This window comes from Carcharodon carcharias, chromosome 18 (assembly GCF_017639515.1).
Source record: "Carcharodon carcharias isolate sCarCar2 chromosome 18, sCarCar2.pri, whole genome shotgun sequence".
Classification (NCBI taxonomy): domain Eukaryota; kingdom Metazoa; phylum Chordata; class Chondrichthyes; order Lamniformes; family Lamnidae; genus Carcharodon; species Carcharodon carcharias.
The window spans coordinates 98,516,610-98,626,265 of NC_054484.1; the positions used below are offsets into that span (position 1 = coordinate 98,516,610).

Here is a 109,656-nt window from a genome sequence, read left to right on the forward strand (position 1 = left end):
ATTCCCAGTAAGGAATCCCTGCTTTTAATCTTCCTGGAGAAATAACGAGAAGGAAACAAAGGGGAATGAGGCCAACCCCACCGTTACACCCGACAATACGCCCATAGGCCTTAGAGTGCTTCTGAGGGACTGAATGAGAAGCTGGGATATGTTACTTTCAAATCCAGAAGGAAGCTTTGCAGAAACTACGCCACACTCTGCACTGCATCCTGCAGCCCAGGTCAGGAAACTGACCAATTTTCTCAATGGCTGTCAAAGATAGCATAGCTCTAAACGTTTAAGGCACTGGCTACTTTCTAACTGTGGAAGGGAATTTCTGCAACATCACCCAAGTGACCAGTTGGCACCAGCAGACAGCAGATCGCCAACACCCTAAGGAGCAATAGGGAATTAATACATCTTGGGAATCAGGGGCCCATGGAGTCTGTGTCCACGGGCCACAGCCAAGTACAGCATGGGAACCCATCTGTAGCCCAGTGTAAATATTGGGCTCAGCACAAAGCAGCAAATACTGCTTACAGTAATTGCACTAGAACATTCCTGCAGTTAAAAAATGTTGTCAGATGGAAGTGAGGCAGAGTTTGTGTTTTAATGGATAAACAGTTATGCAGAGAGTCTGGAATTCTTAAATCCAGCTCTATTTGGGCTAATTCCTAGACCATTCAATTCAGTCATTTGCTTGTTTCACCAAAGCTTAAGGGCAATCAATAGCCCTCATGCTGCGCTGCATTCTCCCTCTGTGAACCAATTGCAGCCACGACAAAGGAAGCTTTTAAATCGTTCCCAAGCACACCATTGGACTTCCTGATAGTTTCGATTCACTGATTTGCTTTCAAAACTTCCTAATGCTAACAGAGTGTCAAGCTTCTGGCTAAAATGTATTTAGTGTGTTGGAATGTTAGTGAACTTTTGTTATTATTTGGTTACAGGCTGTGGGATATATGACCAAGGCTGGCATTTATCACTTGCCCCTGGCTTCCCTCAGATAGCAGCGATCAGCCCCTCCTTGAACCACCGCAGTTCTTGTGGCAATTGTGTTCCCACAATGGAAATCTGCCTCCATATCACCTGGGTGTGTTGGCTCCATATTTCTCTAAGCAGATTTTTTTCTTCAGCTTTGTGAGACTGTGAGAGCTCTAACAGATCACATCAGCATCTAATACTATAATTTAATTGTGGGTACGTGATGCAGTTACTAGACTAATAACCCAAATACGGTGAGTTCAAACCATGGCAGTTTAAGAATTTGAATTCAATGAAAAAATAGAAAAGAAAGGGTTGACCATGAAGTCATCAGAAAGTTACATGAACCAAACTTATGTCCTTCCAGGATAAGATCTGCCTTCCATCCTTGTCTAAGCTATGTGGGATTCCAGTCCCACATCAATGAAGTGGCTCAGTGAGCCACTCAGTTGTATTAAAATCACTACAAAGAATAACAAGCGGAGACTCCAGTAGTTCAGGAAGAAGCCCCCCCCCATCATCCCAACCCAAATGCTGGCCATGCCAGTCAATACCCCATACCCCAAGAATGAAATTATTGGAAATTAAATATCTTAATTAAAAGCAATAGTCTTACTGGCCATAGAGGAGGTAATTTTAACTTAGGGAGATGTTGAGAAACAGGTAACATTGAAATACCTCCCCTGTTATATACATCAGGCTCAATATTTCAGTCCATTAAAGGTAGGGTGTGTATGATGGGGGACCAAATCGTCCTTAGTTAAAATTACTCCCGGAGAACAAAAGATGCTTGTCTAGATTTGGCAAGCTTCTTTCCCTGGCTGCAAGCAGCAACAAATCGATATATTTAATGATCACATTCTGTAAATTTGTGAGAATGTCGTTTTTCATGATATTCAGAAAGCTGTGAGAGGCCCCTACTGATCTCTTTTGGTAATGCTCCAAACTAGCCAACACCGGAAAACAAGAACTGGAAGAAAGACCAGTTTCCTATCCCCACCCCTCCCTCAGCTCATCTGCTGCTGAAAGCTGCCTCCACGTTTTTGTTACCTCTAGACTTGACTATTCCTATGTTCCCCTGACCACCTTTCCACATTCCACCCTCTGTAAACTTCAGCTCATCCAAAACTCTGCCAATCCTAACGTGGACCAAGACCTGTTGTCCAAAACCCCTGTTCTCACAGACTTACAGCAACATTTCAATCCTCATCCTTGTGCTCGAAATCCTCCTTGACCTAACCATCCCCAACTCTGTAACCCTCTCCAGCCCTACACCTCTCTGAGAACTCTGCATCCCAGATTTCCTTTGTTCCACCATCTGCCTGGGTCCTAAGCTCTGGGAGTCCCTCTCTCTAAACCTCTCCATCTTTCTCTCATCTTCTAGGATGCTCCTTAAAATCTTCTCTCTAACCAAGGTTTTGATCACATTTACTGATATCTCAGTATGTGGCTCAGTTAAAGTTTGTTTGCTAGTGCTCCTCTGAGGTGCTGTGAGATGTTTTACTGCTTTGAAGCAGCTAAATATAGCAAGTTGTTCTCTGTATGAGTAAATGTGGTCAATGCCACATTTCCGGTGAAGTAACAGTAGAAGAGAGGGACCACCTCTGAGGAATTTCCTGGCCCAAATCTTGCAATATCCTGATATGGAGGTTTGGTCAAATCGTACACAGACAGAATACTAACATTTTTTCTTCTCCGCCGATGCTGCCAGACCTGCTGAGTTTTTCCAGGTAATTCTGTTTTTGTTTTCGATTTCCAGCATCCGCAGTTTTTTGTTTTTATTACTAACATTTGTGAATTGGGTAATGCTATTTGACTACAGAGGGCATCAGAGCTGATCTTAACCCTGTCCTTATCAACAAACCTGCACTTTTTAAGCCAGTGACATTGCATAATGACAGAGATAGAAAGCCTGGTAAATAAAATTCTAGACTTGCTACTCCCAACCTAATTGTAAACCCCACTCTCTTAGGATCAGCAGCATACTGAGCAGTGGAAGTGGTCCTGTACGACATTAACAGGTGTCAGCCTTGGCTCGGTGGTAGTACTCTTGCCTCTAAGTTATGAGGTTGTGGGTTTATGTCCCACCCAAGGCGCTGAGCATATAATCCAGGCTGACACTCCAGTGCAATACTGAGGAAGTCCTGCACTGTCACTGGCCCCAGCCTTTAGATGAAGCATTAAACCAAGACCCCAACTGTTCTCACAGGGATATCTAAAGGATGCCTTGGCATTAATTATTTTAAAGAAAATCAGTGGAGTTCTTGCCAGTGTCCAGACTAATATTTATCCCTTAACCAACACTTAAAACAGATTATCAGGCCATTATTTCATTGCTGTTTTGGGGACCTTGCTGCGTTCACATTGGCTGCTCTTTTTCCTACAATAGTTATTGAACTTCAAAGGTGCTTCATTGCCTGAAAAAAGTTCTTTGGCATGTCCTGAGGCTGTGAAAAGTGCAATATAAAGGCAAGTTCCTTGTTTTCATGGATTGGAAGAGTGGGTTTTTTATGTTGGGTATGGAGAGACTTGAATGTTCTTAATTATGCAAGCACAGATATTCTAACCTCTAGGTATGTGGTATCTATAACAGGGCTGAATTCCCCACTCTCCTGTTGTAAATTCAGCAGAAACCTTGGAAGAATGGCATTATGGCCTTGCACCATAATTGCATGTGAGGAACACTCTTCTTATACATTGTTTAATAGCAGGTGTTTCACTGTGAATCTGTCTACTTCTGCCTTAAAAATATTCAATGACCCTGCCTCCACCACCTTCTGGAACAGAGTTCCAAGCCACATAACCCTCTGAGAGGAAAAAATTTCGCCTCATCTCTGTCCAATAGGAGCGACCCCTAATTTTAAAACAATGCCCCCTAGTTCTGGACTCACCCACAAGAGGAAACATCCTTTCGACATCCACCTTGTCAATACCGTTTAGAATCTTATATACTTCAATCAAATCACCCCTTACTCTTCTAAACTCCAGTGGAAACAAGCCCAGTCCAACCTTTCCTCATAAGACAACCAGCTCATTCCAGGTAATAAAATAGTAATCCTCCTTTGAACCACCTCCAATGCATTTACATCCTTGCTTAAATAAGGAGACCAAAACTGCACACAGTATTCGAGGTGCGGTCTCACCAATGCCCTGCATAACTGAAGCATATACAACTTCGAAAAGGTCTGTCAAACACACTTTACTATAGAGCTATTCCTGTAAAAAATATATGATTATTTGGTATTGCTTGGCATTTCATCAACAAAATTCCATAAACTTCTGGTCATTTAATAAATTTGGCATGATTAATGAAGAGCCTGCTCATAGGATTTTGTTGGTGAATGTTTTTTAAAGGCAGGCTTTATTCCTGTGTTTGTTTCCTACATTACAACAGTGAATATCCTTCAAAAGTACTTCATTAACTGTAAGGCACGTTGAGACAGCCAGTGGCCATGAAAAGTGCTACATAAACGCAAATCTTATTTTGTTTACATTCTTCTAGCCATAGGTGCTGCTATACCTGAAGTCCAGATAGTTCAAAGTCCTTAAAAAAACTTTGAATTTTCTAATAACTACAGTTGAGCAGCATAAGCAACACTGCAGCTTGGTCATTAATAGTTACAAAAGATTTACAGCATTCAGTTCTCAGATAATTTGATTTGAGCCAAGCAGACTGTAAGGGGGGTTGCCCCACCTAGTGGAATAATTGCGGAATACTTCCAATGATCCTCAAAATGAAGAACTTGCATTTAGATATAGTGGAGAAAATTGTCCCAGATTTGCACTAAATGCGATAGTGGGCAAAGGAAAAGGACGTTTTAGCCGCCGGCTGCAACGGCAGCTTTCTGTGCCGTATCATCCCAATCACTCCTTATTAATCATGCATTCCCGAGAAACATGCTAGGGAGCGCAGCCTCCGATTGGACCGCCACGCCATCACCTCACTGCTTCCTCACACTGGACACCGTATTTAAGGTGCAACACACCTCTCAGTGCTTCCAGCCCAGGACTACTGCACAGAAGACATAGCCCTGAAAGGCAAGAAAACTGCAGCCCCCGATTCAGTGACATGTCCCTGGTACGCCTTTTGGATGCCATGGAGACCTCAGTGTAATGTCCTCGACCATCGCTCTGGGAAAGGCCACCAAGCAAGGTCACCAATCCTGCATGGGAGGCAGTGGTAGCAGTGGTCAGCGCTAATGCCCAACAAAAGAGGACAGCCACCCAGTGCCACTACAGGATAAATGGTCTCATCCATTCGCCAGGGTAACTGACTCTTCTCATCGCTCTCAACTCACACACTCACAAACCCATCGCACATCCACAGGGATTTCACACCTCAAGGGACAACACCACTAACTCTCACACACACCCTCACATCCCCATCAGGCTCATATCCTCTGGAGCCCGTGTCCTCATCCTGCCCATGTCTCCACTCACCACACAAACATTCCACATGGTGCCATGCATCCTGCTCACACTCTCTCCATCTGTTTTCATGCAGGAGAAGCTGGCTCAAAGCAGCAGGGAGAGGTCCCAGACTGAGGGTGGAGTGGCCCACATTAGGCCCCTCACTCACTTTGAGGAGTGTGCCATCACGCTGACTGGTGAGGACATGGACCATGCATACAGCAACGATGAGGTCAGCGGCGAACACCTTCGTGAAGATCCTGCATCACATCATCCCTCTCTCAATGTAACTGTGAGCTCTCTCTCTCCTGCTTTTGACTCTGCTGTCATGCACTAATTATCTCTACTTTGGTTCACAGGGAGCTCTGCCAAGTGACTGACACCCTCAGCCAGTCAGTCCCTCAGCTCCATCCAGGTCCTCACCTCCAGCCAGGAGTACACCTCCTCCATTGAAGAGCTGGAAATAAGCAGCCTGGAAGACCCGACAGCATTTACCCACACCCTCCACCAACGCAGAGACACACACCTCAGTGGGAACAAGATCTAGAGCAGGCTTGGGTTCACAATCTAGTGGACACGTGTCTGCAGCAGGAGGAGGCAGGTTCAGCCGAGTTCCCAGCACTCGGAGGACTGCTGGGGAAGAGGCATCTGTGAGGTCCGAGTCAGATGAGGAGCCTCTGGATTCGGACTTCCAACTCATCCTGGAGAGACAGCAGAAGGTGGGGGAACATCATGCAGAGCTGTTGGAAGCCCTCAACAGAGTGACACACGAGTCGGAGGCGTGCATCCACCTGCTCTCTGGTGAAGTGGTGCCCACATGTGCATGTAAAGATGTCTCTATGGGAAGGGATGGTGGACGCCATGGAGACTCTGTTACAGCAGAACACGGAGATGTATGCAGACCTGCACTCCATTGCGATAGCCATGGGTGAGTTCCTGCAGTGGCAATGTGAGAGGGAAATGGGCACCCCGACATCCCTCCAGGTACTCCTTCCCCTCAAGGAGTCAGGCCAGGGCCCTCGGGCACCCAAAAGGGAGGAGGAGCGGCATCTGTGCATCCTTGTGTCATCCACTCAGGAATCTCAGAGGCTGTTCTCTCCCTCCAAGTCCCCTTTGCCTCTGACACTCTCAACCTCATCCTCTGTCACCGCAGAGGGAGCAGCTGGCCCAGAGGAGGACAGCCAAAGCAGGCCGGGGCCCTCAAGGCCTCAGCTTTCCAGAGGACCCATGCCAAGAGGCAATCGGGTCAAACATTGCACAGGCTGTCTCCACCCCTGCTGCGGATGTCAGGGCAGCACCTAGAGGTGTAAAGCCTAGAAAAGTTAATAAATTCTGATCACAGTTGGTTGTACAGGTAATCACATTTTGTCACTTTATAGTCTGAAAATATTTTCACTTTCCCTGAATAAATGATGTTGTCTTTCAGCTTCATTTACAGGCTTTGTGAGTCCTCCCCATGTCCATTCCCATCACTGTTGACCCCCCAGGCATCAATTTCCACCTCCCCCCATCACCTACCAGCCACAGCCCTATTCTTTCGGGGGTGTCCAGGTGAACATGCACGTTCCCTATCTTCCTGAGAATTCCACCCTCATCCACATTGACCCCCCCGAACTTCCTCCTTCCCACCCCCAGGTCTGTGCCTGCCTCCGAGCCTCCACCAACCACCCTCGCTGTCCCTTCTATCGCTACCTTTGCACCCTCACCCTCCCACACTACATCTTCACTCTGCCCTCGGTCATTCTCACAATTCCCTCAGTTCACTCCCCAGGAAGTAGTCATTGACTCCACAGACCCCTCCCTTACACATCCACCTAGACATCCCCCCATTTTACTCTTTCCTCCCACGGGACTCCTTCCTCCCCTCCAGACTGCTCCCCCGCTCCAGACTCTTTTCCCCCTCTGGAGTCCTTCCCCCCTCCCTACTCCTTCCTCCCACCTTGTTCCTTCCTCCACTCTTACGCCTACCTCCCTCAGACTTCCACCCCCTCCAGATGTCTTCCTCTCCCTGAACTCCTGCCCCCCTCATACCTCCTTCCTTCCCCCGAATTCCTGTCCTCTCCAAAATCCTTCCTCCACCCAAAGTTTTTCCTCCCTCCAAGCTCCTCCCTCCCTCTGAACTCCGTCCCTTACACCTTCCTGCCCCTTACACCCACCTCCCCAGCTGCTGTATTCTCCCTGTTACACCCTCCTTCCCCGTACTCCCTCCCCCTCAAGCTCAATCCCTCTAACACCTTCGTTCCCCCCTACTAACCTGACCCCCCCCGACACCTTCATTCCTCCACTTCCAACTTCAACCCTCCCCGACACACCTTCCCCTCCCAGCCAAACCTACGCCTTCCTCTCCACCCCCTCGACAATTATCTGTAGCAGACTGTGGTCAAGACACTGACGTCCTGAAGCAGACCCAAAATGATGCTTGTCCACCTCCCATGAGCTGTTTCGTGGTGGAGCCATGTCCATGAGAATCCACCCAGCATGTGATGGACATTCCTCAAGGATCCTGTTGCTGCCAGGCTCCACCATCTTCTGCTCCTCGGATGTCCACGATGTGAGCAAGACCCTGACTATAAATCCTGACCTCTGTGCCATACCTGCGGTGGAGGGTGTGGTGTTGTGGGTCCAACCCGCTTTTGGGCAGAGGACTCAAGAAGAGGCAGGGAAAAGCAGGATATGAGAAAGAAGAAAAGGGAAAGTCTGTTTTCAGGTAGAAGGCAGGAGAGATTGAATAGCAAAAACAGTGATTATGGAACAAGTAGAGAAAGGAAAGATGGGTCCCAAAGAGGCAACAGCAGAACCATCACCAGCAACTACTGACTGAAAATATAGGGGCAGGATTTATGAACTGCAATTATTGAACTTAATGTTGAGTCTTGAAGGTGTAACTTGCCAAATAAAAGATGTAGTGCTTTACCCTGAGCTTGCTTTGGAACAGTGTAGGAGATGGAGGGCGAAGGGGTCAGAGTGGGAGTCAGGTGCAGAATTTAAATGGGAGGTGACAAGAAGTCATGCTTGCAGACGGAACGGAGGTGTTCAGCAAAAATCTTCTCTCAATCTATGTTTAGTCACCCCAGTACAGAGGAGACCACATTATGTGCTTCACAAAAGGGTACAAACTGCATTTGCTTTCCCCAAGGAAGATGATGCTGACCAAGTCATAGTGAAAGAGGAGGTACTTGAGACACTGCATGGGCTAAAAATGGAAAAAGAGGAGGCATTAAATAGGTTGGCTGTTCTTATGTTGATGAGTCACCAGGATTGGATGAGATGTGTCCAAGGTTACTGAAGGAAGTAAGGATGGAAGTTTTGGAGGCTCTGGCCATAACTGTCCAATCTTTCATTAATACAAGGGTCAGATGACTGCAGAATTGTTCAAGAAGGATGTAAGGGTAAACCCAGTAACTACAGGCCAGTCAGTTTAACATTGGTGGTGAGAAAGCTTTAAGAAATGATGATCCAGGAGAAAATTAACAGTCACTTGGATAAATGTGGGTTAATTAAGGAAAACCAGCACGGATTTGTTAAGGCAAATCATGTTTAACAAAACTGAATTATTTGATGAGGTAACAGAGAGGATTGATGAGGGTCATGCAGATGTTGTGGTGTACATGGACTTCCAAATGTCATTTGATAAAGGACCTAATAGGCTTGTCAGCAAAGTTAGAGACCATGGAACTAAAGGGACAGTAGCAGCATTGATACAAAATTGGCTGAATGACAGGAAACAGAGAGTAGAGGTGAACTATTTTTTTTCAGATTGGAGGAAGGTATAGTGTGGTTCCCCAGGGTCAGTATTAGGACCCCAGCTTTTCCTGATATATACTAATGATCTTGACTTGGGTGTACAAGGCACAGTTTCAAAATTTGGGATGAAACTTGGAAGTATTGTGAACTGTGAGGAGGATAGAGGACATAGACCCCCTGGTGGAATGGGCTGGCATGTGTCAGATGAAATTTAATGCAGATAATTATGGAGTGATTCATTTTGGTAGGAAAAATGAGGAGAGGAAATATAAAATAAAGGGCACAATTTTAGAGGGTTGCGTGCAGAAGGAGGGGGACCAGGGGGATTACGTGTACGAATCATTGCAGATAGCGGGGCAGGTTGAGAAAGAGGTTAAGAAAACATACAGTATCCTCACCCTCATTAATAGGGATATAGAGTACTAAAGGAAGGAAGTTATGATAAACCTGTATATTACACTGTTTCAGCCTCAACTGGACTATTGTGTTCAGTTCTGGGCATGACACTTTAGGAAGATGTGAAGGCATTAGAAGGGGTGCAGAAAAGATTCACAAGAAAAGCTCCAGGAATGAGGGGCTTCAGTTACATGGATGGATTGGAGAAGCTGGGGCTGATCTCCTTGGAGAAGAGAAGATTAAGGGATAAGCCTATTGGAGCTTCCCCAGACCTGTGTTATGATGTGACAGGTGATGTGTGCAGGTGGACCAAATCCACATGGGAAACTTGGCCACACTATCACATCGGTTTTGCTATTTGTATTTATTGCGAGAAGATTTATGAACTGAATTCAGAAGTAATGAGTCCACTAACATCTTTAGAGATTTTAAAAATTAAATTAAAACATTTATTAACAGAAGAAAAGATTTCAAGCACATACATAAGATTACAGTTACTTAATACTATTACAAATCCCAAAATCTCTAATTAACCTGACTCCCAACCATATGCCCGCTTTAAGGCAACAGTCCAAAATAAATTTTAGATTTACGTAGGCAAGCCAGCAAGTTTACCACAACACCCACTCAACAGTGGAATTCCAAAGGCTTTCCTCCACCCTTGGATACTGGACACAGCAGGCTTTTACAAAAATGGCTGTTTTACACACTCCTTTTAGATCTTGCAAGGGCCCCCAACATAGCCTTCCAGTCTTTTTATATATGTTTCTCTCTCTCTTTAATCTGCAAATTCCATTGTTCTATATGTCTTTGGAAATTTATTTTTCCCGTAATATAAAAATCTTTCATGGTGCCAATATGGTCAGTACCTTTGGGTAAAATAAACACACTGCTTGGCCTCATTTATCTTGTTAGTTATAAATATCCTACCATCCCTTTGAAATCCAAACAACTCCTTCACTTATCTAAAAATGCAAATTTCCTTCACACCCTACATGCTAAGACATCATTCGTGTTTACTCATTAGCATTTCAAATGCCTTTTATCTCTAACTTCTTTTGACAATTTCAAGCTTGCAGCCTATCTGACTAATTTAATTAAATCACACAGACAGACCCATCCACAATCACACCCGTCGAACTACTTTACAATAAACCACAATAATATAATGAAAAGATATGTTAGCTTCATGACACCTGTGAATAGTTTCAGAAATTCCTGGTTGTTCAGCTTTTCCATCTTGTGGAAGTCTGAGCTGGCTCTCCAGCTCAATAATGAGCACTCCTGATTTTGGATAACATAAAGAATTTCTGCAATTTCTCTTCCCTTATAACTAAGTGTGGCAGTAATCTGCCCTTGGACCTTCAGTGGAATGCCTCCTGAACCATGAAGTAGAATGGTGGATAGCTAGAGAAACTCAGGCTTCAATTACTTTACTGAATCAGAAAGAATTGACACTCCTGTTCCTGTGACCAATTCAAAATTGATGATGATATCCACACTCCAAAAAGGTCATCTTGGATTTTGCAACTTCACCCTAGAAAGGCACTTTGTGTTCCTCTATATCTTCAAGTTCCTGGATACTGCTCTGCCTGATTGGTCTCCCTTTAAAGTTTGAAGCAGGAGGCTTTCTATTGCTGCATACCACTTTAAAATTGCCCTGCCTATTGTAGGAATGACATTCTGTAACAGAAGCATTGGACAAATGGCAGCAAATGTCAGTCGGGGTCTGTTTTTTTAGTGGGTATGCTGGTACCTCTAAGGCTCATAAACTAGATTGAGTCAGTAGTCTGGATCCACAAAGGTTCACTATCACCCTGGATTAAAACTCAGTTCTGCTTCCATAGCTCAGCTTGTCTCGCTAACTGAACTGCCTTGGATAATGTTGGCACTTCCCTGGACTGAAGAAAATCAGACAAGCCTTCATCAAGCCTGTCCACCACAATACAGTCTCAGATGAGTTCCTCCTTTCGAGCCCCATATTCGTAGCAGCAAGTAGAGTATACTAACTTGAAAAAAAACATAAGTAAAACAACTAGAAGCAGTGTTTGGAAGCTGAGAAGGGAGGAGGTAAAAGAACAGGTGTTGCATCTCTTGCCCTTGCACAAGAAGGTTCCTGGAGAAGGGAGTGGGTGTCAGGGTGACTGAGTGGACTGGTGTGTCATGGGAGGAATGGTCCTTTCAAAATGGTGAAATAGGAAGGGGAGTTTGTGCTGGAGGTGATGGAAATGGTGGAGGACCGTCTGTTGAATATAGAGTCTGTTGGGGTGGAAGCTGACAAGGGGAACGCTATCATGGTTCAAGAGGGAGAGGAAGGGCCGAGAGTAGTGCGGGAAAAAGGGACGCACACAGCCGTGGGCCCTGTCAACCACAATGGGGGGAGTCCTCAATTGAGGAAAAGGAAGACATATTGGAAACACTGGTATGGAAGGTAGCATTGTCAGAACAGATTCAGATAAACTGGGAGGCTGGGAATGGAATCATTACAGGAAGCAGGGTATGAGGAAGCGTAGTGAAGGTAGCTTTGGGTGTCAGTGGACTTATAGTGAATATTGGTTGATAGCCTACCTCAGAATTGGAGACAGAGATGTTGAGGAGGTGAAGGGAAGATTCGGAGATTGATCATGAGAAGGTAAGAGTGGAAATTGAAAGTAAAGCTGATGAAATTTACCATTTCAGGGGGAGAACAGGAAGCGACACCAACCAATTCTCCGCATTAATATGCTATTTCTATCCACACAAGTGGGCTTTGTTAACAGAAAAATTACACTTTGTATTGAGTGACAAATATTTTCTCATTTTAAATTGAAACTAACCACATTTACAAATGTCCAGCATGGAGCATATAATAGGAGAGTAAAGTACTGCAGAGGCTGGAAATCTGAAAGATAAACAGAAAATGCTGTAAATACTCAGCAGGTCAGACAGCATCTGTAGAGAGAAAAGCAGAGTCAACGCTTCAGGTCCACTAGCACTAGTTCTGATGAAGGGTCACTGATCTCTGTTTCTCTCTGCACAGAAGCTGCCAGACATGCTGAGCATTTCCAACATTCTCTGTTTCTATTTGAGCGAAATTAATTCCTTTTGCCATCCCTCCGAAAGGCAATCAGGCTTCTCGAGAGTCTCTCATTCACCTTCAGCAAGAAACCTGCCTGAGATCTGGTTTGACACAACATTCAATATGAATTACAAAACAAGTTAAGGTATGAAGGAAACATTGACAACAATGTCATAGGAATACATTGAAAATAAATGAAAATAAATTTAAAAATTGGAAATTAATAAAAATGACCATTAAAAAGTGCCGTGCAACAGAGATTACTACTAAAATCATTTAAACAGAGCTGGAGACAGACAGACTAGGCCACAAGTCCTGGTCACCAGGGAAGGAGGAAGGGATCAGAGCCAAGCTAAGGAGTTGTGTTTAATTAACACCAACTTTGCGTTTGCCTCTGGCAAATTGGTCTCGGTGAATTCATATGAAAGGGGTTTGGAAGCAGGTTGCCTTTCAGCCTGGGTTTTGCTCCTTACCCAGCCCAATTTGTGAACAGGCTTTTGGGGACGGAGGAGGAGGAGAGAGAGAATGTGTGTGTGTGTGCTCCACACCAAGCAGTGTGTGTGCACGTGTGCATATGTGTATCTGATTCACTCCCAGTCTCAGGGTTCTCTCTCTCACACACACACACACACACTCACTCACTCTCTCTCTCTCTCTCACACAAACACACACACTCACTCACTCTCTCTCTCTCACACAAACACACACACTCACTCACTCTCTCACACACAAACACACACACTCACTCACTCTCTCTCTCTCACACAAACACACACACTCACTCACTCACTCTCTCTCACACAATCACACACACTCACTCACTCACTCTCTCACACACAAACACACACACTCACTCTCTCTCACACACAAATACACACACACTCTCTCTCATACACAAACACACACACTCTCTCTCTCTCACACACAAACGCACACTCACTCACTCTCTCTCACACAAACACACACTCACTCACTCTCTCACACACAAACACACACTCACTCACTCTCTCTCACACAAACACACACTCTCTCTCTCTCTCTCACACACAAACGCACACACTCACTCTCTCTCTCTCACACACAAATGCACACTCACTCACTCTCTCTCACACACAAACGCACACACTCACTCACTCTCTCTCTCACACACAAACACACACACTCACTCACTCTCTCACGCACATTCTTTCTCGAACACACACACTCACTCATTCACAAACACACACACTCTCACATACACACACACACACACACACTCTCACACAGACACACACACACACAGACGCTCACTCTCTCACACTCACTCTCTCTCCTGGAGAATGAAGGTGTGGAGGGAGGGATGATGAAAAGGAGGTGGTTATGGCCAGTAGAGTGCGTCAGAAAATTCATGGTCATAGGTGGGAAGAGACTGGACAAGAGGAGAAAAAGAGTCAAGATAGAAAGAAATCAGTTCTGCGGAGCAGTAATAGGCTGCGTTGAGAGGCTGACCAAGCTGGCCTGGTTGTGGATCTTGGGCAGGAGGCAGAAGCAGGCTGTTTGAGTTTGAGGGTCTGTGAGCTTGGAGGCTGTAGATTGACAGAGGACATGAGATCAGTGGCAGCCTTGGAAACAATGGCTTCATGTTCAGTGGTGGGGGGCCATGTCCAAGGGGAGGTAGGACAAGGTGTCAGGGAATTGGCATTGAGTCTAGATTAGATAGATAGGTATTCAAACAATAATCATTTATAATTATGTGCTGAAAGAAACTATTTGCAAACACGGGTGGCCTGGTACAGCTTCCTCTGGGAACTGAACATGATTGGGAGAATGAGCTGAGGCCACAGAGTAATCTGAGACAGCACAGCAGGTTCATGCTCCACGGAGTCACTGTCACTCTCCCAGGACAGCACCTCAGCAGTCCTAGTGATCTGCTGGAGAACAGATTGCTAGATTCTCTATTCCCTGGAAGCCCCTTTGATCAGTGGTATAAAGATCCACGATGACGGCACTCAGATCTTTGATGGAAGCTGCTGGTGTTGCAGTCAAAGCTGTGACATCTGCAATCGGAGACTGCCTCATGATGGGTTCCATAGGTTTGCAGATATAGCTGACTACCAGTTTCACGTTGGAAAAGATGGATTCCAAACTCCTCAAAGTTGGTGCTGCATTCTTCCACACTTCTTGACTTTGAGGCGAGCTTGCCAAAGCACCAAGCATTTGGTTGTGTAAACACATCAGCCTTCCTCTGGAGCCCAGCCTATTGAACTCTTCATCTGAGTCCTCTTCCACAGAATTAGACATAACCCTCCAGTGAGCTAGCACATCTGCTATCCTTTCCCTGTGCCCAGGTTCCAGTCCTGTCCTTCCCCTGTGCCCAGGTTCCAATCTTGTCCTTCCCCTGTGCCCAGGTTCCAATCCTGTCCTTCCCTTGTGCCCAGGTTCCAGTCCTGTCCTTCCCCTGTGCCCATGTTCCAATCCTGTCCTTCCCCTCTGCCCAGGTTCCAGTCCTGTCCTTCCCCTCTGCCCACGTTCCTATCCTGTCCTTCCCCATGTGCCCAGGTTCTAGTCCTGTCCTTCCTCTGTACCCAGGTTCCAATCCTGTCCTTCCTCTGTGCCCAGGTTCCTGTCCTGTCCTTCCCCATGTGCCCAGGTTCCAGTCCTGTCCTTCCTCTGTACCCAGGTTCCAATCCTGTCCTTCCTCTGTGCCCAGGTTCCTGTCCTGTCCTTCCCCATGTGCCCAGGTTCCAGTCCTGTCCTTCCTCTGTACCCAGGTTCCAATCCTGTCCTTCCTCTGTGCCCAGGTTCCTATCCTGTCCTTCCCCATGTGCCCAGGTTCCAGTCCTGTCCTTCCTCTGTACCCAGGTTCCAATCCTGTCCTTCCTCTGTGCCCAGGTTCCAGTCCTGTCCTTCCCCATGTGCCCAGGTTCCAGTCCTGTCCTTCCTCTGTACCCAGGTTCCAATCCTGTCCTTCCCCATGTGCCCAGGTTCCTGTCCTGTCCTTCCTCTGTGCCCAGGTTCCAGTCCTGTCCTTTCCCTCTGCCCAGGTTCCAGTCCTGTCCTTCCCCTCTGCCCAGGTTCCTGTGCACTTGCATCTCACCACATGCAGATCCCTCCTCTATGCTACCCTCTAAGTACATGCATCTCTCAGCTGCTGGCTATGACTGAGAGATTGAGTGATGGTGTCCTTTCATTTTAATTGACCTCTTCCTCCACTGCCTGGTAAGGTTCCAGTTCTTGGGCACCTGAAATGCAAAAAGGGACAAAGTTTGGGTTGTGCTGAAAGGGGAAAATAAGAAATGTATGCTTACAGCATCTACCGCTTCTCAGTCAGAAGAGTTCAGGATGAGGGAGAAGTGGGAAGACGGAAAGACGATGAGATACTGTGGTAAAGTGGAGTGCTGTGTACCCACTTCCACCCAAGAGCCTGACGGACAGTTGACCTGAGAGGAGGGTCTGAGAAAAACCAGCCAAGGCCATTGAGCTACAACGCTCAACACACCCAAGGAAGCCTCCTGAGAGATTTGACTTGTAAATAGCTATTCATGTAAATAACTGGGATGTTGTGAAGCTTGTCAATTGTACTTTCAAGTTAAGAGGGAGGGATGTGGTAAAGCGGAGTGCTATGTACCTTTAAGAGAATGTAGGTAATTGATCACGTGACTGTACTGACCAATCGCTACATAGCACAGGGTACTTTGGTAACTTTAAGCCTAGAGCTGGAAGTGATTGAAGTAGCACACATGGTGTTAGTGCTCTGTTCTTAGTTTCAATAAACTGCCAGTGTTTGTTCAGTTAATCGGTCTCTCTGCCTGTATTGTTTCAAGCACCTACTAATGTGTTAATATCAAGGGCACAAGTAGCGCTCGCTGGACAAAGTGAACCTGATAACCAAAAACATAAAAGTTATGTAGATACCCTCATCACCAATCCCTCCAGCGTAGCCAGTGGCCATGCTCTCGGTTATACCCCTTCCCATGATGGGTAACTCTGTCTCCTCCAAGAGGGTTAAACCATGCAGGAGTGCCTGTCCTTGTCCACTTCATTGCTGTTGTCAGCTGTTCTGCACCACCTTCACCTGCAAGAAATGGGGCAGTCTATCTGTGAGTGTTGTGCAGCATGTTTGGGTGCTGTGGCTGACATGATTGAATAGCTGCTAATGTGTGTAAGCTATGAGTTGTGGGTGTGAGGCTTGCAACAGTGCTAAGTATGTGAGGGTGGGGTAAAGCATATGAATTGAAGGGTTGAGTACAGTTTTATAGAGATTATTGACAGGTGGGTCTTGGTGAATTGAGTGGTGGATAAGGCTGGTGGTATAGTTGGTAGGAGATGCCATTTGAAGATGAAGTCTTTCACCTTGACAATTTGTGTGAGATCATTAAACTTATTCCTGCACTGCATCCGTGTTTTTGTAGCAACAACCCTGGCACTGACCACCGCTGCTGTTTGTTACCATTGTCTCCTGAGCATGTCTGGATGGCCTTACTTTCCTCTGCGAATACATAACATCTCTCATTTCGTTCCACTTCTTTCAACAAGGGCTCCAATGCTGTGTGAAACACTTGCTGTTTGCTCTCTCACATGTTCAGCCATTCCTTAAATTAATACAGCCCAGACTAACTTTTGTAAGAAACTTTTTTGCAACCACAATTCACCTCCCCTTTAAGAGGAGTAGGCTACCATTAAGTAGCATCTTGATATCAGGCTCCCTGCTGGTGCCTGTAGTCAGTAAACAGCTCAGGTAGCACTGGCTGCACTCAGCAATCATTGAAAAGAGCAGCATGGATTCGGCGTACAGCCTGCAATGTAATGAATAGATATGAACTATATGCACTATGATCCCTGTGTCCATTTTCAGGTCTTATTCAAGTTGGCCCCAGCAAGTTCCCACACACAGTAGATGATGGGAATGATCAGATAATCTGCTTTTAGTGGTTTTGGTTCTATATAGAAATTACAACACTGAGACATGTCATTTGGCCCAACAAGTCCATATTGGTGTTTCCCATATCCCTTTGTTCCCTTATTTTCAACCCCTATCTAACTTGAAATGAAAATAGAGAATGCTGGAAAAAAAAGCAGATGACTTGGTAGCATCTGTGGAAAGAGAAGCAGAATTAATGTTTTAAGTCTGTTACTTTCCATCAGAACCTATCTAACTTGCCCTTGGTAACACTCATCCCTCGACACATTATTTAGTCATTATCTCAATGCTGTTTGTGAGAGCTTTATGTGCGCAAATTGGCTGCTGCATTTCCTTTATTACAACAGCAGCTACATTTCAAAAGTATTCATTGGTTAGAAAAGGCTTTGCTATATCTTGAGGTCATGAAAGATATCATAAGGATGGAATTCTTCCTTCTTCCTCTTAAGTGTTGACAAAGTTTTTGCTTCGATCTAACTCCAGTAGTGTGTTCCACAAAGTTCCATGTGAAAAGGTTTCTCCTACCCCCTGTCCTAAATCTCTTCTATTTAATCAAATATCCCTCATTGCTGGAAACAGTACTGCTCTGTCCTATTCCTTCTTAAGTGTGAAGGCCTTTTTTAAATCACCCTCTATTCTTCCTTGTTCTGATGAAAACAGACCCAAATTTTTAAGTGAACAAAACAGTGTCAGCATACATGCAGGTTCCCCATGCGTGTGTACACCATGACATTCTCACACCATGTCGGAGGATTGCAGTAGCACAGCATACAGCCCCCATTGCATTGACTTGACTTGCTCATGCTAATGCAATTTGCCTGTTATATGTAGCGGGTGGCAAAACCGCTGAATGAAGCTGCTCATAGTCTCTCTCCATCAGCCATTCACACTGTTAACAAGCACAGGAGGCAGTTGGAAAGTGGAGATTTCAAAGCAGCTGACTGAAGTAGCTCTCAAAACCTGACATTTCCTGAAATCGAGAGCTTTTAAATGCAACAACATATTTATATTGCACCTCTAACATAATAAAGCATTCCAAAGCACTTCACAAGAGCATTAGAATACAAAGACACCAAGTCACACAAAGAGACATTAGGTCAGATGACCAAAAGCTTGATCAAAGAGGTAGATTTTAAGAGTGTCTTAAAGGAGGAAAGAGAAGTAGAGAGGTGGAGAAGTGTATGGAGGGAATTCCAGAGCTTGGGGCCTAAGCAACTGAGTGACCATCAATGGTGCAGCGATTAAAATTGGGGATTCAGAATGGGCCAGAATTAGAGGAGCACAGAGATCTTGGAGGGTTGTGGGGTTGGGGAGATTACAGAGATGGGAAAGGGCAAAGCTTTGGAGGGAATTAAACACAAGGATTATAATTTTAAAATTAAGATCTTGCTTGACTGAGAGTCAGTAAGTACTGAACAGCACAAAATAATCAGCCCTCTCAATACATTTTCAGCAGTGCCATTGTAATTGATGCCTATGGGGATGACAAATGGTTAGCACCATTTAGCCCTGATAAGTGAGGATGGCGTAAGTGGAGGGGACTATACTTTAGAGCTAGTGACCACAGTCTGCAAGTACAGTGTCACAAGCTCTGTTTACATAGGAATTCCTAATACAATAGATTAGTGTTAAATATTGACAATAACAAATGTGTTCAAAAATGTGACAGCTATCTTTGGACAGGAGTTGCCTGCAAGCACAAGGTTTATAAAAAAAATATAAGTGTGTGTTTTGCATCGGTTTGGTGATAGACTCCTCGCTATTCGGTATGGCCAAGCAGCAAGTGACTTCATCTTGTATGGATCCTCTCATGACCGAGAGTCTGATGCGAGATCAACATGATGCGCTCAGAACTGATAGCTCACGTTGTTGTTGGTGGTGATTGAGGAACTTCTGCAGCTTTGCCACCTCCAGCCTTCCTCTGGGCATGTTGAATGTTGCAAGTTTGGCACAGATGGTCCTTGAAACATACTGAACCAGTGCTTGCCTCCACATGGGCCGGTCAGTGTTTTCCCAAGAGAGGTGGCCTGCAATGCGGAAATTTATAAGGCTCTTTTTTAGGGTGTCCTGGTATTGTTTGTACTGACCACCTTGATGTTGTTTGCCCCGAGACAGTTCCCCGTTGATGATCTGCTTGGGGATTCTGTCATCATCCATGTGGGAGACATGGCCTGGCCACCTAAGTTTAATTCTCTGGAGGGTGGTCTCCATGCAGTTGACCCAGCATGATAAGCAATTTTGCCCTGCTATTGAATTCTCATGATCGTCTTTAGGCGCCTTTGGTGGATGCCTTCCAGAGCTTTGATGTGGCTCCTATAACAGACTTGGGATTGTGCACCATACTGCAGGGTGGTAAGGACAACGCCTGGTAGAGCTCTCCAATATCTCCAGACTGAGTGCCTCCACCAAAGTCAGAGGTAGTATCAAGGAGCTTCTGTATGCAGGTGACTGTGCCCTAGTTGCCCACAATAAGGAAGACATCCAGATTATGGCAAACAAATTATTGAGTGCTGCCAAAACTTCAAATCAGTGTCTCCAATACCAAAGTTAAGTTTCAGCCAGCACCAAGCACACACTATGAAACACCATATGTAACCATTGATGGCACTTTTCACCAGGTTGTAGAAAAATTCTCATACCTTGGGTAGTGTGCGCTCTAGGATTGCCATTATTGATCAGTACAAGTTTTGCCATTGGCCGACTCCATGATTTTGCATCTAGCATGTTACATTTAAAGGTAACATATGCCACATTTGCATAGTTGGCTTAATTATATTAATAAAACATAAACAAATTGCAACTGAATAGACAGGGAACTTTTCAATAATCAAATAACATCTATTAAAAAACTGATTTTTGAAAAAGCCAATCATTTCCTGTTGGTTTCTTCCGACCTTGATAAGCAGATCATTGCAAAAAGAAAAGACAGGGATTTAGAAGCAACCTACAGCCAAAATTCCCACAATAGCAAGAATTAACCCCTACTTAACCTCAGCATGTTGGGCTACTTGCAGCAATTACATTCTGTGGCTTAAAATGACAGATGCACTTTATTGTGGCTGAGTACATGGCTTTTCATGGTACAATGCTCAAGGGGGAAGTGTTGGCCAGGACACCTGGAGAACACCACTCCCTCTCGCACCCGGGTCTTCATCGAATAGTGCTACAGGATCTGTTATATCCAAACAAAATAGTCAAATGGGGCTTAGTTTAACATCTTTCAAATGTTAAAAGGACTGAGGTTAGATATGGAGAAACAATTTCCTCTAGTCAGGGGATCAAGAGCACGGAGACATAATCTTAAAAGGTCAGTCAGGAGTGAATTAAAGGGTAGTGGGAATCTGGAACTGTCTCCCCAAAAAGCTGTGGGAGTCAACTGGAGCTATCAAAACAGAGATGAATAGATTTTTGATGAATAAGAGTATCAGGTGGCATTGCCAACTCTGCTAAACAAAAACGAAGAGTAACACAGTCAATATTTCAAGTCCAAATGACTCTTCATCAGAACTAAGTAAAAATAGAAGAAAGATGAAACCTCTATTTTTACTTAGTTCTGTTGAAGGGTCATTCGGACTCGAAACGTTAACTGTGCTTCTCTCCGCAGATGCTGCCAGACCTGCTGAGTTTTTCCAGGTATTTTTGTTTTTGTTTTGGATTTCCAGCATCCACATTTTTTTGCTTTTATTTTGCGAACTCTGCTTGCTGGTATACCTGGAGGTTTGATCATGTAACATTCTGATAATGTGGTGCCTGATCATGTGGCATCTGATCACATGATCAAATGTTTATCCCATTCCTTTTTAAATGAGGCTTTAGTTCCTCAGCAGCCACATGTGGTGAAGAATCCCAAGGTCTAATAGCCCTCAGTTCAAGAAACTTTCTCTTCCAACCCTCTTGTTTCTTACAGAGACAATCCTTTTGTTTCTGTTCCTTTTGCCTCCTTCAACCCAGTGGGAATAATCTTTCACAATCTATTCACAGTAAAGTCTCCAGGTTTCACTTATCCCTTAACTATTCCTCTCTCAGTGCCACTCCCACTCATGGCAATCATGCTCTTGACTCTGTGGGAAATGCCAGGTCACACAACCACCCTATTCCTCAGATTCCCTACCTCTGAGTCTCCATTCCTGTCTCCTTTTCTCCCACTGAACCCCCATCCCTGTTTCCTTTTCTCCCACAGTCCCCCATTCCCATTCTTCCTCTCTGACACTGATCCACCATTCCCAGTCTCCCAATTTCCCCTGATCCCCATCTCTCTCTCTCTCCACATTCCTCTCATCCCCCAGTCTGCCTTTCTCCAGCCTACCTCTTCCCCAGCCACTACTTCCCATTCTCCCGATGCCCAGTCTCCATTTCGTCCAAGTTCCCAGTATTCATTTCTTCCGCTGATCCCTCATTCTCTGGTTTTCATTTCTCCCAAAGCCTCCATATACCCAGTCTCCCTTCCCTGATCCTGAATTCCACAATCTCCCTATTACTGAGCCTACATTCCCTTCTCCCTGAGCTCCCAGTCTCCCTCCCCTTCCGCATCTGGTGACGAGCTCTGTGTAAAGGTGTAAATTATTCTGTTTCAAATGAATGCAATTTAATCTCATTATGACTCCTGACACCAAGTTATTCATTATTTAGAGTACCTCATAAGTGTTTGCTGTTCATGGGGTGCAGTGCAGTGGGAAATTTAAATTACTGATCTCCTGACTGCTAGAGGCAGTGATAGGATCTTAATTCTGTGAAACTCCTATTGATTCTGGGAGAGCTGGGAATTCCTAGTATCAAGGAATATGAAAAAAACACAGGTAAATGGAACAAAAATAAAAATACCTGGAAAAACTCAACAAGTCTGACAACATCTGCAGAGAGGAACACAGTTAACGTTTCAAGTCCGTATGATTCTTCATCAGAACTAAGGAAAAATAGAAATGAGGTGAAATATAAGCTGGTTGAGAGGGGTGGGACAGGTAGAGCTGGTTAGAGGGCCAGTGATAAACGGAGATGAGGCACAGGTCAACCATGGTCAAACTGAGTGGCAGAGCAATGGCTCAAGGGGTTGAATGGCCTGCTCCTGCTCATCATGATCCTATATTGGGAATGCAAAACACATGCAAAATGTTAGATGCGTATAATGGGCCAAGTTCTAAATACCTCAGCATTACTGAGTACAACCAGCTGAAAAGCAGAAGTAAAAGTGCTGACAAGCCCATTTCTTCCCAGCATTAATCCAGCAAAATACCAGGGTTAAATGGTTATAGAACCAGTCTTCTGATGTTCCTGCTGTCGATTGAATAGTGCCAACATTCACTGTAACATCAGCAGCACCTTCCAAACCCAGGGGTTGCCTAATCTGAGACACTGTATAACACTGGCCATTGATAAGTACAAGCTTCTGCTGAGATTTGTTCTATCCCAAAGGGTCAGTGTTTAAAAATAAAGGGTTGCCAATTTAAAACAGAGATGAGGTGAAATTTTTTTCACTCAGAGGGTCGAGTGTCTTTGGAACTGTCTTCCTGAAAAGGCAGTGGAAGCAGAGTCTTTGAATAGTTTTAAGGCACAGGTTGAGATTCTTGGTAAGCAAGGGGGTGATAGGTTATTGGGGGTAGGTGGGATGCAGATTTCTGGTTACTATCAGATCAGCCATGATCTTATTAAACAGTGGAGCAGGCTCGAGGGACCAAGTGGCCTACTCCTGCTCCTTGTTCTTATGTTCATATGTTCAAAGATATTCTCAAAGTGTGAAATCCCTCCTCCTCATCGTTTCTCCAGTGAAATGTACTGCATGGATTGTAAGGATTATGTAAAAACGAACATTTGGGGACAGACTTGAACTCAGGACACTAAAAAAGGCAGAATTTATTTTAAAATCATCTCAATTAACATAAGTATTGAATCATTTGATACGAATACACAATTTACAAAAGCATTTCATAGTGTATTGCCACAAAATCTGATCGAGAATACAAACTAAAACACACTGAAAGACCAATGATATTGCCACCTGGAGTTTGCCAACATGAGGTGTGAGGGCAGCACTACACTGCCATGTGTTGTCACAGTCTGAAAGTACACATACATGTATAAAAGGCTGCGTCTGCTGCCAATGCTGTGCTTGCACAGTTGTATGCTGATGACAGGTCCGGGTTAATGGCCGCCATATTGGGGGCAATGTGCAGCTGGGCGCACGTGTGTGGTCATCACTGGCAGCAGGAGGAGGGAATGTTGTGAATTTCTATCCTGGACTGGAGTTCATGGATTTTGGAAACTCCTTTTACAGGGGGTTAGAAGGGAAGGATTTGCAGACAGGAAACTGAAATCCTTTCCATGTGGGATATTTTATTGCAGTCATGTTGGTGAATGTTTCTAAACTGTCTCACTATCCCAGTATTGTATTTAGATTGACTTTTGCTGTAAGTGCTAGACTATTTTGCCTCATCTAGCACTCACAGTAACATACTATCCCAGTAATGTAAGTGGATTGTAAGACAAGAATTTAGAAACACTCACCAACATGACTGCAATAAAATATCCCACAAGGAAAGGTTTTTAGTTTCCCATCTGCAAATCCTTCCCTCCCCCTTCTGCCACTCTGAGTTCCAGACTGCAGGCTCCAACAGTGACATCATTGGGTTTCTGCACATGCACAGACCAGTGCATATGCGCCAATGGGTACTGGTGGCCATCTTGCATTGGCAGGAGACACAGCATGTATAAAATGCACAGGGCAGCTCCAGACATGGGGAGCTGGTGGTAAAGTCGCTGGACTAGTAATCTAGAGATCTAAATTAATGCTCTGGGGATACTGGTTCAAATCTCACCAAAGAAGCTGGTGGAATTTAAATTCAATGAATAAGTCTGGAATATAAAGCTAGTCTTAGTAATGGGTACATGAAACTATCATTAATTGTTGTAAAACCCATCTGGTTTGCTAATGTCCTCAAGGGAAGGAAATCTGCTGTCCTTACCCCATGTGGCTCCAGACCCACAGCAATGTGATTGACTCTTAGCTGCCCTCTGAAATGACATAGTCATTCAGTTCAAGGGCAAATAGGGATGGGCAACAAATGCTGACTTTGCCAGCAATGCCCACATCCCATGGAAAAAAAACACACGTGAAGCACGCTACATACTTTGACCAACTGTACCAGCCATCTGTGTTTTAACAATAAGAGCAGCAGCTTGTATTCAGGACTAGCGACGCTGGATTAATAATCTCAAGAGTGGGAGTTCAAATCCTACCCTGGCAGCTTTGAGTCCAGTTTAAAAAAAAAGTCTGGATATCAAAGGTTGGTCCCAGTAAAGGTGACCATGAAGCTGTGGGATTTACTAATGTCCATCAGGGAACACAATCTGCCGTCCTTACCCGGTCTGGCCTCTAAGACCTGGTTCCACAGCAATGTAGTTAACTGGTCGATGCCCAGTTGTATAATTACAACAATGAAGCGATCGTCCACATGGACAGCTGCAGTGATAAATGCTGGTCAACGCCTGTGATGCTCGCATCCCTGAACGAATAAGGGGAGCAGATCTAAAAACAAAAAACTGCGGATGCTGGAAATCCAAAACAAAAACAGAATTACCTGGAAAAACTCAGCAGGTCTGGCAGCATCGGCGGAGAAGAAAAGAGTTGACGTTTCGAGTCCTCGTGACCCTTCCACAGATCATCTGTTCCTCGTGATTTTAAATGTCCAGGACCCGTTTAACGAGTCTTTGCAGCACATGAATGGTCTGCGGGTCTGATCCTGAACTCTGAGAGGATAATGACATCGACAACTGGTTGACAATGTCTCTCAAACATTGTTCGATCGCTTTTAGATCTGCATCAAACTGGAGACAATCCTCCCTGGTCGCCATGCGATCGCAGAGATTTCTGAGCTCCATGCTGAGCTAGAGGGGAAAAGAGCAAACAGAAAACGTCGCTAAAATCACACGCAATTTCTGGCACGAAATTCACTCGCAGTAAAACGGTTTAAACCCTGTTTTAGATTTAAAAAAATAATTCTAGGGTTTAATTCCAGAGTCGGTGGTAGGTACTTTAAGGGACGGCTTTGTCTGCATTTATTCTGTTAAAGGTTGCTGATGAATTGCAAAACAAAAACAATCCAAAATGTTTTCACTGAGCAACATGTGCACCTTACCTTAACCTCCGCGTGGAAGCGTGGCTCTTGCAACCGAGACAAGCAGTTTTGCTCCTGGTCTAATAACTCTGAAGTGAAGCCTATGAAGCGGGTTAACCTGCTCTCCCTGGCGACCTGTAGGATCGTTCTCCGTTTGCTGGACGGGACTGGTTCCTGGGTGCTGGAGCCGGGCTCGGAGCTGTTCCGAGCCGTGTTGTGCTGCTCTGTGCGGGGTTGCTCTGGACCAAGGTGCCGCTGATCCTGAAGGTATTGGTGCAGGGTTGTCAAAGCGCACTGCTGGTGGGCAATGCAGGCTTGCAGGACACTCTGCATTCTCCAGGTCCTCACTGTTGGATTGAGTTTAAGGCGGGGGGGGGGGGGTCGTTGCTTTACAGAAAGGGTATTTTGCCGAGCGGGCTAGCCACTTTTGGACCTGTTGGCTCCGCCCCCGCTACTCTACAGATCCTTTCCGCCCAATCAGTTTCATTTGATTGAACTTAATGAATGCAAATTGTCTGTAGTGGATAGATGTTATGCTGGAATCGGTTAATCAAATTTGCATAGGTTTGTTAAAATTACAATCCAGTTATTGACCTTTTGACAATCCGACAGTGTTCCCCTTAGAGAGAATTTAAATGGCTCTTGTATCATTAATCTGCTGAGGATTCTCTCCCAAGAAGAGATTGGGATTTTCCCCCCTAGGTATCCTGGCCATTATTTATATTCTGTCCAAGGTCATGGGGAAAGGTCGCTGTCTAAGACCTTTCTGCCACACCGCAATGAGAGGCTGGGGAAGGTATAGACCCCTCAGGCTGTACGGCTCACAATGAATGTCTGCTTTGAATACTAATTGTATTATAATTGTATTGAAGCACCTCAGAGTGCAACATGATGTATGTTGAACTTGGCCTAAATAGCCAAGTGGTTATGGTACTGGGCTTGTAACCCCAAGATCAAGAATTCAAATCTCATAATGGCAAACTATAAAACAATGATGTATGTTGATAACTCCAAAACCATTGGCTGATTGTCTGTAGTGACCATATTGAAATGATTGTAATATTCATTGATTGTATTGATGCATCTCGTGATCCATGTGTAGAAGTTGAATCTGATTGTACTATTGTGATTTTGGAATGTTCTTCCAGATATTTTATGAATAAAGTATATATTTGAAAAAAAAATTCTATCCAAGGTCATCGCCAATCAGGTCAAGTCCAGCCTGGAATTGGTGATCCACCCTGACTAGACCTGCACTGTGCCGGGCAGGAAGATCTCTGACAGCCTCGTGCTGCTCAGGGATACGATTGCCTATGTACAGGACAGGGGTGTGGACACCTGCCTCATCAGCCTGGATCAGGAGAAGGCCTTTGACAGAATATCGCACACCTACATGGTGGATGTGTTCTCCAAAATGGGGTTTGGGGAGGGAATTCACAATTGGATCCAACTGCTCTACACTAACATCAGTAGTACAGTCTCAATCGATGGGTGGGAATCAGATAGCTTTCCGATTAAATCTGGAGTCAGGCAGGGCTGTCCTCTCTTGCCTGTTCTTTTCGTGTGTTGCATAGAACCCTTTGCTGTGTCCATCAGGAAGGATCCGGGCATAAGAGGAATGACAATCCCAGGCAGTGGAGGCACTCAGGTCAAAGCCTCCCTGTACATGGACGATGTCGCCATCTTCTGCTCGAATCCGCTGTCGGTGCGCAGACTGATCCACATCTGCGATCAGTTCGAACTGGCCTCGGGAGCCAAGGTAAATCGTGGGAAGAGCAAGGCCATGTTCTTTGGGAACTGGGCTGACCGATCCCTTGTCCCCTTCACCATCAGGGCTGACGGCCTGAAGGTGCTGGGGATATGGTTCGGAGGGACCGGGGCATGCGTTAGAAACTGGAAGGAGCGAGAGGCTATGGTGAAAAGAAAACTGGACGTGTGGGGGCGACGCTCCCTCTCCATTGTGGGTAAGAACCTGGTCATCAGGTGTGAGGCACTCTCGCTGTTGCTGTACGTGGCGCAGGTCTGGCCCATTCCACACTCCTGCACGATGGTGATCACCCGAGCCATCTTTCGCTTTATCTGGAAGTCGAAAATGAATCGTGTTCACAGGGACACGATGTACAAGCCTCTAGATAAAGGGGGAAAAATGTACCCAACATCGCCCTCATACTGATGGCCGCCTTTGTGTGTGGCTGCATCAAGCTGTGTGTAGACCCTTGGTACACAAACACCAAGTGTCACTACGTGCTGAGGTTCTACCTGTCCCTGGTGTTGCGAAGGATGGGTCTGGCCACGCTGCCGCGGAACGCTCCAAGTATTTGGACCGTGCCATACCACCTGTCCCTCGTGGAAAAATTTATGCAGAGAAACACCTTTGACTACAAGTCCATCTGGCAGTGGTCGGCACATAACATCTTAGAGGCCCTGTGGGAAAAGGAGAGGGCGGATCCTGTGGGATGGTTCCCCGAGCAGACTGTCAAAATCATTTGGCAGAATGCCTCATTGCCAGAATTTTCCAACAAGCACCAAGACGTAGCTTGGCTGGTGGTGAGAAAGGCCTCCCCGGCAGATCCTTCCTACACACCAGGAGTCTCACCCCCTCCACACGTTACCTTCGAGGTGGCTGTGGTGGGGACGAGACCGTTGTTCACCTCCTTGTGGATTGTGCCTTTGCAAAGAAGGTCTGGAGAGAGATGCAGTGGTTTCTGTCGAGGTTCATCCTGAGCAGTTCTGTTACACAGGACTCTGTGCTCTACGGGCTGTTCCCAGGGACACACACCGAGACAAACATCAACTGCAGCTGGAGGATCATCAACTCAGTGAAAGACGCCCTTTGGTCTGCCTGAAACTTGTTAGTCTCCCAGTGCAAAGAGTTGTCCCCGACCGATTGTTGCAGACTGGCACATTCCAAGGTCCAGGACTACGTGCTGAGGGATGCACTAAAGCTTGGGGCAGCCGCTGCAAAGGCGCAATGGGGAAGGATCACTGTCTAAGACCTTTCTGCCATAGCGCACCGAGGGGCTGGGAGACGTATAGACCCCTTGGGCTGTACGGCTCACAATGAATGTCTGCATTGAATACTAATTGTATTATAATTGTATTGAAGCACCTCAGAGTGCAACATGATGTATGGTGATAACTCCAATATTCTGATAACTCCAATTGTCTGATTGTCTGTAATGACCATATTGAAATGATTGGAATATTCATTAATTGTATTGATGCACCTCGTGATCTATGTGTAAAAGTTGAATCTGATTGTACTTTTGTGATGGTGATTTTGAAATGTTTTGGAATGTTCTTCCAGATATTTTATGAATAAAGTATATTTTTCAAAAAAAACCCAACATACACCATTAAAGCACATCATCTGATTATTTGAAGTAAAACCAGAACATTCTGCAAATGCTCAGACCGGGTCTGAGGAGGGAGAAATGGAGGTAACATTTCAGGCCTGTGTTCTTTCATCAGAACTGGAAAGTATAGGAGATGTAACAGGTTTTAAACAAGTACAGATGTAGGAAAGGGAGGAATAGGCCTGATAGGATGGAAAAATAATTGACAAGAGGGATGATGGGGCAAAGCAAAAGGTGATGGGACAAATAAAGAAACAAAAGATGGTTCTAGAGGAGGTGGAAAAGGGAATCGCTGAATCATCAGTAACGGCTGCATCCAAAAAAAATAGAGGCAGTGGTTATGAACTGAAATTGTTAAACTCACTAAGATGAAAGCAAAAAGCTGCAGATGCTGGAAATCCGAAACAAAAACAAAAATACCTGGAAAAACTCAGCAGGTCTGGCAGCATCTGGGGAGAGGCACACAGTTAACGTTTCGAGTCCGTATGACTCTTCATCAGAATTAAGGAAAAATAGAAAAGAGGTGAAATATAAGCTGGTTTAAGGGGGGATGGGACAGGTAGAGCTGGATAGAGGGCCAGTGATAGGTGGAGATTGCCAAAAGATGTCATAGACAAAAGGACAAAAAGTTATTGACAGTGGTGATATTATCTAAGGAATGTGCTAATGGTGACATTAAGAGTAGAAAGCAGGACGAGCAAGGTACAGATAGCCCTAGTGGGGGTGGGGTGGGGGGAAGGGATTGAAATAGCTTAAAAGGTAGAGATTAAACAATGGATGAAAATACATTTAAAAATAATGGAAATAGGTGGAAAAAAAAATCTATATAAATTATTGGAAAAAGGGGGATTGGAAAGAGGATGGGAATGGAGGAAAGAGTTCATAATCTAAAATTGTTGAACTCAATATTCAGTCTGGAAGGCTGTAAAGTGCCTAGTCGGAAGATGAGGTGCTGTTCCTTCAGTTTGTGTTGAGCTTCACTGGAACATTGCAGCAGGCCAAGGATGGACATGTGGGCAAGAGAGCAGGGTGGAGTGTTGAAATGGCAAGCGGCAGGGAGGTCTGGGTCATGCCTTCGGTCACTGTTGTTGAACAGGCTGGAGGTGGCGGAAATGGTGGAGGACGTTCCTTTGAATGTTGTGCAAATGAGGACAAAGGGAATCATATGATTCTGAGAGAAAGGGCAACGGGTGAGTGCAGAAGTGTAGGAAATGGAACTAACTCAGTCAAGGCCCTGTCAACAACAGTGGTGGGGGAGCCCTTGGCTGATGATGTATCAGAATTGCTGATGTGAAAGCTGGCATTGGAAGAACTGATATGAATGACTGTCATGAAGCTATTAATGTGTATAATATTTTGGAAAATATTTTTATTTTAAAATATCTGCAGATATGTTTTAATTGGATTAAAGCCAGCTAGTCTGGGTGCTTTTATATGCTGTAGTTTTGATATGTAAAAGAGATAGAGTGCATTTGCATTTTTTCAATACAGCATTCAAGAAGTGGGGTGAAAATTGATGCCTTTCTAGCAGCTACAAGCCATATGTTTATATTACCAATAAAATTGCTAATATGAAAGGGGTTTCATTGTTGAAAGGTGAAGTTCAAAGAGGTTGTTGATACAATGAGAATTAACATTCAGTGGGGCTGGTAGGTATAACTTCAGTAGTTTTCGGGTGTGCAGGCAGGGGCAATGTGAGATCAAAAGGCAGCTGCAAGCCTCCAACTGGCTCCACGGTGAAAAGAACCTCATTTTAAATTTGTAAGGTGAAAATGCTTTGCCTGGTATTTGGTTGAGTCTATGGGTTGCTGTTGCCTTAATGGAGATTATTTTGAGAATTTGTTAAAAGTTAGGATAGTAGTAATTTGTAGCCATGTGTATATATATTTTAACCAGTGTAAATTCCTAAAATGTTTCATTTAGTTCAATGTAAAGCCTCGAAACCTAGTGGTCTGCTTCCCGAGTTTAGAGTCACATCTCAAACATAACACTTAAAATTATGACAGTTGTTTAAAGTTTCCCTCTGGGATTTTTTTGAATAACTCCGCTTTACCAACTGCATCGGCCATAACAGAGACAGAGAAATTGGGAGAATGGACATTGGGAGAATAGAGTCCTGACAGTAAGCAGGTTTGAATGAAATGAAGTGATCGTAGCTGTGGGATTAGAGTGGATATGGATCAGCATCTAGTTATTGGGTAGTTTATGGGACCTTGTGAAGCAAATTGCTTAATAATTGTTTTGGGATGACCAGATTTTGTGAAAGATGTTACACAATTGTTTTTCTTAAACATGGTTGGAAGTATTTGATTTGTGTTGTGTTGATTCTGTGTAGAGCATCTCTTTACATTGTTCAGCTCTGACTCTTCCTTTCCCCAACTTCTCTCCAACTGCTAAATAGAGTTCCCATTGACTTCCTCAGCTGCCTGGATTACATTTCTTTCCACTTTGCTCCATATAAGGATTTCATTCCTTTTTCCTAATTTCTCCATCTCTGTTGCCTCTGCTCTTCCACACAAGAGCTTCTGCAATGCTCCCTCTCTCTATCCCAGTATTACTGGCTAGTGATCAGGGCTGAAACCCTGGCTGATCTTTCCTCCATCTATGCCTGGTCTGTGAGTAAAGATCAGGGTTAATATCACATTGCCAGCCGTCTCCAAATACCTTGAAAGCTCTAGGGATAGAAGATTAATCTTAGGGACACTGCTGCTGGCAATCCTAGGAAAAGCAGACTTTACATTCACAGTTCACACCTGTGGTTCTCACCTGTGTACATTCTTCACCAAAACTGGATGAGCAGCAATTTCCCCCAATTAAATATTGGGGAGACTGAAACATTGTCTTCTGTTTCCACTCAAAGCTCCTCTTCCCAGCCACCAACTCCATCCCTCTTCCTGGTAACTGTCTAAAATGTTCATAACATTGGTGTGACATTTGACTCTGAAATGAGCTTCTAATCTCAAATCCATGTCATTACAAAGACCATCTATTTCTGCCACCATAACATTAACCGACCCCACCTCACCTTAGCTCATTGGCTGCTGAAACCCTGATCCATGCCTTCATTACCACTAGACTTGACTATTCCAATGCATAGTTGACTGATTTCCCACATTCTGCCCTCTCTACACTTCATATCATCCAAAACTATGCTGCTTTTGTCATTGCTCACCCTAAGTCCTGTTCACCTATCGTCGTCGTTATTGACGTGTCATGTTCCTGTGCTGGCTGATCTACACTCATTTGCATAGATTTTCAAATCCCTCCATGGCCTGACCCCTTTGTATCTCTGTAATCTTCTCCAGCCACACAACCTTTTGTGATATCTGTGTTCATCTACTTCCACTACTTCATTGACTTTCTACCTCTACTACTCTTGAGTATCCCTGATTTTAATCGCTTCACCACTGGTCGCCATATCTGGGCCCTAAGCTCTAGAATTCCCTCCTTAAATCTCTCCAACTCTCTCAGTGCTTCTTTAAGGCATTCCTTAAAATCTACCTCTTTTAGATATCAGCACTCATATTGCCTTATGTGCCTCAGTGTCAAATTTTGCTTTATAATGCTCCTGTGAAGTGCCTTGGGGTGTTTCATTAGGTTAAAGGCTCTATATCAATATAAGCTGCTGATGTTGCTTGTTTTCCTTGGGTTCCTGGTTTTTGGAACTCCTTGCACAGCAGCTGCTGGCATGAAACCGCCAGCAGAAATACTCAACAACAGGGACTAAATAAGGGAAATGAAATAAGATTTGCAAACTGTGAGCAAGTGTCACATGATCATCGTTCCTGGAATATTTCCAATCAGTGTTGGCAACCCTAGTGCCTTGTGAACTGGGGGTAAGTTTGGATGCAGAAGAATGGCTGTTGAGATGAATTTTGGGGACACGATGCTCTGTTGAATCCAAACAGCCCATTTTGATTTTTGTTTAAAAAAAAAATCTATCGATTGGAAGGTTTGAAAGTGCTTCACATGAAGTGGAATGCGTGCTGTATAATATAAAAATGCAAAGCTTTCTCAAGGGGCGTGCCCCCAACCATCACACACTTAGAAATACAGCATCAATTTTGTGCCTTCATTATTTATATTAACTCTTGGGCTTTCAAACATGTAGGTGTTTCTATTAAAATTTAATTTCTGTATAAGAAAAGAATTGTTTATTTTTTTTAAAATACAGCTGAAAGTACAAAACGTATGTAGCTACTAACTTTTACATTTCATAGATTGATAATCAGAATTGTTCTTTAATTGTCATCTTTTTTGTCAGCTTCCGGGCAGTTTCCTGAGCTCCTCAGTAACCCAATTCCATTTTTGCTTTAACAGTCGGGTTTGCACCGTGTATGTTTTCAATGCAGGGTTCCTTTAAGAGAGACTGTACCAACTCGCGCACATGGGGGGGGGGGGGTGTAAATTCTATTTGTCATCATGGATAAACAGTGGATAAACATGGATAAAAATGGGTGGGCTCTTTGCTGGTTTGGTTCCATGATACGACTGCAGTCAATTGAATTGATTTTCGTTGGCCTCCCTCCGCCTCTGTCGGCCAGGTTTGAAATGATTGTACAGACCGTGCTTCCCCGCCCCCCCCCCCCCCCCAGGCCGTGCAATGAACTGCGGCAGGTTGGCGCCATTCTGAGCGAGGAACCTTGTAACAATCTGGAGCTGCAAGATTGTGTCACTGAACAGATACAATCTCAGGCTGCGCCCCCTTTTCCCCAGAGCCTGGCACCAGGTTGAAAATGCCCAGCCGGAGGAACAGGCGGAATGACTCGCACTGTGACCAGTGGGTGCTGTTGGCACAAGGTAATCAGAAAATGGCGTTGGCCGAGCAGGAGGATTCAGCTAAAAGCAAAATGCTGGAAATCTGAAGCAAGGACAGAAATTGCTGGAACAGCTCAGCAGGTCTGACAGCATCTGTGGAGAGAAAGACAGAGTTAACCTTTCGAGTCCAGGTGACTGAAGGTTCTGCTGTTAGTTCAGGCTCAGTTGGTAGCACTCTCCCCCTCTGAGCCAGGTCCCACCCCCACAGACTTGAACACAAAAAAACCCAGACTAATACTCCAGTGCAGTACTGAGCAAGTGCTGCACTGTCCGTGGTGCCCTATTTTGGATGGGACGTTAAACTGAGGCCCTGCTGATAAATGATCCCGTAGCCGTTATTTCGAAAAAGAGCAGGAGTTCTCCCTGACGATCTCTATTCCTCAGTCGGCCTCACTGCAAGCAGATTATCTGGTCTTTATCTCATTGTTTTTTGATGGGATCTGGCTGTGTGGGAATTGGCCGCTGTGTGGGAATTGGCCGCTGTGTTCCCTACTCTACAGTGGCGACCACACTTCCAAAAGTGCTTCATTAGCTGTGAAGCGCTTTAAAGGACATCCTGAGATGGTGAAAAGTTGTGTATAAATGCAAGCACTTTTTGCTTTGTATTTCCAATTGAGAGATCTTTAGAAAAATGTTTTAGTTTTGTTTCCTCTTTTGTTTGTTGCTATGTGCAGTAAAAATGCCTCTTGTACCCTGCTGGTAAGAAGAATGTCTTGATAATGTAGTACAGTCCTAGAGTCCAGAGCAGAACACAGGGATGGGAGGGAGACAGTTCCCCTTCAGGAGCCACTCTAACTCCTATGTTCTCTGCCAGCGCCTCTTTCACCAGAATACTTAGCAACAGACCTAGTCCTTCAGAAAACAGGAACTAGAAACTCACAAGTATTTAATTTATCACATTAACTCCTTGTATATACTAAAAAGGTAAGCTGAGAGTGACTGCCTTTGACATCAGGGCCGCATTTGACAGAGTGTGGCATCACCTAGCAAAACTTGAGTCAATGGGAATCAGGGGGAAAACTCTCCACTGGTTGGAGTCATACTGAGCACAAAGGAAGATGGTTGTGATTGTTGGAGGTCAGTCATCTCAGCTCCAGGACATCGCTGCAGGACTTCCTCAGGGTAGTGTCCTTGGCCCAACCTTTTTCAGCTGCTTCATCAATGATCTTCCATCATAAGGTCAGAAGGGGGGGATTTTTGCTGATGTTTGCACAATGTTCAGCACCATTTCAACCCCTCATACTGAAGCAGTCCATGTCCAAATGCAGCAAGACCTGGACACTATCCAGGCCTGGGCTGCCAAGTAACATTCACACCCCCATAAGTGCCAGGCAATGACCATCTCCAACAAGAGAGAACCTAATCATCGCTCTTTGACATTCAATGGCATTACCATCACTAAATCCCCCACTATCAACATCCTGAGAGTTACCATTGACCAGAAACCGAACTGGACTAGCTATATAAATACTGTGGCTACAAGAGCAGGTCAGAGACTAGGAATCCTGCAGCAAGTAACTCACCTCCTGACTCCCCAAAGCCTGTTCACCAACTACAAAGCACAAGTCAGGAGTGTGATGGAATACTTCCCATTTCCCTGGATGAGTGCAGCTCCCACAACACTCAAGAAGCTTAACACCTTCCAGGACAAAGCAGACTGCTTGATTGGCGCCACATCCACAAACATTCACTCCCTCCACTACCGACACTCAGTAGCAGCAGTGTGTACCATCTACAAGATGCACTGCAAGAATTCACCAAGGCTCCTTAGACTGTACGTTCCAAACTTATAATCGCTATCTCTAGATGCGCAAGGGCAGGTAGATAGATGGGAATGCCACCACCTGGAAGTTTCCCTCCAAGTCACTCATTATCCTGATTTGGAAACATATATCACCATTCATTCACTGTCCCTTCCTAACAGCACTGTGGATGTACCTACACCATATGGACTGCAGTGGTTCAAGGAGGCAGCTCACCACCACATTCTAATGGGCAGCTAGGGATGGGCAATAAATGTTGGCCTGGCCTGTGAAGCCCACATCCTGTGAATGAATTTTAAAAAGCTCCTAAGTAAAAATATACAATATATATCTCAATAAATATATAGTCGCTAAATAAAGATTTTTAAATATATAATCCCTAAATATAGATATTTTTTATGTTATAGGCCTTAAATATTGATTGTATACATATGTAATATAATCCTTTAAAAGTAGATATTTAAGTATATACAGTAGTCCCTAAATGTAGATTTGTTCAAATATTTTAATGTTTTATTCCTGTAATTTTGGAATACATGACAGGTGCAACAGGAAAAATATAAGAGAAAGAGGCCAACCTGTACAGGAAAATGGCTCTCATAGTTTAAACGTTCATGTAACCAGAGGCAAAATTAAGTTGAGCAGAAGTATTGTTAAAGTATTGTATAAGTTAGGAAGTTTTGTGGTGGGCATCGACGAGGGCTAAAATGAGGAAAGCCATAAAGGGCCTCGTCAGTCCCCACGTAGGCACATATGTCTGTGACAGCCTTCTGTCTCGTGAGGTGATGGTTTGCGCCATCGTGGTCAACTCTGTTAAGCATCGCCTGATGTGCAGACACATACGGTTTTGACCAGAATAGCAAAGTCATGTAATTTAGGAAAGGTATTGGATCTGATTTTTCAGAGGAAGTGAGTATTTCTTATTTTTAATTTATTCTTGGGACTTAGCATTGCTGACATTTATTGTCCATCCTTTAATTGCTCTTGAGAAGGTGGTGGACCACCTTTAATTGCTATTTGGTGGCAGTTTAATATAACCAAGCTTTCTAGAGAAATTGAGAGTAAAGCACAGTGGCATGGGACTGCAGACATATGTACATTAGTTAGTTGTATATGTTGTATACATATATTTTACATCCAGGTGTAAAACCAGTGCTGAGGAATGCCAGCCTCTTGTCAAATTTGCCCAGTTGTTATTTCCAAATCAGTTTACTGCCTGAGTGTTAAGTTGAATCCCCTCAATATGTTATCAAGCTGTGATGATTCACTGTTCTCTGGTAATGCTGCAAATTGTGTTTTGATTTGACTGCCCATGTCCAGCTGTACAAGAGATAACCGATGATGTTTCAATTTAAAAACTGGCTACCCATGCAACAGAAAGAGAGAAATACAACCAGTGAAAAGCTGGTGCTGACATTTTCCCAGTTTGGATGTCTCTTTATCCCGGGTTAACCCATAAACTGATCAATGGGATTTTGTTAACAATAGCGTACACCTGCTCCTTTATGCCAATTGGGGCAGTTACCGGTGAGAACCCAAAATAATGGGTCTCCGCAGCCTGTAAGAATACACTAAAATTGGCACCGTCTCCCATAAAGAGATCTGTGATGGCCCACACTCAGGAGACCCCCTAATAGCTCATTGTTTGTCCTGAGTGTAGTTGAGCTGTGCATGTCAGCAGATCCTAAGATTGATCTGTCATCTCTGCTTGGTTAGTCAGTTGTAATTTGGGTGCCGATTTGAGGCGATCCAAGTGGCTGCAGATTGTCTCTAGATCCTTGCCCACAGTTTTCCACTTTAAATTTCTGCGTGGGGATCTGGTGAAATCAGGATTGGCCTTAACTGCGATGGGCACCTTTGTGGGCAGATTGCCTGTCAACACTCACCATTAAGACCCTCACATGAATATTGTCCACCGGGGCTTGGTAACAGATGGATCCTGGGGAACTGTGCTTCGCTGTACATCTGCATGGCTTTGTGATCTGTGTCGCTTTTTCCCAATTATAAATCACTTCGGCCATTTAGCCTGGATGAGGACAGCTCTGTATAGTTTGCGATTTTTGGTTACCTTCTGACCACAGGAGACAGGGGAATGGATTACTTGCTGGCACTCTTCCCTTACAGTCTCCTCCTTTTTATTCTTCATTTGTTTGCAGACTCTGGTGATCAGCCTAATACTCGCGCTTCCTTTTATCAGCGAATCATAGACTGGTACAGAACAGAAGGAGACCATTCGTCCCAGCATGCCTATGCCATCTCTTCTTAAAAAGCTGTCCAGCTGTCTAATTCCTTTCTGAACATTACTGGTGAATCTGCTTTGACCACCCTTTCATTTTAGTACATTCTAGGTCTTAACAAGTTGCTGTGTTAAAACAATTTCCCCTTGGCTCCCCTCAGGTCCTTTTGCTAATTCACATGTCCTCTGATTATTGATCCTCCAGCCAGTGGAAACAATTTCTCCATATTTTATTCTATCAAAACACATCATTATTTTGAACGCCACTATTAAATCCCCATTTAACCTTCCTGCTGTTAAGAGAACAGTTGCAGCTTCTCCACTTTCTTGCCATGAAAGGCCCCTCATCCCTGGTACCAGTTTAGTAAATCTCCTTTGCACTCTTTCATTGCCCAGGGCTTGGGATCAGACCCCATAAGACTAACTGCAGTGCTTTCTTCTACAAGTGGCCTTCACAGTCCAGAGGTTTCTATGACATCCTTTGGATAAGTTTTTAGATCTTTCATACATCAAAGTTCTGTTTTCTTGCTGCACCATTGGTGGTGGTGCTTTCAGCAGCTGAAGGTCTGGAATTCCCTCCCTAAACCTCTCCACCTTTCTTCCTCTCTCTTTCTCTCTCTCTCCACTTTTAAGATGCCCCTTAAAGCCCACCTCTTTGACCAAGCTTTGGGTCACCTGCCCTAATTTTTTAGTGTGAGTTGGTGTCATATTTTGTCTGATTGCGCTCCTGTGAAGCACCATGGTACATTTTACTGTGCTAAAGTTGCTAAGTAAATGCAAGTTTGTGGTGGTGGATTTATACTGTAATTTCAGGAACAGTGTGGGGTGCCCTGCAGGAGGTGCGCCCCATACCTCAGGCGAACTTCAGTGCGCCAGGTAGTTTCCTGAGTTACAGAATTGCCTCGTTGAGGTACACTCCAAATTGCCTTGCAGCAACACAAGTGGCAATAGAGATCCGGTCTCCGACAAGGCCACATCCCAGTTTTTCATGTGCGGAAAGATAAGTTGAGCATGCTGACCAGTCGACATCAGAGATCTGCTCACTTTTCTGAGGTGAGGCCACAGCCTGAGGGTGGTGTTGTCAACAGAACCTTGCTCTGTATAGCTGATTGATTTAGATTTGCTTTTTCTACCTTATCTTTTCTGTTTCAGAGTCTGCCGTTCATGCACCAGAGAAGGCTGACTGCGGGCCTGTTTTTACCAGACTACGTAATCCCAAAACAGGCAAGTAGATCAGTACAGTGTGATCAGGCTTCACATACATACGGGTAATCGTTTATTAGTATGAAAGACACCAAATTCATCTTTTTGTATTCATCCACAGGATGTGGGCTTCGCTGGCTGGGCCAGCATTTATTGCCCATCCCTAGTTGTCCTTGAGAAGGTGATGGTGAGCTGCCTTCTTGAACCGCTGCAGTCCATGTGGTGTAGGTACACCCACAGTGCTGTTGAGAAGGGGGTTCCAGGATTTTGACCTAACGATAGTGAAGGAACAGCGATATATTTCCAAGGCAGGATGGGGAGTGGCTTGGAGGGGAACTTCCAGGTGGGGTGTTCCCATGTATTAGCTGCCCTTGTCCTTCTAGGTGATAGTGGTCATGGGTTTGGAAGGTGCTGTCTCAGGAGCCTTGGTAAATCCCTGCAGTGCATCTTGTTGATGGTACACACTGCTGCTGTTGTCATTGAGGCAGATGAATGATAAGTTATTTCCTACAAATACAGAACCCTAGCCATAGAGCATTTGCAGTGTAATGCAGTGTTGGGCATGTAGTGAAACATATTAGTAGCCAGTGTATTACAGCATTGTCAGCTACCTGCATTTCAACAGTGACTACACTTGGAAAGAACTCTATTCTCCAAAAGGCTGTGGTTGCTGGGGGACAATTGTATCTTTCAAAACTGAGATTGAGAGTTCTTTTGTTAGGTAAGGATATTGAGAGAAATTAAACCAAAGTGAGTAAATGGAGTTGAGTTGCAAATCTGCAATGATCTAAGCAATTGGTGGAGCAAGTGCAAGGGTCTGAATGGCCTTTTATTATTCATTCATGGGATGTGGGCGTCGCTGGCTAAGCCAGCATTTATTGCCCATCTCTAATTGCCCTTGTTCGGAGGGCATTTAAGAGTCAGCCACGTTGCATCACATGGGAGCCAGACCAAGTAAGGAGAGCAGGATTCCTTCCTAAAGGACATTAATGAACCAGATGGGTTTTTACAACAATCGACAATGGTTTCACAGCCATCATCAGACTTTTAATTCCAGATTTTTATTTAATTCAAATTCCACCATCTGCCATGGGATTCGAGCCTGGGTTCCCAGAGCTTTACCCTGCATTTCTGGATTACTAGTCACTATGCCACTGCCTCCTCCAACTCCTGTTCCTAATAAGCCATCATTACAGAGAATTTATGGCACAAAGTGGGCCAATCAGCCGACCAGGTCCTTGCTGATGTTCATGCTCTACACAGCTTTCTTCCAGACCCTCTTTGTCTAACCCTGACAATTTATCCTTTGATTTCTATCTGCCACGTGTTTATCTAGCTTCCCATCAAATGCTTCTATTCGCAAAACATATTTGTGATATCTTCTTCAGCTCTCTGCCCAAAGGGAAGTCTAACCCACAGCGCCACAACCTCCACCGCAGGTAGGGCAAGGAGGCAGGTCCCGAACCCACTCCAGCCCGGCCGGGGATCGAACCCTGTGCTGTTGGCACTAATCTGGTCCACACTGGCAATCCAGCTAACTGAGCCAACCGGCTCCCTAAGGAGATAGAGCTGCTCTGGCAACACACACTTTTGCATGCATATTGTAGTCCGGAGCTATGCTTACTGGTGGTGGGGGCACCAATTTTCTTTCCATGACATGGCTGACCAGGCATCTCTCCTGCTCTTACCTCCTGCCATTGGTGTATGTTGGAAGGATCAACCTGTTTGGCCGCATTTATTAACACACCTTCCTTGGCTGCCAAACCCTGGAGTGAGACGTGAACCTGGAGCTTCTGACTCAGAGGCCGGGACATCACCCACTGTGCCACAAGACCTCCATATTTGTTGCGTAAACAGCTCAACATAGTTATGTAAGGACTGACACTACCAAGGGAACTGAGATTTTTAAGGTAAGACTTTTAAAATGAAATTCAAGTGGAACAAAGATATCTTCAGGCTTCACTGAAAGCTGGCTATTTAATTGATTGGTCTCATGGTATGAAAGCCTGATTGCTTATATAAGTGCTGGGATGGGAGGGGAGAGAGATTTAACCTTTTGCACTTAGATCTTGCACTATGTTTCCCCTGTGCTTCATGAACAATTCCAATCTCTTTTACACAATTAAATCTCTTCCATTGTCATTGAAGCCCATTTTCTGTTGAATTTGCCCATTCTGTGCTGGCATTAAAGGTGGCACCATTGAATGTTTAAAAGCACAGTAGGCCAGGTCTGCTGCACTTACAGGGGCAGATTGGTAGTTTGGATTGTTAATTGAATGTAGAAAGAATTAGAATATAGATGTTAATTAAATATAGATAGCTGCACAGAAAAGGAAAAGAATTGTGCAGTACCTTTATAGGAACAGGAGAAGGCCATTCAGCCCTTTGATCCTGACCTGCCATTTGGTAAGATTATGTATCCTAATTGCATCCACTATAAAAGCAAAAAATTGAAGATGCTGGGCATTTGATGAAAGATCAACAACCTGAAACGTTAACTCTGTTTTTCTAGCTCCATATCCTTAATACCTTTAACTAACAAATCTGTTGATCTTGTTACGAAAGTGTATGAATTTCATAATATTATTGTGATTTATTGTAAAAGTAGATTAATAGTGGGGTTTGGGTAATTTCTGTGTGTGTGGGATATAATTGAATTGGAGACAGCTGGTCTGGAGGTTTGGAAGTATCAAAAGAAGTTAGGTAGAGAAGGGTCTGAAATGCTAAATACATAAACATGGCTGAAGTCTTAGAACATAAGGTGTGAGGAGGATTTGCATCTTTAAATAAGTCGGAGCAGTTTGAATTTCAAAGAGATGGTAGGATGTTTACATCTAGCCAGATAAGCTAGGCCAAGCAGTGTGTTTATTTTTCCCAGCACCATGAAAAGTTTTATATTATGGGAAGTTACATTTTCAAAGACATATGGGACAAAGAAATATACAAGTTAAAAAGGGAGAAAATGTATATAAGGGAGAATGAAAGGCTATGTTGGGAGAGGCCAAGTGACATCTAGCAGAAGCTTGCAAAACAGCCTCCAACCATGTCTGCATGAGTCTGCTAAATCCAGCCCTTAAAGGTGATAACTGCTGGCCTGTCTTTCCAACTTTAAAATCTGTTTTGGGACTGTTGCCTTACAAAGGGCTGTATTTGGGAGCCAGGTTAGGTAGGAATTTTAGTATTTACTATAGTGTTAAGCAACTGGAATCTTATGTACGTGTTTGACAACTTTTCTTTTGTTAAATATTTTAATTTAAAACTTTAAAACTCTAAAGGGCACAATTTTAGGTCCTGTGGGTGGGTGTGCGCCCGACCGGATTGGGCGTAAAATAGCACGCGATGATGTTGGGGGAGCACTTGCACGATATTTCTCTCAGCGTGTACGCACGGATGCCTGAACCATGCCCGCCATTAATTAAAGGCCACATAAGGCTATTATCAGTCCAAGTGACAGCAATTTTTCATTGCCAATGCGATTTCGTACTCGTCACACTGGCAAAACGGGCAGGCGGCCAGCTGACATTTTCGAAAACCTCAACCAAGGGCAGGATAAAAAGGGTCAGCAGCATTTCCAGTGTTGCTGGTGGCTTTTTTGATACTTGGCAATTTCATCTCTGTTCGGGGCTTCATTCTTTACATTTCCAGGCTTCATTTCAGGATTTATTGGAGTCTCTAAGGCCCCCGGAGGATTCAGACCGTGTGGACCCTTCCAGGTATCAGACAGCCTTCCGTTACCCTGGTAATGGGGATTGTGGTCTCTGCTGGTGGCACCTCCTCCTCCGAGGAAGAGAGGGGCAGAAGGGAGAGGAGGCCAGGTGTCCCAATGCAGCTTCCAGGAGAGGGACCTGTTGGAGGTGAGGTGCAGGCACAAGGGGCGCAGGGCCAGCAGGAAGTCCAAGGCGGAACGGGTCTCAGAAGACGCCACTATCCTGCTGCCAGGCTTTATAGGCGGCGAAGCAGCTACCTCAATATGTCTGAGGTATAGTGCCGAAGGAGACTCCGCCTCTCAAGAGGAGGGTGATCTCCATCTGTCAGAGGATCGGCCCTGAGATCAGCTCCGACTGTGTGGGTGGACACCCAGGCCAGTGTCTCTGAAGGTCACAGTGGCCCTCAACTTCTATGCCTCCAGCTCTTTCCAGTGCTCTGGGGGATCTGTGTGGAGTCTCCCAATTAGCTGTCCATAGTTGTGTCAAGCTGGTGTCAGAAGCTCTGTTCAGGTGGGTACTGACCTTTAATCTTTACTGTACAGATGAGGCCAGCCAGGCTGAGAAAGCCAGGGGCTTTGCAGTGATTACTGGGTTCCCCCGTCCAAGGTGCCATCGACAGCGGGTCAGCCGGGTGCCTTCTTTAACAGGAAGGGAGGACTCCATTCACATACAGGTAGTGTGTGACCACAGGATGCAGATTCTGCAAGTCTGTGCAAGGTACCCTGGCAGCTCCCATGACGCTTACGTGCTCAGACACTCCCAGGTGCCGGGGCTCTTCAGTGCTCCAGCCCATATGGGTGGATTGCTACTGGGTGACGAGGGCTATCTGTTGACGAGGTGGCTCATGATGCCACTCAGCTATCCAAGAACTGGGGCAGAGCAGCGTTACAATAGGAGCCATGCCTCCACAAGGGTGATGGTAGAGAGGACCATAGGTCTTCTCAAGATGCGCTTCTGATGCCTGGACTGTTCAGGGGGAGCATGACAATACCCCCCAGAGCGGGTGTCACTGGTAGTGGTTACATGCTGCGCTCTCCACAATCTGGCACTGGCAAAGGGGGAGGATGTTGACACTGCTGCACAGGCCACAGATGATGAGTCCTGTAGTTAGTCCAGAGAGGATCACGGTGAGGAGAATACTGAGGGCGTGGAGGCAGACCTCGGTAACCTTGAAGGCAGGGACACCAGGGATGCTTTGATCCGACGCTCCTTCAACTAGGCTACCAAAGATCAGCTTCAACTGTCAGGCCTCCAGGGCTGCCACTTCCATCCCGGATGTCTGAAAGAACCCTTTCATTTGAACACAAAGAACACTCAGTGCCTATGCAATAAAGTTCAAAGCCCCTGTCATGAAGAGATTAATGTCTATAATGTTATTGGAAATTATTTTTTAAAATAGAGTTTAGTGGTGTCTGTGCCTGTGTGTGTGTGTGTCTTAATTGGATTAAAGTTAGCTGGTCTAGAGACTTTGATGTATGGAAAGAAGTAGTTTTGAAATGATAATTAGGTAATCATGAGGAAGTTTAGAAACATAGGTGTCAAGGGGGAAATTTGCATTTTTAAATTAACCATTCAAAAGAATGGGTGAAATGTTGCTCCTAGCTAGAAGACGCCAAGCAATGTGTTTATATTTTTCAGCAATAATAGAATTGGTGGGATGAATGAATGTTATTGTTAGAGGAGGTAACGTTAAAAGTCTAGTGATACAATGGAAAATTTACATTCAAAGAGAAAGATATGTATAAAGAGAAAGAGGATTGTGGGTAAGGTAGAGGCATTTTAAGATCCAATAAGTGTGAGAGCCTCAAGCTGCTGTTTGCAAGGACCCAGAGCTGAAAGAAACTCATTTTGAATGCGACTGTCCAGGTTTTGCTTTGTCAGGTGTCTCTTTAAACCTGTAAGATTTACTGTTGCCTTAACAGGGGTGTAACTGAGATTAATTAGGAGATTTTTGTAGTTATAGTAGTAGTAATTTTGTAGACATATGTATGTGTTTACAATCTTTCTTGTATTAATAAATGTTTAATTTAGTTTTATAAAAACCTCTTGGGACCAGGTGGTCTTATTACTGCTGAATTCAAAGCCTGCATCTCCAAACATACAAATTGCAAAAATGGATTTTGACAGTTGTTTCAAGTTTCCCTCTGGGATTTGAGCAACTCAGCCTTTACCATCGGCTGTGTCATACTTCAAAACTATTTGCATAAACTTCTCTGGTCTTCATTCCCAGACCAGTATAGATAAAATAAAGATAAATGAACATAAAATCACCCGTGACCTGTGCCTCTTGTATTCATGGTGCCTTTAACTTAGTTTTTGAGTACTACGTCTTGGTGCCCCCCTGTCGCTGGCATCAGCATTGGAGGAAGTCTGCTGTCCTGTTGGCCTTGATGACCTTGGCGGTCGTCCTGTGGCCAGTGGAGCCTGTGGTGGCCCTGCTGGCATCTCCCCAATCACTGTAGCTTCATCAGATGCCACGGTCACTGGCAGAGGAGTGGAGGAGCTGCTGCCATCATCCAGAGGGGAGCCCACAGAGACTACAAGCAACTCGTGTGCCAATGTGAGGTCACTCTGGACCTCCTTGCTCACCATTGATGGACGGGCACCTAGCTGAGATACTGGGTGGCACACATCTCCCACACTGACACTGACCATCTGATGTCATTGCCTGTGTGAGGGATTGCAGGTCCGAGCTCATCCCCAGGAACCCCTGATTCTGTCCCTGGAGCTGCCCCTCCATGAGAGTCGCCACTCTGTCCATGGAGGAGGCAGTGTGCTTGACCATGAGGGTCAACGCAGTGCTCACACTCCACATGGACTCCTCCACAACGGAGACTATGGCATGCAGACCCTCATGGATCTCCACCAGATCCTCCCACACATCCCACTGGACATTCAGCATCTGCCACCTAATGGACGACTCAAGCTCAGCATCAGCCTTCGACTGAGCATCGTCCTGGCCCCTAGCCGTTCTCTGACTGCCGATGCCCTGGGCACCTCTGCTTGCGCCAGTACCTCATGTGATTGTGAAGTGCCCCCACTAATGTGCAGGACATACTAGCCGCCGATCTAATGCCCACCGAGGTGCTGGTATCTGTACTGGTGCCTGGTTCAGAAAGCGATTATGACAGAGGTGCAACAGAAGCTTGGTGGTCCTCCGGTGTCAGGGGTGGCCCTTCGGGACCTGCAGAGCACATGTCTGCTGGCGAACCTAAAAGGTCATCACACTGCCACTGTGCATGCCAGGTACCCTGGTGAGACAACGGTGATCTGCATCATGGTGCCATCATCTTTCAGTGATCAATGGGGACTCCAGGTTTGAGGCTCACATCAATGAAGGCACTGCACTAGAATGGTTGCACAAACCTAAAGTCTCACCTCTGTGCACTGTTCTCTTACCTTCTTCTGGCACACCCGCACGGGGAGCGCACCAGCTCTCGAGCTCCAGGGCGTCTTTCTTGTATCTGGTTAGGATTAGGAGGTTAGCAGGGCCTCCGTCGGTCTACGAGCTTTCAATATTGTAATGGGCCGTCTTCTTCTGAAACAACAGAGGAGCATTGATTAGTCCACTCTCTACCTGCAGCACCACTGCAGCCTGGGCAACCCCAGCCGAGGAGCACCTTGCAGGGCCCTTCCGAGTCGTGGCCCTTGAGCTGCAAGGCACTCAGTCCAAGCAGCCAGCGCTCAGCCCCTTGGCCAGCTCTGGCATCATTGACAGTTGGCGTTCAGACTCTAGCACCCCTGAGGCTCACGGAGGAACAGCCACACCTTAACACTTCTGCACGCTGACCCATGCCACCATGGTACTCACCCTTCCTGAGTGCAGCAGGTCATTGAAGCGTTTCTGGCACTGCACCCAGGAGCGCCACATCACACCATGGCAGCTGACCAGCACTGCCACCTCCTCCCGTGCCCTCTTTTTGAGGTGCGGTGGCCTCCACCTCCCATCTCTGGGGACAAAGGTGCCCCTCCTGGCAGCCGCCTCCTCCAGGAGGACGGAGAGGCACTCATCGGAAAAGCAGGTGGCCGAGTGCCCACCCGACCTGCCCTCTGGCCTGCTGTGTCCAGCTGCACTCAGGTCCATTGCGAACGCTGAACACATGCCCCTCCGTGGTAGACTTCCACCGGCTGCCTGGGCTGTTAGCAAACCGGCTGCAGGGTCACCATTAGACCCGGTGGCTGACAGGACCCCCCCCCCCACTCGACCCTTTACGGCCAGTGCGGAGACACTTTTCACGTTGGTAAGGCCTTAATGAGCCCGATTGCAGGTGGTGGACCGTTTCGTGGTCACTCCTGGGCCTGCCCACCGTGCCCATCTGACAACCTCAAAATCCTGCCCTGAAGGTCTCAGTCGACTCATTACTCCTGATTTCAGTGCTCAGTCTTCGCGCAATAAATACAAATTGCAAACAGTTGTGACCGAGGAACTAAATTTCCCTTGTGGATTTGGGTCTGCCTGGCACACATCTGCCAAGTCATAACAATCTCAACATTATAAATTAAACTATCATCTGCTGCTTATGATGAGAGAGCTCCACACTTCTACCAATCTTTTTGGGAAGCAGTGATAAAAACAATAAACTGCGGATGCTGGAAATCCAAAGCAAAAACAGAATTACCTGGAAAAACTCAGCAGGTCTGGCAGCATCGGCGGAGAAGAAAAGAGTTGACGTTTCGAGTCCTCATGACCCTTCAACAGAACCTGTTCATGACCCTTCAACAGAACCTGTTCATGACCCTTCAACAAAATCAGTTCTGTGGAAGGGTCATGAGGACTCGAAACATCAACTGTTTTCTTCTCCGCCGATGCTGCCAGACCTGCTGAGTTTTTCCAGGTAATTCCATTTTTGTTTGTGGGAAGCAGTGCTATCTAACTTATCTGAATGGCCTGGCTCTGACTTTGAAGGTTATGTCATGAACCACCCTTTTGGAAGTTACTATTGAATTTGCTTCCACTACCCTTTCAGGCAGCATATTCCAGATGGTAACAACTCTCTAATTGGAAAAAAACCTCCTCGAGTAACAAAATAAAAAGAGGGGAGTTATCTTAAAACTGTTTGTAGGTTGAATTACTGTACAGTAAAATTGATTATTCCAATCATATGTACCATTGTGTAAAATTGTAAAATAGGCTTGTATAAATTAATTTATCTCTCTCTCTTACAGGCACTGCTACTTTGTACTTTTTTAATAGTGGTGCGACTCAGGTATATGAAGTGAAGGCTTTTGATGAAGAGTACCGATCTTGGTTTATCGGTCAGGCTGTTCAGTATGGTGAGTATCCCCTTCCTCTGGTAATTTGAGTATTTTTGGTATTACTGGTTTGTGATACTGATTAAACGGTGACATGAGGTACTTGTTAGAAAAATTGTTACACTAATTTGTGCATACTGATTTTTTCCTCTTGCAATATTAATGCTAACTGGACACTGAAATCTTTGTGACTCATAGAGTCCCATCATTTCAAAGGTGTGCCCAGGTTCCACAATAGAGCAATGTCTGGACCAGTGACTGTATCTCCCTTTGTGACAGACAACATTGGCATGCCATTATTGTGTAGTTTACACATTACCAAAGCAATCCTGACAACTTATGTTCACAGCATTTGTGATGATTATCTGGTTGTGATAATGGACTCTGAAGTGCCAAGTTCCATGTGCATTATTAACTCCCTGATGCATTTGTGGCTTTCGATGGTTTACAGGCTTTCCTGGATAATCAGTAGGATTATTAAGTTCCTTTTTTGTATTTCGTATTTTCCACAAGAGAAGCTAATTGTCTGCACATTACATTCTGTACATTCCTAAATTCTTCCATTTGTAAATTAAGCAATAATTGAAATAATATAAATTTTAAAATATAAAAGGAACATGCAAGCTGTTTCTACTTGATTCTAGCTCACCGACCTGACCACTCATCGTTTCCCTTGCCCATTCCCTCTCACTTGGTGCTTCCCTCTCCCGCATCTTCACCATGAACAAAGGCTTGGGAGAGGGGCAGCAAGAGGGAGGGAGGGAGCGAGAGGAGCTACAAGTGGGAGGGTCGAGAAGAGAAACGGCAAGCGGGAGAGGGGCAGCAAGAGGGAGGGAGAGAGCGAGAGGAGCTACAAGTGGGAGGGTCGAGGAGAGAAACGGCAAGCGGGAGAGGGGCAGCAAGAGGGAGGGAGGGAGCGAGAGGAGCTACAAGTGGGAGGGTCGAGGAGAGAAACATCAAGTGGGAGAGGGGCAGCAAGAGGGGGAGGTTCAGGAAGCAGGATGGGCAGGCGCAGCGAGTGGGAGGGCTGCTCCAAAATGATGCTGTTTGGGGTCGCATGATGCCAGCTCAAGACAACACTAAAATGGAAATCCCAACGCTAAGTGCATATATCGGCCCCTTTATATCCACGACATTAAAGTGGAACAAGTTAAAATGGGGCAACTTAAAACAGGGACTTAGTGTAATGCACTTTGGGAAGGAAACCTGGCATACATGTGACTCCAGACCTGCAGCCATATGGTGGACACTTCACTGCCCTCTGAAGTAGTACAGAAAACCACTCAGTTGTCAGGGCAACTAAGGATGGACAATAAATGTGAGCTTTGCCAGCAATGCCTAATCTCGAGAATTGATTTTTTTTTTAAAAGTTCCACAAACAGTAATAACATGAATGACCAGATAATTTGCTTTCGGTGGTGTTAATTGAGGGATGTTGTCCTGGACACTGAGAGATCTTCCCTGTCCTGAATCTCTTACAGCCATCTGGCAGGTTTATAACCTCATCCACTTTTGACAGTGATGCACTCCCTCAGTACAGCACACGAGCATCCGCTTAAATTATGTGCTGAAATCTGTGGAATGGGAGCTTGAATTTATTGCCGTTGTTCATATTCTAAGGCAGCATGGGGCAGTGGAGCGTTGAGCCATTTCTTGTAGGCAGGGTGAGGTGTTCATCTAGGTGTTGCAAAGGAGCAGCTCTCAGCCTCCAACCAGTCAGGTGGCATAACCTCAAGTGTTGGTTTTTTCAAAAAAGATCTAGTTTTTTTCTTGTTAAAGTTGTGACCAGCTGCTTTTCTTAATTCCTATTCCCTCTTTTTTAAGATGGAAGGCTTCTGTTTGTTACCCCCCTGGATCCATTGTTTTTGGTACTGCCATACCTTATTCAGGCCAGTGAAAAGGTGAGTCATATGTTTTCGTACAGTGGATGCTTACTTTGCACGGGATTGAATTCAAAATTTTGAATTGACTGAATTAATCTAGGTTTAGCATGACATTCATTCCTTCTACCCAGGCTGACTCTATTGCCAAAGGTTTATCACTGACAGCAAGACTGCTTTAAAAAGGCAGCCCTGCCATATAAAGGCCTCCCCAGAGGTACAAATTCATCCCTCTTGTCGCGGTTTTTACCAGATACTCTGGCTAAAAACATGGGTGGCAGAAAACCTGCTGCAATAACGATAACAACTGAGACCCAGGCACTGACAAGTTAGCAATTCTAATGGTAGCACTGGCCAATCTGAGGTAGAGACTGTGGTAAACTGTGCGGGGAAGGAATCGAAAAAGGCTAAAAGGTAGAGATAAAACAATGGATGGAAATACATTTAAAAATAATGGAAATAGGTGGGAAAAGAAAAATATATATAAATTATTGGGAAAAGTGGGGGGGATCGGAAAGGGGGTGGGGATGGAGGAGAGAGTTCATGATCTAAAATTGTTGAACTCAGGAGACTCTCTCCTCCATCCCCACCCCCTTTGTGACTCCTCCCCCCCCTTTCCAATAATTTATATAGATTTTTCTTTTCCCACCTATTTCCATTATTTTTAAATGTATTTCCATCCATTGTTTTATCTCTACCTTTTAGCCTTTTTTGATTCCTTCCCCCCACCACACCCCCACTAGGGCTTTCTGTACCTTGCTTGTCCTGCTTTCTACCCTTAATTAGCACATTCCTTAGATAATATCACCACCTTCAACACCTCTTTGTCCTTCTGTCTGTGACATCTTTAGGTTATTTCCATCTATCACTGGCCCTCTATCCAGCTCTACTTGTCCCAACTACCCCCCCCCACCTTAAACCAGCTTATATTTCACCTCTCTTCTATTTTTACTTAGTTCTGTTGAAGAGTCATACGGACTTGAAACGTTAACTGTGTTCCTCTCCGCAGATGCTGCCAGACCTGCTGAGTTTTTCCAGGTATTTTTGTTTTTGTTTTGGATTTCCAGCATCTGCCGTTTTTTGCTTTTAATATAGCATGCTGAACCTGCTTCACTATTCAACATAATCATGGCTGATCTTGGGCTTCAACTCTGTTTTCCTACCCACTCCCCATAATCCCTTGATTCTCTGAGTGACCAAAAATCTGTCTGTGAAACCAAAACTTGTCTAACGGGCATTAGAACAGGTGACCAAAGAGGTAGGTTTTAAGCACTCTCTTAAAGGAAGAGAGGAAGATTAGGAAGGGAATCCAGAGCTGAAGGCATGGTCCCCAATATTGAGGTGAAGGAATTGGAGGATGTACAAGAATTGGGGGAACTCAATGGGTTGTAAACCAAAGGAGGTTACAGAGATAGGACTGTGTGAGGCCATGAAGGCATTCAAATATTAGGATGAATATGAGAAAAGGAATCGGCCATTCAGATATGTTCTGCCATTGAGTTGCATTAAAGCTGATTTGTATCTTAAATCCATTTACCCAGCCTGGTTCCATATTCCTTAATATCATTACATAAAGAAAATCTATCAATCTAACTTTTGAAGTTTTGAATTGATCCAGCCTCACCAGTTTTTTTTTTTGGGTAGGGTGCTAGTGTTTTCCACTACCCATTGTGTGAAGAAGTGCTTCCTGACATCATCCCTAAATGGCCTAGTTCTTAAAAGTTTATACCCTCTTCTGGACTCACTCACCAGAGGAAATAGTTTCTCTCTATCTGCTCTGTTGACTCCTTTTAGTCATCTTAAACTCTTCATTAACTTATCCCTTAACCTTCTCACCCCACAAACTTCCTTATTCAAGGGAATGCTGAAGGATAAAGGTATTAAGGGCTTTGAGGGGCTGAATGGTCTATACCTTGTTCCTGTGTTTCTTTGTTGGATAAACCCGAGATTTGAACAGCAAGCCTTTATATACATACAAATCAATGTGAAAGAGGATATATAATTAATGTGCGCATTTGCCCCCCAAGGTTCAATGGTACATGGCAATGCAGCTCAAGGCGAGAAGGCTGGGAGATCCCTGCACTAGATTATTCCAGTATCTGCTGGAAACCACGCAGGGCTAAAACAGTGCTGAAAATGAAATCAACGATGCCAAAAAATACACATTTCCACAATTGGTGGAAATTCAATGTCAGTAACTAATAATCTCTGGCCAAAATTGTTGATTTGTTTAATAATTTTGTCACCTATAGCTTCTTAAAACTTCTCCCTTTCCCAGCAAGGAAAGTTTCAGCCAGTGGATCAAGTAATAAAGGATGAAGATTTTCCCAGATGCAGCAGCATACTGAATTGTACGAGGACTTTGCAATCACTCCATCACCTCACTGATGAAAAAGGTACAGCATTGGAACCCAAGAACTGCTTGTGAATTTCTAACCCGCTCTCTCTCCCACAACGTTAGAGGTTATTTTATAATGGGAGGCGTCAGCTTATTTCTGGTTCTAATGCTGCCTTTGTTAAGCTTGGTAAAAGGTTTATCTCTGGGACTGAACTGCTTTGACCTGAATTTGAATCCTGGTCCCTTTGATCAAGGGTTAAAAGTTCCTTTGTGAGATTTGTAAATTCCTGAAGCTTTCAAAATGCTGTGGCCCTTCTAAGCATTCCTGGATTCCGTTCATATATTTGTGATTCAAGCCCAGATGACCATGCAGTTGGGGGCATGTGGTGTACATGTGATGCTGTATCAGAAAGCCATTTTAGGGTGGCAGCCTGGTTTAGTGGTTGCCCCTTGCCTCTGACGCAGACATTGTGGCTCAAACCCCACCTCAGAGAATTCAGCTGACACTCCAGTGCAATACTGAGGGAGCGCTTCACTGATGGAGGTCTAGATGAAATGTTAAACCGAGGCCTTTTCTGGCCTGAGCAGGGGAGTTTTTCCCCGATGTTCTGGCCAATACTTATCCCTCCAGAAACATCACTAAAACAGAGTGGACATTTTTCTGTATGTAAATTGGCTACAATTTTCCCTAAGCTACAATACTAACTGCATTTCAAAAGTAAATGCTGTAAAGTATCCCCAGGTCATGAAAGATGCTACATAAATGCAACTTCTAATTGTGTTGGAAATATAGACAATGACTTGGAACCATTTCCTGATGCCATTGCCTACTTGGCTGTTCACTATGGCTTATGGAACCCTTCCACTTCCACTATGGACACTGAGACCAACCTAGCCTGCTGTTGGCATCTCTGATGCTATGAGGTGGAGGAAAAATCCGAATGCTGATCTCAAACAGCGAGAGAGTCGTGGAACAATGTGACATGGACGAGAGCTATCTGTCGATGGACAGTTGTTCCCCTGTGACCACAAGGACTATGTGGGCGCTGAACACAAGCAGGTACCTGCTGATGTTGAGCCCTGCACTGAGTGCAACAAGTTTTACCCTGGACTTGCTTGATTTCAGTCAATCGGCCTCAAATTGCAGTATTGAATTCCCTTTCATACTTTCAGAAGTCTTCTATTGGTCATAATAGGTGGTTACTATTTCATTTATGGCCTCGTTTCCTTTCTTCCCCCCAGAAATTGGTAATCAGAAGTTTTATAAATACAGTAGAGAGAAAACCCTGGTGTGGCTAAAGAAAAAGGTAACGTATTCAATAAGAAATGTTTACTTTCCATAAAAATGGTCACATGCAAAACAATTTTCACGGACTTAACGTGGAACTTTCAACTTTTGGTGAGGGCCAAAACTGACCAAGCCTCCCCCACTCAATAGTGCTTCAGCTGATTTTGCTTTCCGATGACTTCAATGGTGGGGCATTTCGCTGGTCTTAGCATATAAAATAATAACGTTGTTGCAGCACAGAAGGAGGCCATTCAGCCCATTGTGTCCATGCTTGCTCTGTGCAAGAACAACTCAGCCGGTCCCACTCCCCAGCCCTTTCTCAGTAACCCTGCAAATTTCCTCTCTTCAGATAATTATCCAGTTCCCTTCAAAAAGCCAAGATTGAATCTGCCTCCACCACATGCTCAGTCTGTGCATTCCTAACTAAGCGCTTAGAAGATTTTCCTCACGTCACCATTAGTTCTTTTGCAGTTAACCTCAAATCGGTGTCTTCTGCTTCTCGACCCTTCTACCAATGGAAACAGTTTCTCTCTATGTGGTCTGTCTAGACTCCTCATGATTTTAAACACAGCTTTCAAAGCACCTATCAACCTATTCTGAGGAAAACAACCCCAACTTCTCCAATCTATCCACGTTCCTGTGGTCCCTCATCCCTGGAACCATCTCATAAACCTTTCCTGCACACTCTTCAAAGCCTTTACATCTTTCCTAAGAGAAAGGTGCGATGGCTAGAATTGGACGCAGTACTGCAGTTGAGGCTGTAACTGTGTTTATAAAAGTTCATCATAACTTCCTTACTTTTGTACCTATGCCTGTATTTATAAAGCCCAGAGCCCTGTATGCCTTTATAACTATTTTCTCAACATCTGCAACATCAACAATTTATGCACATATACCCCCAGGTCTCTCTGTTCCTTTAGAGTTGTGCCCTTTATTTTGTATTGTCTCCCTTTGTAATTCATACCAAAATGTATCGCTTCCCACTCTGCATTAAATTTCATCTTCCACATGTCCACCAGCCTATCTTGAAGTCTATCACTATCCTCCTTTAGTTCACAGTACCTCCAAATTTTGTGCCATCTGCAGATTTTGAAACTGTACCCTGTATACCCAAATCTGAGTCCCACCCCAAGACTTGATGGCCAAGAAAGGGGTGTTCATAACACAACAAGTTGATTATCAATTTGCAAATCTTTCCAACACATGCTAATGGAAAATGGTAAGATTGGGAAAGGTTCCTGGTCAGCCATGTGATGGAAGGAATGTTGGAACCTCTACCATCACTATCCAACGCTCCAGACTACAACATACAAGTAAAAGTGTACCTTGCCACAGCATCTTAGACTTCCTGAGTGATCTGTAACACAGCACATCATTACACCCAAGTATAAGTCATTAATATATATCCATAAAATCAGGGGTCCTAGTACTGACTCTTGGGGAATCCAATGCTATACTTTCTCCAGTCCAAAAAAACAATTATTCACCATTACTCTGCTTCCTGTCAGTCAACCAGCTTTGTGTCCATGCTGCTACTGTCACCTTTATTACATGAGCTTCAACTTTGCTGGCAAGCCTATTATGTAGCACTTTATAAAACGCCTTTTGGAAGTCCATGTACACCATATCAACTATATTACCCTCATCAACCCTCCCTGTTACTTCATCAGACAATTCAATCCAGTTCGTTAAATGTAATTTGCCTTTAACACATCCGTGCTATCTTTCCATAACTAATCCACTCTTGTCCAAGTGCCTGTTAATTTTGTCCTGGTTTATCATTTTAAAAGCTTTTCCATCACAGAGGTTAAGCTGACTGGCATATGTTTGCTGGGTTTAGTTTCAACAAGGTGTAACATTTTAGAATTCTCCAAGCCTCTGGTATCACCCCTGTAACTAAGGTGAATTGGAATATTATGGCCAGTGCCACTATAATTTCCACCCTTACTCCCCTCAGCACCCTTGAATACATCCCATCTAGCGCTGGTGACGTATTAACTTTATGACTTTGACGGCACCTTCTTCCTTGGGAAAGGCAGATCCTCTTGAAGTCGATCATTAGCCTCTTCACAGTTCACAATTCTTCCAAATTTTGCGCCATTTGCAGATTTTGAAACTGTACTCTGCACACCCAAATATAAGTCCCACCCCAGGACTTGAAGACCAAGGAAGGTGCATTTATAACACGGCCAAACAGGTTGATTATCAATTTGCAAATCCTTCCAACACATGCCAATGGCAAACAGCAAAAAGTTAAATACCTCAGCCATGTCCTCTGCCTCCAGGCATAATTCCCCTTTCTGATCGTTAATTGGCCACACCCTTCTCTTACAGCTCTTTAATTATTTGTATGTCTTTAGAAGATTTTTGGACACCCTTTTATGCTAGCTACCAGTTTCTTCTCATACCTTCTCTTTGCTTTTCTTATTTCCTTTGTCACTTCCCCTCTGAACCTTTCACATTCAGCCAGGTTCTCAACCTGGTTGAGATTTTCAACCTGACACCTGTCAGAAGCACCCTTTTTCTGCCTCATCTTTCTCTCTCATTTGTCATCCAGGGAGCTCTGGCTTTGGTTGTACTAGCTTACCCCCTTGTGGGAAGATAACTGAATAGTACCTATCTCACCTTTAAAGGTAGATCATTGTTACAGTTTAACCTGCCACTCTTTGATTCCAATTTACCTGGGCCAGATCCACCCTCGCCCCATTGAAATTGGCCCTCCTCTGATTAAGCATTTTTGTTCTGGACTGCTTCTTGCCCTTTTCCATAGTTAACCTAAAACCTGCGATACTATGACCACTTTTCCCTGACACTTGATCCACTTGGCCCACCTCATTCCCAAGAACCAGATCTAACAATGCCTCCTTCCTTGTATATCAGCAAGTCGCAGGCATCAGACTCCCTGAAAACAACCAACCTTAGGAATTTGGTTGTTTTGAAAGGTTTGTTTTAACGTTAACTTCCTGTATGTTCTGTGACTCCCTTAAGCTTCATGGTGCTGTTGGTTGTGTTTGTATGTAATTGGCAATGTATTGACGGTAACCTCTAGGTTATATTAGAGAATTGAAATCTGATTGAATGAAATGGAGGAATGATTTTGGTATATTCTTACAGGGCATTGGACTGAGTCTGCTGCAATTAATTTTAATGATCATATTTGCCCATTTGAATCACTGGTTTCATTGTGTAAAAAATGCTGTGAATCATTTTGACCTAATTATATATATTTAATCATTAGTAATAAATTGGAAGAGTTTATGTACTACTAAATCTTTCAGCTTGCTGACCATAATTTCAATTAACCTGATTTTTGAGCCATGGCTCTGTAGTATCACTTTCCTCTCTGAATCAGAACATTGTGCATTTAAGACTCACTCTAGGGACTTGAGCATATAATCTAGGCTGGCACTGTGGTGCACTACTGGGGGAATACCACAATGTTGGCAGAGCCCTCTTTCAGAAGAGGCATTTAGCTGAAACCCTGACTGCCTTCTCTCTCAGATGATTGTAAAAGATCCCATGGCACTATTTCGAAGAGGAGCTGGGAAGTTCTCCTCGGTGTCCTGACCAATATTTATCCCCCAGTCAAAAAGGAAACAGATCATCTGGTCATTTAACTGATTGCTGTTTGTGGGACCTTGTGTGCAAAATGGCTGCTCCATTTCTTACATTACAACAGTAACTACACTTCAAAAATACTTCCATTGGTTGTAAAACACTTTGAGACATTCTGAGGTCATGACAGATGTGATACAAGTGCAAGACCTGTTTTTTTTCTATAGTTGAGGCTGTGATTATAGAGTTTACACAGTTTAATTGAGCATTTTCATCCACTTGATTGCTGGGTTAGTCCACACGCTGCTTTGTGGAGCAACAGAATTTTTTGATTGGTTGTGTTTCTTGCTCTAAATAGACCGAGCAGACTGTCAAAGCGTTGAAGAACACCAATCTCTCTGTAGGTGGTGGTGTGCAGTCCAGTATGCTGATTAGAAATAAACAAGTTACAGAAGTAACTGAAGGTTAGTACCTATTCCACAATTATTGATTTATATGCAATTTGTTTCTTAGGTTGGACTAAGGTATAAAGCAGTGCATTAGCCAATTAGCTAATTGTATTTCTGATCAGTAAATAAACAATGAGTGATAGATGCTGCAGTTGGGCGTGTGATCTGAATTCTCATATTCCCATGATGTATGCATGTGAATGTTACAATTTTTTATTGTGGTACTTTACATTCTTGGTTATTGCTTATTGGTTGGCTGCTAAAATGGTGTGGAATATGGGTGAAAATGCTGGACTTCAGCAGCATTGTATAGAGAAGGGAGCTGTCGTCATGATCAACTCAGCCAATTACAATAATCAATCCAAGATGGCAGGAGGCAGCAACACAACCAATAATGAACAGCTCCAATAGGGCAAAGGACAAGTAGCAATGAACCACACTATGGAAGGAATGTGGGAGTGGAGAATGGGCGTGGGTCTGGATTGACAGAGGAGATCGGTGGATTACAAGGGAATGGGGATCTGGGTGGACAGTATATGGGGGGGAATCTCGGGTGCGGGAAGAGGACAGCATGATTGGGTGGGGGGAGTTGGATAGAGAATAGATGGGTAGTCTGGATCGACAGCTGGGCCAGATCTTTTGCAGGGAAAGAGGCAGTGGGGAGTGAGCAACAACATTATCAGCAATCAGACTGAACTCTAACTGCTGGAGAGAAAGACAGAATCTGCTTGGAGATGTGTTGTCTGATAGTCATGGCAGAATTCGACACTTTGAAAGGGAGACTGCGTGGTTGTTGATGTTTAAGTAAATATGCAGGCACAGTACATTTACCTGCAATGTGTGCAAGGCATTTTCTACTACCTTAAGTGCATTTGGCTAAAGTGCCTGTGGCTAGTCAGTGTTTTCTGTTGGACAATACTGCATAAAGAGTCATAAGAACTTAAGAAATAGGAACAGGGGTAGACCATTCAGCCCCTACAGCCTGCTCCGCTATTCAATAAGATCATGGCTGATCTTCGCATTTTGATTTCCACATTCCCATCAAACCCCGATAACCTTTGATTCCCTTGCCTAACAAGAAATTATCTACCTCTGTCTTTAAAAATATCCAATGACCCTGCCTCCATCATCTTCTGAGGCAGAGAATTCCAAAGACACACAACCCTCAGAGAAAAAGTTTCTCCTCATCTCTGTCCTAAAAGGGTGACCCCTAATTTTAAACCAGTGCCCCCTAGTTCTGGACTCACCCACAAAAAGAAACATCCTTTCGATGCCCACCTTGTCAAGACCATTCAGGATCTTGTATACTTCAATCAAATCATCCTTCATCTTCTGAACTCCAATGGAAACAAGCCCAGCCTGTTTAACCTTTCCTCATAGGACAGCCCACTCATTCCAGGTATCAATCTAGTGAACCTCCTTTGAACCGCCTCCAGTGTATTTACATAGTTCCTTAAATAAGGAGACCAAAGCTGCACACAGTATTCGAGGTGTGGTCTCACCAATGCCCTGTATAACGGAAGCATAACATCCTCACTTTTGTGTTCAATCCCTTTTGTTATAAAGGGTAGCATTCCATTAGCCTTCTCAATTACTTGCTGTACCTGCATACTAACTTTTTGTGACTCAAGTACTAGAACACCTAGATCCCTCTGCACTTCAGAATTATGCAGCAGTTCTCCATTTAAGTAGTACTCTGCTTTTTTGTTCTTCCTTCCAGAATGAACAACTTCACATTTTCCCACATTAAACTCCATTTGCCAGATCTTTGCCCATTCATTCAGTCTATCTATATCCATCTGCAAGCTCTTCACAACATACATTCCTATCTTTGTGTCAACTGCAAATTTAACTACCATGTCTTCACTCCCCTCATCTAAGTCATTTGATGTAAAAAGTTGAGGCCCCAGTACAGACCACTCGTCACAACCTGCCAATCAGAAAAAGACCCATTTATGCATACTCTCTGCTTTCCGCTAGCCAGCCAATCTCCTATCCATGCTAATATGTTACCCATTACACCATGGGCTTTTATTTTCCATAATAATCTTTGATGTGGCACCTTACCTTATCAAATGCCTTCTGGAAATCCAAGTACAGTACATCTACAAGCTCCCCTTTATCCACTGCGCAAGTTATTCCTTCAAAAAACTCCAATAAATTGGTTAAACATGATTTTCCTTTCACAATACCATGCTGACTCTTCCCAATTGCCTTGAGCTCTTCTAAGTGCCCAGCTATAACCTCCTTAATGATCGATTTCAGTAACTTCCCCATGACAGACGTCAAGCTAACCGGCCTATAGTTTCCTGTTTTCTGCCTCCCTCCCTTCTTGAATAGAGGGATTATATTTGCTACTTTTCAATCTGATGGAACTTTTCCAGAATCTAGCGAATTTTGGAAAATTAACACCTGCACATTGACTACCTCGTTAGCCATCTTTATTAAGACCCTAGGATGTATTCCATCGGGACCCGGAGACTTGCTAACCTGCAGTTCCATTAATTTGCTCAGTACCATTTCCCTTGTGATTTCAATTTCACCAAGTTCCTTTCTCCCATTCACATCCTGATTTGCAGCTATTACTGGAATGTTTTTTGTATCCTCTATAGTGAACACAGAAGCAAAATATTTGTTCTTCTGCTATTTCTTTATTATTTACTATTAACTCCCCACTGTCACTCTCCAGAGGACCAACACTCACTTTACTTATTCTTTTCCTTTTAAAGTATCTGTAGAAACTCTTGCTATCTGTTTTTACATTTCTAGCTAGCTTCCACTCATACTCTAATTTCTTTCTCCTGGTTAACCTTTTAGTCATTCTCTGCGATTCTTTATATTCTGTCCAGTCCATCTGTCCTGTCACTCATCTTTGCAAAGTTGTAAGCTTTTTCCTTAAATTTGATGTTTTCCGTAACATCTCTAGTTAACCACAAACCCTTAGAAATTTTCTTTATAGTAAGAATGTATTTATTCTGAATATTCTGAAACATCCCCTTAAATGTCTGCCACTGCTTCTCTATTGATCTATCCTCTTGCCTAGTTTCCCAGTTCACTTCAGCTAGCTCAGCTTTCATCCCCACATAGTTGCCCTTATTTAAGTTTAAGATACTAGTCTTAGACCCACTATCCTGCCTTTCAAATTGGATGTAAAATTCAATCATATTGTGGTCACTGCTACCTAGGGGTACCTTTACTCTGAGGTCATTAATTAATCCTGTCACATTGCACAATACCAAGCCTAATGTCACCTGCTCTCTGGTTGGTTCCAGAACATGCTACTCTAAGAAACTCTCTCGAAAGTATTCCAAGAACTCCTCGTCCAAGCTACTACTGCCAATCTGATTTTTCCAGTTACTGCCAATCTGATTTTTCCAGTTTATGTGTAGATCTTCTTATCGTGTCCAAGGACAGTCTACATGGCCCAGCCAGAACTGGACACATTTTTGCACCTTGTTGTTGAATTCAGCAAGATCTGCAACAGTGCAGGTTTCCTCTAGCGATAGGCATTGCAGGAGATGTTACATAGTCTGTGGCTCAGTTCCACATTCACAAGTTGCTGGGCTGGTTGTATACCCCCTTTTGCTTAGTGACACCTTTGAATGACCTACACTAGTCCTAAGTCTGTTAAGGCACTTCCAGGTTGCCCAGTTGCAATTAGCTCCTGGGGGAAGGCTTTCATCCAGTAGAATTTCCATCGCTGGGCGTTGTTCAAGACTGGCGAGCTGGTCTTTCCACAAGGCAATGCGGGTTTCAGATGGAGTTGATTGTAATGGAACAACACTGTTCATGAAGCTCTTCCTTGACTTTAGGCGGCTGGGTGTAGGTATATGACCATGTAGAGGGTGCCTCTCATCTGATGGTTGACGGAGTCGCTCTTTCTTGCTGGCTACCATTCTTCTTATATCGAGGGAGCGATACCCACCAGGATATATAGGCTGTTGGTGTTTGTTGGTTTTAAACAACCTGTGATAAGTCGGCAGCTTGCATTCAGAACGGCATCCATCTTCTTAGCATGAGTAGATCTTTCCCATGCAGGGCAGGTGTATTCGGCAGTGGAATAGCAAAGAGCAAGTGCACTGGTTCACAATGTTTTTGAGCTTGTAGATTAAAATCACCCATGATTATTACTGTCCCTTTATCACAAGCACACAATATTTTCTCTTGAATACTTTGTCTTACACTGTGGCTACTGTTAGGGGGGCTGTAGCCCACTCCCAGTAATGACTTTTTACCCCTACTCCTCATCTCCACCCAAACTAATTCTACATCCTGATCTCCTAAACCAAGGTCATCTCTAACTATTGCACCAATGCCCTCTTTGATTAACAGTGCTACCCCTCCACCTTATCCTAGCTTCCGATCCTTCTTGAATGTCATGTACTCTTCATAATTAAGGACCGAATCATTGTTGTCCTGTAGTCACGTCTCCGTAATTGCTATCAGATCATATTTATTTACTTCAATATGGGCCATCAATTCATTTACTTTGTTATGAATGCTACGTGTGTTCAGATAGAGAGTCTTCAGTTTTGTCTTTTCGTTACCGTTGTAACATCTAGTTTTGACTGTTGATGTATTCTTAGGTTTTTTTCTCTGACCCTTCCTGCTATTCTCTGATCCTCATTTCTCATGTTACTATTTTGCTCTCCTATCTTGACTCTACATCTTGAATTTCTATCTCTACCCAAGCTTGATTCTTCACCCCTCTTGTTTAGTTTAAAGCCCTCTCTACTTCCCTAGTTATGCGATTTGCGAGGACACTCGTCCCAGCACAGTTCAGGTGTAAACCATCCCAAAGGTACAGCCCCCACTTTCCCCAGCACTGAGGCCAATGCCCAACAAACCGGAACCCACTTCTCCCACACCAGTCTTTGAGCCACGCATTTATCTCTCCAATCTTATTTGCCCTATGCCAATTTGCACGTGGCTCAGGTAATAATCCAGAGATTATTACCTTTGAGTTCCTGCTTCTCAAAGTCATACTGACTTTGCAGAACCTCTTTTCTAGTTCTACCTATTTACATGGACCATGAAAACTGGATCTTCCCCCTCCCACTCCCCTCTAGCCCTGAGCAGATGTCCTGAACCCTGGCACCAGCCAGGCAACATAGCTGTCTGTACTCTCGCTCTTCATCCTGTGAAGCTCCTCTGCTGACATGGAATGCTGACAGATGTGGGTGAAAGACAGGTAGATAATGCAATAGGCCTATTGTGCTGACCTTTGCTAACCACAGCTTAGTACAAACACCTGAGGAGAGTGTGAGAGGAGGACCCTGGGACAGGCAGTCAGCAGCACCTAGAGAATCTAGTCTATCTAGAGAATCTAGCATCTAGTCTATACTCAAGTAGGATTAAGGGTAAAATAAATGCAAGGGTCCATATTCTATTTAGCTAAAATATGCCTGGGGAGCTCAGTACCATGATTCACACATCCTGCGCTATGTGGGAAATCCTGGACGCTCCTGGCGGTCTGGATGGCCATGACCAACTGGAGCAACTCACCTCTGGGCTTTGGAGCTTGAGTGGCAGCTGGGGGGCGCTACGGTGCATTCACGAGGCTGAGAGGTTCATGGATAGCACGGTTCAGGACGTGGTCACCCCGCAGCTTAAGGAAATGCAAGCAGAGAGGGAATGAGTGACCGCCTGACAGAAGGAGAGGACCAGGCAGGTAGTGAGGGAATCTCCCGAGTGCATCTCACTCGCAACCTGTTTTTTGGCCTTGGAAAGCGGTGAGAGTGACGGTTCTTCTGTGGAAGCCAACCAGAGACAAGGCCATGGCACTGTGGGTGGTCCAGCTGCTCAAAGGGAGGAAGAAATGTGGAAGGGTAATAATGGTAGGGGATTCGTTAGTGAGGGGAGTAGACAGGTGCTTCTGTGGCCATAGACGTGACTCCAGGATGGTATGTTGCCTCCCAGGTGCTAGGGAAAGGATGCCACAGAATGGCTGCAGAGGGAGGGTGAACAGCCAGAGGTCATGGTCCATGTTGAGACCAATGACATAGGAAGAAAGAGAAATAAGGTTCTGCAAGCAGACTTTAGGGAGTTGGGTAGGAAATTGAAAAGCAGGACTTCAAAGGTAGTAATCTCTGGATTACGCCCAGTGCCACACAGTAGTGAGTATAGGAACAGAAGGATAGAGCAGATGAATGTGTGGCTGGAGATCATGGTGCAGCAGGGAGGGCTTTAGATTCCTGGGGCATTGGGACCATTTCGGGGGAGTTGGGACCTGTACAAGTTGGACGGGTTACATCTGAACAGGAACGGGACCAACAGCCTCGCGGGGAGGTTTGCTAATGCTGTTGGGGCGGATTTAAACTAAATTGGCAGGGGGATGGGACCCTGTAAAGAGGGGAGAGAAGCTGAGATGGAATTAGGGCTTAAAACACTAGTGAGTGAGTCTGGAAAGCAGAGGAAACATAGGCTAGATAAGAAAGAAGTGAGTTTAGCAAGGCTAAATGGAATATATTTTAATGCAAGGAGCTTGAGGAATAAGACAGACGAGCTGAGAGCACAGATAGGCATTTGGGAGTATGATATCATAGCTATAACTGAGACTTGGCTAAAAGAAGGGCAGGATTGGCAGCTCAACATTCCTGGTTACAGGGTATTCAGACAAGATAGAGAGGGAGATAGAAGAGGGAGATTGCAATATTGATCAAGGAATCAATTATAGTAGTGAGGAGGAATTATATCCTGGAAGGATCATCAAATGAAATCATATGGGTAGAAGTAAAAAAACACAAAAGGGGCAAACAAACTGTTGGTGTGTACTATAGGCCCTCAAACAAATTTCAGAGAAGTGTAAGAATAATATGTGGTAATAGTAGGGGATTTTAACTACCCAAATATTAACTGGGATAGTTTTAGTGTGCAAGGTAGGGAGGGAGCAAGATTCTTAAGTTGTATCCAGAAGAACTTTATAAGCCAGAACATAGCCCAACAAGGGAGCAGGCAATTCTGGACCTAATATTCAGAAATGAGCCCGGGCAGGTGGAAGGTGTATCAATAGGGGAGCATTTTAGAGATAGTGACCATAACTCAGTTAGATTTGGGATAATTATGGAAAAAGATAAGGTTGGGCCGGGCATAAAAGTTCTAAACTGGGGAAAGAATAATTTTACTAAAATTAGATACGATTTGGCCCAAGTGGACTCGGAGCAGTGACTTACAGATAAAACTGTGGGGGCATTCAAGGAGGAAATGGCGAGAGTACAGGACAAATATGTTCCTGTAAAGACAAAGGGGCTACCAAGTCCGGAGAACCCTGGATGTCAAGGGATATAAAGATTAGGGTTAAGGAAAAAAGAGAAGCTTATGGCAGACACTGAGGATTCGGTACACCAGAATCCTAGAGTAGTATAAAAAGTGCAGGGGGGAACTTAAAAAGGAAATTGGAAAGCTAAGAGAGTGCATGAGAAAGCATTGGTGGGAAGAATGAAGGAAACTCCAAAGGGTTTTTTAAAATATATAAAGAGCAAGAGAATAACTAGGGAAAGAGTAGGGCCAATTAGGGTCCATAGAGGTAATTTGTGTGTGGACCCAGAAGTAGTGGGTACCGTACCCAATGAATACTTTGGTCTTCACAATGGAAAAGGATGATGCAGGTATAGACACCAGGGTGGAGGACTGAAATATTAGAGGAAGTTGACATAGAGAGGGAGGAGGTACTAGTGGGTTTAGCGGCCTTAAAAGTGGATAAATCCGCAGGCCCGGATGAGATCTATCCCAGGCTGTTGAGGGAGGCAAGGGAAGAGATATCAGGGGCCCTGGCAGTAATTTTCAAATCTTCTCTGGCCACAGATGAGGTGCCAGAGGACTGGAGGATTGCTAACGTTGTCCCATTATTAACAAAAGGAGTAAGAGATAGACCAGGAAGTTACAGGCCAGTCAGACTAACCTGGTGGGGAAGTTATGAGAAAGAATTCTGAGGGACAGAATATATCTGCACTTGGAGAGACATGGATTAATCAGGGATAGTCAGCATGGATTTGTTAAGGGAAGTTCGTGTTTGACAAATTTGATCGAATTTTTTGAGGAGGTAACCAGGAGTGTTGATGAGGGTAATGCATTTGATGTGGTTTACATGGACTTTAGCAAGGCTTTTGATAAGGTCCCTCATGGCAGACTGGTCAAGAAAGTAAGAGCCCATGGGATCCAAAGCAAAGTGGCACGTTGGATCCAAAATTGGCTGAGAGGCAGGAAGCAGAGGGTGATGGTAGAGGGATGTTTCTGTGACTGGAAGTCTGTTTCCAGTGGGATTCCGCAGGACTCGGTGCTGGGGCCCTTGCTGTTTGTGGTGTAAATAAATGACTTGGACTTAACTGTAGGGAGTATGATCAAGAAGTTCGCTAATGACACGAAAATTGTTATGGTGGTAAATAGTAAGGAGGATAGCCGTAAACTGCAGGAGGATATCAATGGACTGGTCAGGTGGGCAGAGCAGTGGCAGATGGAATTCAACCCAGAAAAGTGTGAGGTAATTCACTTGGGGAGGGCTAACAAGGCAAGGGATTACACTATGAATGGTAGGACCCTGGAAAGGACTGAAGATCAGAGGCACCTTGGTGTGCATATCCATAGATCCCTGAAGGTAGCAGGGCAGGTACATAAGGTGGTTAAAAAGGCATATGGGATACTTGCCTTTATTCACTGAGGCATAAAATACAAGAGCAGGGAAGTTATGCTGGAACTGTATAAAATGCTGGTTAGGCCACAACTGGAGTACTGTGTGCAGTTCTGGTCACCACATTATAGGAAGGATGTGATTGCACTGGAGAGGGTGCAGAGGAGATTTACCAGGATGCTGCCTGGGCTGGAGGGTCTGAGCTATGAGGGAAGATTGGATAGGCTGGGGTTGTTTTCCTTGGAGCAGCGAAGTTTGAGAGGGGATCAGATAGAGGGGTATAAGATTATGAGGGGCATAGATAGGGTGGATAGGAAGGCACTTTTCCCATTAGTAGAGGGGTCAATAACCAGGGGGCATAGATTTAAGGTAAGAGGTAAAAGGTTAAGAGGGGAGTTGAGGAGAAATTTTTTCACTGAGGGTGATGGGAGTCTGGAACTCACTGCCTGAAAGGGTGGTTGAGTCAGAATCTCTTGGAACATTTAAGAAATATTTAGATATTCACTTGTGTTACCATAGCCTCCGGGGCTATGGACCAAGGGCTGGAAAATGGGATTAGTGTAGTCAGATCTTTGTTGACCAGCGTGGACACAATGGGCCGAATGGCCTCCTGTGCTGTAAACTTCTTTGAGTCCATTTAAATGTCAATGGCTGTAATCTTGGCACTGAGTGTGAAAGGGGGTCCAAGCTCTACCCCATTGTCTAGGCTGGCACTCAAGTGCAGTACTGAGGGAATACTGCACTGTCAGAGGCGAGAGGCATTGCCTTTCTATTTAGATGTTAAACTGTGGCCCCAGCTGCCTGCTCAGGAGAATGTGAATGATCGTTCACAGTTTGAAGCTGATCAGGGAACTTCTGCACAGTGTCCCAGCCACTAGATATCACAAGCATCATTATACCAGAGTGCCTGATCATTTATCTCACTGCTATGCATTGGGGCATTGTGTACAACTTGGATGCCCATAACATGACAATGACCACACTTTTAAAGAAGATTGTTAAAAGTGGATGAATGGTAAATGTCAATTATCAAAAATAAAATGGCAGAGATATTTAAGAAGTTCTTTGCATTGGGCTTTAGTAAAGAGAAGGATGTTCAATAGTGGTTGAGATTGTGATGAGAGATATCATGATGGATTAAAAAAAACATTTTTAGATAAGTTGTTAGGGTAAAGGAAGACAATGAGCCAAAGCCCAAAGGGATATTTCTTAGGATCCAAAGGAATATGATGGAAGAAATAACAGAGACTTTATATCCGGTATTTCAGGACTGTATTGGGTGTGGATGTGTGCCAGAAGACCAGAGAGTGACTAATATAGTACTGATTTTTTAAAAAGGAGACAGAGCCAGCTCTGCATAATTGCAATCTAGTTACGTTAACTTCTATGGCAGGGAACACTTTAAAGTCTTCAGAAAACCTCATAGAATTCCATAAGGAGATAACAGACATGGTGGTTGGGAGAAATGGAGTGGTTGCAGTATACTTAACAGCCAGGCTGATTCTGAACTGCCAACAATGGAGCGAATTCATTCTGCCCCAGAGTTGCTGTTGAGCGGACAGATAGGAATTTGGCAATATAACATACGTACTTTAGGAACACCTTTGACGAGGTACCACACAAGAAATTAATAGAGAAGATTAAGCGTTGTTGAATTAGAGGCACGACAGCACACCCGATTTAAAATTGGTTAGAAGGATGAAAGCAGAGTAGGAGTTAAGAGCATTTTGAAAGCAGATGCAAATAGATAGAATTGATGAGATGGGGAAATAGATTGACAAATAACAAGTGGAATTCAGTGTCAGCAAGTGTGCAGCGATGCATTTTGATAAAACAAAATTAAAAACACTAGTTATCCTGTGGATTGGAGTAGGCTCAGTGCTGCAGAAGAGCAGTGGATTTGGGAACAGAGGCTCACAGGACATTAAAGGCATTTAAAAAAAAATTGAATTCCAGCTTTTATTACGAGGCATAGAATGTAAAAGCAAGAGGTAATGATGAGCTTTCATAAAACATTATTAAGACTTCAGTTAGAGTACTGTGCAGTATTGAGCTCCACACTAGAGGAAGGATGTTGAGGCTTTGGAGAAGGTACAGTGCAGATTTACTAAGATGTCACTTGGCATGAGGAACTACAAAGAAATTGTGAAAAATAAGGCTTTTGGTTAGAAAAGTGACGAATATGGAATGGAGTGACACGATAGAAGTAACTAAAAATTTGAAGGGCTGGGACGAAGTAAGTCGAAGCTGACTATTACCAGTAGTTGAGGGACCATGGAATATCAGATTACATGTTCTCTTTAGGACTGAGAACTGGAGAAACTTATTTGAACATAGTTGTAGAATTCACTATGAGGGTAAGTGGTTGATGTAAAAAGTATGTCAATATTCAAGATCAAATTAAGTAGAGGATGAAGGAAAAATAGTGAGTAAATGTGATTCAAACTAGTTGTTTTACCTAGGGTGTAAGTGCTGACTAGTTGTGCCAAATGGCCTGTTTCTCTGTAATTAGCTGACTATAAAGCACTTTGGGGTGTCCTGAGGTGGTGAAAGACTCGCTATAAATTCAAAGCAGTCTCTTTTTTAAAGGCATGCAAATAAAAAAGGAATAAAGCCTCCAAAAGCCCATCTGTTTCTCATGCTTCCTTACACTTGGGCTACAACTGTTCTCACCGTGCCAAATTTAATTTATAGAGCAAAAGTAGCTATGTGCCTGAGCCAGCCCAACGCTTGCTGTGCATTTATATGCATAGTAAACCTTTCAATTTCACTTTACATCATGCGAGGCTCTGTCTGACTTAGGACTCTTAAGCACTGCAAGTAATCGAATGTGCTGTCAATAGAATGTGATGAAAAATTACTGTAATTTGTGCTGAGAATTTTGCCCATTTGCCCCCTTTGGAAATGCACAGGTCTCTGTATAACTTGAAAGTCCTCCAGCTCTCTTTCTGTCAGTGTCAAATGTCTGCACTCAAACCCAAATGTAGCATTTGAATATGCTGTGGGAAACTGTAGAAATTCAATTATGTTTGTTTACTTTATTTCTTGCAACATCTTGGAACATCTTTCTTGATTGAGAGATTTTCTATATGCGAAGAGCCTCATTGATGGTTACACTAAAACGAGGGTCTGGGTTGTGTTGATAGCAAGCTATAGAATGATTACTTGTCTAGATATATGGATATTGGTGGTTCAAACCTTCATTTGCGTTTGAAAGTTTCAAAGTAGGCATTGATGCAGTCATTTTAAAAAAACTGGAAGACTCTCAAGTTATCCAGTGAGGCACAGACAACAGGAATGCAAAAGTCAAGATCTTGTTGAGAGACCAATAGGAGTGATTCAGTATCTTTAGAAACAGGTTAAAAATAGAGTGAGAAGCATGAGAATAATGTTATTAAAGTTTTTCAACATTTTCCCACGGGTGTCTTTCTGGCTCCCCTTTTTCTCCCTTGCCCTTCATTGTGTTTCCATATCGTGCTCAGACTTTTAGACTTTTTTAATTTCAATCTTAATATTCGTTCATGGGATGTAGGCGCCACTGGCAAGCAATGTACCATTTAATTTTTTTGAGAGTAAGTGTGCAGCCAATTTACATTTTTTTGCATAGCCGTACATGCACGTGACTTAGAGGCCAACTTGTGCACAAGAACTTGCAGGCTGCCTCATGGCTGCACAGCTTAGAGGGAACATGGCTGGCAAGACCGGCAGTTATTGGTCATCCCTAATCGCCCTTGCAAAGGTGATGTTGAGTCACCTTGAACCGTTGCAGTCTGTATGGTGAAGGTGCTGGATAGGATGTCAGTCAAGGGGGCCTTCCTTGTCCTAGATAGTGTCAAGCTTCGAGTGTTGTTGGAGCTGCATTAATCCAGGGAAGTGGAAAGTATTCCATCACACTCCTGACTTGTGCCATGTAGGTGATGGAAAGGCTTTGGGGAGCGAGTTACTTATCACAGAATAACCAGCCCCTGGCCTGATCTGTGGTCACAGTATTTATGTGGCTGGTCCAGTTAAGTTTCTGGTCAATGGTGACCACCAGGATGTTGGTGATTGGGGACTCAGAAACAATTATGTCATTGAATATTAAGAGCAGATGGTTACTCTTTCTCTTGTTGGGGATGTTCACTTCCTGGCACTTGTATGGCCTGAATGTTACTTGCTACTTATCAATTCAATCCTGGCTGTTGTTCAGATCTTGTGGGCACAGACTGCTTCATTATCTGAGGAACTATGAATGGAACTGAATACTCCAATCATCAGTGAGTATTCCCACTTCTAATCTTATGATGGAGGGAAACAGCTGAAGATGGTCCAGCCTAGAAGACTACCTTGAGGAACTGTAGCGATGTCCTGGATTGATGTGATTGAACTCCACCAACTACAGTCATCTTCCTTGGTGCTGGGTATGAGTCCACCCTGTGTCAAGTTTTCCCGCTGATTGCAATTGATTTCAATTTTACTTGATGTCACACTCAGTCAAATGCTATCTTGATGTCAAGGACAGTGATTGTCGCCTCACCTCTGGAGTTCAATTTCTTTGTCCGTGTTTGCACCAATATTACAGTGAGATGAGGAGCTGAGTGACTCTAGCAGAACCAAACTGAGCAACGGTGAGTAGAATATTGCAGAGTAAATGCAACTTGAAAGCATGGTCGACAACACCTTCCATCGCTTTGCTGATAATTGGGAATAGACTGGTGGCATAGTAATTGGCTGAATTGCTTTTGCCCTGATTTTTGTGGACAGGACACACCCGTGCAATTGTTCATGTTGTTGGTTAGATCTCAGTTTTGTACTTGTACAGAACCAGTTTAACTAGGGGCACAGGTAGTTCTGGAGCACAAGCTTTCAGTGCTCCAGCCAGGATGTTGGGGCCTATAGCCTTCATTGTGTCTAGTGCACTCGCCATTTCTTCATATCATGCGGAGTTAACTGAATTGGCCAAAGACTGGCATCTGTAATGATGAGGATTTTGGGAAGAGGCTGGGATGCTCCTTATCATCTGCCTGCTGATCATCTACTCCCACTCCTCCTGAACTCTCTGTAGCTGCCACCTTCTGAAATGTACTGTCTATGAAACTCTCACCTTCCCGTGTCCACAGTAGTGATGGCAGCCATCCCTGAAGCTAAGAAATACTGAGCCCCTAATCCATCAGTTGGCAGCACGTCATGCATTTCTGGTTTTCCAGGACAGGAATTCTGGAGTTCCCACATTGAACAGGATGTGCATGAGATGGGATGCAGCTGTCCTTCCAAGCCAGTGAACAGTCATTTGATGTTTATTTTTTTTTTTCGTTTTTCTTTGAGACTATTTAACTGTTTGGTTAATGCTTGAAATCTAACCACTTAAAAAAACTACAATCACCTTTTTTTTCTTAAAAATCACTGATAACTACTGAATGTACTAACCAAATAAATTAATTACTTACCTGTAATTTGCCATCGCTACTGATCCTTCTGTTGTGACGTCACTTTTTGAATTTTTGAAACAGTGCCTTCTATTTTGTTTTCTTCAGAGGATTACCTACGTTATGCTCATGGTTTGCTGTCAGATTATATTCCTGCTGATCTAAGTGTGGAACTCCTTAAATTCTTGGAGTAAGTATCTTTAGAGTAAAGCACTGATTATAGTTAAAAATTATTTACTCTTTGAATTAACAGTGGCATTTCTTCACTTTACAAAAATGAGGTACTAATTTGATTAGCACATATAAACATATGAATTAAGAGTTGGCCATTAGACCCCTTGAGCCTGTTCTGCCATTTGATACGATCATGTTTGATCTGATTGTGGCCTCAACTCTAACTTTCTGTTTAATCCTATAACCTTTGACTCCCTTGTCAATCAAGAATCTATCTAACTCAGTCTTAACAAAGCTCAGTGACCCTGTCTGCACTGCTCTCTGAGGAAGATAATTCTACAGACTAATGACCCTCTGAGAGTAAAATATTCTTACCATCTCCATCTTAAATGGGAGATCCTTCACTTTTAAGCTGTGTACCTTAGTTCCAGTTTCTCCCATAAGGAGGAACATCTTCTCAGCATCCACCCTGTCAAGTCCGCTCAGCATCTTATTTGATTCAGTAAGATTACCTTCTCATTCTTTGAAACTCCAGTGGTTACAGGCCCAAACTGTCCAACCTTCCCACATAATAACCCTTTCATCCCCGGAATCAGTCGAGTGAACCTTCTCTGAAGTGCTTCTATTGTAGTTATACTCTTTCTTAGGAGACCGAAACTATACCCCAGATTGGTCTCACCAACGCCCTTTACGACTGTAGCAAAACTTACCTACTTTTATATTCCATTCTCCTTGCAAACAACAAAAACATTCCATTTGCCTCCCTAATCACTTGCTGTACCTGCATACTGACTTTTTGTGATTCATGTACCAGGACACCCAGATTCCTCTGTATTAGAGTTCTGCAATCTCTCACCACTTAAATAATAAACTGCTTTTTTATTCTTCCTACCAAAGTGGACAACCTCCTATTTTCCCATTAACTCCAACTACCAAATTTTTGCCCACTCACTTAACCTATCTACATTCCTTTGCTCACTCCTTATGTCCTCTTCACAACTTACTCTCCTACCTATCTTTGTGTCATCAGCAAATTTGGCAAGTGTATAATCGTTCCCTTCATCCAAGCCATTGACATAGATTGTAAATAATTGAGACCTTAGCACTGATTCCTGTGGCACTCCACTGGTTACATTTTGCCATCCCGAAAATGAGCCAAATATCTACTCTCTGCTTCCTGTTGGTTAACCAATCCCCTATCCATGCGAATATGTTACCCACTACACCATGAGCTCTTATTTTGCGTAGTAACCTTTGATGTGTCACCTTGTCAAATGCCCTTTGAAAATCCAAGTAGGTACAGGTCCCTCATTATCCATATTGCTTGTTACTTCTTCAAAGAATGCTAATAGAGTACAATCTCCACCAACTACCCCATCCACACTTGCATGGGCAAACCATTTGTCAATTATAAAGGCGCCACTTATAATGTAATAAACTCACTTGCCGATTATTTTGGGAAGTTCAGTAAATGCTTGCAACAACAATATCTCACATTTATTTAGCACTTTGCATGTAGAAAAGTGTCCCAATGTGCTTCACAGGAATGTGTCAAACAAACTTTTACAAAGTGGCACCTAAGGAGACAATAAGACAGATGACCTAAAGCTTAGTAAAAGAAGTGGGTTTTAAGAAGCATCTTAAATGAGGCAAGAGAAGTAGAGAGGTGGAAAGCTTTAGGGAGGGAATTCCTGAGCTTGGGATCCAGGCAGCTGAAGACATGGCCACCAATGGTGGAGTTATTACAATCATGGTGTGCAGTCGGCTAGAATTAGAGGAGCACAGAGATCTTGGAGGGTTGTAGGGCTGGAGGAGGTTACAGAGATAGTGAGCAGGGAAGCCATGAAGGGGTATAAAAATAAGGATGAAGGATGAGAATTTTAAAATCAAGGCGATGCCTGACCTGGAGCTAGTATGGACCAGCGAACCTGGGTGATAGTGCTCTCTGCGAGTTAGGATACAGGCATCAATGTTTTGGATGAGATTAAGTTCATAAAGCAGGGAAGCTGGCCAGGAGAGCATTAAATTAGTCAAGCTAGAGTTAACAAAGGCACAGTTAAGGGTTTCAGCAGCAGTTATACTGAGACATAGCTGTAGACAAGCAATGTTACATAGGTGGAAGTACACAGACTTGGTGATGGTGCAGATATGTGGCCGTAAGCCCATCTCAGGGTCAGGTACAACAACAAAGATGCAAGTGGTCTGGTTCAGCCTCCAAACAGTTGCCAGGAAGAGGAAAGGGGTGGGTGGTTAGGAAATTGAGTTTGTAGAAGGAACTGAAGACAGTAGCTTTGATCTTACTGATATTTATTGGAAAGAAATTTCTACTTCCCCAACACTTGATGTCAGACAAGCAGTCTGACAGATTAGGAACAGTGGTGAGGTAGTGCTGGGTATTGTCAGCGTACACTGAAACTTGGAAGTTATGTTTTCAGATGATGCTGAGGGGCAGCATGTAGATGACAAATAGGCGGGGTCATGGGTAACAGTGTTGGAGCGGGAAGCGAAGCCATTGCAGGTGATTCTCTGGCTATAACTGAATAGATAAGAACTGAACCAGAGTAGTGTAATCCCACACAGCTGGATGACATTGGAGAGACGTTGGGAAGAGGACGGTGTAGTCAACTGTGTCAAAGACTGTGACATGTCAAGAAAGATGAGGAAGGGTATCTGAATGCAGTCACATTGAATGTCATTTGTGACAGAGAAACAAAATATTCTAGATACTGGAAGTCTGAAATAAACAGAAAATGTTGGAAACCCTCAACAGGCCCGACAACGTCTGTGAAGGCAGAAACAGAACTGATGTTTCAGGTATGTGACATGTTCCGACGGAGGTCACAGACCTGAAATGTGAAATCTCTTTCTGCCTTCTCAGATACTGCCAGACCTGGTGTGTATTCCCAGCATTTCCTATTTTTATGTCATTTGTGGCTTTGGTAAGGGTCATTTCAGTACTGTGCCAGGGCAGAAACATGGAAGGATTCAAACATGCAGTTCTGGGATAGATGAGCACGGATTTGGGAGATGACAAAAACACATTCATGTACTTGCCAATTTAAAAGGTTCTGCTGATTTCAGGCAATATTGGGTCTTTATGCAGCCACAGTCAGCTGTGCGCACCTGGTTAAAGTGCGATTAGCTTAAGCGATGAGATTCTGGGTGCAGTTGCTAACAGTTACGAGAGGTAGTTGCTAAGTGAAGATTTGTTGTGTTTTTAAATAGATGTAAGTTTGCCTTCTGGTTTCATTGCCTATTGCACATAGTGATCCAATCATTTTAACGTTAACGCACCTGATATAAGTGGTAGGGATGGTAATAAACTGGAACATTTGCTTCTTTAGGTTAGATAATAGTCCCTGTACATTTGACAAGGGCACCCTCTGGTGACATGGAACAAAGGGTCCCAGATTTGATTCAAGGTCTGCTGAACAAGCTGATTCAACTCTGTCAGCAATAAAAGGGTGCAGCATTTAGCATCAGTAACCCTGAGCTAGTGAAGGACAAAAACAGCCAGGATTTACATAGAAACATAGAAAATAGGAGCAGGAGTAGGTCAGTTGGCCCATTGAGCCTGCTCCACCATTCAATATAATCATGGCTGATTCTCTTTCTCATTGCCATACTCCTGTTCTCTCCCCATACCCCTTGACACCTTTAGAGTCTAGAAATCGATCTATTTCCTTCTTAAATATATTCAGTGACTTGGCCTCCACAGCCTCTGTGGTAGAGAATTCCACAGGTTCACCCATCCTCTGAATGAGGAAGTTTCTCCTCACCTTAGTCCTAAATGGTCTACCCCATATCCTGAGACTATGACCCCTTGTTCTAGACTCCCCACCCCAGCCAAAGAACATATCATCCCTGCATCCAGTCTGTCCATCCCTGACAGAATTTTATGTATCAATGAGATCTCCTCTCACTCTTCTAAACTTCAGTGAAAACAGGCCTAGTCGGCCTAACCGCTCCTCATACAACAATCCTGCCATCCTGGGAATCAGTCTGGTGAACCTTGGTGGCACTCCCTCTGTGGCAATTATATCCTTCCTTAGGTAAGGAGACCAAAACTGCACACAATACTCCAGGTGAGGTCTCACTAAGGCACTGTACAGCTGCAGTAAGACATCCTTGCTCCTATATTCAATTCCTCTCACAATAAAGGCCAACACACCATTTGCCTTCTTAACCACTTGCTGCACCTGCATGCTTGATTTCAGTGATTGGTGTGCAAGGACACCCAGATCCCTTTGTACATCAACATTTCCCAATATATCACCATTGAAATAATACTCTGCCATTCTGTTTTTCTTACCAAAGTGGATAACTTTACACTTACCCATGTTATACTGCATCTGCCATGTATTTGCCCATTCACTCAACCTGTCTAACTCGCCTTGAAGCCTCTTAACACTGCTCACATTCCCACCAAATTTCATGTCATCAGCAAACTTGGAAATATTACATTTGGCTCCCTCATCCAAATCATTGATATATATTGTGAACAGCTGGGACCCAAGCACAGATTCCTGTGGTACCCCACCAGCCCCCTGCCATTCTGAAAAAGACCCATTTATCCCTACTGTCTGTTTCCTGTCTGCTAACCAGCTCTCAATCCATGCCAATATATTACCCCCAAACCCATGTGCTTTAATTTTACACACTAACCTCTTATGTGGGACTTTATCAATAGCTTTCTGAAAATCCAAATACGCCACATCCACTGGTTCTCCCTTATCTATTCCCTCAAAGTTATGCCCTCAAAGAATTCCAGTAGGTTTGTCAAACGTGATTTCACTTTCATAAATCCATGCTGGCTTTGTCTAATCTCATTGATATTTTCCAAGTGCCCTGTTGTCACATTCTTTATAATAGACTCTAGCATTTTCCCTACCACTGAGGTTAGGCTAACGGGTCCGTAATTCACTGTTTTCCCCCTCCCTCCTTATTTTAAATAGTGGGGCTATATTTGCCACCCTCTAATCTGCTGGGACTGTTCCAGACCCTACAGAATTTTGTAAGATGACAACCAACGCATCCACTCTTTCTATGGCCACCTCCTTTAGCACCCTGGGATGTAGATTATCAGGTCCTAGGGATTTATTGGCTTTCAGTCTATAATTTCTCCAGTACTGTTGTTTTAGTAATACTAATTTCCTTCAATTCCTCCTTCTCACTAGACCATTGGTTCCCTAGTATTTCTGGGAAGTTATTAGTGTCTTCCTCCATGAAGATAGAACTAAAGTAGCTGTTTATTTGCTCTGCCACTTCCTTGTTTTCTATTATAAATTCTCCCATCTCAGACTGTAAGGGACCTACATTTGCCTTCACTAATCTTTTTCTTTCTACATATTGATGGAAGCTTTTACAGTCCGCTTTTATGTTCCTTACAAGTTTACTCTCATACTCTATTTTTCCCCTCTTAATCAATCTCTTGGACCTCCTTTGCTGAATTCTAAGCTGCTCCCAATCCTCAGGCTTGCTACTTCTTCCAGCAACTTTATATGATTTCTCTTTGGATCTAATACTATCCTTAATTTTTTTTGTTAGTCATGGTTGGGCCGCTTTTCCTGTGGTGCTTTTGCACCAGAAAGGAATGTATAACTGTTGCATACGTTTGTTCCTTAAATATTAGCCATTGTCTATCCGCCATCATACCTTTTAATGAAGTTCCTCAATCTGTCATAGCCAACTCATGCCTCATACCTTCGTACTTTCCTTTGTTAAGATTTAGGATCCTAGTTTCAGATCAGACTACTTCACTTTCCATCCTAATGAAGAATTCTATCATGTTATGGCCAGTGTTCCCGAAAGGACCCCACACAACAAGATTATTAATTAAACCCTTCTCATTACACAATACCAAATCTAGGATAGCCTATTCCCTAGTGCATTCAGATACAATGCCTTTAGACTTGGCCTTTTAACATTTTGACACTTGTTTGTAATATGAACCTATTTGCTGCTAGCCCCTTGTTTCTTCTGCCTTCCACTTTTGCTTTCTACTTTTCTGTCTTCCATTCCTATCTTTGTTTCCCTCTCTTGTGTCTCCCCGCTCAGGTTTCCACCCCCTTGCCAATCTAGTTTAAACCCTGCTGGTTCCTATTCAGTGACTCTGACACTGATCTGGTGAGGAGAAAATTTCATTCAACTTCTGTATTCAAATGAATTTTCTCACATTCATTGTCTTAAGTTTACACATGACCACTGGAGTGAGGCATCACAGGACACCTGGCACCCATTGTACATCATTGGGTGAGAGTACAATGTTTGGAATAAAAAGACCACATGCAACTTAAAACAAGAGTTCAAACTTTTTTTTGCGAATACAAGTTTGCAATGTCTGTCCAGAGTTGGGTGTAATATGACAGTAAGCCTGTGAAACATTTTAAGACATTGAGGATGTGATAGGTACGATATAAATGCACTTCATTTGTTTAGCTTTCTTCATTGCCAGTTCCAAAATATGTTCATATTTGCTAGCGTTAAGGTGCCAATGAGATCAGAATTTAGTTTGGCATTCTGGGAGATTAAAGCTAAAGCAAAACTGGAGAAGATGAGGCAGAACCTGGTTCTCTTGGGACTCCACTGCTTTTTCTGTTCTGCAGAACTTGGGAGGATCTGGTGCTATTTCCATCTCTTCCTTCTCCTCCATGCAGCAATGAACAGGGTGCGCTTGGAGGCCATCTTGAGCTATCCCAGGAATCCTACCTGGCCCTTACATTGGCCCCTCCTCCACCCCTGGAGCCACCTCAATTCTTCTGATGGCTCACCAGGTTGGGCACCACTGATGCATCTGACTCACATTCACCAATAAACCTTTCTTTGTAACTTGGGACAAGGCCTAGGCCCGTTCTCTCCATTAGTCTTGTACAACCGGCAGTGACTCCATTGCAAACTAGGGGCTCTTGATGTTGTGAACTCTTAACTGAGATGGTCCTGAAGACTAAATTGAGTGGGAATGGAGTTCTTACACTTCAGTCAGACATGCAAATGAGAATACCCCTGTGGCCTAGTTGGTAGCACTCACCTCAGAGGTTGTAGGTTCAAGCCCCGCCCAAGGTTTGAGTTAAGTTGACACCTCAGTGGGCCCTCACAAGTGCATGTAAAAGATACTGTGGCACTACTCTGAGATGAGCGGGGGAATTCTCCTCGTGCTTCTGACCAATATTTATTCTTTAGCATCGCTGAAACACATGATTCGATCATTTATTTCATTGCTGTTTATGGGAGCTTTGTTGTGCACAAATTGACTGCAATACTTTCTACATTAGAGCAGTGACTGCTCTTCAAATGTATTGAATTGGCTGTGAAGCGCTTTGGGACATCCTGAGGTCATGGAAGATGCAATACTTAATGCTTTAATGAAACTGCTGAGCCATCTTACAAAGACAGTCCTACTCATGACAGGATTAATATTTACAACATCTGCAGTTTTTGCTTTTGTGTTAATATTTATATTTATATTTCTGTTTGTTAGGCTACCGGCTGTTGCGACGAAAACGGCAATAAGTGAACCACAATCAAAGGTTTGTTTCTGTCGTATTGGTCACTGTTTACTGCTGACAGCATTTTATAGAAACTCTTTTTAAAAAGCAGCAGCATGACACATACTACTGACATAAGTACAACTAAAATTTAATACTGAAGCAGTTTGAGTGGGATGAATGCAACATATAAAATAATATTTCAAGTTTAAGGATATTTTGGCTGAAAGAATAGAACATTGCAATCTTTTAAACGTTCCCGTGAAGTCATTTTTGGAAAGTAACCAGCAGTATAGTCATTCGGTAAAATCTGATGTTTCAGTTCAGAATCGTTGTGCAATGCAAAGTATTTTCACCCTCGCAACTGAGTCAGAAGGTCGATATTTCAGCGCAGTGCTGAGGGACCAATGCACTGTCTGAGGATCAATAATCATATGGCACGGCACTGTCCTAGGATCTGTACTCGTGAAGCGCTGCACTATCCGAGGGTCAGTCCTCGTGAAGCGCTGCAGTATCCGAGGGTCAGTCCTCGTGAAGCGCTGCAGTATCCGAGGGTCAGTCCTCGTGAAGCGCTGCACTATCCGAGGGTCAGTCCTCGTGAAGCGCTGCACTATCCGAGGGTCAGTCCTCGTGAAGCGCTGCACTATCCGAGGGTCAGTCCTCGTGAAGCGCTGCACTATCCGAGGGTCAGTCCTCGTGAAGCGCTGCACTATCCGAGGGTCAGTCCTCGTGAAGCGCTGCACTATCCGAGGGTCAGTCCTCGTGAAGCACTGCACTATCCGAGGGTCAGTCCTCGTGAAGCGCTGCACTATCCGAGGGTCAGTCCTCGTGAAGCGCTGCACTATCCGAGGGTCAGTCCTCATAAAGCGCTGCACTATCCGAGGGTCAGTCCTCATGAAGCGCTGCACTGTCCGAGGGTCAGTCCTCGTGAAGTGCTGCACTATCCGAGGGTCAGTCCTTGTGGAGTGCTGCACTATCCGAGGCACTGTCTTTTGAATGAGGCATTCAGTGAGTCTGGTGATCTGGTGCACAGATAACATTCTGCCCTCAGTGATTAGTTGCTCATTTGTATTTATGTGAATCCCATGTGCAATTTTTTTTAACAAGTACATTAAGCATTCTTGTGTCCCTTTTTATATCTCCAGGTATTAATCGTAGCATTGGAGAAGCTAAATTTAATAACTCTAATCATTAGTGGGCTAGCACCAGCTGCCAGACTGTGATGTTCTCCAGTGATGGAAACTTGCCAATCTACCAAGTTCCAATTCTTTCAATGTGCTGAAGCATTAATGTGCTTAGAGCACTGAGGGATAGGCAAGAGGTGCTTCACTAGCATTGCCAACTTCCCAAGGAAACAAATAATATAGAAAACACCTGGTGATAGCGCTTCCTCCCCGCGCTGGGTGCTGTGACTGAGAAATGCCTGTGGCAGTTGAGCTTCAGCCAGCAGTACATGGATCTGCTGTTTCAGTCCAACATGAACTTTCACCATTGCTGCTACGTCCAAATTAGGAAATTGCCAGACAACTACACAAGCACGTACACACATTCGCTCATCATCGTGACTTCCAAACAAGTAAAAACTGCCGATTTTTTTGATGTGAGCGTCGCTAGCTAGGCCAGCATTCATTGCCCATTCCTAATTGCCCTTGTAGGGCATTTTAAGAGTAAACCACATTGCTCTGTCACATGTAGGCCCAGATGCCAAAGGGGCATTAGTGAACCAGATGGGTGACAATGGTCATCATCCCAGATTTTTATTGAATTCAAATGTCACTATCGGTTGTTGTGGGATTTGAACCCAGGCCCTCAGAGCATTACCCTGGGTCTCTGGAATACCAGTCCAGTGACAATACCACTATGCCACCACCTCCCCACGCTGCATAAGAAGCCAAACTGGAGCTCAGTTAACATGTAACAGAAGAGGGTCATGAGGTGAAATGGTTCTATTCTGTTACTTCACTTGCTTATGAAAACCCCATTAAAGGGTCTGTTCCCTATGTGAATTTTAACCAGTATAAAAGGGGTCATTTCCCCTCTCTGTCAGCAAACCAACATTTTCACTAACATTAGCGGAAAATGTGCCCTGTGGTAAATAAATGAGGAATCTCTGATGGTTATCACAAGCAATAATACCAGGGGTCCTGTTAAAATAAGTTAATCTTCATACCGATGTAAATCTTGCTCAAGAGTTTGCATGCCCATTCCTGATCCTGTTTTTCTGTAACACTATTTGCGTATTTGGAGGGAAAAGGTAGTTTCCAGCGCACGCAAAAATGCTGCATTGTGATAAGTTATTGCTGGTTCTGTGGGTAAGACTCTGCTCAGTGAAACCTTTGCATGAAGATCTGCACAAAGTTCATTGCTTGGGCCTGAGTTGTCCGAAATCAACACTTGGTTTGAGATCCACACACTGCCTATTTTAGAGGGGATTTTTTTTGGCGGAGAGCTTTTCTTTTCCTGCAATGAAGCATGCAGCCTGTCAGTATTGCACAATTTTGTTCAACAAAAGCATCATAAACTACTATTACAGAAAAGGAAACTGTCCGACAAACTAGTGGAGGCTGAGGAAGACTACACCAAGTTCAACCCTAATTCAAAAGAGAAAAAGGTAAGGAACTTCTTCGCTTGACTCTCGTCCCCATGCTTGTCTTGACTGCACTTATATCCAGGATCTGTGGAAAAGTCAAATCTCAAGCATTTCAGACACTTTAGAAAGTATTCCATTTTATTTGAGAATGGTAGGCAGCACTGAGCCACACAGACCAAAGATCCCAGGTTCCCTTCCCAGTCCATGCTGATCTGGTCTCAGCAATTGGCCTGAATGCACTTGGGTTGAGGAGACAATTGGCCCGTGGCCAGTTTGAATATTAAAATTCTGTTCAAATGTTTTACAGCCTCTTAAAGAATTTGTAAATCAGTTTTGTAAACTCCCATGCCTAAATATTAACAAAGGAAAACAACAGACCTTAGAAGCACAGTACAGTCCTTTGCAAAGCACTCTCCAAACTAATTTGTAGCCATGTTTTATTTTGGTCAAAAAGTGATCTCCATAATCGCAGCTCTTGGACAATGAATTTTGATCCGGGTCAGAAAGTGCAGTCTTCTGTTTGTCTGAACATTTGTTAAGGGGGCAGTCACGACAGAATTGCCATATCTACCTGAAATGTTCTAAATCTGACACTGTCTAATCATCTCCTTCAATATATCACCAAATGTTCTACTGGTAACCTTGTTCAAAGTTGCAAAGAATGAAATAAGTTGTGAAAGAAATCAGATTAAGGAATGAAGTTGGCTGGTGAGTGGCAATATTTAATGACATAAGATAAAGAGGATGCTTTCACTCTGTTGGACATGATGCAGGAAAGGGTTTTGGGGGTGATAGTATGTAGGTTATTAAAGCCACCAGGTTAATGGTGTTAACAATTAGGTTATTGGGCTGTCTAGCCAGAGGCACAGAGCACCTATTTCTGCAAATGGGAGTTTGTACATTCTCAACTGGACTATTGAGTACAGTTCTGGGCACGATTATACATCAAATTATCGGAGAGGGTGCAGAGAAAGGCAGCAAAATTGATAGTGGGATTGGGCACCTGATTAATGACGAGAGGCTATAAATGTTGGGAATATTTACACTAAAGAAGAGACCTGGAACCATAGAATCTTACAGCACAGGAAAAGACCATTCAGTGCATTAATCCTGTGAAGCTCTTTAATAGAGCTGTTCAATTAATCTCACTTCCTTACTCTTCCCATAGTCCTGCAGATTTTTCCTTTTCAAGTCCATATCGAGTTTCCTTTTGACATTTATGATTGTTGCTTTTACTGCCCTTTTAAGGTAGAAAGATATAAGACCCTAGAAACAACATCAGCCACAATCTATTTAACAAAGTCATATTTTCTGCAAGTGGGCAAAGCCGCAGGCTTGGAGTAGGAAGAGTGAAAAGACAGTTTATATTTGATTGCTTTATGCAGAAGGTAAGTGTAGCCTGCTTGGGAGCAGCAGGTGACCTTGGACTAATGATTCTCAAAGTTCTCCAAAATTGATGGCTTTGCACAGTTGCCTCAAGTCTGGTTCTGTTGTAGTTTAACTGATAGCGATTCATTGCCATGAGTCATCAACAGCAACATAGTTTTTTCCCTATGCTTCTAGTCAACAGTGTTTGGGTAGTAATGACCAAGATTGCCTGTACAAAACAATGGAACAGCTGGTAGCACATCATGCCTTTACTCAGTTCTTTAGCAATGTACAGATGTACAGGATTATATTAAATTATGGTATTGTAGAAGTTGCACACATGAGTACATTGTGGATCAATGCACATTTATCAATATGAATCTGTCATGTTGAGTAAAGTGCTATTTATATAATTGTTTTGTTCACCTGTGGGACGAACGAATAATCCTAATCACGTTTACCCTTCCTGTTACCTTATATCTTGATGTCAAATGAGAGGACTGGAGGCTTAATATTCCTGGGTATAAGATATTCATAAATGATAGGGAACGAAAAAAATAGGATTGGGTAGGTGCAGTAGTGTGCAGATTGGTGGCAGTGTTGATCAAACAAAATGTTATAGCACTGGAGAGGGATGATGGAGCAGGAATAATGGAGCAGCCATTATGGAGGGGGGGGGGGGGGAGAGACCAGAGGTGGCAAACCTCAACCTGAGGGTCATATCCAGCTTGTGGGAGCTTTTCATCTGGCCCTCGAGCTGATTGTGTTGTTATCTAAGCACCTGGTAATTAAAAACAGTAAAATGTAAAATCCTATTAAACTGATATGTGTCAGTGGTTGATTTCACTTTGAAATAAAATCTACCAACCTAAAAAATTTTCGTGGCCTACCGAGTTCCTCAGCGTACAGCTTGTGTCGTCAAAACTTTAAAGCACTTTGCATGCCTTATGTGGGACGCTGCGAGTGTGGCGTTATATTATCCATGTGTGAAGTGCAAGAAATCTTGGAAAAGGCCAGTAGTGAGGTTGTTATTTTCTCTTTCAAAACTGAACCCTGCAAAAAGAAAAGTAGCCAGCGCCTGTCAGGTTTTCAACAATGAATGGAATGCAAAATATTTTTCACAAACATGGATCTGAAGGACGTGTCTCTGATCTGTTAGGAGATCATCACAGTGTTCAAGGGATACAATTTGAATCGCCGTTCTTCAACAAAACATCCTAATTATGGCAGCAACTTAACTGAGGAAAGAGCATGAAAAGCTGAGAAAGCTGCTACTAACTAAAAAGCTCAGTGAAACATTTCTGTGCAGCAAGCTACAGTTCAGGAAGCAACTACCAAAGCAAGTTACGATCTGGCATTTTAAGATCACTGAACAAAATAAGCCTCATGCCGAAGAGGAGTTTTTGAAAGAATGCATGGTCGCCGGTGCTGGCATGCTATGCCCCTAGTACCAAAAAAAATGTGAGAAAATTAGTTTGTCACTAAGAACGATTACTCATTGTAGAAGTGATCGATGAAGACTTGATTTCTGAGTTTAGCAAGACAGCACATGTTGTTTTCATTAGCCCCTGCTGACAGCACTGATATCAAGAACACATCGCAGTTCTTGATTTTTGTCAGAGGAACTAATGACAAATTTGAAATCAGAGGAATTTTTATGAATGGCTTCAGTGAAAGGCACAAAAAAGGTATTGGGTTTGTATGAGGGGTGTCTGGCTGCATTGAACGTCTGAAGCTCCCTGGAATTAAGCTGGCAAATTTGACCGCAGGCGGATTGCTAAATTTAACTAGGAAAAACATGGAATTTTTACAAAGAATCAAGGACAAAGTCAAAGGAGAAGATCCCGTGAAAGGGGTCATTTTTCTGCATTATGTACCCTCTGCAAAAATGTCCTGGACATGATGATGTTCACACAGTCATAAAAATAGTGAACTGCGTAAGAGAGAGGGCATTTGATCAGCAGCAATTCTTTTCCCTTCTTGACGATACTGACTCCGAACATCAGAACTCACTTTATCAAACCTTGTCCGCCGGCTTAACATAGGAAAGGTATTCCAGTGAGTGTGGGGGCTTAGGGAGGAAATGTTCAGATTTCTGGAAAGAAAATGATTTCCCTGAATTGAGGACTTCCAACTGGATGTGCAACCTTGCTTTTGGTGTGAATATCTTGGCACATTTAAATGAACTTAAGGTGAAGGGGCAGGGCAAGAATGTCTTCGTGCATGAATCGTATTCTAGTGCGAAAGCTTTCAAAGTCAAGTTAGTCTTGTTTTTGAAACAAATGAACAGCAAAGAGTTCACTCACTTTCCAACACTGAGATACTTAGAAGCGCTGCCGGATCAGACAGATGTGCAGCAATATTTTGAGCGACAGGCATGGAGAACTTTCTTGTCAATTCTCTGACTTTGAGGTGGTAGAGAAGTCCCTGGAGCCGGTGTCATGCCTACTATTATTTGACTATGAGAAAGCCCTTCAAGAATTACAACTTGAGCTCTTTGATATCCAACATGGTTTCACCTTCAAGGAAAAATACAATTCAGAAAAACTAGACCAGTTTTATGTCTCCTTGAGCGTAACTAAGATCCTAAATATCTGCAAGGTGTCACGGAAAAGCCTTGTTTGTTTGGCTCCACCTATGTGTGCGAGCAAACATTTTTTCCCCACTGAAATACAGCAAATCTTACCTCGGGTCCCAGTTAGCTGACCAGCCTCGAAGCTCCTCATTGTGATTTCCACAATAAGAATGACACCATTGTAAAGAGGAGTGACAAACTGCATTGTTTACATGAAGTGTGTGAAAAAGGGAGTAAGTTTGGTTTCATTATTGTAATGCATCGTTATGATGGTATAGTTATTTGTAAAGGTTTTAAGTTTATTTCTTCTACCAAAATTTATCTTTTTTTACTACTTCAGAGTTAAATTGATTAACAAAGAGATTGCCTAATAACTTCTGGTTTACATTGATGCTTAAGTAGTTTGAATATATTTTGGTTATTGTCAGTCAAATGGAGAATTACTAATGATTCAACAAAGCTAATTACAGATTTAAATGTAAAATGTAAAGAAGTTATCAATAAACAAGAAAACTACCAAACTTTTATGTGGTGCTGTGCACTAAAAAGTTTTAGATATAATAAAATGTGTTCGAACAGGAGCAATACATCTGAGTGGTAAAATCAACAAACTACCTAATGCTGCAATTTTCTAATAGTGCATTGTTTTAAAACAAAGTTGTGTTGCCTTTGTTGGAACATGAATTGTTCATTTCTTGAGCAGTTATGGCCCATCATGCAATTTACATAGCCAGAGGTGGCCCTCAAGCTGAAAAGTTTGCCCAACCCCAGATTAAAGGGTCAGTGGCAGTGTGGATACAAAATTAACAGTGAGACAGAAAGCAGAAATGAGCAGCAAATCAGGCTAGAGGGAATTATACAATGCTTGGTAACAGGACCACTGGTCTTTTTGATATATATTAAAGTTCTGGACATGGCTATACAGGAAGTAAGTTCAAAGTAAACAATGAGGAGGATGTAAGAGACTGATGAAATGGACAGACACATGGCAGATGCAATTTAATGCAGATGTGATACATTTTGGTAGGAAGGATGAGGAGCAATATAAACTAAATGGTACAGTTGTATAGGAAATGCACGGACAGGCACTTGAGGGTCTTTGCACGCAAATCTTTGAAGGTGGCAGGAGAAGGCTGTTAAAAAAGCAAATGGGATCCTTCGATTTATGAATGGAGGTATTGATTAAAAAGCAAGGAAGTTATGCTAAACCATTTTTTTGAAAGAACCCCTCCGGTCAGTCCTCCCGCTCTTCAACCACCTTCTCAAGGGCAATTAGGGATGGACAATAAATGTCAGCCTAGCCAGCGACACCTACACCACGTGAATGAACAAATTTTTAAAAACTGTTGTGTTCAGCTCTTACGTAAGGATAGTGAAGCCTTTGAGAGAATGCAGAAGGCGTTAACTGGAATGGTACCACGGAGAGGATACCTCAGTTATGTGAAGAGATTGGAGAAGCTGAGTTGTTCTCTTAGCCCTCTGTACCCTGAGGAGGAAATTTGATAGACGTGTTCAAAATCATGAATGGTTTTGGTAGCGTAAAGCAGGAGAAACTGTTTCCGGTGACAGAAGAGGGTGAGTGACCATATGACACGGATTTAAGATGATAGGCAAAAGAAATTGGGAAACAAAATTTTGTGCGTGACATTGTTACAATATGGGATGTGTTGCCCGAAAGGGTGGAAGCAGATTCAATAGTAAAAAGTGAATTGTATAAATACTTGAGTGGAACTAAAAAAAACAGCACTGTGGGGAGAAAAAACAGGGGATTGGGGCAAATTAAATAGATTTTTCAAAGATCCAGCACGAGCATAAAGGACTGAATGGCCTCCAACTTTGCTGGATTATTCTGTGATTTTTTTTCCATTCATCCACCTGCCCAAGTTAACCTTGAATGTTATCATGAGGGTGTATGTTCTCAGGGCTTTTCACTCAGCTGGCATAATTTCAAATTCCATTGTTGATCTCTTTCAAAACACATTAAAATTGACTAACATCCCATTGGCTGATAAAATAGAGACTATAACTCCTTTGTTTAGCAAGCATCAAGTTACAGACCTTTTGAGTCTTGACTTGATTGTGAGGAAGATGTTTGGAACTACGATGGGGTATAACAAGGGTTCATCGGAAGGAAAGTGGATGATTACAAAAGAAAGGGTTCAGACGGTCCATGTTGTGTTTGATCAATTTCCTGGATTGTTTTGAGAAGGTAACCGCTCTAGTAAAATGGGGTGAAGTAATGGATACCACACCTTACCAAGTATAAATTAGCCTTGGAATGGGTACAGTGATGATACATTGAAACGATACCATAGCTTAAAAGGTTGAATTATGAAGATAGGTTGCACAAACTAGGCTTATATTAGTGAGTTTAGAAGATTGAGGCATAAGCCAATCAAGTTGTCTAAAACGATAGTGATTTGATAGAGTAGATGCAGAGAGACTCTCTCTTCTGATGGGGAAATTTAGAGCAGATGGCATTATCTTAAGATTAGAGCCAAACCATTTAGGAATGAAATTAAGAAGCACTTTTTTCACTCAAAGGGGAACGGAAAACTGGAACACCACCCCACCCCCATGCCAAAGGCTGTGGCTGCTGGGGCCAGTTAAAATTTCAAGGCTGAGATTGACAGATTTTTGTCAGGTAAGGGTATCAAGGGATATGGAGCCAAGGTGGGTCATCCATGATCTAATTGATTGGAGGAACAGGCTTGAGGGGCTGAATGGTCTAACCCTGTTTCTTATGTTCCTATTGTATATGGTTCCATAAATACAAAAGGTAGAAAGTGAATTTGTACAGGACATCAGTCAGCCATAAGATCGAAGTATCTGGGCATTGCATTAAGGGAATAATATGATTGCCATCAAAAGGCTACAGTGACAGTTCACCAGATTGGAAGGTTATGGTGGAAGACAGGTGGGGCGGGGAGTTTTTTTTAAAATTGGGGCCTTTTTCACTGTGACAAAAATTCTTGTAGATAATCCTAGTCTGTGCCCCGATAAGGGAGGATCTAATACTGTTTTTCAAAGCAATGGAAGGTTGGGAGAGGTTAAATATTGAATGATTTTTTTTTTCCATTGTTTGCCAAAGTAGTAACAAGGGGGCCCAGACTAGGATTATCTAGAAGGATTTTTGCTTTCCAAATGAGGCTTGTAGAACATGGAATGCTTTACCACAAGATGCTATTGAGGCAAAGACCTTGACTTTATTTGGAAGGACATCGTAAGTATTTGAAAAGGAAGGATATAAAATGATCCGGAGAACAGACGGGATAACGGGATTGGAATGGTCAATCCTGCTGTAAATTTTATAACTTAAATCTCCAAGAATTGCATTATATAGGACACTTCTAACTGACACAGAAAATAGATACTCGAAACCAACTGATTTTATTTATTAAGTAAAATCAACATTAAACTCAGGCATGATACCTTTTTGAGAGCTTTAAATAACATAATTTAAGTTCTGCAGTATTTTTTTATAGTAATATTGACTGTTGCTTTGTCCCCTTAGCCCTCCAAGATGACAGCTGCCCAGAAATCTTTGGCAAAGGTTGACAAGAGTGGAATGAAAAATATATCCACCTTCTTTACGTCAAAGAACAAAGGAACAACAAAGACTGCATAATTTTTAAACAAAATAAAAGTTTTTGTTTTCTTTGTGTTGAGTTGCTTTTTTTTGCAGCTTCCTGTGTTATTCTAATTGAAAATAATGCAAACTGGTTTAATATTAACACCTGCTAGATTTTGCTGTGTTCTAACTCAGGCAGATTATAGACACAAAGTCCATCTTTATGGTTTGAATATATCTATTATTAAAAGTTTTGTGTCTATATCATGTGTCTCTGACTGTCTTGCTGTATGATTATAAACTGGGTCTTCGCCCCACCCTCTCTGTTTTGAAGACAGCCATGTGGCTTTGGAGAACTGCTTCTATTTTGCTCCCAAGAACCACTCATCCAAATTCAGCTTCCAAATCAGCCTGTGAGTCAGCATGATTCTGCCTCAGCCTTCAGTTTTACTGTCATTTCCAAGGAATTCCTGTATATGATGGATGAGTTCCCTGACCAATTTTTCCACTCCCATACACTGGGGAAACTTCAGTGAGAAATCCCATCTGTTGTGTTTGTGTTGAGCTGATGCTCAGTTCCCTTCTTCCTATTCGTTAAATATTTGTCTAACAGATGATAGCATAGTAACATTTACTGCAGGACAGGTACTGGAAAAAAGGCACAAACTTCTTGGGAAAGGGACTCCAAATGGTGCCTCTGCTTCCACAATAGCTTGATGAACCCTCCTACTACCCTGGATTCAAAATACAGGTACCCATCCTACCCCAGTCCTGTACACTCCTTATATTCAGGATTATGTAGTAGAAAAGTTGTGTTGCTGAAACAAACACAAAAGGGAAGAGAGAGAGTCCTTACTTCAAGGTAAGGATTAGAGTTAGTCTTCAGAATTAAGATAACAGGAGCCAGGAGCAAATATCTAGTGAGCAAGAGAATTTGGGAAACATCGGAGCTAGTTGAAAGGTTGGAGAAGGACTCTTGAGTGGGAAGGTCTAGGAAGAAGGAGCTTACACGTAAATAGTGTGTTTCACCACCTCAGGTTGTCTCAAAAGTGCTTACAGCCAACATGAAGCACTTCTGAAGAGTAGGCTTCGCAGTAATGTGGGATGAGAGAAGAGAGCATTCAGCATCTCTTGAGAGTGGAAGGGAAAGTTGCTTTTGGGGTTTAGCAGCACAAGTCCCAGTTTACTGAGAATCTCTGGGGAGGCTGACTCCGACTGCCTGTCTGTGTTTCACAACTTGATGGGTATCAAGGTGACCCTGGAGGAAGATCACGCAGTCTCCACTGATACATTCAAGGTCTGAGACTGGTGGGCACCAGGTTACTTATTGATGACAATAGCAAGATCATAATTTAGTTTATTTTAAGTTTCAGCATCTTTTAGTTGGAGTAGACCATTTGTAACAGCATCATATCAGTGGTTCCTTCCTTTTCAGGTGGGCATTTGCAATGATCTTGTTTAGGTGACATTTATTGGTCTATTTCACAATAGTCCCATGAACAGCACCAGGTCTAACACATTCCGGTTTCAAAAAGGAAAAAATAACCAAATAAATGATCTCCAAATTGGAATTGGGCATAAATCTATCTAAAATTTTGGGGAGAAGGATTTTTTTTTCAGAAACACCCCTCTCTGTATGAAAGTGTTTTCTAAATATAGATGCATGCTACCAATATTGAAAGGCCCTTGAAATTTTTTTTGCCTCCTGAAATCATGTTTCTTTCAGAACAGTTGTGGTTGTGGAGCATCGGCTCTGGGACTTACCAGTAGTGTCTCGGAGCAACTAAATTCATTTTAACAGAAGGCAAGAACTTTGGATGAGCCTGAGAGGCCCATCCAGAGCTCATTGTGCCCCTGAGAGGATTGAGACAGAGACTCAGATTTGCCTTTATATAGCACCTTTCAGGTCTACAGGACATCCCAAAATCTCTTTACTAGCAATTAAGCACTTTTGAACTTGAGTCACTCTTGTAGGAAATTCAGAAGCCAATTTGTGCACAGCAGGGTCCCACAAACAAAATTACAATATGTGATAATGACCAGATAATGGGACTTGCATTGGCTCTGGAGTTGGCCTGAAGTTATAATGGGTAGAGCAGCACCAGTGTATGCTCTCAGCAGTGCTTCAGAGGGAGGCTGTGCTAATGGGTTGCCAGAAAACCTCTACAATCACACATTGACCAAGTATAAAATTAACCCAACTGCAGTGAAAGTATTTCATTTATGGAGTGCCCTTCACGATCAGCAGAGGTCTCAAAGCACTTTACGATCAATGAAGTACTTTTGAAGAGTAGTCACTGTTGTAATATTTTGAGGGTTATTGAAGCTGGAATGTGTAACTTGGAAGAGTCATTGACTCTAAGGCACTGAAGACTGCAACTCCATGCTGTAATAAGAGGACTGAAGAGTTGGTAATTTGGAAGAATGCTTCTGGAGCACCTTTGACCTCCATCGCCCAGAAGGGCAGGGGTAACAGGCAGATGAGAACGTGATCATCTCCAGGCCACACACCTTCCCAACTTGAATATATATTGGTGTTCCTTCATTGTCAATGGATCAAAATCTTGGAACTCTGTCCCTAAGAACACCTTCATCAGACTGCAGTGTTTCATAAAGGCCCACCATCTTCTTAAGGGCAACAATGGATCAGCGGTAAATGCTGGCTGGGCCAGTCACAAACTGAGAATGAATAATCATTTTAAAACTGGGTTGGACTGCTTTCGTCTACCAAATCAATTTGCGATTGTATGTAGCCTCATTCTAATCTCTGTTTCGGTGATGAATGAAACGCAGAACTGTTGGTACAGGCCCTAACTCTGAAAGGGGGCCTCTTCTATCCAATGCACTTTTCCCCCTGTAAACAATAGATGGTCAAATTGCAAAGTGCGGAATAAAGGCAGTGTCAGCTGCACTGTAGTTACCTGACCCAAAACTGCACTGTGGTACAATATTCCACTAATATCAACAGTTGCCTGCATCCTAAAGAGGAGAATCAGGACAATAACACTGCTGTACTATGACTAGATCCTGTCGATTAGCCACTGTTTTGCCACACTTGTGATACAATATGAATGTTTCAACTTTAAAAGGGATACATGCATAGACAGACTTGGGGGCAAATGGTATACTTGAATGGGAGAACAGGTTCATGGGGCTGAGGCTACTCCTTTCCCTACACGCCTGTGACTCATCCTTTATGCCGCCAACTTGCATGTTTTCTATTTGTTGCTGTTGATATTTTTGATCAGCGTTAGTAGGTGAAACCTCCTTAAATCACAGATTGTTTCACTGCCTTCCACCAAGACGGCAAATTATTTATAATGAAGCATTGTCACCAGAAAAAGCCTTCTTGTTTAACAGGGGCAGCGTCATAGAATCTTACAGCAAGGAAAGAGCCCATAATGACTGTGTTCAAAGCTACCTGGGAATGTGCGTTGTGAGGAAGATGCAAAGCAGCTTCAAGAGGATTTGGACAGACTTAGTGAGTGGGCAAGAACATGGCAGATGAAATATAATGGGGAAAAATGTGAGGTTATTCGTTATGGTGGGAAGAACAGATGTGCAGAGTAGTTCTTAAATGGTAAGAGATTAGAAAGTGTAGATGTACAAAAGGACCTGAGTGTCCTCATCAATAAGTCACAAAGCTAACATGCAGGTGCAGCAAGCAATTAGGAAGGCTAATGGAATGTTAGCCTTTACCGTAAAAGGATTTGAGTACAGGAGTAGCTTCAATTGTAGAGAACCTTGGATAGACCGCACCTGGAGTATTGTGTGCAGCTTTGGTCTCCTTACCTTAGGAAGGATATTATTGCCATAGAAGGAGTGCAACAAAGGTTCCCCAGATGTGTTCCCAGGATGGTGGGACTGTCCTATGAAGAGAGATTGTGAAAACTGGGCCTGAATTCTCTAGAGTTTCGAAGAATGAGAGGTGATCTCGTTGGAACCTGCAAAATACTTAAAGGGATAGACAGGATAGATGCAGGTAAGATGCTTCCCCTGGTTGGGGAGTCGGGACACAATTTCAAAATAAGGGGGAAGCCACTTAGGACTGAGATGAGGAGAGATTTCTTTACTCAGAGCATTGTGAATCTTTGGAATTCTCTACCCCAGGGGACTGTGGAAGCTCACTGATTGAGTATGTTTAAGGTGGAGATTGGTAGATTTCTAAATGCCAATGACAAAGAGATATGGGAATAGTGTGGGGAAAAGTTATTGAAGTGGATGATCTGTCATGATCATATTGAATGGCGGAGCAGTCTCGATGGGCTGAATGGCCTACTCCTGCTCCTATGTTCCTATGCTGGCTCTTTGAACAAGCTATCTAATTAGTCCCACTCCCCTGCCCTTTCCCAATAGCTCTGATTTTTTTTCCGTTTCATGTATCCATTCAATTCTGCTTTGAAAGTTAAGAGACCAAGAGATGTGGCCAGCTAGATGTGCTTTGATGTTTTTTTTTAGGGATTTATCCTCCTACAGATTGATTTAGAAATTGCAACTTGAAAACAGTTCATGTTGCTGATTACCCTGCACATGAGCAATATTCCTAACCCCGTGATCTTGTCTTGTTCCCACATCCCTTCAACCCTTTCCTTCAACCGCCCATTTAACCTTTTAAATGTTTGGACACTGTCTGCTTCAATCACTAACACTGGTAGTGCATTCCACAGCCTCACAGTTCCCGGTGTAAAAAAAGTTGTTCCTGCTCTCAGATGAGACCTCTATGATCACCAAACACTAACCATAATACTAACCCTAACACTGGCTTATCCTGATTAGATTCTTCAGTATTCCTGCAAACTGATTTACTTGATAAACATTGATTCAAGGGATCAAACTGGATTAATAATGTGTTGTCTACAAATATTTATGTCTTAATAGCATATAGTACAGCTGCTCACCCATGCTTTTAGCTGTCAAGGCCCTAAGCTCTGGAATTACTTCCCTAAACCTCTATGCCTATGTTTCCTTCTTAAAGATACTTTTTAAAACCTACTTCTTCTATCAATCTTTTGGTCAGCTGTTCTAATATCTTCCGATGCAACTCTGTGTCAATTTTTGTCCTGATTGCACCCCTGTGAAGTGCTCTGGGACATTTTATTGTGTTAAAGGAGCTATGTAAATGCAAATTGTTGTGATAAATTGTTTTGATTGTCATTACAAAAATTCTGTAGCCAATAATTTGTCCAAGTGAATGTTTTGAACCATGATCTCTCCAGCTAATTGTTGTCATATTTGTTATGTTTCCCTCTAGGTGGCAGGACAGAGACGTCCTAGAAAAAAAACAAGTCTGCAACAGTGACATATAACACCGATTTTAACACGGCCCAGTAAGTGATGATGCAGAGTCTGCACTGACAGACTTAAAGTGCCGACAGAATCATTTCTACAGTTAGTTTTCCCATTTCAAAGGGATTCCCTAAAAACATTTGTTTTCTTTGGCTTTCGACTGTCAAGTTTCCTCTCGTTTTTGAAGCAACTCTTCTCTCTGATTTTACGTATAGGATCCCAGCCGTTGTGTGTAGGTTTTGCACTTTGCTGACTTTGGTACTACGGAGCTAAAGGAACAGGCAGTTTCCAAGCACGAATACCCGGACAATGTCGGCAGTTCCTTTTGCAGACTCCAAAGATGAATCCTCAATTCCATGGGAATGTCGGAATTTACAGGGCTGGAAGAAAACCATTTCAGACTTTTACCAGAGTTCAAAACCAGAATCCACAACTAAGAACATAAGAAATAGGAGCAGGAGTAGGCCATTCAGCCCCTCAAACTGGCCGCACCATTCAATAAGATCATGGCTGATCTGCCCCAGGCCTCAACTCCTCTTTCATGTCAGCTCCTCATAGCCCTCAACTCCCCGATATTTCAAAAATCTGTCTACCTCCTCTTTACATACTTTCAGTGATCTAGCCTCCACAACTGTCTGGGTTAGAGAATTCCAGACATTCACTACCTACAGGGAGAAGAAATTCCTTCGCATCTCAGTTTTAAATGAATGTCCCCTTATTCTGTAACTATGTCCCGCTATTTCGAGATTCCCCCACTGTTAGAAACACCTTCTCAACATCTACCCTGTCAAGCCCCCTCAGAATCTTGTATGTTTTAATGAGATCACCCTTCATTCTTCTAAACTCTAATGAATAAAGGTTTAACCTGTTTTGCCGTTCTTGTTAAGTTAACCCCTTCGTCCCAGGAATCAGCCTAGTGAATCTCTTTTGAACTGCATCCAGTGCCAGTATTCCTTAAATACGGGGACCAAAACTGTACACAGTACTCCAGGTGCAGCCTCACCAACACCCTGTACATTGTAACAAGACTTCCCTATTTTTAAACTCCAACCCCCTAGCAATACAGGCCAAAATTCCATTTGCCGCCTTAATTACTTGCTGCACCTGCAAGCTAACTTTGTGTTTCATGCACAAGAACACCCAGATCCCACTGTGCTGCACTATTTTGGAGTCTCTCTCAATTTAAATAATAGTCTGCATTTTGATTCTTCCTACCAAAGTGCATAACCTCACACATAACCTACGTTAAACTCCATCTACCAAGTTTTTGCCCACTCACTCAATTTATCTATATCCCCTTACAGATTCCTTATGTGCTCATCACAACATGCCCTCCCACCTATTTTTGCATCGTCAGCAAATTTGGATACGTTACACTCTACCCCCTCCTCCAAGTCATTAATATAGATAGTAAATGAGGCCCTAGGACTGATCCTTGTGGCACTCCACTAGTTATGTCTTTCTAACCTGAAAAAGACCCATTAATTTCGATCTCTGTCTTCGTTGTGTTAACCAATCCTCAATCCATGCTAATACATTACTTCCCCATATTGTGAGCTCCTATCTTGTGCAATAGTCTTTTATGTGGCACCTTATCGAATGCCTTCTGGAAATCCAAGTACACTACATCTACCAGTTCCCCTTTATCAACTCTGCTTGTTATACCCTCAAAGAACTCTAGCACATTTGTCAAACATGATTTCCTTTACACAAAACCATGCTGACCCTGTTTGATTGCATTAAGCTTTTCTAAATGTCTTGCTATTTCTTCCTTAATAATGGACTCTGGCATTTTCCCAACCACAGATGTTAGGCTAGCTGGCCTATAGTTTCCTGCTTTTTGTCTCCCTCCCTTCTTGAACAGGAGCATCACATTAGCGGTTTTCCAATCCGCTGGGACCCTCACGGAATCCAGTGAGTTCTGGAATATTTTGACCAATTCCTCCACCATCTCTGCAGCTACTTCCTTTAAAACCCTTGGATGCAGGCCATCAGGTCCTGTCGACTTGTCTGCCTTTAGTCCCATTAGTTTGTCAAATACTTTGTCCCTCGTGATAGAGGCTGTTACAAGATCTTTCCTCCCATTAGCTCCTTGCTTCTCTGATATCTTTGGGATGTTTATAGTGTTCTCCACCGTGAAGACCAATGCAAAATATTGGTTTAAATTATCTGCCATTTCCCTGTTCCCAGTTATCAACTCTCCAGTCGCATCCTCCAAGGGTCCCACGCTCACTTTAGCCACTTTTTTTATATACCTGTAGAAGCTCTTGCTTTTTGTTTTTATATTTCTTGCCAATTTACTTTCAGAATTAATTTTCTCCCTCTTTATTAGCTTTTTAGTCATCCGTTGCTGGTTCCTAACAGATTCCCAATCCTCTGGCCTACCACTAGTTTTCACCACTTTGTATGCCTTAGTTTTTGATTGGATACTCTCCTTGACCACCTTTGTTAACCATGGGTGGTTCATCCTTCTCATTGAGTCCTTCTTTTTGACCAGGATAAATTTTTGCTGAGCTTTATGAAATATCTGCTTAAATGTCTGCCACTGCTCATCCACTGACCCTCCCCTTAGTTTATTTTCCCAGCCCACCTTAGACAATCTTTCATCATACCTCTGTAATTGCCCTTATTTAAATTGAGGACAGCTACAATTTTCAAAAATCGTGAAATCAGACCTGACACTAAACTCAAGGTCTATTGGGCAGTGATTCTCTCCACATTTCTCTACCATGCTGAAGCTTGGACAACTTATAGACACCACATCAAGGCCATAGAACAACATGTTCACTGCTGTTCTAGAAGGATCGTGTGACCCAAGTGCGGGGACAAAAGAACAAACATGAGCTGTTAGGAAGATATAATAATTTTCATGTTATTGGAATTTATTGTAAAGTAATAATGGGGTCCGTGTGTGTGCGTGTGTGTGTGCATGTGTCTGTGTATGTGCGTGTGTATGTGTGTGTGTCTGTGTGACTTAATTGAATTAAAGGCAGCTGGTCTGCAGGCTTTGATATATCAGAAGATGAGTTAAGTTTGAAATGTTAAGTAGGTAAACATAGGTGTAAAGGGAATATTTGCATTTTTAAATAAACCAGACTAGCTTGAATTCAAAGGAGGGGTGAAATGTTTCACCTAGCTAGGAGGAGTTAAGAACAGTGTGTTTATTTTTCCCAATGATTATTTTTAAAATTATTACTATGATAGATTGCATTATTAGAGAGATAATAGTCCAAAGACATAGTGAAATAATGGGAATTTGCATTCAAAGGGGAAAATATGTATAAAGGAGAGAAAACCTATGTATGGGGAGGCATTCTAAGAGCTAAAACAAGTGTGAAAAGCCTCCAGCATCTAAGCCTCAAGCTGCTGTTTATAAAGAACTGAAGTTAAGAAAACTCACTTTGAATAGGATTGTTCAAGGTATCATGTTTCTTTGCCTGGATCCTTTAAAATCTAAGTGTCTTACTGTTGCCTTAACAAAAGTATAACTGGGAGTTAGATTAACTAGGGGATTTAGAAGCTATCATAGTAGCAACTTGTAGATCTATGTATGTACTTACAATCATTTCTTCGATTATTAAAGGTTTAATTTAGTTTTGTAAGAAACCTGTAAGACTCAGTGGTCTTATTACTACTGAATTCAAGGCATGCATCTCGAAATATATACAAATTGCAAAACAAGTTATGGCAGTTGTTTCAAGTTTCCCTCTGGGATTTGCACAACTCAGCATTTACCTTCGGCTGTGCCACAACAGACACAGCCATGCCAAGTGTAGAGGCCATGATAATCTCACATCAGCTGAGACAGATGGGACAGGTTGTCAAAATGCTCGACTCAAGACTGTCCAAACAAGTGCTTTACTCAGAGCTCCACCCAGGAGCTCGTTCACATGGGCCAAAGGAAATGTTTCAAAGACAATCACAAAGCCTCCATGATGGTCTGAGATCAACACATGGGAAGCAGATCTCCTGGCAGTCCATTCCCAAATAACCCTCTCCCCGCCTGTGCAGTATTTCTCTATGATCCTATCATTCCCCTTCCCTCTGGCTTACCCTGATAACTTCACACTTCAACAGTACACTTCAGGATAGCCTCCAAAATGTACACACGATGGATGTCGAGCTTATTGGCACAGCCCATTTACCCTATCTTTAAAGATGGGTGTTTTTTTTTCACCTACACCCGCATTACAAAAGTACTTCCTTGGCTGTTAAGTGTTTTGAGACAACTGGTGGTTTTGAAGAGTGCTGTATAAATGCAAGTCTTTCTTTTTTCTCCAATGTTTCGATATAATTCCCGACTCTAAAGATTCCTTCAGCATCCCCACCAATATCATTAGCCAATTCCTTATGTGCAGGCCATTTGAAGCAGGAGCTTTATCACTTGGTACTCAGTTTCAGGGAATTTAGGGAGCTAGGTAGGAATTTAGCAAGCAGGACCTCAAAAGTAGTAATCTCCAGATTACTCTCAGTACCACACGCAAGTGAGTATGACAATAGGAGCCCGAAATTCATTGAGATGAGGGCGTAAGGGTATGAAACTAAGTCCTTCGCTGAGCACTGAACGTTCAGCGTCGGAGAGGGGAAGGTCATGGGGTATGGTGAATACACAGCCGGGGCTGGGATTGGAAGACGGGATGGGGCAGAGGCACGGGCATGGGTGGAGGGTCCTGGATGGGTGTTGGTGTCGATGAGTTGTTGGAGCTTGTGTTCCTTTGCACCTGAAAGAAAGAGACAAAGTTTCTTGTTGAGGCATCAGATGAGATAAAGAATAAAATGAAACTGGGGGGCACGCGCAGCTTCAAAAAAGGGTGAGTCGGTGCTGTTGGAGGGAGAGGTCAAGTGTGCTCATGTGGCGGCGCATGGCACTGAGTGTGGATCTCAGAATGTGACGGGAACAGCAGTCCGAGGAGCGTTGTATGTCCTGGAGATACCTGTAATCCTGGGTGGGTTCAAAACATGAGGGATGGAACTTCAGGTAAGTCGGAGACGGAGACAGTCACTGAGAAAGGAGATATGGCTGTGAAAGTGGGTTTTAGTAAACACCAGGAGAGAAATGGAAAGCAATGAAGGTGAACAAGGCAAAAGAGAGATACGAAAATCCTGACGGAGAGAAGAGCAATACTTCTTCAAGGTAGGCATTCCTTGAAGAGAAGTGGCAGTCAATTAAACACAGAAATAAAAGCAAAAAGCTGCGGATGCTGGAAATGCAAAACAAAAACAAAAATACCTGGAAAAACTCAGCAGGTCTGGCAGCATCTGCGGAGAGGAACACAGTTAACGTTTCGAGTCCGAATGACCCTTCAACAGAACTAAGTAAAAATAGAAGAGAGGTGAAATATAAACTGGTTTAAGGTGGGGGGAGGGGGCACAAGTAGAGCTGGAATGGAATCCAAAAGTCTTCCATGGGCATATAAATAGTAAAAGGGTTGTAAAAGGAGGAACAGGGCCAATTAGGGACCAAAAAGGTGGTTTACCATGGAGATGGGGAACAGCGGAGCTATTAAATTAATACTTTGCATCTATCTTTACTAAGGTGCTACCCAAGGCCATGGTGAAAGAGGAGGGAATTAATAAACTTGAAGGATTTAAATTGATAGGGAGGAGGTATTAGATGGGCTGTCTGTACTTAAAAGTTGATAAGGCATCAGGACCAGACGAGATGCATCTGAGGATATTGAGGGAAGTGAGAGTGGAAATTGCAGAGGCACTGGCCATAATTTTCCAATCTTCCTTAGACACAGGGATGGTGCCAGAGGACTGAAGAATATTCAAAAAAGGGTGTAAAGATAAGCCCAACCAGTATAGGCCAGTCAATTCAATTTTGGGGGGTTGGGGGGGAAGCTTCTTGAAACAATAATTTGGGACAAAATTAATAAGTCACATGGACAAATGCTGGTTAATTAAAGAAAGCCAGGGAAAATTGTGTTTAATTACTTTCTGGGTTTTTTTTGGAGAGGTAACAGTGTTGATGAGAGTAATGCTTTTGATGTGTTCTACATGATTTCAAAAGTGCCACACAACAGACTTGTGAGCAAAGTTATGGCTCATGGAATAAAAGGAACAGTATCATTATGGATACAAAATTGGCTGAGTGGCAGAAAGCAGAAAGTAATGGATAATGGATGTTTTTCAGACTGGAGAAAGGTTTGTAGTGGAGTTTTGCATGGGTCAGTGTTGCCCTGATAAAAATTAATGACCTAGACCTTGGTGTACAGGGCACAATTTCAATATTTGCAGATATACAAAACTTGAGGCATGGTGAACTGTGAAGAGGATTGTGTAGAACTTCAAAAGCACTTAGACAAGTTGGTGGAAAGGGTGGACAACTGGCAGATGAAGTTCAATGCTGAGAAATGTGAAGTGATTCATTTTGGTAAGAAAAACATGGAGAGACGACATAAAATAAGGGGTACAGTGGAGCAGAAGCACCTGAGTATATATGTGCATAAGTCATTGAAGGTGGCAGGACAGGCTGAGAGAGCAGTTAATAAAGCATGCAGTACCCTAGGCTTCATTAATAGGGGCATGGAGTACAAGGGCAAGGAGGTTATGTTGAACTTTTATAAGACAGTAGTTAACCTTAGTTCTTGGTGCTGCACTATAGGAAGGACATGGAAGCATTAGAGAGAGAGTGCAGAAAAGATTTAATAGAATGGTTCCAGGGATGAGGAACTTCAGTTATGAAGATAGATTGAAAAAACTGGGAATGTTCTCCTTGGAGAAGAGAAAACTGAGAGGAGATTTGATAGAGGTATTCAAAATCATGAGGGGCCTGGACAGAGTAGATAGGGAGAAACTGTTCCGGCTCATGAAAGGATCAAGAACCAGCGGGCAGAGATTTAAAATAATTGGCAAAAGAAGCAAAGGCAACATGAGGAAAAACTTTTTCATGCAGCGAGTGGTTAAGATCTGGAATGCACTATCTGAGAGTGTGATGGAGGAAGGATCAGTCGAGACATTCAAAAAGAAATCAGACTGTTATCTGAAAAGAAAGAATGTGCAGGGTTAGGGGGAGAAGGTGGGGGGAAATTGCTCATTTGGACAGCCAGTGCAGATATGATGGGCTGAATGGCCTCCTTCTGTGCTGTAACAATTCCATAACTCTACACCTTCCCTCATTGCTTCTTAAATGTTTCACCTCTACCAATAGTCCTGTTCTGCCTGAAACTGGCACAGTACCATGTTGAAACAGTGGTGGGACAGAATCCATCTTAACTTTAATAAGGAACTGAATAAATACTCATAAAAGAAAAATGAACAAAGGTATAAGGACAGAGGAGTGGGACTGAGAGCGCTGGTATGGATAGAATGGGCCAAATAACCTCTGGCTGTGCTGTAAATTTTGCTGATTAATTTTTAGAGAATATATTTTCACAAATCCTGTATCACACTTTTATCTAAATGAAAGCTTTTAAGATTTTGATCCAACAGGGGAGATGAGAATATCTTTATCCTGCTATTTGTTACGATATAGAATGCACAACCTGAAAGGATTGTGGAAGCAGATTCAATATTAACTTTCAAAATGGAATTCAATGTGTACTTAAAGATGGGAAGGATGTGCAGGGCACATTGGAAAAGAGCAGAAGAGTGGGAGTAATTGGCTAGCTCTTTCAAAGGGCCAGCACAAGCACAATGGGCTGAATAGGTTTCTTCTGTGCTGTGTGATTCTGTGATAATGCTCCTTATCTGCAATACAGGTACCTTTGGTACAAGAAGGTGGAAACCTCTCAGTATAAATAGCCTGCTGATTTGGTGTGAGGTAGTAAAACATTTTGGGCATAGTTTCAGCTGCTGACGCTAATCAAAAATACCAATAGCGACAAATATAAATTGTGTAAGTCGGTAGCACATATTGTGATTCGTAGGATCTTTAACAAATAGGAATAGGCCCTTGAACCTGGTCTGCCATTCAATTGTATCATAGCTGATCTGTGACCTAACTTTACTTCAGACGGGCAGGGGAGTGCAGCAAATTAGATAACTCTTTGAAAGACCTAGCACAAGCACAATGGACCAAATGGTCTCCTGATTTGCGAAGTGTAGTACACTTTATCACCTATCTCATCCTTTGGTTCACCAGTTACTTTTCTGAATTGTAAAAGGAGTAACTACAAAAATGATGAAAATCTGAAATGAAACGAGTAAATCCTATAAACACACCTTGTGTAGGACGTTATCTGGAATGAGCTTTGCTGAAGGGTTGTACACCCCATTGACTCATAATAACCTGTTTTGAGGTATCATACATGGTTGGACACTAAATAATCACTTATTTCAGCTGAGAAACTGCTTCCTTCGGTTAGTTCCACAATGAAGTCGACATGTTGCCGATCTGTTCTATTGGAAAGAATTGCGCAATGTGAATACAACATAGAGAGCACAGAACTCAGTCCATCCACCCAAATCAGCAATGCCAACAGCATAAAAACAAAAAAACTGCGGATGCTGGAAATCCAAAACAAAAACAGAATTACCTGGAAAAACTCAACAGGTCTGGCAGCATCGGCGGAGAAGAAAAGAGTTAACGTTTCGAGTCCTCATGACCCTTCGACAGAACTGAGTGAATCCAAGAAAGGGGTGAAATATAAGCTGGTTTAAGGTGTGTGTGTGTGGGGGGTGGGGTGCAGGGGGGTTGGGTGGGTGGAGAAAAGTGGAGGAGGATGGTGTGGTTGTAGGGACAAACAAGCAGTAATAGAAGCAGATCATCAAAAGATGTCACAGACAACAGAACAAAAGAACACAGAGGTGTTAAAGTTGGTGATATTATCTAAACGAATGTGCTAATTAAGAATGGATGGTAGGGCACTCAAGGTATAGCTCTAGTGGGGGTGGAGGGAGCATAAAAGATTTAAAAATATTTAAAAATAATGGTAATAGGTGGGAAAAGAAAAATCTATATAATTTATTGGAAAAAACAAAAGGAAGGGGGAAGAAACAGAAAGGGGATGGGGATGGAGGAGGGAGGTCAAGACCTAAGGTTGTTGAATTCAATATTCAGTCCGGAAGGCTGTAACGTGCCTAGTTGGAAGATGAGCACCCATTTACATGGCTGAAAAAAACCACTTTAAAGGTACAATAAACACTGATGAAAAACACTTGCCGGAATTTTCCGTGCCCACCGGCGTCGGGCGTGTTCAGTGGAGTGAGCGGACAATATGGCGCGATCGGTTTCAAGGCGGCGTGAAACCAGTTTGCGATTGCCCTCTCAACCCTCCCCATCATTGGATGTCAGGAGCCTCATTGTAATACATCAACATATCATTGTAAGGCCAGCCCACCGGACTCATCCTCCCCAGCTGGATCGTCCACCCATGTGGGCAGGAAGACACGCCGACATGTTTCACAACAGCGTTTTAGGGCGTACACTTGGTGGGCTGCACTTTGCTCGGGACTTCAAGGTTTGTTTGTCTACCTTGCCTCAGTCAGCACTCACAGTCATCAGCGCCAGGCTTCACAGACAGCACCACATCACTCTTAGGGAGGTTCATATGTAGGTCTCTATCTACCAGATCAGCCATATGTAGGTGGCTTTTCAATGGCTGCAGGGCAAGGGCTTGCTTGGGGAAGGGGGGATGTGGCCTCAGGCAAGGGAAGAGGCTGCAGGGCGAGGGCTGTACTGGGGAAGCGGGGTATCCCAGGGTGTGTGTGGGGGCACATGTTGATCTGTGCAAGTGGCCTCAAGATGGTGAGGGCTGAGGAGGCAGTCTCCAGAGGAGATGAGGCCTAATGGACATGTGAGGGTGTGTGTGTGAGAATGGGTGGTGCTGTACCTTGAGCTGGCAGTGAGTGAGATGCCAGTGAATGTGTGATGGGTTTGAGTGTGTGAGTTTAGAGTGATGAGCTGGTTCCCATACCCTGGCAGCACGGGTGAGATCCTTCATCCTCTATCAGCATTGGATGGCCAACCTCTTCTGTGCAGCAATGGCACTGATCACCACTGCCATCACCTACCAAGCCGGAGTGGTGATGTATCTGCCCCTCCTGTGGCCAGAAGAGGGTAGAGGACATCACAGGGGGGCCTCCACAGTGTCCAAAAGGTGCTTGAGGGCTGCAGTCTTCTTGCCTGTCAGGGCCATGTCTTTGCTGCAGCCCTGGGCTGGAAGCAATGAGCGTGGTTGTACTTTAAATGTGGTGCCTGGCGTGATGAAACAGCGAGGTGGCATGGCGGGCGCTTGAGGGGCCACTGCCATGGAGATGGCATGTTTCCCGGGAATGCATAAGTAATGTGGTGGGTTAGGGACGATACGGTGTGAAAACCCACCATCACGGCTGGCGGGTAAAATGTTGTTTTATCCACCAATTACCGCACTTGGTGCAAATCTGGGACGATTTCACCCAATGATTTTTTTTCTTTAATTAAAGAGTATGGATCTTGGATACTCAGCAGGTTTGTACTGTTCTTGTAGTAGTCTATCAGAAGGGTGGCACTTTGATTGGCATTTGCTGTGAGGCGTTGCTATGGGGATAGTGTGATCATCAAACCATTTTGTCATGGCAATACCTTTGTGCAATTCCCACTGGCTGTTTTGAGGGAGAGATTAATTTTGCTGCACAGAACCTAAACAGAGAGGGATTTAATGAGCTCCACAGATGCCAATATTCAAAGGTGTGAAGAAAATTAATTTCCCAGCATTGGTGTCTGTATACCTTCATTTTTAGACTTTACAAAGTGCTCTCCAGCTCTGCAGGCATTTCAGGGTCCAAGTGCTCTGGACTAATCAACCATGGGGGCCATCGCAGAATCTTATCCATTACCCACACATACGCATTTTCCAATGGGTGTGAGTGAAGGGGTCAATGGACAGCGATTAAGATGTAGGTTTATTTTCCCCTTTGTAACACTGAGGCCTGCACCCCCTCCCCAGATAAGATTAGCTAACGCAATGGAGATCAGGGAATGAACATGAAAGGTTGCTGCTCTGTCTGTTCCTGCGACACGTGACTGTATTTTTACAGCCAAGCTACAGTCTGCTTTTACCCGCTGGATCATCAGGTGAATTTGACTTCTTGCCCGACTGCCCAAAGGGCGTGACCCCTAACTGGATGTGCAACACCCAATGTCCCAAGCATTGTTCCTTACCATAAATTCAGAGGTCAACTTCATTTGCAAAGTGTGAGGGGCCTGGACATTCAGTGGGGTCACAACAGCTTTTCAAAAAGGGAGCCTAACACTCCAACATGGTGATTCGGGTGGCACTGATTATACTCCAACAGTAAACACTCAGCATATTGATAAAGGCAGCAAGAGCACCATCCACTCTCTGAACATTAATTTGCAAATGGAGACTAATACCTGTTTGCAGCTTCTCTGAACAATGGATCTGCCCTGAATGCAGCAGCTACAGGAGGGGTCATCAGGCCTACACCGTGGTCTCCAAAATCAATGACAGAGCACGTCAACTCCCTCTCTCCCTCCCACTCTTTCCTCTTTCACTCTTATGCTCCCGTTCCCTCTTGACCCCCTCTCTCACCATCACCCCTTTACGCACCCCCCCCCCCCCCACCCCGACCCTCCCCCTCGACCCCCACTCAGGGCCGTGGAGAGTAATCACAGGCCCTGGTGCTTCTCCCGTTTCCGGGACCTTTATTTCCTCCCCCCACCCCTCATTAATCCTTAGTCATGTTATTTTTTCTGCTTTCTAACTTCACCAGTCAATTCACCAAACAATGATAGTTGCCTATCGTTGGCAACTGGTTACATATATTGTCCAATATATGTACAGCATTAAGAGCAGCAATGATGTAATGCAGTGTTAGTCAGTGTGTGCCTTATAGGTGATCCCATCGCAGCTATTAAACAAACAGGGAGGGAGGGGAGGAGGAAAGGGGACAGTCCCATTCACTTGCTGCTGCCTAAGCTCCCTCTCCTTCCCCACGCACTGGCACAGCGCTCACTCACCTCGCTCAAGCTACATCAGTATTACTTGAAGCAAAATTCCAGTTCCCAGGGTATGGCTTATGCTGCGGACATGGCCAACTCTAGGCCCAGCCTGGCGCAAGGCTGAGTGCCAGTTACCTGGGCCTGCTCCAGCCTTGTTACCAGTGGAGACTCCCTCCTGTTCTTTCACCTTCTCTTTCTTTTCTTTAGTCCCCTGCATCACCAATCATTCGGTGAGGCTGAAAAATTTTCTAAAATTCATTCACGGGACGTGGGCTTCGCTGGCTGGGCCAGTATTTATTGCCCATCCCTATTTGCCCTTGAGAAGGTGGCGGTGAGCTGCCTTCTTGAACTGCTGCAGTCCATGTGGTGTAGGTACACCCACAGTGCTGTTAGGAAGGGAGTTCCAGGATTTTGACCCAGTGACAGTGAAGGAGTGGCGAGATATTCCCATGTCAGGATGGTGAGTGACTTGGAGGGGAACTTCCAGGTGGCGGTGTTCCCACCTATCTGCTGCCCTTGTCCTTCTAGGTGGTAGTGGTCGTGGGTTTGGAAGGTGCTGTCTAAGGAGCCTTGGTGAATTTCTGCAGTGCATCTTGTAGATGGTACACACTGCTGCTACTGTGTGATGGTGGGATGAGGGACTGAATGTTTGTGGATGTGGTGCCAATCAAGCAGCTGCTTTGTCCTGGACGGTGTCGAGCTTCTTGAGTGTTGTGGGAGCTGCATTCAGTCAGGCCCATGGAGAGTATTCCATCACACTCCTGACTTGTACCTTGTAGATGGTGGACAGGCTTTGAGGTGTCAGGGGGTGAGTTAGTCATTGCAGGATCCCTAGCCTCTCACTTGCTCTTGTAGCCACAGGATTTATATGACTAGTCCAGTTCAGTTTCTGGTCAATGGTAACCCCCAGGATGTTGATAGTGGGGGATTCAGTGATGGTGATGCTATTGAATATCAAGGGGAGATGGTTAGAGTCTCTCTTGTTAGAGTTGGTGATTGCCTGACACTTGTGTGGCATTAGTGTTACTTGCCACTTATCAGGCCAAGCCTGAATATTGTCCAGGTCTTGCTTCAGTATCTGAGGAGTTGTGAATGGTGCTGGACATTGTGGAAACATCAGCGAACATCCCCACTTCTGACCTTATGATGGAAGGAAGGTCATTGATGAAGCAGCTGAAGATGGTTGGGCCGAGGACACTTTGCTGAGGAACTCCTGTAATGATGTCCTGGAGCTGATATGACTGACCTCCAACAACCACAACCACCTTCCTTTGTGCTAGGTATGACTCCAACCAGCGGAGTTTTCTCCCTGATTCCCATTGACTCCAGTTTTGCTAGGGCTCCTTGATGCCACACCTGGTCAAAGGCTGCCTTGATGTCAAGGGCAGTCACTCTCAATTCACCTTGGGAGTTCAGCTTCTTTGTCCATGTTTGAACCAAGGCTGTAATGAGGTCAGGATCTGAGTGGCCCTGGCGGAATCCAAACTGGGCATCAGTGAGCAGATTATTGCTAAGTGCCACTAGATAGCACTGTTGGTCACTTCTTCCATTACATTACTGATGATGGAGAGTAGACTGATGGGGCGGTAATTGGCCAGGTCGGATTTGTCCTGCTTTTTCTGTACAGTACATACCTGGACAATTTTCCACATAGTTGGGTAGATGCCAGTGTTGTAGTTGTACTGGAACAGCTTGGCTAGGGGCGCTCTGGAGCACAGGTCTTCAGTACTATTGCTGGAATATTGTCAGGGCCCATAGTCTTTGCAGTATCTAGTGTCTTCAGCCATGGAGTGAATCGCATTGGCTGAAGAATGGCATCTGTGATGCTGGAGACCTCCGGGGGAGGCCGAGTTTGATCATCCACTTGGTACTTCTGGCTGAAGATTTAGTAAATGCTTCAGCCTTACCTTTTGCACTGATGTGCTGGGTTCCTCCATCATTGAGGATTGAGATATTTGTGGAGCCTCCTCCTCCAGTGAGTTGTTTAATTGTCCACCACCATTCATGACTGGATGTGGCAGGACTGTAGAGCTTAGATCTGATCTGTTGGTTGTGGGATCGCTTAGCTCTGTCTATCACTTGCTGCTATGCTATTTGGCATGCAAGTAGTCCTGTGTTATAGCTTCACCAGGTTGACACCTCATTTTTAGGTATACCTGGTGCTGCTCCTGGCATGCTCTCCTACACTCTTCATTGAACCAGGGTTGATCACCTGGCTTGATGGTAATAGTAGAGTGGGGGATATACCGGGCGATGAGGTCACAGATTATGTCGAGTACAATTCTGCTGCTGCTGATGGCCCACAGCATCTCATGGGTGCCCAGTTTTGAGTTGTTAGATCTGTTCAAAATCTATCCCATTTAGCACAGTGGTAGTGCCACACAACACGATGGAGGGTATCCTCAATGTGAAGGCGGGACTTCGACTTTACAACAACTGTGGTCACTCCTACCGATACTGTTATGGGTAGATGCATCTGCGGCAGGCAGGTTGGTGAGGATGAAGTCAAGTTTGTTTTTCCCTCTTGTTGGTTCCCTCACCATCTGCAGCAGAGCTAGCCTATGTCCTTTAGGACTCAGCCAGCTTGGTCAGCAGTGCTGCTACCGAGCCACTCTTGGTGATGGACATTGAAGCCCCCCAGAGTACATTCTGCACCCTTGTCACTCTTGGTGCTTCCTCCAAGTGGCGTTCAACATGGCGGAGCACTGATTCGTCAGCTGAGGTTGTGGGTGCACTACGTGGTAATCAGCAGAAGGCTTCCTTGCCCATGTTTGATGCCATGAAACTTCATGGTGTCCGGAGTCGATGTTGAGGACTCCGAGGGCAACCCCCTCCTGCCTGTATACCACTGGGAGGGGATGATGATGGTGGTATCTGGAACATTATCTGTCAGGTACAATTCCATGAGGATGACTATGTCAGGCTTCTGCTTGACTAGTCTGTGAGACAGCTCTCCCAATTTTGGCACTAGCTAGATGTTAGTAAGGAGGACTTTGCAGGGTCAACAGGGCTAAGTTTGCCAGATGGTCAGTCCTGTTGTATTTCTTTGTTGTGACTTTTTGGCTTGCTAGGCCATTTAAGAGTCAACTACATTGCTGTGGGTCTAGAGTCACATGTAGCCCAGACCAGGTAAGGACAGCAGATTTCCTTTCCTGAAGGACATTACAACAACCAACAGTGGGTTTTTACAACACCCAACCGTGGTTTCATGGTCATCATTAGACTTTTAATTCCAGATTATAATTGAATTCAAATCCCACCATCT

At 43.7% G+C, this 109,656-nt stretch overlaps 2 protein-coding genes across 2 annotated transcripts; one reads left to right on the forward strand and one right to left on the reverse strand.

The window, feature by feature from the left end:
• Nucleotides 1–24,461: 24,461 nt before the first annotated feature.
• On the reverse strand, nucleotides 24,462–25,974 carry dleu7 (deleted in lymphocytic leukemia 7). Its single transcript, XM_041212012.1, has 2 exons — nucleotides 25,601–25,974; nucleotides 24,462–25,349 (listed from the first exon to the last, which is right to left on the reverse strand). The coding sequence occupies exons 1-2, from the start codon at nucleotides 25,910–25,912 to the stop codon at nucleotides 25,143–25,145; spliced, it is 519 nt and encodes a 172-aa protein (XP_041067946.1). The 5' UTR covers nucleotides 25,913–25,974; the 3' UTR covers nucleotides 24,462–25,142.
• Nucleotides 25,975–33,534: 7,560 nt separating this feature from the next.
• On the forward strand, nucleotides 33,535–89,480 carry rnaseh2b (ribonuclease H2, subunit B). The gene is made up of 11 exons (XM_041210675.1): nucleotides 33,535–33,735; nucleotides 38,905–38,976; nucleotides 47,829–47,936; nucleotides 49,740–49,816; nucleotides 52,074–52,191; nucleotides 53,376–53,440; nucleotides 57,335–57,440; nucleotides 71,565–71,646; nucleotides 79,108–79,156; nucleotides 81,648–81,725; nucleotides 89,162–89,480. The coding sequence occupies exons 1-11, from the start codon at nucleotides 33,672–33,674 to the stop codon at nucleotides 89,273–89,275; spliced, it is 933 nt and encodes a 310-aa protein (XP_041066609.1). The 5' UTR covers nucleotides 33,535–33,671; the 3' UTR covers nucleotides 89,276–89,480.
• Nucleotides 89,481–109,656: the final 20,176 nt, after the last annotated feature.

What these genes read in the sequence shown, in the direction of transcription:
- dleu7 (XM_041212012.1), bottom strand. Translation starts at nt 25,912, where the DNA reads ATGCAGAGTGTCCTGCAAGCCTGCATTGCCCACCAGCAGTGCGCTTTG. An exon ending in GCTTCCACGCGGAGGTTAAG is followed by an intron (nt 25,350 to 25,600) that starts GTAAGGTGCACA and finishes TTTCCCCTCTAG; the next exon opens with CTCAGCATGGAGCTCAGAAA.
- rnaseh2b (XM_041210675.1), top strand. Translation starts at nt 33,672, where the DNA reads ATGCCCAGCCGGAGGAACAGGCGGAATGACTCGCACTGTGACCAGTGG. An exon ending in GTGGGTGCTGTTGGCACAAG is followed by an intron (nt 33,736 to 38,904) that starts GTAATCAGAAAA and finishes TTTCTGTTTCAG; the next exon opens with AGTCTGCCGTTCATGCACCA. An exon ending in ACTACGTAATCCCAAAACAG is followed by an intron (nt 38,977 to 47,828) that starts GCAAGTAGATCA and finishes TCTCTCTTACAG; the next exon opens with GCACTGCTACTTTGTACTTT.